At 40.1% G+C, this 144,179-nt stretch overlaps 5 protein-coding genes across 15 annotated transcripts; 1 reads left to right on the top strand and 4 right to left on the bottom strand.

Annotated features, from left to right (window-relative positions):
- Nucleotides 1-40,713: 40,713 nt before the first annotated feature.
- On the bottom strand, nucleotides 40,714-45,644 carry MOGAT3 (monoacylglycerol O-acyltransferase 3). Of its 3 annotated transcripts, none has more exons than XM_007483271.3 (8): nucleotides 45,258-45,644; nucleotides 45,066-45,162; nucleotides 44,796-44,903; nucleotides 44,626-44,696; nucleotides 43,944-44,148; nucleotides 43,396-43,570; nucleotides 41,148-41,344; nucleotides 40,714-41,052 (listed from the first exon to the last, which is right to left on the bottom strand). In XM_007483271.3, exons 2-8 carry the CDS (start codon nucleotides 45,136-45,138, stop codon nucleotides 40,898-40,900), a joined length of 984 nt encoding a protein of 327 aa, XP_007483333.1. In that variant the 5' UTR covers nucleotides 45,139-45,162; nucleotides 45,258-45,644; the 3' UTR covers nucleotides 40,714-40,897. The 3 variants fall into 3 exon arrangements, with proteins under 3 accessions (XP_007483333.1, XP_007483334.1, XP_007483332.1); XM_007483272.3 differs by having other exon boundaries at nucleotides 44,677-44,696; nucleotides 45,347-45,643; XM_007483270.3 differs by having other exon boundaries at nucleotides 45,347-45,642.
- Nucleotides 45,645-79,255: 33,611 nt separating this feature from the next.
- PLOD3 (procollagen-lysine,2-oxoglutarate 5-dioxygenase 3) lies at nucleotides 79,256-100,475 on the bottom strand. 4 transcript variants are annotated; one of them, XM_056817724.1, is made up of 19 exons: nucleotides 100,457-100,475; nucleotides 89,424-89,515; nucleotides 89,126-89,262; nucleotides 87,855-88,018; nucleotides 87,485-87,597; nucleotides 87,194-87,257; nucleotides 86,856-86,953; nucleotides 86,247-86,348; nucleotides 85,523-85,648; nucleotides 84,866-84,987; nucleotides 84,331-84,435; nucleotides 84,041-84,166; nucleotides 83,233-83,374; nucleotides 82,844-82,957; nucleotides 82,547-82,615; nucleotides 82,101-82,205; nucleotides 81,632-81,778; nucleotides 80,962-81,087; nucleotides 79,256-79,708 (listed from the first exon to the last, which is right to left on the bottom strand). In XM_056817724.1, exons 3-19 carry the CDS (start codon nucleotides 89,173-89,175, stop codon nucleotides 79,553-79,555), a joined length of 1,929 nt encoding a protein of 642 aa, XP_056673702.1. In that variant the 5' UTR covers nucleotides 89,176-89,262; nucleotides 89,424-89,515; nucleotides 100,457-100,475; the 3' UTR covers nucleotides 79,256-79,552. The 4 variants fall into 4 exon arrangements, with proteins under 4 accessions (XP_056673702.1, XP_007483330.1, XP_056673700.1 ...); XM_007483268.3 differs by lacking the exon at nucleotides 100,457-100,475 and adding an exon at nucleotides 90,185-90,836; XM_056817722.1 differs by lacking the exon at nucleotides 100,457-100,475 and adding an exon at nucleotides 89,957-90,104.
- On the top strand, nucleotides 92,622-105,837 carry ZNHIT1 (zinc finger HIT-type containing 1). 4 transcript variants are annotated; one of them, XM_007483266.2, is made up of 5 exons: nucleotides 92,622-92,748; nucleotides 92,863-93,033; nucleotides 94,792-94,871; nucleotides 95,039-95,171; nucleotides 100,767-105,837. In XM_007483266.2, exons 1-5 carry the CDS (start codon nucleotides 92,727-92,729, stop codon nucleotides 100,799-100,801), a joined length of 441 nt encoding a protein of 146 aa, XP_007483328.1. In that variant the 5' UTR covers nucleotides 92,622-92,726; the 3' UTR covers nucleotides 100,802-105,837. The 4 variants fall into 4 exon arrangements, with proteins under 4 accessions (XP_007483328.1, XP_007483327.1, XP_007483329.1 ...); XM_007483265.2 differs by having other exon boundaries at nucleotides 95,002-95,171; XM_007483267.3 differs by lacking the exon at nucleotides 100,767-105,837 and adding an exon at nucleotides 95,420-95,720.
- A 9,739-nt stretch (nucleotides 105,838-115,576) lies between these two features.
- On the bottom strand, nucleotides 115,577-134,291 carry CLDN15 (claudin 15). Its single transcript, XM_001366389.4, has 5 exons — nucleotides 134,075-134,291; nucleotides 130,807-130,971; nucleotides 116,601-116,682; nucleotides 116,125-116,238; nucleotides 115,577-116,030 (listed from the first exon to the last, which is right to left on the bottom strand). The coding sequence occupies exons 1-5, from the start codon at nucleotides 134,289-134,291 to the stop codon at nucleotides 115,928-115,930; spliced, it is 681 nt and encodes a 226-aa protein (XP_001366426.1). The 3' UTR covers nucleotides 115,577-115,927.
- A 189-nt stretch (nucleotides 134,292-134,480) lies between these two features.
- FIS1 (fission, mitochondrial 1) lies at nucleotides 134,481-140,228 on the bottom strand. Of its 3 annotated transcripts, none has more exons than XM_056817725.1 (5): nucleotides 140,014-140,173; nucleotides 138,935-139,067; nucleotides 137,789-137,865; nucleotides 137,279-137,384; nucleotides 134,481-134,615 (listed from the first exon to the last, which is right to left on the bottom strand). In XM_056817725.1, the coding sequence occupies exons 1-5, from the start codon at nucleotides 140,056-140,058 to the stop codon at nucleotides 134,581-134,583; spliced, it is 396 nt and encodes a 131-aa protein (XP_056673703.1). In that variant the 5' UTR covers nucleotides 140,059-140,173; the 3' UTR covers nucleotides 134,481-134,580. The 3 variants fall into 3 exon arrangements, with proteins under 3 accessions (XP_056673703.1, XP_001366370.1, XP_007483326.1); XM_001366333.5 differs by lacking the exon at nucleotides 134,481-134,615 and adding an exon at nucleotides 136,578-136,952 and having other exon boundaries at nucleotides 140,014-140,228; XM_007483264.3 differs by lacking the exons at nucleotides 134,481-134,615; nucleotides 140,014-140,173 and adding exons at nucleotides 136,578-136,952; nucleotides 139,648-139,873.
- Between the last annotated feature and the right edge of the window lie 3,951 nt (nucleotides 140,229-144,179).

Raw genomic sequence — 144,179 nt, 5'->3', positions numbered from 1 at the left:
GGTGTAGAAGGAAATTTTTAAAGAAGAAAAGGCAGGACCAGGAGTAGAAATCAAAATGCTGGAAAATACACAACTAGTAATCAACTCTGAATGTGAATGGAATGAACTCACCCATAAAACTCAAGCGAATAGCAGAGTGGATTAGAATCCAAAACCCTACCATATACTGTTTACAAGAAGAATGAGGATGGTAGATACACATAGGGTGAAAGTAAGAGGATGGAGCCAAATCTATTGGGCATCAACTGATAAAAAAGAAGGCAGGAGTCACAATCATGATATCTGACAAAGCCAAAGTAAAAATAAATCAAGTTAAAAGAGATAGGGAAGGTAATTACATCTTGTTAAAAGTCAGTATAGACAACAAGGAATAATCCGTACTCAACATGTATGCACCAAATGTGTAGCATACCAAGCATGTTGGCATCTGGAAAATATGGTTGATGTATTGATATTGTAAGTTACAGCCCAAAGGGCAACAGAATTCCTAAGCCACCACAAAGGCTTAGCCCTTACTTTGTCAAACTACATTCCTTTGAAAAGCACATGTCAGGTGAATCCCCACTTCCTCTGATCTTGTCATTGTTTATTCAACCAATGTTAAGACGTATTCATTGAACACCTCCCAATCAACACCTCAATAAATGCAGAAGAGATGGTGCTCTTCGTCCTCTTGATTCCTGCAACCTTGGAGTTCTTCCTTCTATCTCTCTTTATCTTTCCTAGTGCCACTCTTGCCCACGTGTTTTCTATCTTGGAATTCTTACTTCCACGTGTTCTCTTATTTCTCATATTTTCCTTTAATTAATTTTCAAAGGAAAATATTATAAGGAGCTAGCGCCACTCCCCATATCAATTAATTTGTCTTTGAGTCTTCATTTATCATCCATTTTTCTCAGGCTCCCTTCTCCTTCTCAAGTTATAACCCACAAAGAAAAATTATATAACAACTGCTGGCTGGATTGTTATAAAATGGCATAGCATCCAAATTTCTAAAGGAGAAACTAGTGGAGCTCAAGGATGAAATAGATAGAAAAACTATACTAGTGGGAGACCTGGACCTTCCTCTATCCAAACTAGATAAATCAAACCAAAAAATAAATAAGAAAGAAGTAAGACAAATGAATGGAATCTTAGAAAAATTAGAGTTAGTAGACATGTGGAGAAAAATAAATAGGGACAAAAAGGAATATGCCTTCTTCTCAGCAGCACATGGTATATTCAAAAAAAATTGACCATGTATTAGAGCATAAAAACATTGCAAGCAAGTGCAAAAGAGCAGAAATAAATGCAACCTTCTCAGATCACAATGCAAAGAAAATAATAATTAGTAAGGGTACATGGAGAGATAAATCAAAAATTAATTGGAAATTAAACAATACGATTCTCCAAAACTGGTTAGTTAAAGAACAAATCGTAGAAACAATTAATAACTTCATTGAAGAAAATGACAATGATGAGACATCCTTTCAAAACCTATGGGATGAAGCCAAAGCAGTACTACGGGGAAAATTTATATCCTTGAGTTCATATATTAACAAATTAAGAAGGGCAGAGGTCAATGAATTGGGCATGGAAATTAAAAAACTAGAAAGTGAACAAATTAAAAATCCTCAGATGAAGACTAAATTAGAGATCCAAAAAAATCAAAGGAGAAATTAATAAAATTGAAAGTCAAAGAAATATTGATTTAATAAGTAAGACTAGAAGCTGGTACTTTGAAAAAACAAATAAAATAGACAAAGTATGAGTCAGTCTAATTTAAAAAATGAAAGAAAAAAAAACCAAATTGACAGTATCCAAGATGAGAAGGGAGACCTCACCTCAAATGAAGAGGAAATTAAGGCAATCATTAAAAACTACTATGCCCAATTATATGGCAACAAATATGGCAATCTAGGTGATATGGATAAATACTTACAAAAATATAAATTGCCTAGACTAACAGAGGAAGAAATAAATTACCTAAACAACCCCATATCAGAAAAAGAAATTGAACAAGCCATCAAAGAACTCCCTAAGAAAAAATCCCCAGGTCCAGATGGATTCACAAATGAATTCTATCAAACATTCAAAGAACAACTAATCCCAATATTATACAAACTATTTGACAGAATAAGCAAAGAAGGAGTTCTACCAAATTCATTTTACTACACAAACAAGGTATTGATCCTAAAGCCAGGCAGGTCAAAAACAGAGAAAGAAAACTATAGACCAATCTCCTTAATGAATATAGATGCAAAAATCTTAAATAGGATACTAGCAAAAAGACTCCAGCAAGTGATCATGAGAGTTATTCACTATGACCAGGTAGGATTCATACCAGGAATGCAAGGATGGGTAAATATTAAGAAAACCATCCACATAATTGACCATATTAACAAGAAAACTGACAAAAATCACATGATTATCTCAATAGATGCAGAAAAAGCCTTTGATAAAATACATCAGCCATTCCTATTGAAAACACTAGAAAGTATAGGAATAGAATGGCCTTTCCTAAAAATAATAAACAGTATATATCTAAAACCATCAGCAAACATCATCTGCAACGGGGATAAACTAGAAGCTTTCCCAATAAGACCAGGAGTGAAACAAGGATGAGAAGAAAAAGAAACTGAAGGTATTAAAATTGGCAATGAGGAGACCAAGCTATTGCTCTTTACGGATGACATGATGGTTTACTTAAAGAATCCTAGAGAATCAGCCAAAAAGCTAGTCGAAACAATCAACAATTTTAGCAAAGTTGCAGGATACAAAATAAACCCGCATAATTCATCAACATTTCTATATATCTCCAACCCATTTCAGCAGCAAGAGAAATTCCATTTAAAATCACCCTAGACAAAATAAAATACTTAGGAATCTATCTGCCAAGACAAACACAGGAACTATACCAACACAACTACAAAACACTCTTCACACTATTAAAGCTAGATCTAAACAATTGGAAAAACATTGATTGCTCATGGGTGAGATGAGCTAACATAATAAAAATGACAATCCTACCAAATTAATTTACTTATTTAGTGCCATACCCATTGAACTACCAAAAAAACACTTTTTTTTACTGAATTAGGAAAAAAACATAACAAAGTTCATTTGGAAGAACAAAAGATCAAGGATATCCAGGGAAATCATGAAAAAAAAATGCAAAGGAAGGAGGACTTGCAGTCCCACATCTCAAACTATACTATAAAGCAGTGTTTATCAAAACAATTTGGTACTGGCTAAGGGACAGAAAAGAGGATCAGTGGAATAGACTTGGGGTAAATGACCTCAGCAAGACAGTCTATGATAAACCCAAAGATCCCAGTTTTGGGGACCAAAACCCACTTTTTGATAAAAACTGCTGGGAAAATTGAAAGACAGTATAGGAAAGATTAGGTTTGGATCAACACCTCACACCCTACACCAAGATAAACTCAGAATGGGTGAATGATCTGAATATAAAGAAGGAAACTATAAGCAAATTAGGAGAACACAGAATAGTATACTTGTTAGATCCTTGGAAAGGAAAGACTTTAAAACCAAGCAAGAGCTAGAAAAAATCACAAAATATAAATCAATAATTTTGATTACATCAAATTTAAAAGTTTTTGTACAAACAAAACTAATGCATCCAAAATTAGAAGGGAAGGAACAAATTGGGAAACAATCTTCATTACAAAAACCTCTGACAAAGGTCTAATTACTCAAATTTATAAAGAGCTAAACCAGTTATACAAAAAAATCAAGCCATTCTCCAATTGAAAAATGGGCACGGGACATGAATAGGCAATTTTCAGTTAAAGAAATCAAAACTATTAATAAGCACATGAATAAATGTTCTACATCTTTTATAATCAGAGAAATGCAAATCAAAATAACTCTGAGATATCACCTCACACCTAGCAGATCGGCTAACATGACAGCAATGGAAAGTAACGAGTGCTGGAGGGGATGTGGCAAAGTTAGGACATTAATTCATTGCTGGTAGAGTTGTGAATTGGTCCAACCATTCTGGAGGGCAATTTGGAACTATGCCCAAAGGGCGATAAAAGACTGTCTGCCCTTTGATCCAGCCATAGCACTGCTGGGTTTGTACCCCAAAGAGATAATAAAGAAAAAGACATGTACAAAAATATTCATAGCTGCGCTCTTTGTGGTAGCAAAAAATTGGAAAATGAGGGGATGCTCTTCAATTGGGGAATGGCTGAACAAATTGTGGCATATGTTGATGATAGAATACTACTGTGCTCAAAGGAATAATAAAGTGGAGGAATTCCATGGGGACTGGAACAACCTCCAGGAATTGATGCAGAGTGAGAGGAGCAGAACCAGGAAAACATTGTACACAGAGACTGATACACTGTGGTACAATCAAACATAATGGACTTCTCCATTAGTGGCAATGCAATGACCCTGAACAACTTGGAGGAATCTACAAGAAAAACCACTATCCGCATCCAGAGGAAACATTGTGGGAGTAAAAACACTGAAGAAAAACAACTGCTTGAATACATAGGTCGAAGGGATATGGTTGGGGATGTAGACTCTGAATGAACATCCTAGTGTAAACAACAATATGGAAATAGGTTCTGATCAAGGACACAAGTAATACCCAAAGAAATTGCGTGTTGACTGAGAGAAGAGTGGGTGGAGAGGAGGGAGGGAAATAATGTGATTATTGTAACCAAGGAATAATGTTCTAAATTGACTAAATAAACTTATTCAAATGGGAAAAAAAGTATTCTAAAAAAAAAAACAAAAAACAATGCCATTTAATTTCTGAATTCTCCTCTTGATCTGCATTGTCCTCTTCTATCCAAATGTCCTCTTCCACTGGAATGATGCTCTCCTTTCTGATCTTTCTGACTGCAGACTCAATTTGACTGATGATTCTCACTTTCTACAATCTCTCGTTCATATTCTTCCTCAATAATTTGTATATTTTCATTATTAATACCATGTGTTAGTTTTATATGTGAACAATGATACTATGAATCTCTTAACTAAAACTTTTACTGAAGATGGAGAAACTAACACAATTGTATACGGTCCTACCCAACTCTCTTGTGTTGCTGATGTTTTAGCAAAATTTATGACATATATACCATGTCATCTGGTTTGAAATTATGGAGAGAATAATCCAATGGACCAGATTGGATCAATACTCCCATATCATGCAGTTCTTTAAGATGGAGTTGTAAAGCACTTAAGTATGAAGCAAGTTGACAATCTGCTCTTAAGAGAGATGATGTATAGACTGTCTTATAAGTCTTTGCCTGTAGTGGAGCATGTCTGAAGAGCATTAAATAGCATGATATATGTAAATCTGCTCTTGGTCTTGTACGTAAGTAAAACAAAGCTCTGGGAAGAATATCTGGCCATTTGCGGTGAGTTTCAGCACAGATTTTCCCCACCATAGTCTTGAGTTCCCTATTTACATACTCCACTTGACCTAAACTTTGTGGGAGATAAGGAACATTTAGATGTTATTTCTAGATTCTCATAGACTCTTTTCAGGATATCTTGGGTGAAATGAGATCCTTTGTCAGAGTCTATGGCAAGTGGTACTCAAAATCTAGGAATAATTTCTTTAATCAACATTTTTACCACAAAGCTAACTGTATTTGCATTTGATGGAAATGTTTCAGGCCATTTAATTAATCTGTTAACTATTACCAGCTTTTGGCATGCTGATATAATCAATTTGCAAACTCTCAAATGCACAATATGTTAAAGGTCTACCACCTAAACCTTTCTGTCTGAAAGCCCCTTGATTGAATTTTTAGCAAACAGAACAACTTATAGAGATCTTATTTGCTAAAGTACTTATTTCCAGTGCTACCCATTGCCTTTTTAGAGAGTCTACTACAGCTTGAGTACCAAAATGACCCTTTGTGTGGATGGCTTGACACAAATAGGTATACAAATCTTTTGGTAACAGCAATTTTCTAGTGCCTGCAACCCATATTCCATGTTCTTTTCTTGCTCCAAATTTCTTTCCACTTTTCAATTTCGGAGTCTATATAAGCTCTTTCTAAATCATCAGACTCAATAGTTGACAAATTCATTACATATACTGGAGCATTCCTGGCTGTTCCAAGAAACCAATTGTTCCAAGAACAGCTCTGAGTTGCTTTTTGGTCTTAGGACCACTCAGTTTCTGGATATCAGCTATTCTTTTCTATAAGATACTTCTGGAACCCTCTGATAACACAAACTAAGATATTGCATTCAAGGCAAAACCCACTGTAATTTTGCCTTAAGAGGTTTTATGTCCACACTTATATAATTCTATCAAAAGAATCTTGCTATCTCTGAGACACACTTTAGCATTTGGGGATGCAAGGAGAATATCATCCACAAAATGCATTAATTTACTTTCTCTGAAGGGTATAGTTTTTAGATCTCTATTTAAAATTTGTGAGAATTGGCTCAGTGAGTTCATGAAACCTTGTGTAAGATGAGTCTATGTCTATGGATTTTTTCCCAGGTAAAAGCAAAGATCTTTTGAAAATCCTCATGGATTGGATTTGAGAAAACCACTGGGCATAAATCAACCATGGTGAAATATCTTGATTGACTTGGGATGGAAGAAATTATAGCAGCTGGACTTGGTACAACAGGATGAGTTTAAATTCCATAATCATTGACTGCTCTTAAATCCTATATGAATCTATATACCACTTTGCCATTTTGATCTTTCTTTGGCTTTTTGATTGGAAGAATAGGTGTATTATATTCTGAGAAGCAAGGTATTATGATCCCTTGTTGGATTAGGAATTCAGTGATTGCTCTGATGCTCTCTGTTGCTTCTTTAATTAAGGGATACTGAGGTACACAAGGAACTGGTCCTTCCTTAGTCCTAACCCTGACTGGAGTTGCTGATTTCAATAGACCTACATCTGTGGAAGACTTTGACCATAAACCTTTAGGGATATCCTCAGGTATAGGATAAATTGAATCCAAGTCATCCTCTTGTAATTAAAGGGATTGTAGGATTGAAGAGGTCCAGAGGAAAAGGAAGATTTTGTAACAGGGAATGGAGGGGTTGAAGGGAGAGAGGGAATATGGCTGCTGGTGAGGTAAAAGGAGATATACCCCTGCTGAGAAGCTAACTTTGAAAATGGGTTTCTCAAGAAATGGGCCACCTATAATAGCCTGAGGGGCCATCTTCTCTATTGATTGATATTGAAGATACCCCAGGGCAGGTAAGCAGGGACCACCCGGAGGGACGAGCCTCCCCCTGGACCAAGGTCACCCAGTAGGGATCTGATAAGGACCGTCTGGTTGAAATAGCTGTCCTTGGGTTCTATTCCCTCTATGTCCCCCTGAAATAATAGTCCTCTTATCTGACTGTGGTTTATTTAAATAAAAATGAATTTTAATAACAAGTTTGAATTGGGAAATATCAGGGTAGAGAGAATAAGGATTTCCCTATACTTTTCCCAGATGGGGTTTGAGTCTCTCTCAGCTTTTGAGCTGAGGCCAGGGCTCGCAGGCTGGTGGAGGGTTTGTTTTTTTTATTCCTGTCTATGCTAATCTGTGCTAGTTTTCTTAAATTCAAAGTCTGTAGCAATAGACAGCAAGAGGAAGAAAAGGTTCTGAACTTCAGAGCTGGTTGGGCCTGTCTCTTCAGGCTGATGCCCCTAAAAACCAGCCTTACAGTTCAAGCCACTCCCCTTAAGTCCTTTTGTTTGATAACACGATCACAGGTATCCAGGAGAGTACACAGTTGGGAAAGATCCAGGAATAGAGGTAGTTCTATCCTGAGGCAAGGAGAGAACACTCCTTCCAGTCCGAGCATCAGGAAAGAGAGAACCATGGGACCAACTGTCCCTCTCCAAGTTCCTCTTCCCCCATGTGACAAGGAAATCACTTTAAAAGACTGATATATATCAATTTAAGGTCGCCAAGGAATTCAGCTATGTAATTCCTAAATGAAAACTCAAGTCAGCAGTCAACCTATTATGGAGTTTAATTTCAAACAGGAGGAAGAAAGGAATTAGAGATAGAGAGAGGGGGAGAGAGAAAGGGGAGAGAAGGAAATAGGGCTTAAATACCCCTTCTGTTTAGGCTGGGCCAAAAGGCCCAAGCCCTTAGATAGCTGGGGCAAAGAAAAGAGATCAGTCCCTATTACTCACGTGACCAAAATGGAGAAACAGTCTCAGAGGCCCCCACCTTCAGCTTCCTTCAGAGCAAGCTTCTCAGAGCACACTCCAACCACTCAGACAAACTCCTCAACCACCACACCTCAGTCTTCAGAGCCCTCTATCTTTAAGGAAACCATCCAAGTTCCCTCCCCTCAGTTCTCACATTTACCAATCACTGTCCATCAATTTCCCTGTGCCAATGGAGGCTCTAGCTTAACCCAGGACCGCCCAGAGGTCTCTGGCTTTGCACATGTCTGTTGAAGGTCATATTTTCAAATAATTAAATCTTTGATCCTTTGCTACAGCCCTTCCTAAATCCTGTTAACCTGAGTAGGGTAGAGATTGGAATAATTAAATTTTGATCTATGCTGCAGCCCTTCCTCAATCCTGTTAGGACTGAGTAGGGTGGAGATTGATTCCAAGTATCTCCATTGTATCAATTCTAAAATCAATCATGACTCAAAGAAATTCCTGTTCTATGCTTAAGCATAGGTCAAAGTCCTTTCCATTGTTCAGCAAAAGGTTTCTGTCCTAAAGTAATCTTAAGAAGGGAGGAGGAGGAACCTCCCATGCCAATGGGGTTCACATTCCAATAGACTATCAGTAAGAAATTTTCCAAGTATAAAATTTCCCAATGGTGAAATTTCCAACATTTATAAGTCTAAGCAATTTTAAGGTTTACACCCACCAACTGTCATTCTTGTCAATATCTTCTAACAGTCCAACTGCTGCTTGTTCCACCTGAGTGGCAGAAAGTCCAGAGCTTGATTCAATTTTCCTTTCCACAATTGTCCCCTTTTTTTGTTGCGACCTTCCTAAGGCCACTTATTTTTATTAAACTTACCAATCTACTAAATCTAACTACTAACTACCCCAAAAAAATAAATTTCCCTAAATTATCACTATTCTATGCTAACTTTATGTACTCTAACGAATTCTATGCAGGAAAGTTTTAGTAAGGGTAGTTTTAGGGTTTTACAATAAATTTAGCACAGTAAATGTTTGAACAAAACCATTACAAAGAAATTTAAATCTTAGTGCTAATACTACTCTTGCTAAGTTAAACTAATACAAACATTTTTTCCTATTTTATATGTCTATAATTATTTGCAAACTATTTTATCTATATGTATTTCCATTAAACACAATTTCAGCATCAACTTTACAGTAAACAATTAAGTTTACTATCTGAAAATGCAACAATTCTATTTCTAAGTATAATTAACTATCTAGTCTAGTCTAGTAGTAGTCTCTCAGTATCTGAGGATGACGATTGTCTTTGTGTGTTTTCATCTATGATAGATGAGTGTGCACAAAGACACTTGTGCATGAAGGAGATTTAAGTGGAAAAGTCGATGCACAGAGACAGTCCCACTCCCTCGGCGTTGGAAGCCTGGGTCCAGTAGCACGAAAAGTTGTTACACCTGGAGACTTCCTCAGCTGCATTGGATGGCCGTGTTGTCTTTTGTGCTCCAACACGCCTTGAGCACTCCACAGTGCTTTGCTGCGTCGCCATCTCAGCCGTTGAACCTTCTTATTGATTTCTTCCATCTGTTCAGTCGAAGCAGTCTTCAAATGCTGGGTGAGCAAAGCCCTATGCTATGCTTAACTTATGCTTAATTACTCCTAATGTATTCCCTACTCATTATAAGTATTCTCTAAATCCCTAGTCTAATCTATAACCTAATTTTATGTACAACATATATACATACTATGCTAAATATTTACAGACTCTATCACTGTTACTAACCTAATTATAGTATATACATTATTTATAGAGCTCATTTACATATAATACAATAATATACATAGTTCCCTAATCATGATATCAAATAGAAATATATATTGATCCTTCTATTTGCCTAGGAACTTATGGAACTAACTATATACATATTTACATTTTTCATAAATACAATTTCAGACACTTGTTTATTTAAACAAGGTCTCCCAATATATGTCAGTTTGTGATTTTGTGTTTTGTGTCTAATAGTGTTGTGTTGAATGAACACTTATTAAGTATCTTCAGATTTCCACTTCTCATGTTGACTAATGGATCTCTTCTTTCTTCCAAGTTATGTAGTATTGCATGTTATTCCCCTAATACGTGAAATTAATTTTGTTTTATAATTTCACCACACTCAGTCTTACATATAAGTCCTGTTTTCCATTTGTCTCTCTTCTTATATATTTTTTTACAAAGTTCAAAGCCTTAGCTGTCAATTTCAGCTTTATCTCTTTGTTTCTTCTCTCTAGCAGCTTTTCTTGATGCTTTTCCTCTGGGCTGGAAAGTTGATTTCTTCTTGCTGTAGTATGCTTGACTGCTGGGATTGCATTGTCTTGAACATCATGTGTCACTATAGTTTCTTCATGGTGTATTTTTTTATGTTAATCAGTTTTTGTTTTCATTTCTCAGCACTATCTTTGGTGTAACTTCTTCTATGTCAGTTACAGTGATGTTGGGTTTTTCTGGTTTTATGTGAGAACAGTGGAACCATGAGTCTTTCCCTGCAATTTTTATAGCTCTTGGGATAGTAAACAATACTTCCTGTGGTCCACTCCATTTTATGTCCATAGTCAATTTTCTATTGAAAATTTTTTTAAGTATACTTTGCCTCCTGGTTTGATGTTGTGCAAATTGTAATCCAGGGGTACTCTTTGTTTTATCAAGCCCATTTCATTCAACTCTGCTATTATTTGTAAAGCTTGTATATACTTTGTTAATTGACAATTTCCACCTATCATTGCAATGTAAGCTGGTTTACAAGTCCTTCCTTGCCAAATTGCATGTCCATATAGCATCTCAAATGTAGAGATGAGCAGATCTCTACTGGGTCTTGTTCTAAGATGGAACAGAACTAACGGTAGAATGTCTGTCCATTTTTGGTGTGTTTCTGCACACACACCAAAAATGGATAGACATTCTATCAATGTTTTGATGTCTTTATTTAATCTCTCCACTTGCCCTGAACTTTAGATATGATATGATTGATGTGTGGTATGTTGCTTGTATTCCTAGATTTTTATAAATTTCATTTAATATTGTGTAAAGTGACTCCCACAGTCTGAGTCCAATTTTGTGGGAATTCCAAATCTAAGTATGATTTAATAGGATTTTGACCACAAACACTGCGTTGTTCTTTTTGGCAGGAAAAACTTCTGTTCACCTAGTCAGTCTAGTCTATGATGACAAGGCAATACTTAAACCCTTTGTCTTTCTGCATAGTGACAAAATCTGTCTGTATGTATATGCTAAGGGACAACCTCCTAACCCTTTGGTCTTATAAACTCCCTGATTGAACTGCATACAAATTTTACAGTTTTGATAGACTCTTATGGCATGTGAGGATATTCCTGGTGCAGTCCAAAATCGTCTCACTGAATCGGTCACAGCTTGGGTTCCATAGTGTCCTTGTGCATGTATTGCATTGCACACATGATAGAATAACATTCTAGGCAGGATGGGCTTGCCTAGTTGTGAAAACTATATTCCCCTTATTTATTTTGCCCCTAAGTTCTGTATTGATGTTTGAATTTCCTGTTCGGTGTAGGTGTTAGATTGTCCTGTTCAACTATTGAAAAATTCAATACATGTAGAGGGACCTTTCTAGCACCAAATTTTGCTATGTCAGCTAATGGTTTCCAAAGGACACATGATCTTTAGTGTGTGATCTACAGTGGATTATTGCCACTTCCTTGGGCAGTTGTAAGGCCTCAAGAAATTGCATTATGACTTTGGCATATGCGATCTCTTTGCCTGCACTTGTCAAAAATTCTCTGTTTCCAAATTTCTGCTATGGCATGAATTACTGAGAATGCATACTGGGAATCTGTATAAATATTGACCCGTTTTTCTTTCCCAATTTGCAAAGCTTTTAATAAAGCAACTAGCTCTTCCCTTTGAGTGCTCATGTGCTTTGGTAAGGATGCATACCATAATGTCTCTGTTTGTGTTACTACTGCCACTCCAGTGTACCTTTCCCCCTTAACTATTATGCTCAAACGATCTGTATACATTTTGATATCGGGTTGTTCCAGGGGAGTGTCTTTTAAATCATTTCTTGTTTTTTCTACTAATGCTATTGTTTCCTGGCAATTATGGGTTCCCCTTCAAATGGCAAATCTGGAATCAAGGTTGCCGGATACAATGGTTGGCAACATTTTAAAATGATGTTTTTGTTGCTTAGTAACACAATTTCATATTGAGAAAGTCTTTGCTCTGTGCAAGCTTGTTAATGACATTTCTTCAATATGAACTCTAGTTGATGTGAAGAATAGACATTAAGTTTTGATCCTAATACCAAATCAGATGACTTCTGAATCATTGTTGCTATGGCTGCAATTGCTCTCAAACAGGGAATCATTCCTTTCTCAATTATATACAGTTGTGTACTATATATAATATGCCACTGGCCTAAAATTGGGTCCTAAAGTTTGGACTAACACTCCAGAAGCTATGCCCCTTGCTTCATGTCCAAAAAGATGGAATTCTTTGTTACACTCTGGAATACCTAAGGCTGAAACCGTTATGATTGCTTTTTTTGAGCTGTGCCAAGGCTTGGAGATGCTCTGATCTAATTCTTCTGACAGGATCATTTGTTCTTGATTTGTTAATGTAATCATCTGTCTCTCACTCTTGTAAAGCATTGGGATCTTGATTGTAAAGTTTGAAATATTCATAAGATTCTTGGTCTTCCTCTCTTCCTGAGTCAAATATCATTGTATATAGTGGTTCTGTGTGATTCATGTCTTGCTCTGACTCTTGCTCAGTGATTTCTATATTCCCCAAGTCTTTTGCTAGCTCTTGCCCAGTAGTATGCTGTAACTCTGCTATGTGTTGATAAATTTGGTTGTTTTTGGTTTTGCTATTTGTTTTATACTTTCTGTTTCTAAAGTAAATTCTTTCCTTTCTGCTATCTTGTGCTGAGATATGTTGCAATTCATTGTGTTCTTTGCTTTTAAAGTTATAATTTCATAATAAGTTTAAGGTTTGTGTATTACAAACTGTTGCCAGATCTGTTCCTTCCTCTTCTTTGTATCTTGTTCCACTGTTCCAAAAATTTTCTCTCTAATCTGTTCCATCATTATCTAATTGGGTTTCTTCTTCTATCTGCTCTTTAGTTTTATTTTGTGCTTTTGAACCCCCAAATTCTATTTGCATGCAGTCTCCTTCCTTTTCATTTTCCCCATTTCCTTTCCCATTTTTTCCTTTATGGTTTTATCCCATGCACCTGCCTTTATAACTGACATTGTTTAGCAGCACCTGAGACTACTTGCAAATAATGTGGTTTCTCCCCTTGTTGGATGGTTTCTAAATTTGGTGCTTGCAATGAATTCTTGCAATTACAATTTCAACATTTTGTATCTGTGTATTGCTGCTGCTTTACTTCATATTGCTCTTCCAGGATCTCTTTTTATTGTTAACTTGGACTAATTGTACCTTTAAATAACAGTCATGAACCATGTGTCCCAATTTCCCACATAGGAAACATTTGGGTACATTTCTCATTTGATTGTTTTGTAATTTCTTGTGGGTTTGTATGACTGCAGAGTGGCTAGATTTTTTATTTCTTCAATTTCTTTATGTTTATTTGTGCTATTTGCCTCCTTGAGCTTGGTTTTAAGCTCTTTTATTATTTAATCCTTTTCCTCTAGGATTTCTTTATGACCTGTGTAAAAATGGAGATTTGAACCCCAGACTTCAATCCCCAGAAGTCCTTGGCAGTTCCCAGAATTCCCTAAAATATCACTGGAGATACCCACCTGGGCCGAGAACAAAATGGGTATTTAAACTGACTCTACCGCCTACTTGCTCTCTCGGCTTCCGCTTCTAAGGACACATAGGCAAGATGTGAGTGGCTGTGAATGGGCTATGTGCCCTAGACATGTGCTTTCTTATTTTTTATTTTCTTTATCCTTGATTTCTAATCATCTTTAATAAACCTCTAAATATAATACTTTTAGTAGAGAAACTAGTTTCCTTATGTATTGGAGATTTTGTTCATTAAAATTTTCAAAACCAAATACATCCTTCTGCTACTTCTATCACTCTATTGAAGAACTTTGATGGTTGTTCCCCACTCTCCTGTCTCAATTTCTCAAATTGTCCAAGTATCTGGTCTTTTTGAAAAACTTTTCATTGCCTCTAATAGATCTTCTCTGGTCTTTTTTAGATAATGCAGATTTGCATTATTAAATAACTCTTAAGTGTGTTCCTTCCTCTGGCCATGATGTTAAATTTGTATTATTTCTAGTTTTATTAATAAATTGTTGCTTTTCCCTTTTTGAAAATAATTCTGAGAATTTCAGAATCCTGGAAATTTGGATCATAAAGCCTAATTTCTCTTTTAAATTCTTTCAAACACTGCATAGGTTCTGAGAACCAAGAAGGCATCCGTTTTTTCAGACTTTCAAGGTCTGCTGCTGTAAACAGCTCATGTGTTTTAACATGAATTATGCCACTGTCTGGTTGTAGGCTTGTTTGATCCCTTAGTAGCAATAATGGTATTCCCCCTTCAGCCCCACCTGTCTTTTCTTGCTTAGTTACATTGTTATTTTTAGTTATGTCTTGTGCAATTGCTATTGGTTGGAATTCTTTGACATAAGGATTTAAGGTTGACTTTTCTATTATGTCAATGGTATGTTCTTTCATCATCCCTGCTTTCAGTGTCATTGTTTCCAGGAGGTCTGCTACTTTAAATGTTCTCTGTTATTGAATTTTCCTCTGTACTGACTGAATCTAAGAACAGCAATAGAAAAGCTTTCAGAGATCCTTCTGGAAGATGTAACGACATATCAGTACATTAAGATGTAACACCAGTATCAGTACATTAGATTGTTGCCCATACTTTACATAATAAATCCCTACCTAAAAGATTCATTGGACAGTCTGGAATACAAAGAAATGCATGCTCCACAGATAAAGAACCCAAAGTAATCATTTTTGGTTGTAATTTTGATACTCTCTGCGGTTTACCAGTAGCTCCTATAACTTCAATTGTACCAACCGCTCTACAATTCTTAGGAAGACTTTGCAAAACTGATTTACTGGCTCCAAGTTCAACAAAAAGATCATATATCTGGACTCTTATAGTAACAGACACATATGGTTCTGTACTGTTTGGAGGTTGAAAGTTTCCAATACTGATACTAACACAGTAACATTAGTACAAAGCACAGTCATTTCCTGTTCATCCAAGTTAACATCTGCTTGAACTGCATATTATTCCCAGGAGTTTACATCCTTAATACCATCATTAGCTTTATCACTACTCTCTTTGGACCTTATACACTCTACCTTGGTAGCATTGTTCTCATTTACAATCACATTATCATTATCCTGTGTACATTCTTCACTATTTTCCATTACTTTACAATCATTAGAATTTTCTACTAATTTTACATTACAATTTTCTTTTTCCTTACAATTATATTATCCTTTGATTCAACACATCATTTATATCTTCATTAACCTTATTACCATGACACTTTCATTTAACCTCAATTCACTTTCCCTTGATTCCAATACAGAAGAAGAACATTGGGTAAACCTTCATAAGGAACAAGCAAGCTCCTTTGCTCTGATCAGCTTTAACAACCTGACTATATTTAGGCCTTGCTCCAGATTTAACCCAGGCCTGCATGGTGTTTAGATCTGGTGCTTGAGGTCCCTAACAAAAGGCATTCTGACATGTATTTCCATTATTCCTTCTTCAGTAGTTAATCCAGCTATTATTGTTATTATTATTTACAAGTTATGGTGTCCTTAGATGATCCAGGCAAGGTAGAGATTCTTTTCCCTAGTCATTCTGTCCACCAAGATGACTAGAGATTTCCTCTCCACCTCTTCTAGTTAATTCTTACAGGCTGCTTGATAGATGTTTTTTTCCAAGGTAGTCTCAGATCCACAGCTTTAGTCTTCACTTCCAACTCCAAACTGACAGTTGGAAACCTCCTCCTTCAACACCTTAGAACTTTTATCTAGCTAGCTCTTGGAAAATTCTAGGCTGTTGTAGCATCCCAAGCATATTCACATCTATGAAATATAGATGACTGTATTACTACTGTGTCTCCAAGCATGAGGCTTTACCGATAAGCTTTGTGAAGGTAACCTTGACCTGATCACGAGACCTATTGCCCAACACAAGTCCATTAACATGTTCGGAGACTTGCCCGGGAAAGTGCGGTTGCGTCCTACACGCCCAAAAGGTGTTCCCTCTACCTTGCCACCCAATCTTAATTGTCTATACTTTGTGATGTGGTTACTACGTCCTTGGGAGTACCGCCCAAGCAGGACATGAATAAATTCAGAGGCAATCCCATGAACTTCCTCTTGGCCTTTCTCCCTTCCATGGAGCTCCACTGGGCTCCTCAATGACTATGTCTCTCTCTTCTTGACCTTCTCCTTCCCCGAGGCTGGAACCATCTCGGCCTGCATTCTCTATCTTAATCTCCTCAACCACCTTGTATTCCATTATCCTCATTTTCCGCCTTAAGGAAAATCATAGGGGTTGCCTGCCCTATCCAATCACTGATTTGTCCGTGTCTTTCATTTCCACCCTGGTTCTCGGTTCCTACCTCTCCTCGGGTCCCATCACAAAGGTGAGCCCCTTCCCTTGTGGGACCCTGCTGGTCAGGGAAGTCCATTAAGGAAAACCCCACAGCTGTCACTCAAACTCTTCCTACTTCACCTTTGTATATAAGTTTTGGTAACTCCTCCCTCTCTCTTCTCTCATGACTGAGGCTGAGTTTACTCAAGCTTTTAAATTTTAGTTATTTTTAATAAACCTTATAAAATATATTTGGATATTAATTTTAAAATCTATAATCATCATGTTGATCAGAGTTCTAAGTCTTTCAAAATTATTTTTTCTACAATGTTTTTCCTATATAAATTGTTCTCCCAGTGATGCTCACTTTGTTTTGGATCAGGACTTCCCAGTTTCCTCTGAAATTGTTTATTTCACACTGCACAACATTTTACCACATCCTAAGGTCACTGTGAGAATCAAACAAGAGAATATGAATAAAAAGTTTCATAAATCTTAATGTATTATATAAATAAATGCCAGCTATTACCCTGAAACAAAACCCCTTGACCCTAATTAGGCCATGGGGAATGGCACATCTTTTGGATTATGGCCAATGGAACAAAATAGGGAAGGTCTTTTCCCACTTCACTGAGCCTCTCTGGGTGTCCTCTCTATTTGAGGCTGGTCTCACTCTGTGAAAATAACTTCTACCAGGATAGATGGAGAGTACATGTTTGAAGTTTTGTGTATGAGAGAAACAAGTGGCAAAATATTGGACAGAACCAGAGAGATTGTCTAATCTTGTCTCTGTATTTTATATGAGAAATTGTAACAAAAAGCAGTAGCAAAACCCAACTAGAACTCTGGGATCAAATATTTGTTGAATGATTTCTGAAGATATGGCTTAAGCATCTTTCCCCTCTAAGACATTATACTGCCCTTTCAACCACCCTTCTCAGCCTTTTTTTCTTCTCTTTTTATTTAATAAAAGTTAAGACCAGTGTATAAACATAAATATAGCATACTTACTTCAGATTATTCTTCATATTTGTGTTCATACAGACTGATGAACTTAATGTCAGCAATGAAGCACATACAACCTTTCCTCCTATCACTCAAAAATATGTTTTTTAAACCCTTACCTTCCATCTTAGAATCAATACTGTGTATTGGTTCTAAGGCAGAAGAGCAAGGGCTAGGCAATGGGGGTTAAGTGGCTTGCCCAGGGTCACACAGTTAGGAAGTATCTGAGGCCAGATTTGAACTCAGGATCTCCTGTCTCTAGATTTGGTTCTCAATTCACTGAGCCACCGAGCTGCCCCCCAAAAAGAATCTAAAAATCGCACAGGTCATTGAGAAGATATAGTTCTAATTTGCATCATTTCTCTTTTTAAGTAATGTTTTTTAATATTCTAGTTGTTTTTCAAGCCTCTTTTTTCATCTCTAACATTCTAAAGAGTGCTTTCACAAAGCCCTACCCTACCTAAAACAGCTTCTAAAATTGGGATGACTGAGATTGAGATTGTGAGCCCCCTCTTATCTAGTAAAGAGAAACTAGTTTCAGCCAAACCTGTCTGGGGATGAGGCAGAGCAACATTCCTGGAAACAAATTGTACAGTATCACTCTTAACCAGGCTTATTAACCAGATTTCTCCATCTAAATATTGGAATTATGTGGTTGGGCATGTGGTTTTCCCATCACCATGAAGGAATCAAGGAAGGACTGGAAAATACTAAGCCTACCTTCTCATTAGGTATCTATCAAACTGTTGTGGACTGTCTGGGAAGGACCAAATAATGGGCTTCCACAATTATATTAAATGACTCAAAACCCTGACTAAAGGGTCTTTCATCACTTTTAGAGATCATTGACCAATAATTTATTGGTTATTACTAGCTTGGTCAATGAGCTTGTCCCCTTACCCATAACCCAGTCTCTCAGGACTTTTAAACATCATATCATCCAGTTCTTGGCCAGTCTCTATGCTATCTCCCCCAAAACAAGTTTCAAGCAAAGAGCCACGATCAATGGAGCTGGCTTTCACCAGTCATCTCCTCAGAGGTCTGTAACTGGGGCCCTGAAATTCCTAGACCCTTTCTTTTAAAGGAGTATCTTAGCCAGATGAAAGCCTCTATCATTAGTTCATGGATTTAAAACTTGTAAGGCATGGAATTTGGGGTCAGAAAATATGCTGTTGGGGACCAGAGCACTTTACCAGAAATGGGAAGTGTAAAAGAGAGAATATACATGCATGCAAAGGACATCATCTGTCAATCAAAATGAAGATTCCATTGGAATATTACTGGGAAAAACAGTTGGAGCCAACCGAGGCTGAACTTATTCTGAACTGGGCTAAAAGACTGTGTGGACTAAGCTTTGGCTTTTGGTGTGGCTGATGGTGGTGACTGAGCCTGAAGAAGCTAATTTGTATCTCTGATATTTACCTAGCTGATTGACAGAAGAAAGAAGACAGACAGTTGTCTTCCTATCTCTCTGACTATCCCTGCTAGTGACTGATTGCCATTTCTCAAGTATCCATCTATTACCGATTGGCACTCCTAAAATAGACTGAACCCCACAATCCTTAGAAGCAACAAAAGGAAAGATGTTTAAGCAGGTTACCTATGGAGCTGTGGTTATGGCAGCTATTACTGGATTCTGGGTCTACAACATACTTTATAGTAAAATGACCCACATGATTTTTGATTCACTGGATTACATTGGTAACCCAACAATGTTTATTCTGCAGTTACCTTTTCAAACTGAATCAATACTCTGGCAAATTCTGGCTCAAGTTTATGTTATCCTTATGGCATTTTTACAAACTCTAACTTATTTTTTTTTAATATATTTTATTTGATCATTTCCAAGCATTATTCGTTAAAGACATAGATCATTTTCTTTTCCTCCCCCCCACCCCCCATAGCCGACGCGTAAATCCACTGGGCATTACATGTTTTCTTGATTTGAACCCATTGCTTTGTTGATAATATTTGCATTAGAGTGTTCATTTAGAGTCTCTCCTCTGTCATGTCCCCTCAACCGCTGTATTCAGGCAGTTGCTTTTCCTCGGTGTTTCCACTCCCATAGTTTATCCTTTGCTTATGAATAGTGTTTTTTTCTCCTGGATCCCTGCAAATTGTTCAGGGACATTACACCGCCATTAATGGAGACGTCCATTACGTTCGATTATACCACAGTGTATTAGTCTCTGTGTACAATGTTCTCCTGGTTCTGCTCCTCTCGCTCCGCATCACTTCCTGGAGGTTGTTCCAGTCTCCATGGAACTCCTCCACTTTATTATTCCTTTTAGCACAATAGTATTCCATCACCAACATATACCACAATTTGCTCAGCCATTCCCCAATTGATGGGCATCCCCTCGTTTTCCAGTTTTTGGCCACCACAAAGAGCGCAGCTATGAATATTTTTGTACAAGTCTTTTTGTCCATTATCTCTTTGGGGTACAGACCCAGCAGTGCTATGGCTGGATCAAAGGAAACTCTAACTTATTTAAAGAAGATATATAGATTTGTGATTCCCCTAAAGGTAGAAAAGATACTGGTTATTGATAACAACCTGGAAAACATCATTAAGAACTTATTTGAGGAATTGATCAAGGAAAAAGGCGACCAGGCAGATAGTGCAACCAAAGACAAAGAGGGTAAAGCAAAGAAATCAAAGGTCAATGAAAAGGGAAATGAAGGTGACAGGGACACTAAGTCTGACAGTGAACCAGAAAAGATTTATCCACTAAAGGAGGTCACCAAGCTATCCAGTTCAACTGGTGTACTACAATCTAAGGTTCACAGGCAATTTACATCACAGGAACTTGAATCTCTAAAAAGACATTTCCCAAATTTCATAGAACAACCTTTCAAAACACAAAAGGAACTGAAATGTACTTTTAGGATCTTTGATCCTGACTTTGAAGATGTAAAGTTTCTCCTCTCTAAACTGTTTAGCCTCCATGAGCAAAGGCAATTCCTTGAAAAAAACAGGAATGTTAACAACCTAACTAGTTGGCCCACTGAGGAGCAAAGGGAAGATCTAGACTTTGCTAAACCCACTAACATGTCCTACTTAAGGAAATGCGGGGAAAACTTGTTCCAAGCAATAAAGCAGTGTTGCTCAAAGCTGAATGCATGGGCTACATTTGATAAGCTCATAAAAAACAAAGGGAAACATCCAGCCACATACATTGATCCTCTATCAGAAATGGCAGAATCAATATTGGGTCTAGAGGCTAATAGTAAAGAGTCATCTAGTCACGTTCGTAGATAGTTTTTGAGGGACTGAACACCTCATTTAAAGAACTTCTTTAAGCACTATTTTTCTAAATATGACACGGTCAGTCTCATAGAATTAAGTGAAACAGCAAGTTACCTCCATGATAATCACACAGAACAGCACAAACAAATGCAAAACTTGAAAGATAAACTAGAAGTAACAGAAAAATCTGAGAGAAAAGGAGATAGAGAAAATCAAGAAACAACACGGTTAGGACTTTCACAAAATCTAGTTACACAAAACCAGTGCAGAGAGAAACTAGAAAGACTAGGCAATACTTCTTTTGCCACAAGAGAGGACACTTGATAAAAAATTGTTTTTTGAAGAAGAAATATGAAGTCAATGACAACAAGACCACACAAAATACACAAAAAAGCAAAATTCCACTTGCTGTTCCCAATGTAAGCTAAAATCCAAAAAGCAAGCATATGATTTAGAAGCAATGCAAAAAGCCACTAACTCTGGAGCCAAACCTAAGTATTCAGACATGGTTAGGAAAGAATTATGAAGCTAGGCCTATAATGTATATAGTTTGAAACATGGAGATAGAAGAAATAGTGAAAATAGTAGAAAAAAGAAGAGAACCAGTGAAAATTCAGTGCAAGAAAGTGAATCTGTGAGTGATTGTACATTTAATAAATCCAGAGAAAGGCAGAGACAAATGAAAGAGATAGATGGAGAAATAAAGGAAATCATCACTCAAATAGTAAATGAGATAAGATACTTTGAGAAAAGCTGTATAGTAACCACACAAGAAAAAAGTGCAAAGGAAATCAAAGCTTTATTAGAGAACTTTTTTCAGTGTAGAGTGGGCAATGGGATTGAATTATGTGAAAGTAAAAGAAAGACAAAGTCACAAGTACTCAAGCAAGAGTTAGTGAGAGATAAGGAGAAACAAAATTTCGATACCCTACAAGTTACTGTTACTAAAGATGAAAATGCTTTGAAACCATTCACAGATTTGCATGACATCCCACCAAACTCAGTTAATTCTTCCAATAGTTTTATGGCAAAGGTGCCCTTAGAAAAACATCTAATTTGAATCCAGAGGCAGAAATTTTCCATCCGTCAATGATTGAGTTAGATAAGACAAAATTCACTGAAACTGAAGCTGAAATTACATTTGAAAACTATAATCCTATTCAAAGTAATGGAGGTGACATGACAGTTGAATTTGAAAAGAGGGATGGAATAGAAGTAACTGAAAGAACAGCCAAGGAATCAAATGGCAGACTTGAAGCCAACATTCTAAGTGGCAGAGGGGAATCTGGTCAAATAAACTCATGTGAGATAAGCAACAGCTATGATTTAAATTCATGTTCCAATGTAGTTGAGGATATAGTACATACAACCTCAAATGTAGACTTCATAGGAAATGAATCAAATCAAAAATCTACATGTACACTGGCAGAGAGTAGAAAAGAAATGAACAATGACTCGGTGGCAATAAACACCTTAGCTACAAATCCAGAAACATGTGTATGTACTACTGTGGGAAAGAATGAAGGCACACATCCTACTGATGATGCAGGGGAAAATGCAGATGTACTAAACTTATTTCCAGAAGAAAATAATAACAGAGGGAAAGATTTCTATCTCTACACAGTCAAAAGAGGGGAAAATGAACATAAACCTCAGACTGGTGATAGAGTAGTACCTATGAATATTAATAACAACATAGAATATCTGCAAGAAGCTAACCCCATACCATTAAGTTAACCAACTCAAAATGAAAGTCTAAAGTTTAGTAGTGAGAAACAACCAGAAACTGCTTTGGGAAACACAAAAACTGGTGATATAGGATTAGATCAACACACTAAGCCAGAGTTAGCAACCTCTGACAAAAGTTTACATAGCATTGAACAAAATCCAATGAATAACATAGTTATTGGATTCAGTGATTCTGATTCAGATACAGAATCAAAAGGAATACCAGAGGGTGCAATAATAATGGATCAAGACGATTTAGAACAAATGCCTTATCAATTTTATAAGCTTTATGAAGAGGTAGACAAAGAAGGGGATGTGAGGGACAAAGTGAGAAAACTAAATACTTGCAACCAGTACAATCAAAATCTCACCAAGATTATGTTGATGAGATATTCTTTGGGCACAGAACAAGTTGCATACCATTAGAAGAACTTCATGCAAGATTAGGGGTTGATAATGAAGATGACTTTATAGAGATATTGAATTACATGGCTTGTACAGATACGGATTTTAAATGGGAAGGTGGATATCAAGGAACATATTGAGAACTAGAGGAGGAGAGATAGATACACAACTTCATTTCTATTCTCTAACTTCAAAAACATTATAAATACCATTCACGCTGTAACAGTGAAACCAAGATTAGTTGAAGTTCCATAGGGTAACATACAACACAATACCTTATGAGAATGAAGACTAGTCTTAGGTAGAAAAGAATATATTCTAGCACAAAAGAACAAGTAATTCAACAACAACAAGTACACTCCTAAACTTGTAGCATAAAACTCCAACTTCATAACTAGGAAAGACACAAACACCTAGAATGCTATAGAAGCACAGATTCACATTAGATGAATTTGTTATCAAAGACTTTAACATCAAGTTATAGATGAGAAATAAAACAGGTTATCCATATCCTCTCAATCTTTACCCTTAAACAATCTCTACCAGGGGAAGGGAGAGAAGGAGGATATACCTCAGTTTCAGATACCTCACAAGAAACAACAATGTGATCATGTCATACATACAAATGACATCTGGAAAAAAAAAAGAAGCCCTAGTCATGAGCAGCAACACAAATAGCCCAAGAAGAAATCAATAACAGTCCTTGTGAATGAAAGCCTATGAAAAACAAAGGAATGCACTGCAAAAGCCAATAAAACTGAGAAAAGAAATATGCATTTAAAAGATTAGCAACCATTGAATAATCTCTATATTTTACACAAAGTCTCTGCCAAATATTAGTAACAGAAAAGAAAGAAACAATGTTATCTCAAATGTACACGTAACTCCATGATCTAACAAAATACATTACATTCAAATTCTATCTCCAAGACAGAAGACATAAGAAAACATACAATAAACCTCCTTGTGGAAATAAGTCACACATCAAAAAGATTAGAAAAAAACTTCGAATCATATACTTGATGAAATTCTTAGAACTTATGCACAATGCTATACTGCTTACACCCACCCATGAAGATGTACACATGCGAAGCTTACTTACATGAATGAAGAGGAACACAAGTAAAGCTTACTTCCACTCATGAAGATGAACACATGTATGCTTACTTCCATGCATGAAGATAAACACATGTAATGCTTACTTCCACACATGAAGAATTACTGATAAATTCTGACAAGTACTCATAAAGAACTCAGCTTACTTCCATGCACCATGAAAATTTCAATCTTACATACATGCACATGTAAAAACTTTACATGCATTCATGTTCTGAATTGTTCTTGAGTTTGTTCCTGAATTGAAGAACACAGGTCTTCAATCAAGAGTGAAAGAAGATGACTGGTATGCTGACCAGATGACAAGAGTTGAAGGACCAGAGATGAAGACAGAGTTTATACAAGCAACATAAAAAGACATGGAAGGACTGTGAAATTTTGGACTTTTGATCATGAGGATATGTAAGAATGGGTCATACATGTTAACATCACATATATGCATGCACATCCAGATAGAAAGAGGATATCTCATGGAATGGGTAAGTATATAATGTACAACATAGTGGCAAAACACAAAGTCACACTGATAATATTTCTGTGGAAAATTCAAACAGATAAAGATATTTCTTATCTGCATGAGTTTGCACAGAAATCAAGAAAAATGAGTATGGATGTACATATGTAAATTTGTAATAAGTACAACTTATTTACACATGTAGACACTAATGTACTAATTAACTATATTAGAATAGTTATTAATATTCTAATGACTAACAATAGTGACAGCTTAGTAAATTTGTTCAAAGTCTTAGGGAAGTAGAGACAGACATAGAACTAAAGTATAGAAGTTAGATTGCATCATGATTTTGGTTAGCAATTGTTAGTGATAGAAAATTTTACTTAGTTACATTTATAGGCATTAGGAGATAAGACAGTTGCATATTCAAAATGTTATGGAAATTGTTGGAATGGTTTGAAAATTATTACATGATTTGTTATGATGTTCAAAAAACTATGTTCATGACTTCCGGTCAAGATGGCGGCTTAGAGGAAGCTAAAGTTCAGATCTCAGGAAAACCCTTCCCGACCGATCTCAAACTATAAGCTCCTAAGGCACCGAAATTCAAAACGATCAACAGCATAGACCCTGGGAATCCTCCTCCTGGACCTGGACCTGGATCAAAAGGTACGGCCCCCCTCAAAAGCCAGAACCCGAGATCACTCGGACCTAACGGGTAGGAGTGCAGAGTCCAAGGCTCCGGGAAGCCGCGGCCCCTCTCCGCTCAGAGAGCAGGGTAGTCTGAAACAACAGCAACCCTCAGGGCAGGCAAGACAGCCTCACCAGCTGGATCCCACTATCCAAGTCTCAGTGAAAGTCACTACCCTCTGAGCTCCGGGAAGCCGTGACTCCTTTCCCTGCAGAGAGCAGGGTCGTCTGAAACAACAGCAACCCTCAGGGCCGACAAAACAGCCTCACGGCCAGCTATTCTGAAGGCAACTTCCGGAAAGCAACCCAACCCAGTCCAGTCGAGCGGGCACCTTAGCAGCAGGGAAGCAGAGAGAGGGGGAGAGTGTGGCCCCCTGGTCCGACCCTTCCATTCCAGTTCCAGTGAAAGTCATTGCCGGAAGGCATACTCAATTTAACCCAGGGAAAGCTCATAGAACTGACAATCTGCCCAGGACTAAAACCTCTGAACACCAGACAGAGATAAGAAAAGCTAATCCTCCCCATTCAGAGATGGCAAACTCCACAGAAGCACAGAAGCCCCAAAATCCCAAGAAAAATAAGAAGAAAGGGGTGACTTTGGACTCATTCTATGGAACCAAAATACAAAATACAGAGGAGATAGAAGACGATGCACAAGAAAATGCTCCGAAACCTTCCAAAGGAAATGGAAACTCTCCACAAACACATGAAGAATTTGAATCAGAAATGACCAAAAAGATGGAAGCCTTCCGAGAGGAAAAGTGGGAAATAATGCAAAAGAAATTCACGCACCTACAAAACCAGTTTGACCAAAGTGAAAAGGAAAACCAGGCTTTAAAGGCCAGAATCAGGCAGCTGGAAGACAACGATCGTGTAAAAGAGCAAGAATTAATAAAGCAAAGCCAAAATACCAAGAAATTAGAAGAGAACATAAAATATCTCACCAACAAGGTGACAGATCTGGAAAATAGAGGGAGAAGAGATAATTTAAGAATAATTGGACTTCCAGAAAAGCCAGAAATAAACACCAAACTCGATATCGTGATACAAGATATAATCAAAGAAAATTGCCCAGAGATTCTAGAACAAGGGGGCAATACAGCCACTGACAGAGCTCACAGAACACCTTCTACACTAAACCCCCAAAAGACAACTCCCAGGAATGTAATTGCCAAATTCCAAAGCTCTCAAACAAAAGAAAAAATCCTACAGGAAGCCAGAAAAAGACAATTTAGATATAAAAGAATCCCAATCAGGGTCACACAAGACCTTGCAAGTTCTGCTCTGAATGATCGTAAGGCATGGAACATGATCTTCAGAAAGACAAGAGAGCTGGGTCTTCAACCAAGAATCAGCTACCCAGCAAAACTGACTATATACTTCCAAGGGAAAGTATGGGCATTCAACAAAATAGAAGACTTCCAACTTTTTGCAAAGAAAAGACCAGAGCTCAGTGGAAAGTTTGATACCGAAAAACAAAGAGCAAGGAATACCTGAAAAGGTAAATATTAAGGAAAGGGGGAAAATGTTATCTTCTTCTTTTACTCAAACTCTCTTCTATAAGGACTACATCTCTGTCAATCTATGTATACTAACATGTGGGGAAAATGTAATGTATAAATAGAGGGTAAAGAAAGACCAAATAGAATAATCTTTCTCACACAAAGATTCACATGGGAAGGGGAGGGGAAGAAAACTCCTATAAAAAGGAGAGGAAGAGAGGGTTTTTTACTTAAACCTCAATCTCAGGGAAATCAACTCTGAGAGGGAAAAACATCCAGATCCATTGGGATCTTGAATTCTATCTTACCCAACAAGGGTAAGGAGAAGGGAAAACCAAGGGGGGGAGGGGGAGAGGGAGAACAAAAAGGGAGGGAAAGAGAGGGGGAGGGGGAGGGAACAAAAAGGGAGGGACTAAAAAGGGAGACATCAAGGGAGGGGACAAGGGGGACTGATTCAAAGTAAATCACTGGACTAAAAGGTAGAACCGAAGAAGAAAAGGTTAGAATTACGGAAGGCTATCAAAATGCCAGGGAGTCCACAAATGACAATCATAACTTTGAACGTGAATGGGATGAACTCACCCATAAAACATAGATGAATAGCAGAATGGATTAGAATCCAAAACCCTACCATATGTTGTCTTCAAGAAACACACATGAGGCGGGTTGACACCCACAAGGTCAGAATTAAAGGATGGAGTAAGACCTTCTGGGCCTCAACTGACAGAAATAAGGCAGGAGTGGTAATCATGATATCTCATAAAGCCAAAGCAAAAATAGACCTGATCAAAAGGGATAGGGAAGGTAATTATATTTTGTTAAAAGGGACTTTAGACAATGAGGAAATATCATTAATCAACATGTATGCACCAAATAATATAGCACCCAAATTTCTAATGGAGAAACTAGGAGAATTGAAGGAAGAAATAGACAGTAAAACCATATTAGTGGGAGACTTAAACCAACCATTATCAAATTTAGATAAATCAAATCAAAAAATAAATAAGAAAGAGGTAAAAGAAGTGAATAAAATCTTAGAAAAATTAGAATTAATAGACATATGGAGAAAAATAAATAGGGATAAAAAGGAATATACCTTCTTCTCAGCACCACATGGCACATTCACAAAAATTGACCATACATTAGGTCACAGAAACATAGCACACAAATGCAGAAAAGCAGAAATAATGAATGCAGCCTTCTCAGATCACAAGGCAATAAAAATAATGATTAGTAATGGTACATGGAAAACCAAATCTAAAACCAATTGGAAATTAAACAATATGATACTCCAAAACCATTTAGTTAAAGAAGAAATCATAGAAACAATTAATAATTTCATCGAGGAAAATGACAATGACGAGACATCCTTTCAAACCTTTTGGGATGCAGCCAAAGCGGTAATCAGAGGTAAATTCATATCCCTGAATGCTTATATTAACAAACGAGGGAGAGCAGAGATCAATCAATTGGAAATGCAAATGAAAAAACTCAAAAGCGATCAAATTAAAACCCCCCAGCAGAAAACCAAACTAGAAATCCTAAAAATTAAGGGAGAAATTAATAAAATCAAAAGTGATAGAACTATTGATTTAATAAATAAGACAAAAAGCTGGTACTTTGAAAAAACAAACAAAATAGACAAAGTACTGGTCAATCTAATTAAAAAAAGGAAGGAAGAAAAGCAAATTAACAGCATTAAAGATGAAAAGGGGGACAGCCCCTCCAATGAAGAGGAAATTAAGGCAATCATTAGAAATAATTTTGCCCAATTATATGGCAATAAATACACCAATTTAGGAGAAATGGATGAATATATACAAAAATACAAACTGCCTAGACTAACAGAAGAGGAAATAGAATTCTTAAATAATCCCATATCAGAAATTGAAATCCAACAAGCCATCAAAGAACTTCCTAAGAAAAAATCCCCAGGGCCTGATGGATTCACCAGTGAATTCTATCAAACATTCAGAGAATAGTTAATCCCAATACTATGCAAACTATTTGACATAATAAGCAAAGAGGGAGTTCTACCAAACTCCTTTTACGACACAAACATGGTACTGATTCCAAAACCAGGCAGGTCAAAAACAGAGAAAGAAAACTATAGACCAATCTCCCTAATGAATATAGATGCAAAAATCTTAAATAGGATACTAGCAAAAAGACTCCAGCAAGTGATCAGAAGGATCCTTCACCATGATCAAGTAGGATTTATACCAGGGATGCAGGGCTGGTTCAACATTAGGAAAACCATCCACATAATTGACCACATCAACAAGCAAACCAGCAAGAACCACATGAGTATCTCAATAGACGCAGAAAAAGCATTTGATAAAATACAACACCCATTCCTATTAAAGACACTAGAAAGCATAGGAATAGAAGGGTCATTCCTAAAAATAATAAACAGTATATATCTAAAACCATCAGCTAATATCATCTGCAATGGGGATAAACTAGATGCATTCCCAATAAGATCAGGAGTGAAACAAGGATGCCCATTATCACCTCTACTATTTGACATTGTACTAGAAACACTAGCAGTAGCAATTAGAGAAGAAAAAGAAATTGAAGGCATCAAAATAGGCAAGGAGGAGACCAAGTTATCACTCTTTGCAGATGACATGATAGTCTACTTAAAGAATCCTAGAGATTCAACCAAAAAGCTAATTGAAATAATCAACAACTTTAGCAAAGTTGCAGGATACAAAATAAACCCACATAAATCATCAGCTTTTCTATATATCTCCAACACAGCTCAGCAGCAAAAACTAGAAAGAGAAATCCCATTCAAAATCACCTTAGACAAAATAAAATACCTAGGAATCTACCTCCCGAGACAAACACAGGAACTATATGAACACAACTACAAAACACTCTCCACACAACTAAAACTAGACTTGAGCAATTGGAAAAACATTAACTGCTCATGGATAGGATGAGCCAATATAATAAAAATGACCATCCTACCCATACTTATTTATCTATTTAGTGCCATACCCATTGAACTACCAAAATACTTCTTCATTGATTTAGAAAAAACCATAACAAAGTTCATTTGGAAGAACAAAAGATCAAGGATATCCAGGGAAATAATGAAAAAAACCACATATGATGGGGGCCTTGCAGTCCCTGACCTTAAACTATATTACAAAGCAGCAGTCATCAAAACAATTTGGTACTGGCTAAGAAACAGAAAGGAAGATCAGTGGAATAGACTGGGGGAAAGCGACCTCAGCAAGACAGTATACGATAAACCCAAAGATCCCAGCTTTTGGGACAAAAATCCACTATTCAATAAAAACTGCTGGGAAAATTGGAAGACAGTGTGGGAGAAACTAGGAATAGATCAACACCTCACACCCTACACCAAGATAAATTCAAAATGGTGAGTGACTTAAACATAAAGAAGGAAACCATAAGTAAATTGGGTAAACACAGAATAGTATACATGTCAGACCTTTGGGAGGGGAAAGGCTTTAAAACCAAGCAAGACGTAGAAAGAATCACAAAATGTAAAATAAATAATTTTGACTACATCAAACTAAAAAGCTTTTGTACAAACAAAACCAATGTAACTAAAATCAGAAGGGAAACAACAAATTGGGAAAAAATCTTCATAGAAACCTCTGACAAAGGTTTAATTACTCATATTTATAAAGAGCTAAATCAATTGTACAAAAAATCAAGCCATTCTCCAATTGATAAATGGGCAAGGGACATGGATAGGCAGTTCTCAGACAAAGAAATCAAAACTATTAATAAGCACATGAAGAAGTGTTCTAAATCTCTTATAATCAGAGAGATGCAAATAAAAACAACTCTGAGGTATCACCTCACACCTAGCAGATTGGCTAACATAACAGCAAAGGAAAATAGTGAATGCTGGAGGGGATGTGGCAAAGTAGGGACATTAATTCATTGCTGGTGGAGTTGTGAACTGATCCAACCATTCTGGAGGGCAATTTGGAACTATGCCCAAAGGGCGACAAAAGAATATATACCCTTTGATCCAGCCATAGCACTGCTGGGTCTGTACCCCAAAGAGATAATGGACAAAAAGACTTGTACAAAAATATTCATAGCTGTGCTCTCTGTGGTTGCCAAAAATTGGAAAACGAGGGGATGCCCATCAATTGGGGAATGGCTGAGCAAATTGTGGTATATGTTGGTGATGGAATACTATTGTGCTAAAAGGAATAATAAAGTGGAGGAGTTCCATGGAGACTGGAACAACCTCCAGGAAGTGATGCGGAGCGAGAGGAGCAGAACCAGGAGAACATTGTACACAGAGACTAATACACTGTGGTATAATCGAACGTAATGGACTTCTCCATTAGTGGCGGTGTAATGTCCCTGAACAATCTGCAGGGATCTAGGAGAAAAAAACACTATTCATAAGCAAAGGATAAACTATGGGAGTGGAAACACCGAGGAAAAGCAACTGCCTGAATACAGCGGTTGAGGGGACATGACAGAGGAGAGACTCTAAATGAACACTCTAATGCAAATATTATCAACATAGCAATGGATTCAAATCAAGAAAACATGTAATGCCCAGTGGATTTACACGTCAGCTATGGGGGGTGGGGGGGAGGAAAAGAAAATGATCTATGTCTTTAATGAATAATGCTTGGAAATGATCAAATAAAATATAATTAAAAAAAAAATACTATGTTCATGTAAAATCCCTATTACCTAAACCATTTTCCTATACCCAATCTTAGCATAGAACTAGGTAGACAAGAATAGCTAAGATAAGTTAGGATTTTTTATTTGGGGAGGTAAAGGAATGTTTAAGATAGTACAGGGTAAGAATAGATAATTAGAAATATAAGAAAGGTAAGTATTATTAAAATTTTGCTGGTTGCAAAATTGAAGACAAAAAAGGTAGGGATGTAAAAGAGAGAATATACATGCATGCAAAGTACATCAGCTGTCAATCAAAAAGGAACATTCCATTTGGAATGTTACAGGAAAAAACGGAGCTAAGCCAACGGTGAATTGGGATTCTGACTTTTGGTTTCTGACAGAGTGGGGGAGAAGAAGCTGAGGCTTTGGCTGGTGGCTGATGGTGGAGAAGAACCTATTTGTATCTCTGATACTTATCTGGCTGATTGACAAAGAAGAAAGATGAAAGACAGTTTTCCTCCTATCTCTCTGACTGTCCCTGCTAGTGACTGATTGCCATTTCCCCAATATCCTCCTAACTCTCATTTTAGAGAATAAGGAGACCTATCCCTCTTACCTTATCCTCCATCCTTGTCCTGTCTTCCCCAAATAAACCCTTACTTGAGTTAAAGAGAAAAGAGTATTTTCTCTAAAGCATCATAGTTCACCCTGAGTGACTTAGAAAGAAGGTTGAAGGGAAAGGGGGAGGGGAAGCTGAAGGCTTCTGAAGTGGGAGGAAAAGGGAGGAGGGTAAGCTAAACTTGATCCATTAGTCATCTAGAGAATCAATCAATAGACACCTTCAGAATTACTATCTATTACAGAAGGTTTATACTAATTCTTACAATTCCCACATACCCACCAACCCTATTGGGTACTGAAATGCTATTGAGCAGACTATGATCTGCATCTGATTTTGAGTATATTTTGCTCCAGGGTGGACTGATTTGGGGCCAGCTGTGGGCTGTTTGAAGTGGAATAAAAATAATTTAAGGACAACTTTGGAGAAATGGTCCTGAGAATTCCTTGATGATTGATTTTAATTTCTTGCAGGTGTTTTTTATCTGTTGCTATTTTCCTCATATTGCTTTTTACCATTTTATTGACTGTGTTTTCCCTGGGGTTTGGCAGCTATTTTTTAAAATTATCTGAACCCTCAGGTTCTGAATGACCTATCTCAGATATCAGGTATGGAAACATAACTAGGAACCCTGAATTCAAATCCCAGCTCTTCTACTTCATAAGATGTGATCTAAAACCAGAATGGACCTTAGAGAGAAAGTTCTAATTTTCCAAAGGAGGAGAATTAAGTTCAGAAAGTTTGAGATATGAACTTGAACTCCAGAACTCCAAATGAGTGCTCTTTTCACTGAACCATACTGACTCTATTTACTGTGGGATTCCAGACAAGTTATTTCTCTCTGTACCTTCAGTTATTTCACCTGGAAAATGAAATGTAAAATTATTTAATCTAACATACTCATTTTATAGATGAAAGAACTATTACTTGTTACTTCTCCTTGCCACTCCACCCAAAAAAAATTTCTAATGGTACCCATGGTGTCTCTATGTTAGCCAGATGGTGAAGTCAATAGAACATTGGACCCGGAGAACTAAAGAAAATCTAAATTCAAACCTGGTTTCAGATACTTACTAGCTGAGTGACCTTGGTCAAGTCACTTAACTTACCATCTGCTTTAGTTCCCTCATCTATAAAATGGAGATAAATAGTAGTAGCACCTACCTCCTAGGATTGTTATGAGATCAAATTAGATATCTGTTAAGCACTAGCCACAGTGCCTGGCATTTAGTAGGAGTTTAATAAATGTTTATTCCTTTCCCTTTCCCTAATATACTTTCACATATGCCCTTTGAGATCAGTACTAGGGATAGCCCTCTTAGCATGTCCACCCAAAAGTACGCTGGAGCCTCTGGAGGACTGATTATTAAATTCTCAGTGTAAGTACTTACACTTCAGAAATTAGCAAGTGGCACAAATCAGAGCTTAAGTAATTATTTTTATTAATTGCCTAGACTTAGAGAGTGATGGATAAAATCTTAATGAAAATTAAACTTTAAAAATATGTCCTACACATTTTTTCCCAACATTGTTAAGCATTTACTATTTACTAGCTACCTCCACACCTAGATATTGAAATTTTCAGATCGGATAGAGGAGAGGTAACCTAATGGCATGTCTAAATAGCTAATTTGCTACTCCTAGAACTATTCCTGTATTATTAGTCTAACGTCCTCCCTTTCTCCCTCCAGACGTAAAGAGAACAATGGACCACCTATTCTCAGAGTCTTGCAAGCTAAGTCTCTTGTTCCTTTTCTCTCACCTTCCTTCATCTAGTAACAATATTTCTGTCTATGGTACAACCACAGAAAACTGAAAAGAGAAAGAACTTGGTCTCTACTAGGGAGATTGATTATTGCTGCCATCACTAATGACCCCAACTATCTCTCATAGTGCTTAGTCCTAGACCCAGCAGTCTATGCTGGGAGAATCATGGAAGTAGTGGGTGGTGTTCAAGCACAAAATGAGAAGCAGAGGCATTTGCCTCACTTGGTGCTGAAGAATCAGCAAAAGGCTTTTCACAAACATTTCTCTTCCCTCTCCACCATCATCTTGGGAAAAAGCCCCACCCTAATTATCATTCTGGGTAACACCATTCTGAGACACTTAGAATCAAAACCTTGGATCTGTCTTATCTCCCACAATCAGTCATAAGTCTTGTCAAACCTTCCTCCAAACCTTGAGAATTTAACCATTCCTTTCCAGTCTTATTAAGGCCCTTGTCATCTGAACAATAGCTTAATTGGTCTTCCTTCCTCTCCAATCCAGTCTGTCAAAGAAATTATGCCTAACCACCATTTTTATCCTATCATGATCCTATTCCAAAATCTGTTGCTCCTTATTGCCTGCAGGATAAAAATAAAAAACTAGACCTACCAACAATCTGGTCCCAACATATCCTGCTCATCAGCCTTTCTCTCTTACCACTCCCTTACATGAATGCTCCACTCTTCCCATTCCCTTCACTGTCCTCCAAATATGCCCTACTTAGTGTCAAGTCAAATATTTTTTCACATCTGGAGTATCCTTGCCCTTTCCCCTTCCCTTCTGTCTATCTAAGGCTATCTATCCAGCTTTCAAGGACCAACTCCAGTTGCACCCCATCCATGAATGCTTCCCCTACTTATCTAGATCCCACCCATCAGATTCCTTCTGAACCTCTAGTTGATTAGTCTATATCGTTCATTCTCATACTTACTCAGGTCTTAGACTGTTACTTCCAAGTTCTCCCTCACTAGAATACAATTCTATTTAGCAAATATTTATTGAATGCCTACCATTATGTAGGTAGTTTCTGCCTTCAAGGAACTTACAGTATGGTAAGAGGCAGAATGTGAATTTCAGAGAATCATTTTATATTTGGGGAACCTGAGGGCCAGAGAAGTTAAATTGCTTGCCAAGAAAGAACATATAACAATCAATGGCGAAGCTGAGATGAAAACATACTTCAATAAAATCACTTTTTGAAAAGCAGAGATCGTCCTTCTGGTGGCTAATCTAGCCTCTTTTCTTTTAACTGTTGTACAATGATTTCCTATTGTAAGTACCTAGGCAACAACTGTGCTTAATACTAAATTTTTTTAAGCCCATACCTTCTGTCCTAGTAATTCTTAAGACTGAAAGGCAAGGGCTAAACTAAGCAAATGGGGTTTAGTAAATTACTTGAGGCCAGCTTTGAACCCAGGTCTTCTGGACTCCAGGCCTGGCTCTCTATCTATGTATACTGTGCTAACTAGCTACCCTCTAATATTTCTTCTTTCCTCAACCTAGCTAACACGGCGGATATCATAGTTGCTCAATGAAAGCTTCAGTAAACACCTGCTGTAAGCATAAGACTATGCCAGGCTTTGGAAGACTTGGAGAAAAAAGACATTTTTTTTAAACACCTCAAAACTACCAATGCCAAAAGAAAAATACAAAGTGCTTTGAAAAGATACTTGTTTGGGTGGGTCAGACAAAGTTTCATAGCAGAGGAAGTATTTGAATTAAATCCTGAAAGGTAGATATAATGTCAGCAGGTTTTTGATGGAGCAAGAGGAAATGGGAATAAGGGAGAAAAGGTAGCAATAATGATGCCAAAAATAGTAATGCCAGTGCTTAGCAGAGTGCCTGGCAGTCATTTGATCAATAAGCATTATCAAGCTAAGCTCTAGAGATACAAAAGAAAACAAAAGAAGGTTCCCTCCAGATTAGAGAAATCATAGTCTAAATGGGGAAGCCAACATGAGCACAGCTATATGTAAAAATGAGCTATATACAGAATAAATGGGAAAGAATCAATGGAAAGAAGGTAGTAGAATTAAGAGGGGGAAATGCTTCCTGTAGAAAACAGGATATTAGCTGGGACTTGAAGTAAAAATGGGGAAGTCAGGAAGTGGAGATGAGAAGGGAACATACCCCAGGCATGGAAGATAGTCAGCAAAAATGCCTGAAATGGGTAATAGGCATCTCATTTGTGACATAGCAAAGATTGGTGTCACTGGATCAGAAAACATGTGGAAGTGGAAGTTGTAGAAGACTGGAAACTATGCTATCCACAGCCAAAGGAGGAACTGTTAAAATTTGTTTGTAGATCAGAGCACACTATTATCCACTTTACTTCCTTCCTGAGGTTTTTGGTTTTTGTTTTTTTTTTAATTGCATGTGTACTATGTGTCTTCTGTACCAGCACAGGGAATATGGAAATATTGATTGCATAAAGTACTGCTATAACCTGTATCAGACTGTTTATTGCCTAATGGAAGGTGGAAGAGAATCTGAATCACATGTCAGAAAACAATCTTCAAAAATTGTTTCTATGTATAATTGAAATAAATAAGGAAGTCTGCAAATGGGTTAGGGGCATAGTGATGAGAGCTAGATTATAAAGTACTTTGAATGACAGAGTTCTTTATATTTGAACCTGAAAGTAACAGGGAGTCACTGGGATTTATTGAGTATGGGGGCAACACAGTCAGATCTGTTTTAGGAACATTTTGATGTCTGAGAATATGGACTATAGTAGGGAGACTTGGGGCAAGCAGCAACTAGAAACTATTTTAATAGGGTATGAAGTGTATAAGGTCTTGCACCAAGGTACTGGTAGTATCAGAGAAAGGGGTTTTTTTGTTTGTTTTCAGAAATGCTGCAAAGGTGAAATCAATAGGCTTTGGTGATCGATTGGATACCAAGCAGAGGTGGGGTGAGAGAGAGGAGTTGAAGGTGATACCTAGGTTGTGAAACTTCAGGACTGAGAAGATTGGGGAACTCTTGAAAGTAATGGAGAAGTTAAGAAGGAAGGAGTGTTGAAAGGAAAGATGATTTTAGTTTTGAACATGTTGAATTTAAGATGTCTACAGAACATCCAATTTGAGGGTTCTAAGGCAGTTGAAAGTGTGAGACTGGAAGTCAGCAGAAAGTTTTAAGTTTAAGATGACTAGGGGGAAGCTGGGTATCTCAGTGGATTGAAGGGAGGTCCTAGGTTCAAATCTGACCTCAGATACTTCCCAGCTGTGTGACCCTGGGCAAGTCACTTAACCCCCATTGCCCAGCCCTTACCACTCTTCTGTCTTGGAGCAGTATTGATTCCAAGACAGAAGGTAACGGTTTAAAAAAAAAAAAAGATAACTAGGTTGTTCTGAGAATCATCAGCATAAAGATGATATCCGAGGGAGCTACTGAGATCACCAAGTGAAATAATAGATAAGAAAAAAAGAAGAGAGCCCTGTGAGACACTGGTGTCCCTTTGAGACACTAACAAGTATGATAAAGTAAAGGAAACTGGGAAGGAGTGGTCAAATATGAGGGGAACCAAGAGTAGTGTCCCGAAAACTTTGAGAGACAAGAGTATTAAGGAGGAGGAGGCCAGCACTATCAAAGATTGCAGAGAGGCTAAGGAGAATGGGGATTAAGAAGATGCCATTGGATTTAGCAATGAAGAGATCCATGGTAACTTTCGAGAATGATGGTGGTCAGAAGCCAGAATATAGTTAAGAAAATAGGAGAGATGGAGGTATGTGTGCTAGGCTGCCTACACAAGAAGTTTAACCACAAAAGGCAGGAGAAATATGGAATCTGATGGAGACACAGGCATATTTATAGACAGTAGGGAAGCAGTGAATAGACAGGGAGAGACCAAAGATAAGTGAGTGAGGATATCAGAGAGGACAATATGCTAGAAGAAATGAGATAAAATAGGATCTCTTCCTGCATATAGAGGGTGCCTTGACAAAGTACATGGAGGTGATTAATCATTATCTGACTTGATTAAAGAAAAAAAAAAGGAAGCCATAAAAGCATTTCTTTAATGCACAGAAGAAAACAAAAGAAGGTATTTATAAGGAAGCACAGCCAAGCAGGAAGTTTTAAAGCAATATAAACATTTATTACTTAGGCTTTCTTAAGCAAGCAGTATGAAGTATAAGTTCATTATTGTATCCTCTTCTTGTGTCCTGATAAGTGTATGGAAATTTCCTTTTTGTGTGTTTAAATTCATAATCATTTAAAGAAGGTTCTTAGAAGGCAGCTAGGGATGAAGAGAAGAGGGAATTTAAGGAGAGGGGAAATAATATAAGCATAGGCAGAGAGGTAGGAAAACATATCAAGGTGTATGTGTGGAACCATGTTGAGTTCCAGGAAGGCCAGAACGTTTTACCTAAACTTCATATAGATGAAAAAATACAAACACATATCTATGTTTGCATGTATGTGTTATATATGTATATGTATGTTGCATGTATACATGTGTATAAAAACCCTTACTTTCTGATTCCAAATTTATACCAAGAATCAGTTCCAAGGGAGGAGAGAGGTAAGGGGCAGGCAATTGGGATTATGTGGCTTGTTCAGGGTCTCATAGCTAGGAAATGACTGAGGACAGATTTGAACCCTAAACCTCCCATCTCTAGGCCTGGCTTTCTATCCACTGAGCCACCTATAGCTGCCCCAACTTCAATTATTTTCACACAAATCCCCAGTAATTTAACCTGGTGTTATAGGTAGTAAGGTGGCTCAGAAGGGAAAACAGTGAGGGCTGGAGCAGTGAGTCAAGCAATGGTGGAAGAAGTATAGTAGACCCTGAAGGATTATATGGGATACAGATGCTTGAAGAACATCATAGGTGTTTTGTTGGAAGAAAAATAGTCTCATAGGCACAGAATCAGAATGGTAGGGACCTCAATAAAAAACCAGAGTAGGCATGCAGAAATTCAACTAACAAACAAACATGTAATTGAATTTGCAATTTCGTTTGGCTGAAATGTATAATTCTGTGTAGGGGAAAGGAGATAAAACTGAAAAGGTAGATTGATGTCAGGCAGTCTAGCCTTGAATGCCAAGCTAAATGAAGTATCCATCTGTAAAATGCCTGGATTTTGCCACACTTTGTAGTGGCAAAAAAAAACAAACTGGAAAATGAGGGGGTGCCCTTCAATTGGGGAATGACTGAACAAATTGTGGTATCTGTTGGTGATGGAATACTATTGGGCTCAAAGGAATAATGAACTGAAGGAATTCCATGTAAACTGGAATGACCTCCAGGAATTGATGCAGAGTGGAAGGAGCAGAACTTGGAGAATGTTGTACACAGAGACTGAAACATTATGGCACAATCGAATGTAACTGACTTCTCTACTAGCAGCAATGCAATGATCCAGGACAATTCTGAGGGACTTATGAGAAAAAACACTATCCCTATCCAGAGAAAGAACTGTGGGAGCAGAAATGCAAAAGAAAATCATGATTGATCACATGGTTTGTTGGGGATATGATTGGGAATATTGACTCTGAATGATCACTCTACTGCAAATAATAATATGGAAATAGGTTTTGAACAATGATACATGTAAAACCCAGTGGAATTGTTAGTGCACTCCAAGAGTGGGGAAGGAAAAAACATGAATCATGTAACCATGGAAAAATTCTAAATCAATAAAAAATTTTAAAAATAAAAAAAAATGCCTAGATTTTCCCTAAGATCCTTTCTAATTTTATCATCTGAAATTCTATAAAGAAATAAATCCCTGTTCCAGGTGCCTTTCCAAGAAATTTCTAATAACTCATTCAAGGGTAGAGTCGAATTTAGCATACCCAGTCCCCTTAACCCTCTGGCCTGGTGTCCAAAAAAGTTATTTGGCCTCAACCTACAAAACCAACTTTTTATTTTTAAACCTTTCCTTTGTCACTCTGCCCACAGAACTAACATAGTTTACTTCTGCCAGCAGAGATTCATATTCTTCCCTCCTTCTGTGAATGTGAAATCCCCTTTTATGATTAATAGTATCAGCTTTTATGATTAAAACACAAATAATTTGCTTCATATGAATTATAAACACTAACTAAGAAATAGTTTAAAGGAAGCATCAAATCTTGCTGACAGCATTTTGACCTTAAGTCTGAAACCCAAAAAGTTCCAACCAAGCCCACCACACCCTGTTGCAAAATCATAAGACAGGCGGTAAAGGGCTGTTCTTGGGTTCTGAATGTATCTCAGGGTGCAAATGTCAGTTATAAATGTCATCCATCTAACTGCTGACTCCTAGTTGTCAGCAGAAAAACAAAAAAATACTGAAAAGGTCAATAATAACAATAGACATAAAGTTTCTACCATAGTGATTTTTTTCTATATACTTTCTGACTTATTCAGCACTTGCACTATTTGTCCATGTGAAAAATTTTTTATTCAGTCTGTCTTTTATGACAGGATGTCATCAGATTCCTATTAAAAAAGCTATCTCCTAAGGCTTGGGGTTTCTGGTCTTGATCTTGACCAGGGTCTGGCTTTATTGGGAGACTGGCCTCCTCTGAATAAACCTATTATTTAGCTTGGAGTTTTGTACTGGTGTGATAAGATTTTTCACCACAGCCCTTCTCTTCCAGCTCCACTTAAATCCTGGAAGATCTCAGAGTAAGTAGATCCTACCTATCTATCTCCTTCAAGGTCCAGCTCAGGCTCCACATTTACAAGAAAAATTTCCTAACTGTTCTAACCTTTACTAATCTCTCAAAATATAGCATTTTATTTCACACCACCTTATTTAGGACTCTCTAATTGCCTCCTCACTCCTTGGAAAATGGTACTCCTGTGATCCGGTTAGGCTAAGCTCAGCTATAAGTAATATAGTACACGCTCATTCCATATTTGACTTATTCCCCCATGTGACCACAATGAGGGAAGAGTGTTTATTAGCGGGAAAAGGAATGTTTTCAAAGTGAGGGCAGGACCCAATCCACTTCTGAGGGTCATACTTGCAAAGGGCTAGGGCTAAGATAGGGAAATGCATAGAGTGGGGGTAGTGGGTGGTGGTGACACAGGGGCAGAGCCCTAGATAAACCTGAGATGGGTGGAAGGAGAGACCCCACAGCTTTCTTTGTGCTCCTCAAACATCTGTTCTAAGGCCTCCATGTAGATTTTGTGGTACCAGTCAACCTCCTCTTGACTGGGATTCGGACGATAGGGTACCGGAATGGGGCAGCCCACTGAAAGGGAAAAAGGGTTCATACGTTAAAAGGCAACCCAGAAGAGGTGACCATCATACTCAGAGCAAATCAACTTCAGAGAAAAAGGAACTCACCAACAGTTGTAATGGGCACAGGGAAAGGTAGCAGCCCCCAGCGGAAGAGGAGACCCCGGCCCCAAAATATGCAAGGAGCAAAGCCAGTGAATTTTTTGAAGGCTGCCTGCAAAGTCCTTTGCCAGGATCCTATCCCAAATGATGCTTGTGTAAAGATCTCATTCTCTCCAAAGGAATACACAGGAACCAGGGAGGCCCTGTCAGAGAGAGATTTGCTGTTATTCAGTTGTTTACCATGTTTTCAACTCTTCATTAGCCCATTTGGAGTTTTCTTGGCAAAGATACTGGAGTAGGGAGGGAGCTAGGTGGCTCAGTGGATTGAGAGCCAGACCCAGAGACCTAGGTCCTGGGTTCAAATTTGGCCTCAGATATTTCCTAGGTGTGTGACCCTGGGCAAGTCACTTAACCCCCATTGCCTAGCCCTTACTGCTCTTCTGCCTTAAAAACCAATACACAGTACTGATTCTAAGATGGAAGATAAGGACTTAAAAAAAAAGATACTGGAGTGGTTTGCCATTTCCTTCTCCGGTTCATTTTACATATGAGGAATCTGAGGCAAATAGGAGTTAAGTAACTTGCCCAGGGTCACACAGCTAGGAAATATCTGAGGCCAAATTTGAACTCAGGTCTTTCTGACTCCAGGCCCAGGGGTATATCCACTTTGACACCTAGCTGCAACCAAGGGTACATTAGATGAAGTTAAAGGAAATAGAGAGAGAACAGGAGGAGACAGGCCAAGTCAGGCACAGAGGTGCCCTAACTCCCCACTTCACCCCAACCCCCTTTCACCATGCAGACAATGCACAGAAAACTAGAAAGAAGAGAAAGACCAAAACAGATGCAAAGTGATAGTGAGAATGAGAGAAACACAGGGATCCTGTTAGTGGCTACACAGCCAGCTCAGTATTCTACTTTCAGCTATACCACACTCCCACTCCAGCTTATGGCTGCTACAAAGATAAGGATCTCAGAAGTCAATAATGATGGGACTTGAATTTGGACTCTTCCACTGCAACCTGGGATCTGCCAACATACACTCCTAGGACAGTTATCTGAGGCTCACAAGAATTAAGTCAGTGTGGTATAGCAGGTATTCAAATTCCATCTCCAACAATTACTAGCTATGTGACCCTGGGTAACTAATTGAACCTCTCTGGGCCGTAGTACCCCTTCTATACAGTGAGGGGGATTGGATTTATTGACTTTTAAGGTCCCTTCCAGCCTCTATCTTGCCCCAACACCATGCACCTACAAAAGTATCATCGGAATAGAGATTTGAGCCCATCTGAACCCAGCTGGTAGTATAATGGCCAGGGCACTGGGCCTGGATGTTGGATAGACCTGAGATCAAATAAGGCTTCAGATACTTGCCAACTGAATAATCCTGGGCAAGTCACTTAACTTTTGTGTGCCTCAGTTTCCTCAACTGCAAAAAGGGGATAATAACACCTACCTTCCAACTCTGTTGGGAGGATCAATGGGGTCTGATGCTTAATAAGTACTTGTTTCTCTCTAACTTGTTCCTCCATCTTCCTCACTCCTCCTCTAAGATTCTATCATATTGTCTCTTAAGTAAAATAACACCAGACTTTTAGATTGGTGCCCAGCACCACATACCTTTCCAGTTTTTCATCATATTACTCTCCTCTTATACCCTAGTCAAACTGAACTCTATCCTCTCCAATCATTGACTGCTTAGATTTTCTCCTTGATTCCAGAGATGATGTCCCTTTTATCCGTTATTGAATTTCTTCCTATCCTTTAAAGATCAACACAAATGCCAAACCAGGGCTTCCCTGATTCCCCTATGGGGTCTTCATGGTGGGAGATGGTGAAAGCAAAGCACTGTTTGGTAATTTAAATGCACTATATAATATATAATATGCATTATAGTTATAACTTTTTAGTTATTTCCCAAAATTTCAAAAAGATCATGGATCTTATAACTTTTTATCTCCAACAGCTTTTTTTTCCTTTTTAACCAAGTCTCACCTTCTGTCTCAGAATCAATACTGTGTTTTGGTTCCAAGGCAAAAGAACAGCAAGGGCTAGGCAATGGCCCAAGGTCACAGATAATGTGAGGCCACATTGGAACCCAGGGCCTCTTAAGGCTCCTGGCTCTCAATTCATTGATCCACCTAGCTCTCCCCTAATACCTTTGCTTTTAAACTCTGGGTCACCCTCCAACCTCGTAGTTTCAACACTGCCTCCAGGGTAATTTTTTTTGCCTCGATGCGAATAAACTCACCCATGCCTCAGGGCCAGGCGCACGAAACCCTGGCGCTTAAGAAGTGTGAGGCAATGTTCTCCTGGGACCCCGTGCAATGACTCATTAGCGCCCCCGACCAAGATGACCACAGCCTGACCACGCTGGGGCCCCGACAGCACGAAATCCAGGCTCTGACGGCTCACGGGGCATAGTCCTGCGGAGAGACTTGGGCTCCAGGACCCGAGGGCTCAGCTTAGGGTCCCAGTCTTCCCCAACTGTACACCTGGCCCATGGCGGTTTGGTGAGGTGTTTTACTTTCCCTCCTCACCCCCTCTCCCATCATAGATCATAGAAATTAAAACACTTCTGGAAGTTAGGGCCTTCCTTCCATTTTAGAGATTCGAAAACTGAGACCCAGAAAGGAAGTGATTTGGCCGATAGGGTTACACAACAGCGAGGCAGCACTTGAATACAAGTCTGACTCCAAATATAGGTCTCTTTTTTCTTATATATACAGGGGACCGCATCCTCCCCACAATCACAAACACAAGGGCGCTCGAACCCACAGGTAATGCATACACACTCACCACAGCTCATGAGGTAGTCCCGGTACACCGGTATTCGAAAGAGGCCAGCCAGCCCTGCCAAGAATGGCCGAATGCCCGGGAATTGACGGGAAAAGCCATTGCTCTCGGTGGCAAAATTACAAAAAGATCCAGCGCACATGATCCCATGAGGGTGTGAGCCCAGCACATAGTTTTTGTCTGGGGACAGTTCTGCTGTCTTCACCAGCTTTGCGGAGAAGGGGTGTGTGTGGGGATTGGGAGCGGAGAAACACCGGCTGAAACACCAACACCGACCCCCGCCCCAAACCTCTCCGGTTAAAAGCCTTCTTCCGGAGATTAGAGAGACCTTCCCTCCCCAAGTAACCCCTCCCTTACCGCCCCCGCCCCCGACCTTTTAGAACAAAGCATCAGGATTTACGAATTTTATCTCTACTGGAAGTCAGAGAGCAAAAGAGCAACCCCAACTGGAATGGGAAAACCTCCTCCACCATTCCAACCTTTACATTTGAATGGGAGAAATTAAAGGCGGCGTAAACAGAGATTATACACATGCCACCCACCACCCCATCAACCCCTCATTTGTCTTATTCTTCCCTCGGACACAAGGGGAGAAGAAACGAATGATCACGAGAATAAGATGCTTAAGTAGAGAGGGGAAGTATTAGGAAATAGTGGGCAGGCACTCCCAATATCCCTCTCTCACCTTAATGGGATAGTAATCTCTAAAATGTTCCCAAACTTTCCAGTTCCTCACCCATTCAAAGCGCCGACCGCCTGCAAGCGGGAGAAGGGAAGTTGGAGAGTGAAAGTCTGAGAGGTGCCCTTCCTCCCATCCATCACTTCCTCCCTTTAAGTAATTTTCTTCCTGCTCACCTCTATCTGGAGTGTCCCAGTCTAGAAAAAGCCACACCAGGTAGAGAACGGAGAGGAACCAGAACGACGTGAAGAAGAGGAAGAAGAAGAGAAGAGAGAAGAAGAGGCCTGTAAAGAGAAAAGGTGTGAAGTTGGGAGAGAAAAAATAGAATTCTAGGACCTAAATGTCCGGGAACCCACCACACTCCCAACTCAAGAATAGCCCCCGCAAGCCCTCCGCATCCCAAATCCCCTATCTCTTTAATGACCCAGGAGCAGGACCAGCCTCACCCATGAAGAGAAAGGTAAGTACAAATTGATAAACGCTGACAATTTCTATTCTCTGCTTCTTTGGGGTCTTCATGGTGGAAGGCGGTGAAAATCAAACCTGCCAAAGGGAGAGAAAATGACCACAGGGAGGCTGAGGAATGGCATCTTAAGGAACAGTGAAAGGAGGGGGCGGGGACAGTGAGCACTTCTCACCCGAGGAAGGGTCCCAAAAGTCCTGAGGCTCTGTAATTGTTCCCAAGCTTTCTCTGCTTACACCTCACTCTAAACTTTGACCGACTTACCTTCTTGGTTAGTCACGGGGCGGAACAGAGTGCAGTCAGTCGTGTAAGGTAGGGCCTTGGGGGCTCGAGGTCCAGGATCCTGAAGGGAGGTGTTTAGACTAGCTAGTGTCTGGACTCCTCCGTCCTATCTTCCAGCCAGCTCCTTTTCTTTCGACCCCTGCGAGCCTCTTCCTAAGTGCCCGTCTTAGGGGGGTGGGTCAAGACGACCAAACTGGGTCGCCTACCCACCCCCCCTGCTCTCATCAGGGGCTTTTTGAGCACCCCAGCTTTTCCTAGTCTCCACTTCTCCACACATGCATACGGAAGACAAATACTTTTTGTTTCCTCACCTCCCCCCTCCTTTTTTTTCGGTCATAGAGGCGCTGTGGGTTGGAAGATACCATCTTCCTGAAGGGTAGGGCAAAGGTGGAGGGCAGGAGTGAACCCTAAGCTAAGCGGCTCCCAGGACAGTTCAGAGAAATTCCTTGCGTTCTTTGAAAAATAGAATGAGTCCTTCTACATGGTCTTTTTTTCTTAATTAACAGATCATTAAAAAGATAATCATGATAGAGACCCTTAGCTCTTTCTTCTAATAGGCCTGTTGATCTGATCTTGCGGGCAGAAGAGCAGTAAGTGACTTGCCCACGGTAACACAGCTAGGAAGTACCTGAGGTCATATTTGAACCAAGGACCTTTTGTCTCTAGGCCTGACTTCTCTATCCACTGAACCACCTAGTTGACCCCAAAGTGTAGTCTTTTTCTTCATTTTACCCTGAGAAGATAATTTGAAGGACCACAGGAAGTTGTTGGCAGCTTTGAACTACTTGCCAACAAAGTAGATTTCATGATTCAAGTCCTCCATGCATATAATTACATATTAACAAGAGATTTTGCAATAAGGGCATTAAATCTTTAGATGAGTTCTCTACTTCTTAATCTTATTATCATAACCACAATTGTAAATCAAGTCATTCACAGACTTCATTTAACCCCTTGCACAATGAATAAAGGGTTGACCTGAGTTCAAATATGGCTTCAGACCCTTACCACCTGTGTGACCCTGGGCAAATCACTTAGCTCTATTTGTCTCATTTTTCTCATCTGTTAAAGGAGATGAGGGAAAAACCACTCCAGTATCTTTGCCATGAAAACCCAAAGAGTCACAAGAGTCAGACCACAACTGAAAATGACTGAAGAGCAACAACTCCATGCACGCAGTGTAGGGTTCAACAATCCTCAGCATGTTCATTGAAGTCTTAGTAGTAGTAGTAGTCTCTCGGTAAGGGAGGATGATTTTTGTCTTTATGCGCTTTCATCTGTGATGTAGATGAGTGTGCACAAAGACACTTGTGCATGAAGGAGATTTAAGTGGAAAAGTGGATGCACAGAGACAGTCCCATTCTCTTGGCGTTGGAAGCCTGGGTCCAGTGGCAGGAAAAGTCGTTACACCTGGAGACTTCCTCAGCTGCATTGGATGGCCATGTTGTCCTTTGTGCTCCATCACGCCCTAAGCACTCCACAGCGCTTTGCTGCGTTGCCCTCTCAGCCATTGAACCTTCTTATTGGTTTCTTCCTTTCGGCCAAAGCAATCTTCACATGCTGAGTGAGCAAAGCCTTAGTTCACCAGGGATCTACAACCTGATGGCTACCCCCACAAGGTTTAGCCAGCTTGTCGAAGCTGTTGCCCAGGGTGTGGCTGATGCCCCATGCTAGCAGCTACTAGGAGCCACAAGTGAGAGGTGGGTGTCAGGTGAAGGTCAGAGGTTGTAGAGCTGCCCTAGGAGGGCACGACAAGCCCTCCATACCAGAGATACTCCTCCTCCCTGACCACCCCTTATACCCCAACTGACAGGGAGGGGCTCTCTAAAAGACCAAAATAAATAGATTAGTGGATATATGCAGGTAGGTGTCACAGGCAGCTAAGTAGCACAGGTAGCAACACTAAGCTTGGAATCAGGAAGACTCATCTTCATGATTTCAGATCCAGTCTCAAACATTTACTAGATTTATTACTCTGGGCAAGTCACTTTACCCTGTTTGCCTTGGTTTAAGCTTAACAAAATTACCATTGAAGATTTGGTAAAGAGGAAGAAGCTTTAATACTTTGCAGATCTTTGGACTACTGATACTTCTGATGCTGATCACAAACACTAACTTGGTTTCAGCAGATTCATGATAGTTGCCAGGATAGTTGCCAGGTTTGTGTGATACCAGCTGACTGGATTTTGCTTCTGTACATCCATCTGTACTCCTTAAGATATGTTGTTTTTTTTAATTTTATAAAACCCTTACCTTCCATCTTGGAATCAATATTGTGTATTGGTTCCAAAGCAGAAGAGTGGTAAGGGCTAGGCAATGGGGGTCAAGTGACTTGCCCAGGGTCACACAGCTGGGAAGTGTCTATGGTCATATTTGAACCCAGGACCTCCTATCTCTGGGCCTGGCTTTCAATCCACCGAGCTACCCAGCTGCCCCCCTTAAGATATGTTTTAGCTTTTTCATAGATAGGCTTTCCCGTCTCTGATGTAGCTTTTTAAATAGCCATCTTCTTCAGTGTTTAGCATTTTCAGAAAAATTTCTGGAATGATTAATAACGTCTTTTCTTCTATAACTGCTATGATTCCAACCAGAAAAAGAGAGTTCAACACAGAGCTTTTGCAAGCTCTCCCACCTAGGCTCTGCTCAGATACTGTTTCCACTTATCCAAGATTGGAGTCCCCACTTTGAGTCAAGTGAATGTCACACACTGACCTTCCATGACACATAAACACCCTTAATGTAGGGCTTTATACAGAGCAGCCCACACACACACACACACACACACATCTCTCAAATGACACATAGGCTTCCAGCTCCTCAAAGGATCCCTGTAATAAACAATTCAAGGTCTGGGAAAGAAGGGGAGAAGAACCTAACCTCCTTTTTTATGTCTGCATAGTGAGTTATGGGGTTGGAACCTCTGCCAAAGTTCCAGCATGGGGAAGGCAAGAGAAACGGAGACCCAAAGTGACAGAGGGGACGAACAAATTTCAGGAAGAGGGTCATACAGGGTGGAGATCATAGTGAACCTAGAGTTTCCTAGGACATCAACCCCTCAAGCTGGGGGATCAGAGTTGGAAGTTGGATCTCGTAAAAGTGGGAGATCATATATAGGCATCTGGACTTGGAACTGGAAAATATTGAGTTAGAAGGGAGTTACAAAGCTGAGGAAGCAGAGATTCACCAACCAGTGAAAGGGGTGCCTTGTAATGCAGGAAGCCAAGACAGCTCAAGCAAAAGGTCAGACCTTCCAATACCACTTCTTACCATGAGAATACTGAAGATCCATTCAGGAATGCAGTCCAGTTGCACTTGAAGGCCTTTTGTGTCTGCTGGCAATTTCTCTCTCTTTCCTCATTCCCAAAACCAAGCCTCTAAAAGCTGGGAGTCCAGCTCCTTCTCTGACCCTTCTCTTCCCTCACTAGTGCCCCAATATTAACTGAATAAATTCTCTGACTACACCTGAAGAGTCAGGGCTCTGGGTTTTGTCTCCAGTGCTTCTGTGGAACTGCCCACTGTGAAGATAGCCACATGGCCACCCCCTACTCAGGACAGACAGCTTATAGGCAGCACTAGCCTTAATAGCAGAGACCAGACCTAGAAGGGAGAGAAAGGTGAAGGAAAAGAGTGAGGCAAGAAGCTGGAAGCTTTTATTGGCTGGGATCTTGCATGAATAGGTGTAGCTGCAAGACTGGAAAGCAATGGGAGAAAATTATGTATTTAGTGAGAAGTTGCTAAAGGATCCAGCAACCAGAACTCCAGACCAGAAGAGCCCCATGAAAATTGGAAACCCAACAGGTAGATAATTACAGGAATGATCCAAATCCACTGTCTTCATCAACTAAGGGAGAGAGAAAGGGAGATTGGAGTGGAAAGGAGCAGGTATATAGTTGGGTTAAATAGGGTGTGTCAATATGGAATCTAGGAATCCCAAACTTGTGACCTAGTAAGATCTGATGAACCCAAATTTCAGGACTACCTTATAGGTTGGAGACCCCAAAGCTTGTCCTTGTTCCCTTTTCCCTTGGGAATCTACCCTGAAGGGAATCCCAGGCTAGCAGTTTCAGACTGAGTGGGAGACCCTCAGGAAAATGACAATCTTAGTTGGGTGAGACTAAGCATATGCTAAGGACCCTCTTTGTTTTAGATAGTCTCCCCTATTTTATCAGATCCTTTCCCAAGAAGATCCACACCTGGGCAGGAACCATCCTTTAGTGCATTGTAAGTAGCCCCTTCTCTTACACCCTAGCCTCTAGCTAAGATTCCTTTCCCAAGCTTGATTGTATCCTGTCTGTGTAGCTTGAACACTCCCATTTCTTTGTAGCTATAGTGATGTCAATCATCTTTCCTTGTCCCTGGATCCCCCAAATGGTATATAGATTCCCCAAATTCTTTTCTTTGGAGTCATCATCTAGTGTTGTGGCACTCCCTAGGGATAACATCACCAGAGGCCAGGGTTTGCACCCTGAAAAAGTTGTGGCGCCGACTCTGAGTAAAGGGCCAAATTGGACTTATCCCTATCCTGATTAAAGACTTGGGTTTTCTGACTATTTAATAGTTCTGTGTTATTTCCAAGTTCAGATTCTGGAGGGTATAAGGGAGCTGCTTACAGTTTGCCTGAGTTTTGGGGGGTAAAATGCCCATGCCTCCCTTGCTTCAGATGTCCAGTGAGTAGGAAAAGTTTCTAGTCAAGATTATTTTTGTTGACTGTCTGATTCCCACAATGGGCTAGCTCGGTTCTCATGGTAGAAGTGATATATACATTGCTTCTGGCTCTGCCAGAGAGGAGGCCAGAAGGAGAAGCCTGATGGAGGAGAAACATGATGGAATAAACCAAGACTGTTAAAAGCTTCCTGGCATAAATGCCTCTTTTAACCCTTCGCTATATTTTCCACCACCATTCCTAAGTGGAACCCCTCTTGTGAAACTCCTGACCCATTATAGTATAAAACACTAGAAAGCACAGCAATAAATGGGCCATTCCTTAATATCTTTAATATCTATCTAAAATTACTATCTCTGAGGGGGGAGGGAAGGGAATCAATTTGGATCTTATAATTTCAGAAAACATGTGAAATTGTTGCATGTATTTTGGAAAATAAAATATTTTTGAATTTTAAAAAAGCTGAGGAGGCAGGAAATCAAAGATTGAGTTCAGGATGGAGGGCTAACAGAGTTTGTGAAGCAGAGTAGTTTAAAGAGAGGAAGGTTGGAACAAAGTTGTGAAATACTGAGGCTCAGTAGTCAAGGAGGAGACTTGAGTAGAGCTAAGATTAGAACACCATCCTATAAATATGACTTTGACAGGATTGTGAAAGATGGAATAGAGTGGAGGTGAGGAAACCATTTATTTACAAGGCAATAATTATTACAATAACTATAATCCCATCAGATGATATCACTTTTCTGTACTAGTGTGATGAGAATGGAAATCTGTACAAAATAGAAGCATTGCCAAGGCCAACAAGACTTCTTAAAACAAACTGATGTGAGTAAAGAACCAAGAGGAGTGAAAGATGACTCCAAATTTTGTGATTTCTTGAAGAGTTGGTGGTACTGCTGAAAGCATTAGGGAAGTCAGGGGAGATTTTAAGATCATGTGAACAGTAAAATGCAGGACTAGATTTTTTGTTTTTGATTTGGGTACAACCTTTCAAAGGTCCAAAATATACATAGTGAAAGATAAAGCAACTTCAGTTGTCTCTATGGCTTAGGACACCCAAAGTCCAAAAGAAGGACTTTGGGTTTGTTTGGGCAAACAAAAACTAAACCTAAACTGATGCTCACTGACCCTGAACTTATTCAGCACCCCTCTCTAAGATCTCATTCAAATGTCAATGAGGATGTAGACCCAAGGATTTACACATCAAAACTTTCCTCTGTGCCACAAGGGGAAAATTCCCTTCCTCCATATCTTTCCCAAGGTTGCTTCTTTCTCAAGGCTGTGTTCTTTTTCTGGCATTTCTCAAGAATGGGGGGGGGGGGGGGAGAGACATTTGGGGAGGATTTAATCCTTTGGCTCCCCACATTATACCTTTTTTTTAAAAAAATCCTTATCCCTTGTTGGAGGGGATGTGGCAAAATTGGGACATTAATACATTTGTGGTGGAGTTGTGAATTGATCCAACCATTCTGGAGGGCAATTTGGAACTATGCCCAAAAGGTGCTAAAAGACTTTGATCCAGCCATACCACTGCTGGGTTTGTGCCCCAAAGAGATAATAGGGCAAAAGAATTATAGTCACACTTTTTGTGGTGGCAAAAAAAAATGGAAAAAGGGGTGTCAATGTGGAATCTAGAAGTCCTACTTCTCTGCCTCTCAGACTAAGAATAGACTCACTAGCAGAAGGTCCAGAGTTCAATCCTCTCAGAAGAAGGGTGTGATATACTGGGAGAGGCTTCTGGAAACTAAGGGAGTCATTTGACATCTTAAAGTCTATTGTTAGTCTGAGAGGCAGTGAAGTAGGACTTTCCATGGGGAGGAACTCTCATGTGACAAGATCAATCCAGGACTCTTCACCCTTAAAGTAAACTGGAGCTCATTTAATCTTTCTAGGCTACAAGTTTGGGGACTTCTAGATTCCACTGACAGAGGGAATGCCCTTCAATTGGGCAATGGCTGAGCAATTGTGATGGAATTCTGTTGTGCTGAAAGGAATAATGAACTGGAGGAATTCCATGTGAACTGGAAGGACCTCCAGGAATTGATGCAGAGTGAGAGGAGCAGAACCAGGAGAACATTGTACACATACACTGTGGTACAACCGAATGTAATGAACTTCTCCATTTGTTGTGGGGTGCAGATGTGTATCCCCGAGGTTCGGGAAGGATACCTTTTGCAAGAATGCATGACTCCAAAATTAACTTAAAAGTAAAGAGAGATTTATTAGTAATGTTGCATTTTTGGCAAGCAAGACAGCATGAGTGGAGCAAGAGGTTGCTCCCAGAATGCCTCAGTTCTGAGGTTTTTATATTCTTTTACAACAATGAGGACTTGACTCTGGGGCAAGGGGTTGGGGAGGAGGTTTCCCTGAAGGTATGGGGGTGGTTCTCATGTGTCCACTAGAAAAAAACGCAGAACTATTAAATAGTCAAAAATCACTCTTTAATCAAGGGAAAAGGGGTTAGCGCTACTAATACGACAACAGGGCTGCTTTCCAAGACTGCACAGAGTCAAGACGCCCTGGTCATCAGAGTGCTACCAACTCAGGATGGACTCCAAGGAACAAAAGAACTTGGGGAACCTATATACCACTCTAGGTGGCCTGGGGGGGGGGGGGTAGGATTAGAGGGATAGTTGATTGACTTTACAATGGTAAGAAAGGAAAATGAAGAGTTCCAGACAGGAATAATAGTGAGGGGCTGGGGCCCTACAATGGACACAAAAGGGAAAGACTCAGCCTAGGGCTGGGTCACCTTGGTCATGGACCTTAGCATAGGGGGAGAAACCATTGGGACAAAAGGGATGTTTAATATTGGATGGGATTAGCTGTTCCCACCCAAACTACCAGGAAGTTCACTGTCTGGTGAAGAGGGACCTTCCCTCAGGGGGAAACCTCTCCTGTGACAAAAGGTCAAAACCTGGGGTTTCTACACTCAAACTAAATAAACTGGGGATCTCTATATTTCCATGTTGACAATCTCTATATTTCCATGTTGACACATGATTTGGATCAATGGAACAATCAAAAGAGGATAATCCTCTCAGGGTCAGATGTTTTGGGTTGGGAGTTGGAGGGTGTAAGGGAGCAAAGGAATTTCCCTGATAATAGTTTATCTTGAGTTTCTGGGGGTACAATGCCCATGACACATTAGTGGCAATGCAGTGATCCTGAACAACTTGGAGATATTTACCAGAAAGAACACTATCCACATTCAGAGGAAAAACTGTGGGAGCAGAAACACACGGAAGAAAAACAGCTGCTTGATCACATGAGTTGATGGGAATATGTAGTCTCTAAATGATCATCCTAGTGCAATTATCATTAATATGGAAATAGGTTTTGATCAATGACACAAGTAAAACCCAGTGGAATTGTGCGACGGCTGGGGGATTGGGGGGGAGAGAAAGAATATGAATTACGTAACCGTGGAAAAATATTCTAAGTTAATTCATTAAATAAAATGTTTCAATTTAAAAAATCCTTATCCTTCTTGGAATCAATACTAAGTATTGACTTGAACCCAGGTCCTTTTGACTACAAGCCTGGCTCTCTATCCACTGAGCCACCTAGCTGCTCCCTGCCTCTTTACCTTTCTAAAATATACAAAAATGTACACATAGAGTTGTCTGTGTCAAGAGTTCCCTTCTGAGGTTCCCTTACTACCCATCCTATCTTTTAAAATCCTTCCAATTAAACCATCAAGACTCAGCTCAAGTCCTATCTCAGATCCAATTAGATGAATATTTAGAAGCAAATTATTTGATCTGTCAAAGCCTTTTTTTCCTCAGTTATAAAATGGGGGTCATAGATGGTAGAGCTGGAAGGCACATCAAAGAACATTTAGTCTGACTCTAATTTTACAGCAAAGGAAACTGAAACTAAGGGAAGTTGAGTAGCTTGTCCAAAGTCACATAGATTATAGGGTTGTGTGGAACAGGGAAATATGAGTTATATTCTTGTCTCGGAAATTTATTAACTGGGTAATATTAAAGCAAGTTATCTCTATTTGTCTCAGTTTCCTGATATATAAAGAAGAAAATAATGATAGTGAGGATCAAATGAAGTAATACTAATTGTAAAATGCTTAACTCAGTGACAGGCATATGGTAAGCACTATATAAATATTGACTATTGTTATTATAATTTCTTTAATTGGATCCCCAAATTTAATAACTATTAGATTTTAGATGTGATGTTGTATGTTATTATTGAATTTCTAAATTTTCTTATATTGTGAAATTTGAGAAACCATTGTATTAGAAATGCTACTAAAAAGATAATATTTTAATCTGCATACTGTAGGATTTTGAACTGAGCTGTTAAAAAGAATGTGATAAAAAATAGATATTAGAAAACTATTGACTATTTAATAAGGTATATTATGAATTTAAAATATGATACAAAATTTATTAAATCAGAAGGCATCATTTCTGATGCTGAATGCATTTCCAAATTGTCCTATATAGAAATAATTAATCTTATTATTTTTTGCATTTTATACTAATCACATCTAAAAACAAGGGGTTTCTGATACAAGCTGTTGCCTGTTCATACCTTGTTTGCTTGTTTTAAAATCTTCACATAAACAATAGGGCTTTGATTGGTATGATCTCCTTTCTTTTCTATCCCTTTCAATCAATAGGCACTAAGAAGCCTCTAGAGGAAAACGGGGTTGGAGAAAGGCAGAGACAAAATGTCAGAGTGGTAGTAAACAGGGCAGCTGAGCTCCCTTCCAGAAATCTCCAAATAAATCTAGCAAATACACCAGACTGAATTCTTATGGGGCAATCCAGAAAGAAAAAAATCACAAGGAGTCATTTGTCTAACCCAGCTCAGCATAGAGAGTTAGACAGTTCTGCATACTCTGGAGATGAGATGTATCCAGGAGCAGCCAACCAAAAACCTAAAGCAAAAGAGGGTACCAGAGCCATATGGATCACCACCAAACACACACCAGGGATACTCAGTGGGGACCAGTGTAAACTGGAGGTTTGGATATCTATTACTTGTTTGGGGTCAGAACTGAGAATGTAAAGGTATGAAAAAGGGTGGACATCCTGGGTAGTGTGAAGATTTGGATTTGGCTATCTCCTGATTATAATAATGAAGGTACTTAGCATTTCCTTTATTGGGAAGATTAAATTGTAATCCCCTTTATATTTTTAGATTTTAATCCCCAAAGTGTAAACCCAGTATTTAAAGTAGATCTACCCATTTTAACCACAAAAAGGTGTGAACACCCATTTCATACAATGAGTGGGAGGTCTGTGACCCACATGTGAAAGAATGGGTAGACCTGGAGAGGAGTGTCTGCTGTGATCAATAAACATAAAACTTAGGGGTGGTGACATAAGAGAAAAAGATCTTTAAACAGAGGACACAGAGACACACTGGATGGATATAGATCAAGAATGAAGAAGAGTCACTCAGGGAGAGACTGGAAGACAGACATTCAGACTTGGAGAGAAGACACTTGGCTGTGGAACTGGACCCCTTGAGGAGCTAGTGCAGGAGACCTCAGACTGCTTTCCTTTTAGATGGTCACCTTGGTGAGTGTAAAGGCTGTCTTAGTTTCCTTGCCTTTCTGGAAGTGTGAACTTCTGAGAAAGGCCCATAGTCTTGAGACTCCTTTTCCCTGATTAGGGCCTTAGAATTTCTACCTGGCTCTGAGGAAGCCGGAGTTCCTTTTCTCTCTCTCTCTCTCTCTCTCTCTCTCTCTCTCTCTCTCTCTCTCTCTCTCTCTCTCTCTCTCTCTCTCTCTCTCTCTCTCTCTCTCTCTCTCTCTCTCTTCCTTAAATCTTCCTCTATTGTAAAATAAACTACCATAAATTCCATTCTACTTTAGTAATTCATTTGGGATTTAGAAATTAAATCCCTGACAACCACTTGTTAAATATTAAAGTACAACCAGATAAATAACAGCAGAGCAGCCCTGTATGGTGTCATGAGAAAGAGGAAGCCCAATGCAGTAATATGCTCAGACCTCTGGAGTACATCAGAGTTTCAACATCTAGCCCAGCCTATAGGGTAATAACCAGGGCTGAAATCCCAGACAAAGAGATAATCTTCACACTGAACCAATGAGATTTTCAGTTGGCTAAGAGAGGCTAAATCTAGCAGCAGTCTACTCTTAATCAGACTCAAACTCAGGTTAGTAACTTATTGTGAGATTTAAAATAGTTGTCTGCCATGAACTGTGGCAATTAAAAGAGTTAATGCCATAAACTGTAAGAGTTAAAATGGTTGAGGTATAAATTGTGATAGATATAAGAGTGGGTGAGTAAATGTGTGACTGCAGAAAATATGTTTTCACTACAGTGTCTTGTTTTAAATCAAATATAAGGTGGTCACCAGGGAAATATTCCCAATTATGAATATACCCAAGTCAGCTGGGTTTTATAGAGAATTTAATTAATAATACAATGAGGAATTAAAGAAAAGAGAGAAAAAGGAAATAAGTATGAAGGACCTTAAGCCAACATGGCCTAGACCTGAGTCTTAAGAGAGAGAGATCAGTCAGTCAGTCTTTTATCACTCACCACAAGGTCTGTCTAAGCAAGGATTCTAGTGACAGAGTCTCCTCAGAGGAGCTCCAGGGAGACCTCCTTAGAGATTGTCCTCCAAGAGCTTCCCTTCTTCAGAGCCTCTCCCAAGAGCTTTTCTCCAAAAGGATCCTCCTCAAGCGATCTCCCAAATGATCTCCTCTTCAAAAGCCTCCAAAAGCATCTCCAAAAGTATCTCCAAAAGCCTCTCCTTCTTCAAAAGTCCATCCTTCCAGCAGGCTGTCTTTTTCTTATATAGGGGTTTTTCTCTTATGTCACATCCCTTAAGTCCTTCCATCTACCAATCACCGTAGACATTTTCTAAAGCACAGCCTATTCTGAATTCCCAGCTAAATTGACTAATCCCCTCAGTATGTCTGAACCAGAGAAAACACAGCTGGGTAAACTAATCTCCTCAAGAGAAAACCTCTGAGTAAGTTTTCACCTCTTTGTTCCTGGCAAGTTTACAAGTTGCCTGACCTTTATAGGTACCTAGCACCCCATTGTATCAATTCTAAAAACAGGCATGGCTCAAAGAACTCCCTGCCTCATCATAAGCATGGGTCCAAGTACTTTCATTGTTTAGCAAGGAGTTTTCTCCCCTAAAGCAGTCTTAAGTACGGGTGGAGTAGAGGTCCTCCCATTTCTGATCCTGGCGAGTTCTCACATCAAAATGGGGAATGTTCCCAGTAGGGAATTGTTCCAATTGAGAATTCCCCAATGTGGAAATTTTTAACATTCATAAGTCTGAGAAATTTCAAGATTTACATTATAGAGTTGAGACCAGAAGAGCAACAATCAGATTTTGCCCTGGATCAGGTCACTTTGGGAACACAAAAGTTTTCCAGTCCCAGCTTGTCCCTGAGGTCCTGGAATAACACAACACTCAAAATGGGCAAAAATTTGACTAGACTTCTGGAAGAAGTGAAGTAAGAGGTGGTGTTTTCTTTTTTAAGAGTTAAAAAAAAATTTTTTTGAATCAATGAAATGAAAGTGCTTAAAGAAATAAAGAGTTATGGAAGAAAAAAAATGGAAAGAGATGAATAGTTTGGCACAGCTTCTAAAAGCCAAGATAGCAGAGTAGGAAGGAGCACTGCGAGTTTGACCAAACTCACCTCCAAACAATTACCAGAAATACTTCAATGAATTCTGGAACAGAAGAATCAATAAAAGATGAGGTGAAACAGTTTTCGAGCCTGAGACAATGTAAAGGTTTGGCAGTGAAAATCTGTCTCACAAGGGAACGTACAAGGGGAATGTGGTCCAGCTGGGGAGGTGTCCATGTGAGTATGGGCATACTGGCAGACCAGTATGGGGTGGAGAGGCATAAAGCAAAATTCAGCTCAATCCAGAGCAGGTGGTAGTCAGGCAAAACAGCAACAGACCTCCCGACACTGGATTGTCAAGACCACCACATGTTGTAGTCACAAACAAAAGAAGTTTGGTACAACAACCTTTCTACCCCAAGAACAGAACTTAACTTTTAACATAAAGGCAAATATCACAAAATAATCTGGAAAAATAAGTAAAAGCAAAAAAAAAACAACAACAACAACCCATCCCCCCAAAAACTAACAACCCTGACATAAGAAAGCCATTTTAGTGACAGGGAAAATCAGAACACAAAATCAGAATTGAGCAATAATGCCAAATCATGTGAAACCTCAAAGGAAAAGTGTGAAAGAACTTCTGAAAGATCTGAAAAAGGAGTTCAAAATGTTAAAATGACAGAGGTAGAAGAAAAACAGGGAAAAGAAATGAAAGAGTCAACAACTTAGTAAAAGATATTCAAAAATTTAGTGAAGAAGGAAACAACTCTCTAAAAACTACAATCAATGGTAAAGGAGATACAAGATTCAATGAAGAAATTAACTCTCTAAAAATTAAAATTGGGCAAATGGAAGCTGTAACTGTCAGCAGCCACAAATTAATATATTTGTGGTTGAACACTCAGAAGGGAGGTTGAAGACTGTGATGATTAAAATAGTGGGAGTCATAAAGAGTGGTTGGCTTAAATTGTGACCGCAGAAAATATGGTTTCAACACAGTGTCTTGTTTTAAATCAAATATAAGTTGGTCACTAGGGGAAAATTCCCAAATATTAAATATACCCAAGTCAGCTGGGTTTATAGAGATTTTAATTAATACAAATGAGGAATTAATGAGAGAGAGAGAGAGAGAGAGAGAGAGAGAGAGAGAGAGAGAGAGAGAGAGAGAGAGAGAGAGAGAGAGAGAGAGAGAGAAAGAAAGAAAGGAAATAATGAGAAAAAGGGCTAGACCAGCCTAGGCCAGCATGAGCCAGCCTAGGCTGAAAACCCTAAGAGAGAGATCAGTCAATCTTTTATCCACTCAACACAAGATTTGTCCAAGCAAGATTCTAGTGTTCAGAGAGACACCAGCTGCCTCCTCCAATTCAGCTTTTCCCAGCTGAATCTCCCGAGACCTCCTTTTTGACCTCCTTTTAAAGGGAATTTTCTCCTATGTCACCTCCCCTAAGTTCTCACATCTACCAATCACAGTAGATGTTTTTCCAAAGGACAGATCCTTCTTAATTCACACCTGAGTAGACTTAAACTTTTGATTAAGTTCACACCTGAAAAAACCTCTGAGTAAGTTCTCACTTCTTTGCTCCTTGTAAATTCACAAGTTGCCTGACCTTTATAGGTACTTAGCACCTTTTTGTATTAGATCTAAAAAATAGGCACAGCTTAAGAACTTTTGCCTTACTATAAGTATGGGTTTAAATATTTTTCATTGTTCAGCAAGGAGTTTCTTTCCCTAAAGCAGACTTAAGTAGGGGTGGAGTAGAGGTCTCACATTCCTGATCTAAGTTCCTTTATTATTTAAAATGGGGAATGGTCTTAACCAAATCTTATGAAGTAGGGTCTGAGAATTTTTAAGATTCACAAGACTGAGGGAGAATGGGTGATGAGGGAAAAGGACAGGGGAAACAAAAGAAAAAAGACTCAGAGCTTAAGGATTCAACAACCTGGACTTCTGCATGAGAGTTCCTCTGATGGTGATAAGATAGAGGAACACAATAAAGAAAGACTCATAGACAAGAGAATTGAAGCAAAAGAGTAGTCCTTACACTTTTGTAGACTTGGGGTGGAATTGAGCTCTGATGATGAAGAGCTTCAGTAGTCAAGAGCTTAGTGGAGAAGAGCTTTGTTAAAGAGCCTCCTCATGTTTGGACATACTCATTTTAATTGGGATTACAAAAAGGAAGAGGAGGAAGGGACAAAAGTGGTCTGATAAATTAAGTAATCATCACAAGATGCAAACTGCCAGATCCTACAACAATAAATGTAGCTAATGCCCAAATCAGGAGTTCATATCTGAGTGTAGACAAGTTTAAGTACTGAACCAAGAGTATAGAATTTAGCTTGGTAAAAATGATCACATAGCTCATAAGTGTGTGAGTACCCCTAAAATATAACCAAGGTTTATACATGCCTGGACTGATACAGAAGCTCCATAAGACATCAAAAAACAATAAAATAAAATCTAAAGAAGAAGAAAATCTGAAATACCTCAATAGAAAAACAACTGACTATTCTTACAATGATCAATATGGAAGTATGTTTTGCATGATAATATGGGTATAACCCAGATCAAATTGCTTATCATCTCTAGGAGTGGGGAGGGAAATGAGAGTGGGAGACAATTTAAGTCTTTATAATTTCAGAAAATATATGTTGAAAATTGTAATTACATGTAATTGGGAAAATATTTTTTTAATGGAAAAACAAATGACCTTAAAAATAAATACAGGAGAGATCATCTAAGGATTAATGGACTTTTACCACTCTTCTGCCGTGGAACCAATACACAGTATTGATTCTAAGGAAGAAGGTAAAGGTTAAAAAAAAAAAGAATCAATGGACTACCTGAAAGTCATAATTAATTAAAAAGAACCTTCATGCCATATTACCAGAAATTATCAGGGAATAATGCACTATTGTCTTCAAAAAAAGAAGAGAAAATAGAAATGGAAAGAACCCACTAATCATCTCCTGAAAGAAATCCCCAAATTAAAACCTCCAGGACTATTACAGCCAAATTCCAGATCTCTCAGGCTAAGGAGAAAATACTGCAATGTGCTTTTAAATTTGAAATATATAGTCATTGATCATATAGTATACTTTATACAAATAAGTTATTTTAAAATACCATGTCTTCTAAAGACTGATTTCTAATAAATTTCTAATTTTTTATTATTCTAATTCTAAAATTCTAATATAAAAAAAAATTTCTAGATAATAGTCACAATGATGCAGGACTTAGCAGCATTAAAGGACTGGAAGGTTTTGAATATGATATTCCAGAAGGCTGTCAACATGGAATCTAGAGGTCCCCAGACTTGTAGCTTACAGGGATTTGGTGATCCTCACTTTATTTAGTTTGGAGGTAGAAACCCCAGTTTTGAACTTGTCACAAGAGAATTCCTCCCTGAGGAAAAGTCCTACTTCAGTGGTGTCAGGTTAACAATAGATCTTGAGATAGTTCTGAGTGAGGATCCCATCACTCTTTTTGCCTTAGAAACTTCTCCCATTGTATCACATCCTCCTTTCGAAGATCGAACTTAGGACCTTTGGCTTAAGAGACAGACACACTACCTAATGCACTACAACTCAAGGTTGATAAGGCAAAGGATCTAGAATTGCAACTGAGAAATACCTACCTAATGAACTTGAGCATAATCCTTCAAGAGGAAAAATAGTTATTTAATGAAATAGAGGACTTTCAAGTATTCCTGATAGAAAGACTAGAGCTGAAAAGAAAAGTCAATAATCAAATGAAATTCTCAAAAGAAACATAAAAAGATAAACAGAAAAGAGAAAACTCAGGGATTCAATAAAGTCAAACTGTTTATATTTCTACATGCAAAGGAGATAATTAAAATACTTATGATGCTTAAAATATTTTATATACTTAAGAACTTTATTACTATTAGGACTGAAGTGGGGCACTTCATAAAGCAAGTCTGGACACCCAAAAAATTCAATTTTTGGAACCATTATTTATTGATTAATAAAGAATCTACCAGCTGGGAGACTTCCCTAGTGGAAGCTGCATCAGACTGACATTACAGGATAGCTTATATAGGTTGCAAGATACAAAGTTATTTCCTTTCACATACAGGTTCTTATTGGACAATCAAACAAACCTTATCACAAACCCAGGTATGTGTGGTCAGTGATGAGTGGACAATCCTCAGGTTATTCAGTGGTTGCTTACTTTCACATGTACTTAATCATTTATCCCTAGCTTGTTACCTTGTTAACCTTGCATTCCATTCTGACCTCTTTGATGTTCCTGAAGTTCCTTTGTTTCCTGACCTTCCTAATTCTCATCCTTAGGCTAATTAGAGTCTAGTCTGCTGCCTTCATAAGCTGCTTGACCTCCTGAGGGGGCTGGGTCTGTTTCCTAAAAAATGCAGAGAGGGATTGATCTGCTTTATCTACTTCAATTTTATTATCTTCCCTAATTGGGACTACTTCCGGATAGTAAGATTAGGAATAGGTAGAGGGCAGGAAATAAATTGAATATGATAGGATGATATAAAAAAATTAAGAGTTGAGAAAGAGGTACATACTAGGAGAAAAGAAAAAAAAAGAGATAGGGAAGGATAATTTATCTTACATGATACTGATACATAAACCAGGATGAACAAAGAAAACTAGACCAATCTCCCAAGTAAATATTGAATCAAAAAAATTGAAATAAGATACCACTAGCAAGGAGATTACAGCAATATATCACAGAATCATATACTATGACCAGATGGGTTTTATGCCAGGAATGCTAGAATGCTTCAGTAGTAGGGAAACTATATCAATAAAATCAAGTACCATATCAATAATAAAATCAACAGAAAACATATCATTATCTCAATAGATGGAGGAAAAGAATTTGTCAAAATACAACATCCATTACTATTACTGACACTAGAGAGCATTGGAATAAATGAACCTTTCCTTAAAATGATAAAGAGTACCTATTTAAAACCATCAGCAAAAATTAGAATGAGGACAAACTAAAGGACTTACAATAAGATCAGAGATGAAGCAAGGATGCCCATTATCACCACTACTATTCAATATTGTACTAGAAATGCTAGTTATAGAAGAAAAAGAAATTGAAGAAATTAGAATAAGCCATGAAGAAACAAAGCTATCACTCTTTCCAAATGATATGATGGTATACTTAGAAAAAACAATCAACTTTATAAGTTGTATGATATAAAATATCCACACCAATCTTTAGTTATACTACCAACAAAGTCCAACAGTAAGACATAGAAAGAGAAACCCCATTTAAAATAACTGTAGACAGTGAAGAGCCAGCTCTCAAACCCCTTCTTTCCCCTCCCTAGTCCCCTAACTCCAGGAGTCCCTGTCACTCCCCCTCTTGACATATGCCAGGAGCCATAATGACCCTAACCCCAGGAGTTTCTGTGCACTCCCTCTACCACAAAAGTGTATGAAAAGCCTGCAAGCTCCAGACTTAGGGTGCCAGCCATTTTTAGAGTACTGAGCCCAAACTTCAGTTTGTTTAATAAACTCCCTCCTGTGTTACATTGTTGGTCATGTTTCATCCTTGGGATCAATTAACCGGGCACTTCATATAGGGGCTCCTCCAGGATCCCATGAAGGAAACAGAGTCTGATCAACAGACCCCTGTCACTGGGGCAACACGAGTCAATGGGATCCAGAACACATCTCGGTGGAGGATGGTAGGGTCTGGTGAGTAGCCTCTGGAGGTGTCGAATGAATGTGTGGAGAATGTTGTGTGAGAGTGAGGGGGTAAGGTCTCCTGAGTCATAGACATATGGCTAAGTTGCTGACCACTGGTCACCAGCCCGGGAGTTGTTCAGGATGGCCTATTGTCTACCCAGACTCATTCAGGAGAACTGCCCACCTATTTCTGAGTGTAGACCAGGAAAGTACACAGTTCCCATTTCCCTAGAGGGGATAGGTCAGAAATCCTGGGAAGCATGTAGACAAAGACTGTGACACCCCTCTTGGCTACCTTCACTTAAGGATCCCTGACTCCCTCTCCCTTGGATGAGCCATGGGAAGGATCCTTCGGACTTGACTCTCTTAAACAAGGGATTCTGACCAGTTGATTTTGGTCAACTTTATTTGTGGGGTTTGAGTCCCCACTTCAGGGGTTAAAGGCCCTTGCCCAGGGTTCAAGTCCCCAGTTCAAGGTAGTTAGAGGCTCCCCAGTTGGGGTTAGAGGCCCCTGTTGGAATTTGGGGTAGTTAGAGGCCCCCCAGTTGGAATTTAAAAACCCAGTGGATGCACTGGAGGAAGGGGTGTGGCCCCGGGGGAAACCCAGCCACATCACTTGGTTTTGGGGATCACTCACCACTAGCCCCTTGGGGTGAGTAAAGGAGCACATACAATCCAACATTCATATTTATTGTGTCTGTCTTGGCTGTCCAGTCCATCATGTATTGCCCTGTCTGATTTCGTGCTCACCGCCTTTGTGTATAGCCTACTAACTCCTTTCATCCTACAGGATATTATGGGACAGGGAGAGTCCACTCCAGAAGTCCACTCTGCTCTCCCTCATGACTACCCATTTCTCTGTCTTCAAGGGGAGGGCCCACAATCTCATTGACCATTTTCTTCTAGTGACCTTTATAATTGGGAAAAACTGGCTCTAAATAGCTTGAAAAAAACCCAAGTTCTTTTTAATGTTGAATGACCATGTTACACCTTCGATAAGCAAGAGGCATGGCTTATCCATGGCACCCTAAAATTGTAATACCATCATCTACTTGGGTAGTGGCTGTGCTGGACTTTTCCCTTTTCAATCTGGGAAGCCTCGGCTGTGGAGTGGCTACCGAGCCAGATAGGGACTAGCCAACCCGCTTAAGACAAAGGGAAAAGCATCCTCGAAGGCCCCTCCTATTGGGAAGAGATCAAATCTAAGCAGCCTGAGTGAAAATTCAGTTGGGTGTTTTTGTTTGTTTGTTTTCTCTCATGTTTCATAGCTGAGCAACATTAAGGAAAAAATGAGGAAATTGGCTTTTTGATACCCTAAATTCTACCACCAGGTGGCAATTGGACATATTTTGCAGGAAAGAGGGCACAATATGGACAGAAGCTCCTTACCTTTTAGTTTTATCCCACCCACTAGGCTCCTAGTTCTCCAAACTCTATTCTTTGCTTGGATTCTAAGGCAGGGCCTGATGAGAAATCCAGGCAGAGATGACTAAAAAACCAAGAAACCAGGAAGCTATAAGTTCATTGATCAGATCTGTCTTCCTCCTCTGCTGCAGGGAGGAAGAGGGTTGATTCTGAACAGAAAGACAACTGGTGAGACACCCCTACTTTGGGGATTTTTAATGTCAAACTTTTAAAACTAAGGTGGTTTTTTTTCAACTTGTAGAACATCCTATTAATTATCTTCTGTTTCGAGGTAAACAGGGAGAGATAAGAAGTCCTGATAAATCTCCTTTCCCTGTCTGTTAGCCAGAAGGAAGTAATGCTTAAATCTCTTTATTAGAGTTATTTATTGGTATCATATTTCAAAATTGTGATCATGTGTATATGTGGGTTTAGAAAATAACATCCTAATTTTAATTTTGTTGGACAGTAAAATTTCAGACTGTATAGAAAAGCCACAGATCAATTTTGTAAAACAAGTTTTTTAGCAGTGTAGCCTCAAGAAGACTGCTTTATATCCTTATCTATCTTTCCATCAGAAGCAGTTTAAGGGGGAAAATGGGTTTAAGAGTTTAAACTTACCAAAAATGGGTTTTTGTTTAAAATTATCAAATGGTTTTCATCTCAATGGTTTTCATCCAGTGTATTAAAGTTGGACTAAATTTATTATTACATTTAACTTCTTGGACTTGAAAATAGATAATCAGTCTGCTTGTCAAAAGTCTTGTGTTAAGGTTTACGGTCTTAAAAGACTTCAAATCTCCAAATTTAAAATAGATCCTGTAATACTAAATGCTTTATGAAATTGAAATATGTTATGTAAGTTGCGCTAAAACATGTGTTTTAAGTATTTTTTGGATATAAACAAAAGCTCATTGTAAATCTGACTGTACTGTAGATTTTGTTCAATACTCAGTGGTTACCTCAGTTTACCAATTTTTATTATGAACTGAAATTTATAACTGATGAGTACTATGCTAAAGATGCAGTGTTTCAATGATGTAATCCTTTAAATTAGAATTCTTTTGGGTTACTGATTAGCAATTGAAGTAATACCAACAGAATGTTTGTTTGACTTAAAAGCAACTCAGAGAAGGTGGGAAGGTATCTTGGATTTGAATTCAGAAGAAAGGGACTTTGATCTAAAGTCCATAAACCTTGATTATGCAGATTTGTGAAAGAAGAATAGAAGTCTTGCTCTGCTTTTTAAGCAGAGGGTTTTGAAGGAAAGGAGACAGACAGACAGACAGACAGACAGACAGACAGAGACAGAGACAGAGAGAGAGAGACAGAGAGAGAGAGAGACAGAGAGAGAGACAGAGAGAGAGAGAGAGAGAGAGAGAGAGAGAGAGAGAGAGAGAGAGAGAGAGAGAGAGAGAGAGAGAGAGAGAAAGGTAGAGACAGAGAGACAGAGAGACAGAGAGAGAAAGGTAGAGACAGAGACAGAGAGAGAGAGGGAGAAGGAGACACATAGGGAGGTGAAAGAGAACAGATAGATGTACTACTCTTTTATAATTGGATCCTTGACCTCAGGATAATTTCTAAAGTTAATGTATGTGGTTTTGGAAAATCACAAATAATTCTGGAATTTTTCTGAAATTCTTAGAGAGATTCCTGACTGATCTTGTCTTAGTTCCTTCAGATGGCTTAAGGCCAGGATTTAATCTAGCCCTGATTTGTATTTACTGTAGAGCTAATTAATTCAACATTCCTGTTCAGGTTTTGTGACTAAATTGTGATAAATTAGTTGTTGCCAAAATATGAAAGAATAACTGCTATAATGTAGACTCATAGGCTTTAAGGAATCCTTAGAGAGGGTAAATGATGTGAATCTTAAAACTGCTCAAACTCTACCTTAAAACATTTGGTTAAAGCTATTCCCCATTTTAAACAATGAAGGTACTTGGTACTTTACATTACTCCACCCATACTTAGGCATTCTTTAGGGGAAGATAATGTTGTAAAACTCCTTAGAGAACAATGAAGGTACTTAACTCATACTTATAGTGAGGCCAAAAGCCCTTTAGCTAGGTCTATTTTTAGATCTAATACAAAAGGGTGCTAAGTATCTATGAAGGTCAAATTAATCACTAAAAGGTTAGGCAACTTGCAAGGGATACTCAGAAGTTTTAGTCTACCCAGAGAAGGTGATAACAAGATGTGAATTAAGAATGGTCAGTCCTTTGGAAAACATCTACTGTGATTGGTAGATGTGAAAATTTAGGGGAAGTGACTTAGGAGAAAAATTCTCTTTAAAAGGAGGCCAGAGGCCTCTGGACTGAGTTCAGCTTAGGAAGCTGAATTGGAGGGCTCTTGGTGACTGAACTTAGTTGAGCTCAGGAGCTGAACTGGAGGGTCTCTCTGAACACTAGAGTTTTGCTTGGAAAGATCTTGTGGTGAGTGATTTAAGACTGACTTAGTTTCTCTCTTAAAGAGAAAGGCAGGCCCTAGCCTTTTCCTATTGTTTCCACTTACTCTGTCTCTCTCCCTTTCCTTAATTCTTTCATTTATATTCATTAAAATCTCCATAAAACCCAGCTGACTTGGGTATTTCATATTTAGGAATTTTTCCCATGGTGACCACTTATTTTTAATTTAAAATCAAGACGCTAAAAATTATCTTTACAGTTTTGGCAATTCACAGTCTTGAAACCCATATTTTCAAGGCCACAGTTTATGGCAACCACTCTTTTGTCTGTAACAGTGATCAGAAAAGCTTGTTTGAGGCATATAGAAATTCTTATTTGCTGATAAGCAGAACTTTCAGCTGAAATGGGTGTGATTTGTCTTTTAAGGAAAAAGAAGGCTTCTGGGATCTAATGGTAACAAAGTATACAAAGGTCAGAGAATGTCCTGGGATGGTTAAAGAGGCATATTCTGAGCTTACCTGGGAATGGACCTTTTCTGACCATCTAGGCTGTTAATCCTTGAGTGATACAATGATGGCATGAGCCAGTGATAGCTTTGGCTTATAAGTGAAGCCCTCACTATGTGTCCCTTGGGACATGAGGAAATATTTTTCCTGTTGACCTTTTCTTTTGTGACAAATTCCCATAATCAGCACATAATTCAAATTGTAAAATTAAAGTTTCAATTTCCCCAAACAACCTATTAAGTTAATAATTGAAAATTCTTAAATTGTTAGGGAACATACTTTGAGAAGTAGTTTATTAATTTATGGCTTGTATTTGTTTTGTTGTATTAATTGTATTGTATTAATTTGTATTAATGTACTGTATTAATTTACCACAGTTGAAGTTTGGATCTTGAGCTTGGAAATATAAAAGCTTTCTTGAATTTCCCCCAAAATCTGGGGTAAAGAAATTCATCTGTAAAATATTGTTACTCAAGTGTTTATAGATGTTTATAGTTAATGTGTACTTTGCAAAAGAATATTCTTTAACAGAAACATCACATACCAACTCTGCAAACAACTCAGGAATCTAATTTTCTAAAGGAATCTATTCCAGTCAGAAGATGATTTCTGAAGCTGAAGTCTGTTGGCTAAGATATCCAAATGCAAATGTGTACTATCAATTCCTATTGTAATAATTTTCTCTGTTCCTATCTGGTGTTCTGGTTTTTGCCCCTGTCCTGGTTTCTACATTTCTATCTTAGGGGCTGACTCTCCCCCTTGTGACCTGACTGCCAATCAGGGGAAGCAGTCACTGGACATCCTTCAGATCTCCAAGCAGGTCCCCACCTACCTAGGACCCAGGCATTCACTGAGGACATGCCCCTAAAGACACTGTACCTACAGCCTTTCCCTCCCTGTTCAAGTTTTGGCTACTCCCCTGTGGTATATGTGGACATTGCATTTGTAACCTTGTCACTTCTCTAGTTGCTTCTAGGGTAAAAGCACTTCTGGGAGTCACCCAGATGCCACTGCAACCTCGGCAACCATTCCAGCCTGAAGCCCTGGACATTGCCTACAGCCAATACCTATCTCTCCTGACAATAGGCAGGGATAGCTCTACAACCATTCTCAGCTCTGAAGAAGCTACAGAATATTGAGACCATCACCCCTTTTCCCTTAGATATTTGGAGAGGGGGGAGATGACATTGGCATTGTACCCCCAGAAACTCGGGCAAACTATTATCAGGGAAATTCCTTTACTCTCTTACATCCTCGTGACTCTTAGCCTAAAACATCTAATGACCCCTATAGGACCCTGAGATGATTATGCTCCTTTGATCCTCCTTTAGATTTAAGATGGACAAGAGAGATGCATCTCCAGGTTACACCTCGATTCCATAGGGCTGTATCTCACACATCTGTCTATTCCCTAAAACCAAAGAATCTTTTATGAGGGTCATACTGTTGTGGTGAAAATTTCACCTTTTAAGATTGTTATAATATTGAACAATGGCCGCCAAGAATTTACTTATGAAATTCCTAAAATGAAACACTCAAGTCAGAATGGAGTTTATGGAGGTTTAATCACAATAGGAGTAGGGAAAAGGAGAGGGAGAGAAGGAGAGGAGGAAAGGGAAAGGGGTTACTCAACCTCTGACCAAGGCAGAGGGAGTTTAGGCCCAAATGGCCAAGATAGAAGGAATCAGTCCTTGACTCACATGACCGATCTAAAGGGAAGCTGTCTGCGGGCCTCCTCACTCTTCAAGCTTCTAACACGAACTGCTGTCTAGCTCTCTCCACAGGAAGTGCGCGAATTCCAGAGGCTGTTCCCTACCTCACTTCCTGTGCCTCACAAGTGCCAATGGTGGCTCTAGCTTGGCTTAGGACAGCCCAGGTGGGCAATTAGTTATTTCTGATTTGTCATTGACTATCACATGCCCGTGTAGTGTGGGTGTGCACAATTTTTGGGTGCTAGACCAAGATGGAGACTTTTAAAATTCACAATTCCCTAAGTCTCCAGGCAGACCCCAGTCAGATGACCAAACCCCTGACCAAATGCTTGCGGGTTTACTACTCTAGGTATAGGAAGGGGAACCTCCAGCCTTGCTAAAAAGGACCCTATGTTGTTCTTTGCTTTTATGTTGATCATATAGGACTAGTTCCATGCATTCTTAATTGCCTAATAACCTTTTTCAAGGATTGCATTAATACTATCCAGCTATGGTCCTTCACCAGCAATATCAAACCCTGACTCCTACTGAATCCCTTTATGGTGATATGGTCACATGAGGAAGATTCCTCATGTACAGCAGAAGAAGTGGGGAATGAAGAGCCAGCTCCCAAACCCCTTCTTTCCCCTCCCTGGCCCCCTAACTCCAGGAATTCCTGTCACTCCCCCTCTTGACATATGCCAGGAGCCATAATGACCCTAGCCCTAGGAGTTCACTCCCCCCACCCCAGGAATTCCTATGCATTCCCCCTACCACAAAAGTGTATGAAAATCCTGTGAGCCCCAGACTCAGGGCAACAGCCATTTTTAGAGTGCTGAGCCCAAACTTCAGTTTGCTTAATAAATTCCCTCCTGTGTTACATTGTTGGTCATGTTTCATCCTTGGGATCAATTAACCGGGCACTTCAACAGTATAAAAATATATGGAAATACACCTGCTAAAAACAAACCTAGGAACTATTTGAACACAATTACAAAACACTTTTTGCACACATAAAATCAGATTTAAACAATTAGAAAAACATTAATTGCTTATGGGTAGTCCTAATATACTAAAAATTACAATTCTACTTAAATAAATTTACCTATTCATGGGGCAGCTAGGTGAGTTAGAGTGTTGAGACGAGCCAGGCTTTGAAACAAGAAGTTCTGGGTTGAAACTGTCCTCAGACACTTTTCAGTTGTGTGATCCTGGGCAAGTCACTTAACCCCCATTGCCTAGCCCTTACTTTTCTTTAACCTTATAACCAATACACAGTATTGCTTCTAAGATGGAAGATAAGGAATTCTTTTAAATTACCTATTCAGTCCCATACCAATCAAACTACAAAAAAAAAATTTAATAAAACTAGAAAAAATCATAACAAAATTCATCTGGAAGAACAAAAAGTCTAGAATATCAAAGGAATTGGTGGGGGAAAAGTGAAGGAAGGTAATTTAGTTGTAATAGACCTTAAACTGTATCATAAAGCAATAATCATTAAAAACAATCTGGTGCTGGTCATAAGAAATAGAGTAATAGGGGGCAGCTGGGTAGCTAAGTGGATTGAGAGTCAGGCGTAGAGACGGGAGGTCCTAGGTTCAAATCTGGCCTCAGACACTTCCCAGCTGTGTGACCCTGGGCAAGTCACTTGACCCCCATTGCCTAGCCCTTACCACTCTTCTGCCTTGGAGTCAATACACAGTATTGACTCCAAGATGGAAGGTAAGGGTTTAAAAAAAAAAAAAACAAGAAATAGAGTAATAGATCAGTGGAATAGAAATGACCACCATTACCTAACATTGGATAAACCCAAAGGTGCAAGCTTTTAAGGGGAAGAACTCATTATTTGACAAAAACTAGGCATATACCAGCATCTCACACCATATAGAAAGATAAAATCAAAATGGAAAAAAATAACTTAGAAATAAAGGGTGATACCATAAGCAAATTAAGGAAGCATGAAATAGCTTACCTGTCATATCTATGGATAAAGGAAGGATTTATGACCAAACTAGACATAGAGAACATTACAAGATGTAAAATGGGGGACATCTTGGATTGAGAGCCAGGCCTAGAGATGAGAGGTCCTAGGTTGACAACTGACCTCAGATACATCCTAGCTATGTGATCCTGGGCAAGTCACTTAGCCCCCATTGCCTAGGGAAAAAAAAGAAACAAGAAGTAAAATGGATAATTTTTATTACATTAAATTTTAAAAGGTTTTGCACAAACAAAATCAAAGCAACCAAGATTAGAAAGGAAGCAGAAAACTGGAGTGAAAGTGTATAGCTATTGTCTCTGACATTTTCTCAACATATAATAATAATTTATCAAAAATAAAATAATTTCTCATATAAAGAATTGAATCAAACTTATAAAAATACAAATCATTCTGCAATTGATAAATAGTTAAAGGATAGGAATAGGCAGTTCTCAGATGAAGAAATTAAAGTTATTATAGTCATATTTTAAAATTCCCTAACACACTGTTGATTAGAAAAATCCATGTTAAAACAACTCTGAAATACCACCTAACACTGATCAGATTAGCTAATGTGACAGAAAAGTAAAATGATAAATGTTAGAAGGGATGTGGAAAAATTGAGACACTAATTCACTGTTTGTGGAGTTATGAACTGATATTCTGGGGAGCAATTTGGAACCATACCCCAAGTACTATAAATCTCTGCATATTCTTTGAACCAGCAATATCACTACTAGGTCTATATCACAAAGATCAAAGAAAGGGGAAATAAAACTATTTGTACAAAAAATATTTATGGCAGTTCTTTTTGTGGTGGCAAAGAATTGGAAACTGAGGAGATGTCCATTAATTGGGAAATGACTGAACAAGTTGTGCATATTATTGTAATGGAATACAATGACAGACAGGACAATTTCAGAAACACGTAGAAAGACAACATGAACTGATGCAAAGTGAAGTGAGCAAAATCAGAACATTGTATATAGCGACAAGGATATTATACAATGATTAAGTGTGAATGACTTAATCAGCAATACAATTTGAAGACAACTTCAAAGAACTCATGACAGAATTTTGATTCATACTATTAAAAAAATAGAGGAGAAACCTATACCTCTCATTGCTATGAGTAGGAGCTGTATTCTTAACCAAACGAGAGGCCATTTTAAATGATAAAATAGATAACTTTGATTATTCAAAACTGAAAAGCTTCCACACAGACAACATTAATGCATCTACAATAAGAAGGGGAGAGGTCAAAAAGGAAAAAAAAAATCTTTGTATTAAATTTCTCTGATAAGGGTTTGGTATCCAAGATATATAAACAGTAAATATGTATAAAATTACTAGCTATTCCCCAATAGATAAATGATTAAAGGATGTGAACAAACAGTTCTCAAAAAAAACTGCAAACTATTCATGACCACATGAAAAAAATCACTAATAATAAGAGAAATACTAATCAAAACAACTTTGAAGTGGGCAAAATTTCCAAAAATGGCAATAAATCTTGCCAGATGTGTTTCCACAAACAGAAGTTGTAGAAAGTTGTGGCAATCTAATACATTGCTGGTGAAGCTGTGAAATGGTACAATCATTTTAGAAAACATTTTGGAATTATGCAAATAAAGTGATCTTTGAATCCAAGACACCAACACTGAATTTATATCTCACAGAAGCCATTGGTAAGAAAAAAAATGCTTTTCTACTCCAAAATATTTATAGCAGCACTTTTTGTGATAGCTAATGATTGTAAACAAAGTAGATGTCTATCAATTTTAAAGAATGGTTAAACAAATTGTGGTATACGAATGTAATAGAATATTACTGTGCTGTAAGAAATAATGTGTTTGATGAACACAGAGAAGCATCAAATTTTCTATATAAACTGATGAAAGTTAGCAGAGCCAAGAAAATGATACATATGGTATATATATTTATATGTAATACATAATTTATATTAACATTTATCTATAATATATAGCATATATAAGTTCACAAGAAAATGGAAAGAATAACAGCCCTCAAAATTTTAAAAATGAAACAAAATTAAGAAGATTAAGCAGGACCTGAATGAAGAGATATGAGAAGACATTTCCAACCCAACCCTTCATGAAGATGTTATACATTGCACCTGCTTTCATATTTTTTTCAACATATTAATCAGTTGTATTCCCCCCTCCCTCCAAAAAATACTATTTGTTTTATAGGATGGCTGTCTGGGTGGGAGAGGGGAAGAAATGCATGAGATACTATAATTACATTTAAAAATACAGAAAATATCAATAGAAAACTTATTTTTAAAATTATTTAAGAAATTATGAGACAAACTAGACTGAAGAATAACAAAGTGAATGAGAAAAAAGGAAATAGAAGTACCTATTATAGATGACCTTTTCATAGAATTTAGGCACAAAGGGATGAGGAAATATAGACAGCATCTAATGGAGATGGATGTTCTTTTTTTTAATTCAAAGATAATTTATTTTCCCAATTACATGTAATAATAATTTTCAACACATATTTTCAGAATTATAAGATTCAGATTGTCTCCCTACCCCCTCCCAAAAATGGTAAGCAATTTGATCTGGATTATATATATAATCATGCAAAACATATTTCCATATTGTTCATTTTTGTAAGAGAATATTCATATAAAACCAAAACCCCAAATAAAAATCCAAGTAAACTAAAATGAAAAATGGTCTACTTTGCTCTGCATTGGGACTCCAACAGTTCTTTCTCTGGAGGTGGATAGCTTCTTTGTCATAAGTCTTTCAAAATTGCCCCAGATCATTGTACTGATGAGAGTAGCTAAGTCTTTCATAGTTTATTATCATACAACATTGCTGTTACTGTGTTTTCCCATCTCTGCCTATTTTGCTCTGCATCAGTTCATGGTGGGGACTGCTACAGAGTCACAAGAATGAAAGACTGGAATATTATCAAAGCAGAAATAATGAACACACAAGATTTAAAGCTCTTCTTGAGAGAAACAATCTATCCTCCCCAATCCCCCCCAGAATGTGAAGAGGGGAGTTAACCCATTCTCAGGATTTCTTGGAACTGTTTATGCAGCCTTGAACTGAGATTTCTATGTTTTGGAGTACTCTGCAGGAATAGTATGTCACAATCACCTGGGAAGAGGAACTCTATTCCCATGAGGTCATGGAAGGATTACTGCAACTCCCCCTTTTTGTTTATGCCATCCATTTCCCTTTGGTACAGGATCCCATTAATAGTTTTTTGCAAAACAGCAAAACTAGTCATTAAAGCTTTTAGTAAACAAGGCAATCATAAGCAGATAAACAAAATCACAAGTGTACCAACTACAAGAAGAGTAATATCATGAAATAAGGAGGAAAACAATCCTTTTCCAGTTACAATCCAATTATACAAAGAATCTGCAATATGCTGTGGTTCAAGGTCCTCCTGTAAGGATGAATCAATATTCTGAATTAATATACCCAAATTTAAATACTAGAATAAGTTCTTATCAACAACATAACAACTTTTCTGGATGACTTTTACATCTATAAAGTAGCCAGGACATTTTCTGTCCTTATAGAATAAAACATTCCCTTTCTGTGTCCGGCTGGTTATCAATCACATTTAGACAATTCTCAAATTCACTGAAACCATTATGCATTGAAAGATCTAACAAAACAAACTTCTAGCCATGAGTTTTGTTGTGCTCAATAAAATCTGGTTAACATTTCACATTTAACTGACACAATACATGAAATTACATTTGTACCATATCAAAATCATTAGCAATCCTCCCAAATTGCATACATCAGAACATTAATCTTAAGTGAAAAGTAGCCTCTAATTATGGAGTAAAAACCTCCCTTTTTCTGCTCCGAATTTTTCTCTTTTTCGCTCTTTTGGGGGCCCATCCAAAGGAAGAAAAAGGAAAAAATCATTGAACAGGTATTTGCTTTTGTCTTCTGAGGATTTTTGACAGTGGGACGTTCAATCTTGCAACTATCCCATTTTTTTCTTTCTTTATGTGAGTATCCAATTTAAGAATACATAGAGACGAGACTGTGACAAAGACAACAATAAACAGAAACATACAACATTGTGACAAGCATGCTTTGAAAAAAAAAAGAAAAAAATCAGTGTTTTAGGATCCATTCTTAAGAAGAAATATTTGCAGGGAGAAAATTCATTAAAACAGTTTCAATGTACTGCTTCTTTAACTGAGGAAGCTGTGCTGAACTAAGCTACTGAGATTAGCCATCTGCTTGGCTGAGCTGACTTTCTGGTTCCCTAAGTTTCCCTGAACTCTACATGCTGATCTATCTAAACTTTCTCTCTTTTGACTGATTTCTAACAAAATGCTCTTCTAGTATGTGGACAAAACTACTATCTGCTTTTAAACTTTTAAATCCCCTCCTACTCAACAGAATTTTCTTTTCTGCCTCTTTATCCTCCAAACATAACTTAACAACGTTGTAAATTAATGCAAATTCAGGCTGTGGTTCTTCATTGCCATTAAATTTGGATCCAATCCATTCCCAATTTTCTGGAGTCACTCTATTTTGATCCAGAAACCACGGGGCTAATCTCTACACATACCAGACAAAATCTTTTAACTGCCTCCTTTTTACTTTAACTCCATGTAACCCCTAGGACTGTTCTGAGTAGTGTTCTTACAATGTGATCATCATCTGCGATGAATACCAGGATATTACCCATCTTATTTATACCAAACAAATGCAATTGTCAGGGGGGAAATAGTAACGACAACAACAAAAAAATAATACTAGCAAAAGACCAATACCTACTGCAATTATAATACAAATTGAAAGAACTGATATTCCCTCTCACCCTTCCAGTATCTCACATACTCACCACCGAGGGGATCTCTGTAGCGTCGGAACTCTACATGACAAGCACACAGTGTCAGGGGTTCATGGAAGAACCAGAGAAGTAGGGGGTTCTCCAAAAAGAACCGAGGGGGGTTCATGGAAGAACTGGGGGGTTCCAATAAAAGAATCGGAGGGTGTCGTCCCTGTTCCGGCGCCACTTGCTGAGGACTGCTATGGAGTGGCAAGAATGAAAGACTGGAACATTATCAAAGCAGGGATAATGAACATTTATTGTATGCAGCACACAAGATTTAAAGCTCTTCTTGAGAGAAACAATCTATCCTCCCCAACCCCCCCCTCCCCCCCAGAATGTGAACAGGGGAGTTAACCCGTTCTCAGGATTTCTTGGAACTGTTTATGCAGCCTTGAACTGAGATTTCTATGTTTTGGGGTACTCAGCAAGAATAGTATGTCACAATCACCTGGGAAGAGGAACTCTATTCCCATGAGGTCATGGAAGTTTCACTGCAAGTTCATGTAGATATTCCCAGCTTTTTCTGAAATCATCCTGTTCATCATTTCTTAGAGCATAATAGTATTCTGTCACCATCGTAGACTGCAATTTGTTCAACTATTTGCCAACTTGATGAACAGCTCTTCAGTTTCCAATTCTTTGCCACCACAAAAAGAACTGCTATAAATATTTTTGTACAAAGCACTTACTATGTCCCATTGGACATACAAAGACCAAAAAAAAAAATTAAGCAGTCTTTCAAGAAGCTTACTTTTTACTAGGGCAATAAATCATGTACACATAAAAGGCAATCTGAGGACAGAAGAGTCATTATCCACTGGTCAGATTAAAGGAAGTTTCACTGAGAGGGTGCCCCTGAGAGTAGAAACACAGAAGAAAAACATTTGCTTGATCACATGGCTTGATGGGGATATGATTGGGGATGTAGACTCTAAGTAATAACCCTAATACAAATGCTAATAATATGGTAAAAAACAAGCAATATACAGTTTGGCATGAACTTAGAATGCATTCTGGATAGTAATGAGAACTAGAACTACATAGAAGTATGCACCCTCAAGAAGTTTACAGTCCAATTTGGGAGATAATATATGTCCCTAGGCTAAACCATCACCACCAGGCAATTATTTGGGTGGGGGAGGAATGACTTCCAACCATTGAGGAATCATAGAAGAGGTGATCATCTGAATGGTGGTAGGAATTTTACCAGGTGGAGAGGAAGCAAAGGCATTGATATTGGGAAAACATGTGGCCTGTTAAAGAGACAGTAGATAGACTGATTTGACTGGAGGATTGGAGGGGCAGGGGAGGAAGGGAAGTAGTGAGATATGGTTGGATAGGTAAATTGGGGGCCAGATGATGGTGGGCTCTGATTGCCAGACCAAGGAATAATATAAACTTTAATCAGTAAACAATGGGTAGACAGTCAAGGTTCTTGAACAGAGGAATGACATGAAAAAAGCCTTGTTTTAAGCAGATTGATTTAGTTGTGTTTCCACCTGAATCCTAATGGAGTTTTTTTGTTTGTTTGTTTTTTAACAGCATAGAGGTAATCATCATGAGTTCTTAAACAGAATGCCAATAGAACACAAAGTCTCTGGAAGGGGCATCGAGCTGGCTGAATGGAAGGAGATCCAGGCCTGGAGTTAGAAGATGGGCTCTAATCTGGCCTCAAACACTTTCTAGCTGTGTGACCCTGGGCAAGTCACTTAACCCTCCTTGCCTAGCCCTTATTGCTCTTCTGCCTTGGAACTGATACAAAATATGGATTCTGAGAAAGAAGGTAAAAGGTTTTTGTTTTGTTTTTTTTCTAATCTCTCCAATCCTGCCAAGCTGAAAAGGTTCCAAATGTGAGCCTGATGACAGACTACCTAAATTAGGAAAAAAGAATGAGGCCTGGAATTAGAGCTCTAAGATATAGGTTTGAATCTCAGTCCTACCTCTTTTATATTGTATGACCTTAGACAAATCACTTTTCCTCATTGACCTTTAGCTTTCAAATGGGTTAATGATTCTTACATTTCTTCTCTCTATTATAGGCATCAATCAAAGCAATGCATGTAAAAGGTTTGGTAGATATTAACTATATTTATTACCCACACTAGTGAAATCACAAATCCTTGAAATACTAAAGCATAATCAAACTGTGGTTTGCAGAATAGATTGGAGAAGATTCTAGAACCATTATAGTCTCCTTCCCTCTTTTCCCTTTTTTGGACTGGTAGGTGGCACAGAGAATAGAGCACCAAGCCTAGTTTCAGAAAGACCCAAGTTCAGGTGGGAGTAGAAATGCAGAAGAAAAACATATGATTGATCACATGGATGGATGAGGATATGATTAGGGATGTTGACTCTAAATGATCACCCTAATGAAAATACTAACAATATGGAAATAGGTCTTGATAAATGAATGATATATGTAAAACCCAGTAGAATTGCTTATTGGCTCCAGGAGTGGGGAGGGAAGAGGGGAGAGTAAGAACATGAATCATGGAACCATGGAAAAAATTCTAAATCAATTTAATTAATTATTTTTTAAAAAGACCTAAGTTCAGATTTGACCTCGGACACTAGCTGTGTAACCCTGGGCAAGTCACTTAACTCTGCCATGGTTCCTTCTTTGTAAAATGAGCTGGAGAAGGAAATGGCAAACCACTCTAGCATCTTTGCCACGAAAACCCCTAAAAGGGTCACAATGAGTCAGACATGACTGAAAATGGTTGAATAACAACCCCTACCTTCTTTTCCAAAGCTGCCTCTTTCTCTCTCTTCTGACTACTTCCCTTCAGTGAATATCAAGCCTTTCCCCATATCCAGTGATGTGTGGGGAGGGTAGAAAGTCAGTAAGGGATAAAACAAAAACCTCAGGGAATTTAGAGCTAGAAGGGACTTTAGAAGGCAACTAAATCTGAAGCTCAGAGAATTTAAATGATATGCCCAGGGTTGCACAGTTAAGTAACAGAGGTAGAATTTGAATATAAACCCTTATACTCCAATTCAATGCTCTTTCCACTACCACAAATAAGGATGGAGGTAAAGAATGGGATTTTCTTCCCAGCATGGGCCCACGGTTGAAACACATACATATGAACACAAGAGTTAAAAATCCTTATTTATTCAATAACTTATAACACAAGAAACCTCCTGATTCTCTACCACTCTACCATTTGTGGCTGAGGGGAAAGAAGACAAGTGTTCCAAGGGCTACCTGAGAAGGCCGTGTCAAGGCAAGGTAGACAGACACACAATGGACTGACAGGTACACAATAAACACACATCATGGAACAGAACCCAGGGAAGTTCTCTGGTCCCCTCCTCCTACCAATGAGGAAGGGGACTGGGCCCAAGGCCCAAGAAGGCACAGTGGTGATAAGAGAAAAGAAAAGTAGCTGACTGTCAGGGATCCACAAAAGACACCATGATGTATCGGGTGCCCTTTGTAGTGGGCAGCCCTTCGTGGTAGTGAGTGAGGCGCCCCGGGTGCAAAAGTCCCCAGCCTTTCCTTGGGGATGAGACAATACAGTCATATCGCAGGAATCGGCAGCCTCCTCCCTAAATAAAGAGAAAACCCAGGAAGACAAGATGTCATGGCAACTAAAGTCAGATCCCCCCTAGGGATAAAGCTGGGATAGGGGTGGACTTAAACTAATAAGAGATTGAAGTGAGAAGAAGAAGATGAAGAAATTATAATAAAGAGACATCTAAAACGGAAAATAAGGGAGTGTGCATGTATGCCAAAGAAAGGAAATGGGAGACAAAAGGAAAGGGAGAAGTGAAAGATGAGAAAGAGAAGTTCTGGGGGCAGGTAAGTGGTTCAGTGCATTGAGAGCCATGCCTAGGAGGTCCTAGGTTCAGATCTGGCCTCAGATAATTCCTAGCTGTGTGACCCTGGGAAAGTTACTTAACCCCCATTTTCTAGCCCTTACTACTCTTTTGCCTTGGAACCAATACACTGTATTGATTCTAAGATGGAAGGTAAGGGTTTTTAAGAAAGAAAGGAAAAAAGAGAGAAAGGAAGGAATGAAGGAAGGAAGGAAAGAGGGGAGAAGAAAGAGAAAGAAAGAAAAAAGAAAGAAAGGATAGAAAAAAGAAAGAAAGGATAGAACAAAGAAAGAAAGAAAGAAAGAAAGAAAGAAAGAAAGAAAGAAAGAAAGAAAGAAAGAAAGGATGGAACAAAGAAAGAAAGAAAGAAAGAAAGGATGGAACAAAGAAAGAAAGAAAGAAAGGATGGAACAAAGAAAGAAAGAAAGAAAGAAAGGATGGAACAAAGAAAGAAAGAAAGGATGGAACAAAGAAAGGAAGAAAGAATGAAAGGAAGGAAGGAAGGAAGGAAGGAAGGAAGGAAGGAAGGAAGGAAGGAAGAAAGAAAGGATGGAACAAAGAAAGAAAGGATGGAACAAAGAAAGGAAGAAAGAATGGAAGGAAGGAAGGAAGGAAGGAAGGAAGGAAGGAAGGAAGGAAGGAAGGAAGGAAGGAAGGAAGGATGGAACAAAGAAAGAAAGGATGGAAGGAAGGAAGGAAGGAAGGAAGGAAGGAAGGAAGGAAGGAAGGAAGGAAGGAAGGAAAGAAGGAAGGAAGGAAGGATGGAACAAAGAAAGAAAGGATGGAAGGAAGGAAGAGAAAGGTGTAAAAAATGCTCTGAGGATTTTTTTTGGGGGGGGGGCATCTTATGTTTTTCAGTCTTGGGACTAGGGAATTGCAATGATCTTATGGGTATATTAGAGGATAATAAGCAGAGGTTTATTTTATTCAGTTCCCAGAAGGAGGAAGAGAAATCACATGAGGAGAAGGGTACCCCTGCTCACCTCGTAGTCAAGACCCTTGCTATTTAGTGCAATATTGAGGGTGAAAGTAGAAGAATCATGATGTGGTCGCAGGGATGGCTGCTCATCTGGCCGGTACCGGACCACAAAGTTCATCACCGCTCGGGTCTGGGGAAAGATAGAAGAGGATAATTCCCTCTCTCAAATCCATCCCTTAGGTTGAATGAAGCATTATTTAGCTCCAGTTCTTCCCCTTCTTGGAACTGTCAATGTACAGTGTAGCTAGACTTCATCTGTACCCACAAATTGGTTATGGATCTGATGGGACAGGTACACAGTATGGCACAATGGGCAAAGTCCTGGATTTAGTCTCAGAAGAAGTGTCGAGTCCTGGCTCTACAACTTACTAGCTATGTGTTCCTGAACAAGTCACCTCTCTAAACCTCAGGGCTATTGTGGACACTAAATGGATGTATACATTCTCTGTAATTCCGGAGTATCATATAAATGTGAGCAATTATTTGTTTTCTTAATAACTACCACCCCCATCCCTGAAGGAGGACCTGAAATCATAAATTACAATCCCTTAGTGAAAGATATTGGAAGCTCACAGGGATCATACAGGGAAAGGGAGAGTTGATATTGAAATCTGATGGGGAGAATTAGATAGAAAGATGGAGAAGTATTTTCATGCCCTCTTGCATCATCCAACCTTTGTATGATACCCTGGAAACAGGTTTTCTGTCATGGGTCCCACATAGGTTCTCAGGAATTGTAGCCATTCATCTTCATAACCCAGCTGCTTCATATGAATATCCACAGTAGGCACATTCTCATATCCCCCTGCCAGCCTAGAGTCCTAAAAAGGAGAATTTGGGCACAAAGAACTTGAATTACCTATACTTTCTCCCGGGAATTCTTTAAGCCTTTCTTACCACTATAAAATGGCCACAGATCCCTTGGCCCCTGTCTAGAATCCTGTGTCTCCTTTCATCTCCTAGGTTTATGTATCTTTTATCTTCTCCCCCTACCCTCTAATTCATTCCCAAATCATCCCTAGATCCTACCTTCCCCTATCTTCTCCCTAGAATTCCTTCATCCTTTCCCCCTCTTCCATCCTCCACCTCACAGAATATTCAGTGTCACTTCTGACTCTCCCTCTCCAAGTTACCCCATCCCACCTCATGCTTGCCACCAGACCACTGGCCAAAGTTCTCCATCTCTTCTACTAGTTCATCACACATCTGCTCCGACAACAGTGGAAACCAGTACACATCTGGGCATGGCTAAAGAAGCAGGGTTGGGGGGAGGGGGAGGAAAGAAACACGAAGCTCTGGAATCCTGATGATTGGACAGGGAGAAGGATATGGGTGGAAGGAGTCATTTTTGATCTGGTAGAATTGGTGGAGAAACAAATAAAGGGATAAGGACCAGCACTAGGGGGATACAAGATAGAAGGGAAAAAGACTAGGAAAATAAAGTGACAAGGATCAGGGTGGGAACAAAGGCAAAATGACTGTGTATTGAGCTCAGAGGTAGTAGTTGGGATACTTCCTAGGGTACTGTGTTTTAGGGAAGAAGTCTGTATGTTTGGGTGATTGGGGAGTATTCCCTTAAATGGGCTTACCTGTTCCACCATGCCTTCTCCATCAAGGGCCCAAGTGTAGTTCTCATGGATATATTGCTCTTGCCAATCCTACAGGCAGATCATAGAGGAGACATCACCGATTACCTCTCCACTCTCCAATCTTAATAGGCTATCACTCTAATATCAGACACCTCAAAGATTGTTCCATTCCCTCACTTTCCTCTGGGCCAAGGCAGAGGGTTATTCCCCTGAAAGATGGGACTTAGGAAAAGACCCTGAAAGACAACCACTTGGACATCAAGAAGCTGGGAGTAAAGGACTGGGTCCCTCCCTCACCAGAGGGTTGTCGAAGATTTGCCAAAGGTCGGGATACAGGTGGTCTGTTTTGTACCGGGCTGTGGACAAAAGTCGCCCAAATTCCTCCTGGTTACTGAGATGGAGGAAGATACCCTAGGGAAGAAAAAAGAAGAGATTAAAAGAATTGGGAGTAGGAGCATAGCTAGGTAGTACAGTGAATAGAGCACCAGGTCCAGAACTGGGAGGATCTGTGTTCAATCTGCCTTCAGCCACTTACTAGCTATGTGACTCTGGGAAAGTAGCTTAATCCTGATTGCCTAGGCTTTAATGCTGGAATTGATACTAAAACAGAGGGTAAGGGTTAAAAAAAAAAGAATTGTGGAATGAGCCTCCCATTCTCCACTGACCCCAGAGATAAAATTTCCTACCTTATCACGAATGGTCTTGCAGAAAGCCATGTCAGGATCACTCTCGCTACGGGAGAACACTTCTCTTTGGGGCAATTCCTTCCGAAGTGTCTCCCCTTTAATCAAATAGGCCTGGGATATATATGGTACATTCCACACACCCCTGTGTATGTGTTGAAGAGGGCAAGATTAGAATAATAATAAAGCTTATATAATGTTTCTTGGTTCCAAAGCATTTTGCATATATTATTTTATTTGATAATTCATTTCCAAATCACTTCGGAGATGTACTTTGCTCACAGTACTATAAGGTAGGTAACACAAATATCTCCACTTTAGAGAAGAAGAAACAGGTCAAACAGGCTAACCAATTTCCCTCAAGGTCATACATAAGGGAAAGAATTAGAATGAAACCCAGTTGTCCTGATACCCCATGAGTTACATAGTACACCCTATCCAGATCAATAGTCCTCCACTCCTCTAGATACACCTTCTTTGGTCATCCCAGATCCATATCTGTACACTATGCATTCCTCACCAGGATTTGCCTTTGCCTGCTTCCTGTTTCCCCAAACCTTGCTCCTCTGAGCTATAAATGACAGGGGATGGAGTGTCAAGGGGAAGATGTCTGGGAGACTGGTCAGGAGGGAATTTCAATAGTCCAGATGAGGATCAGTCAATAAATATTTATTAGGTAGCTTCTATGCCCTTACTGGTGATAACTCAGTGGTGAACTAGAGTAGTGGTAATGTAAGTGCTGAGAATGAGAAAGGTGCAAGAGATATAGTAGAAGATAAGACAGGGATTCCTGCCAAGGAAAAAGACTCACACTCGTTTCCTCTGCACCAGTTCTACATAATCCTCCGATCGAGCATAATACTCCTCAGGGCTCAGCGCCCCCCAGAAATTGGACCAGAGTTTCCCATGTCGGGATAACATGGGAGCTATCACCTTCCTGGAGGGAAATGGAACAGGGAGACTGAGGTGAGCACTGGACTGAAGAAATATGAGGGTAACCTGGGGTAACACCTAGGAGTGGACATAAGGGGGTCTTCTTAAGAGGAGGAAAAGAATTTGAGAATCCCTTCAGAGACTAGGGGAGTGACTCAGCTAGGTGACCTGTTTTCTTCAATGAGGTTGCGTAGGGTCTGAGAGTTTGTGATGATGGCATCTGCATCCAGGCTAAAATAGAATTCACACTCAGAATCCTGCCGACAGCTGTCCCTGCAGAACAACAAATGGACTGGTCAGTCCTCTGATACAAATCTCTCCTCCTACCTTCTTCCCTTCCTGACTCCCAGTTGCTAGAAAAGTGCAGGAAATAAATGGACACAAGTTACTATAAGATGAATCAAAGACAGAACTCTGGAAAGAATGCTTACTAATGGGGAATTGGTAACATAAGGAAAAATCAGTGTATCATTTTCCCTAGACATCTCTGGCCATGACTCCAACTAGGCATAATTGGATTGGCTCCATTATAGAAAGCAGGATGGCACAGAGCAGAGGCATGCCTGTGTTAGACAGTATGGAGGCAGGAGGATGGCTGGGTTAATCTGTAATTACAGATATGGCCAGGATATATAACAGGGGGACAATTAGGGAGGTAGCAATATGGCTGAACTATCTTCTTCTCTACTCCAGATTTGCTCACATGGCCATATCCCGGGCCTGGGCTGGTGTTAAAGCCTCCTCTGGTCCAACAAGCTTCACAGCAAAGAAATGGTCCTGGAGCTGAGGCCAAGCAGCTGCAATGTGGGGCTCGTGGTGGACTTCCTAGGATTGAGAGAAAGAAAGAAAAGATAGCAAAGATTGATATCCAAGGAGCAAGAAAGATAAAGAAGATGGGAGGAAATTAAAGACTGGGTGACTGTAAGGAAAGGATAAGGAAAGAAATTAGGAGAGAATGTCTGACAAGGGCTTAATGTAGGCCTTTAGGGGGCACCTAGGGACTCAGTAATTGAGAGGCAGGCCTAGAGATGGGAGGTCTTAGGTTCAAATATGACCTCAGACACTTCCCAGCTGTGTGACCCTGGGCAAGTCACTTGACCCCCATTGCCTAGCCCTTACCACTCTTCTGCCTTAGATTGACTCCAAGACAGAAGGTAAGGGTTTAAAAACAAAAAACAAAAAACAAAAAAAAATTGGGTCTTGATTTGAAACTGACAAACACAGCTAGAGTTTGGGGGTACAAATATAAAAGGGAAACGGCCAGTCCTCAAGGAGCTTATATTCTACTAGGGTTAAGTGTCATATCTCAGGAGGTGATAAGTAGGAGGCAGTATGGAAATGTAGGATGGGGTTATCTCACATTATTATGTAGGAAGAGTGAGATTTGTTCTGGTGGATAGTCAATGAGTAGCAGCCTCTGTAGAAATCGTGGCAGAAACGGAGTTGGCTGTTCCACAAACACAGACAGAAGCACCCGGGGGAAAGGCTGGTGTGGATGAAACACATGAGGAAGGTTGTCACTGGGAAGCCTGGCTTATCAGTCTCCCCCCTCTCTTACCCCGCCCCCCCCACAAGATTTCCTTAAGCACACACCCATACATATTTACAAACCTGAAGTCCCAGGGCAAGGGGGAAGTTACCTAAGGGAGAAGAGACCAAAACCCCATACTATCTAGCAATAACCCCCTAACACAACCAGCAGAAATGGGCTGGGGAAAACCCAGACATTCTGCTCTCCACCCTATCCTGACCAAGAGCTCACTCTGACCCCACTAGCATCTAGAACAATGCTTTGAATACTATAGGCAATTAATGTCTTGTTACATTAAATTGAATCTTGGTGGGCAGCTGGGTAGCTAAATGGATTGAGAGCCAGGCCTACAAGATCCTGGATTCAAATTCAATTTCAGATGCTTCCTAGCTGTGAGACCCTGGGAAAGTCTTGACCCCTACTGCCTAGGCCTTACTGCTCTTCTGCCTTGGATTGGTTCCAATACATAAAAAATTAAAAATGTCAATCCTACCTAACTCCTCCATACCATTTCACTTTCCCCTTCCCTTTCTCATGCTCACATCTTCCTCACCTGCCCCTCTTGGAGGTCTATCCGATCACGGTCACAGAACCCACAGCCCCCCTCTGGGGTCCAGCCATTAGGGATGTAGTTTCCCAAGTAATTCAGCTGGAGCTATTAGAAGAGAAGAGAAAGCGAAAGTCTAAGTCCAGGAAGCTAAGGGGGTCAGGAATTTCACAGAAGTGGGCACAAAGAGATATCAGCAAGGGGAATTAGAGGGACACTGCGGTCTCCTCAACTGTACCATCTTTTTTACTGAAGCTAGGCAACACAATGGGTAGAGCACTGGACATGGAAAGTTGAGTTTGAATCCTACCTTACACAAATTCTAACTATGTTTTTCTGGGCAATTCACAATTTCTGAAGCCTCAGTTTCTTGATTTATTAAGTGAGGATAATAATACCAGCAATCTCACAGGGTTATTGTGAGGATCAAATGAGATACTATAGCTAAAGAATTTTGCAAACCTTAAAGCATTGTAATGTTAGCTATTTTTAAAATTATTATTATTATGAGAAGGATCACTATGCAAGTATCCAGAATACAGGGGTACTGCAACTCGTGGGATAGGGGGGTTCCTTAGGGATGTTAATAGTCCCATGGGATAGGAGAAAAGGTACCTTGGTGGGTCCATTGCCATGGATCACAACAGGGAGTGTATCATAGGCCACATTCCGGATACGAACCTGATTCCGATCAAACTTTAATACCACCTCATCTAGGGGAAAGGAGGAAGCCAAGTTTCATACTTACTAATCTCAGGACTCATAATGATACAGACATGAATAAATTCCAAAAGACAACATTTTTTAGGGGAGGGACCTCAATGACAACACAGCTAGTTACATGAAGGATCACTCTTAATTCTGGGATTTTGCCAAAAACAGGCAACCCAAATGCCCAATAAAGCCTCCCAATCACTTATTAATCCTGGTTGCTCCCCCTTCATCTTTCTGACCTAAGGCTCCATTGAGATTTTGAAAGACTCGAGATTTGTGATCCAAAGCCAAGCCAAGTTTTTCCTGGAGGGGTCAGAATAGGAAATGTTAGTTCAAGGAATTTCCTCCCACCCCAACTTCTTTCTTCCCATATTTCTTTCAACACTTCTTCATGTTTTTCCAACCTCCCAGATTTGTCTCCAGCTACATTTCCCTCCCACTCCACCAGAAAGCTCAAACCACCCCCACCAGGAGATAAGGTATCTCCTTTTCAAGGTATTTCAGACTTCTTCCCAATCCCCTCTCCTCACTCTGAGTTTGGAGTCCAGGTAGAGCCGAGTGTAGAACAACTGGTCATCATCATCATCCTTGTATTTCCACTGACGAACAATATGATGGATAGTGGGGGCAAAGCCAATGAACCCTGTCCAGGTGGGGCAAACTTTGGAACCCTGGTGTCCAGCTTTACTCCCCTGAGAGACCTGGCTTTCTGGGCCAAGTCTTATTTCCAGGATTCCTAGGGGCCCAGGAACCTGTCTTCCCCATCCCTCAAGTTCCTATCCATCCAACCCATTCCACTCCAACCCCGTCCGATGTGTTTGTACTTCATTCTAACCCTGAGATTGACCTAGTCTCAGTCACCAAAATGGTCCAGCTGCCTAAATCCTTCTGGACACTTACCTCCAGAATTGAGGAAACGTTTTCCATTCCCCACAGAGGGGTATCTTTCTGCTAGCCCCCACTCTGGCCAGCAGAAACTCTCAGCAGAAAAGAGCAAGCGGCTACCACTCTGAAGGAATTTCCACAGCAACTCTTTGGGGCTCCCAGCTAAAAGTACATCATAGCTGGGTGGAAGAAGAGATCATCTTATTAGACAACCTAGTTGTCACTCCCTAGTTGTCACCTTTGCCCACACATTTGGACTGATGGATCTAAAGTCACGAGAATCATCCCTGTATCTTTCTTGCTCTGAAACATCCTTCTGTTCCTTATTTGAAGAAGTACCTTGTGAATCTTCTTACCCTGGAACATTCCTCTGCCTCTGTGGCCTCTTTCTCCTATCAGTGAGTTCTTCTCACATCTCCATTTTAAGAAAGGGCTCAAACCAGTCTTATTTAATTCTTCTCCTGACTTTCTAGACTTTGAAACCATACTTTTCTCCCTCAGCTCTCTTTTATATGTAGTTGTTTAATCATTTTTAGTAACACCCAACTCTTCACTGGACAACCTTTTGGATTTTCTTGGCAGATATTAGAGTGGTTTGCCATTTCCTCCTCCAGCTCATTTTACAGATGAGGAAACTAAGGCAAATAGGAGTTATGTGATTTGCCTAGGGCCATACAGTTAGTAAGTGTCTGAGGCCAGATTTTAAACTCAGGTTTTCTTAACTCAAAGCCAGTGTTCTATCCACTATGCCACCTCACTGCACCTTTTTATTACCTTCCCTACTTTAGAGTATAAGGTAAGCTCTTTTGAGAGTAAGGATTATCTTTCTTTTTGCTTATATTTGTATACTGAGTACTTAGCACAGTGGTATACCCTAAGTGCTTAATAAATGTTTGTTGACTTGTTGTTCAGTTGTTTCAATCTTGACTGACTCTTCATCACCTCATGTGGGGTTTCCTTAGCAAAGATACTGGAGTGGTTCTCTATTTCCTTCCCTAGCTCATTTTACAGGGAGGAATTAAAACAAACTGGGTTAAGTGACTTGCCCAATGCTATGACACTTGGTAAAAGTAAATAGTACTTGTTGCATTTATTATGCTTCACTTCTTTGAGTCTCACTTTCCACATGTGAAAAAATGAGAGGGTTGAATAACTTTTAATATCCACTTTCCAGCTCTAAATCTAAAATCTCACTATCTTGATTCTTTGCTCATTAAAGGGCCTCTTCCAATGATCTTTCCCCTTCCTCACCCCCAACTCTATCAATCATTTCCAGGTCTCTCTACCTGTCTACAAACATGATGACCATATCGTTTCTTTCAGCATATTTCTCCATCTCCTTCTTCAGCCATCGAACCTTCTGACCCCCTCCAACTGTTCGAGCCACATCACCTCCCCTCCATTCTTCTCCTAGGCCCAGTGTCTGTTGGAGAGAGAGAGAATGCCAGGAGGAAGAGGATCCTAGTTTTAGCCGGACAAACCCTGCTCCCCTCCAGGACCCAGACATGTTGTACACAGCTCTTCCAGCTTCCCTTCCTCAGCACAGCCTCCCAACTTCCCCAAGACGACCTGAGGGTTTCTCACCTGAACAGTGTAATTGAAAAACTTTGCAGTCTGTAGGAACCTCAGATATCCTTCTGTCTCCTCTGTTGCAGCGGTGATCACAAGTAGTTTATCTGAAAGTTTAAGCAGTGAATAAAGGATCCTCCCTGCTAAAGAATACTCCAAGCCTTCCACCCCTAACCCAATAAGATTCCAAGACACAAGGTCATCAACCTAGCGCTGGAAGAGACCTCAGAAATCATCCAAAGCCTTCATTTTTAAGTTGAGAAAACTGAGACTCGGCAAGTTTAAAGCCCCCAATCCCCAAACCTCAACTCACAGATTAGTATGTATCCCAAAATCCATTCCAGCCCTCCCATTTTCTTCTCAAACTCATTTCCTTTGGCCTTTAAACCCTTCTGGTGTCTGAAACTTTTATTAAAACATTCCATCTCAGCTTCTGCTTCTGCCCTTTACCCTGCCTCCTATTTCACACACAAGTAAAAATGTGGGGTGGGGAACCGAGAAAGGCGAGATGTAACCAGAGCAAAAAAGGGAGGCGATGTATTTGTTACCTCCTTTCTAGATGAAAATAGAAGCCAGAGAAAACTGAGTCGAGAGGTCTTGCTTCTCAAACTTCGCACTCCTTTTCACCAGTCGCAGCAGAGATTTGGGCCCCACCCTGGGGGCTCCAGACGGAAGGGCGGCCATGGCCCGATCTCCCCCTCCCAAACCGTCCCCAACCCTGCCCGCTGCCTCCAGCTCCCCCAACTATGGCCCCTTCCGCACTTCTCGTCACTAACCAGGATTGACGCGCTCGCCAGGGCTGAAGCCAGCGGCACCATCCGCTACCGAAGCCGACGCTGAGGCCAAGATGCCGGGAGGTCCCAGCAGCTGCAGCGGTAGCAGCAGCAGCAGCAGAGGTGACAGTCCCAGCTGGAGCAGGAGCCTGAACCTAAGCCAAAGGCAAGGCGAGCCGGGGGCGCTCATGGCCGGGAGCAGATAGTGACTCTGAAGAGGACCGACACCGGCAGGCGCACGCCGGCCCGGGGCTACGAGGGGACGTGGCTCTAGAGATCCCGTCTCCAGAAAGAGAGCATCGGGAAAGAGAAGGGAAGGGATATGGAGGTAGCTTCGGGGAGGGAGGGAGCAGGGGGTTCGAGAAGACCTGGAAAAAAAGACGTAACCCGAGGCGACGGAAACCGAAATTCAACTCTCAGACAAGGCGGGGATTGTGCTGGGGCTTGCAGGCGCTTTACTGGGGGCACGTTCTAGGGAAGTGGGCTGGGAAATTTAGGGAGGGTAGGGCGGAGAAGGGAGTAGAGGGAGGATTTGGGAATAGGGGATGGGAAGGGAGAATTGGGAAGAAAGGAAAAGCATTAAAGAAAGTGAAACTAGACTATTTAGGGAAGCTGAGGAGGAAAGAGGTACGAGGGAGTTAAGAGGGGACTGTAGAGGATTGGAGGACAGAAATGAGAGTCTGGAAGACCTGGTCTCCGCCTCAGATGTGACCTTGGAAAAGTTCCCTCCCCATCTCTGTTTCTCAGTTTTTTCAACTTTTAAAGGACTAAAGGCCCTGACTCTGAAATCCTCTCCAGCTTTAATATACTAGGGGGCCTTTGGAGAGAGGAAGGTATAGCCTGAGAAATAGAAAGGGAAAGGTAACCTTGGAGTATGAAGAGATGAGATGAGAACTCTTGGATCTGAGAGAAAGTGAGGCGAGGTGGGATGGGAAGAGGAAGAATACCACTTGAGAAAGCTAGGAGGCTGGATGGTATGGTGAAGAAATGGAGCATGGAAGTCTTGGATACAAAGCTGGAAGAGACTTTAGCGATTATTTAGACCAATTAATTCACTTTATCAATAAGAAAATAGGTACAAAGGGGAAGATAGATAGTACAGTGGATAGAACTTCGAGCCAGGAGCCAGGAGTACCTGGATTCAAATTTGACCTCAGATACTTCCCAATTGTCACTTAACCCCAGTTGCCTTTTTACCAATAAGATTCCAAGACAGAAGGTAAGGGTTATTTTTTAAAAAAGAAAACAGGTACAAAAAGGTTAGCACTAAAAAAAGTCAGAATTAGAATTCAGTCCCTGGTCTAGTTCTACTACCCTTGGCTGCCCTCAGAGATGAAATCTCCTCTACTTTCTCAGGGGCAAATTATACTATCATCACAATCTGACTTCAGTCTGTCTTGGACAAATTTCTCATCACGCACAAACAACCTACCCAACACTCTTGTTGTTCCCCATAAATTATATTCTATTTTTCATTTCTCTGTTTGCAAAAGTGATTTCCCCATACCTAGGATACTCTCCAACTCCTCTCTTCACTTCTTGGAGGGGAGTTTTCTTTCCCTTCTTGTTTCCTTTAAGGTTCAATTTAAGGGTCACCTTCTTTAAGAGGTCTTTCCCAATACTCCCATGTTAATGCCCCCTCCTCAAATCACTATTTTATGGATCTATTTTGTTTTTATTTACTTTCTAATTTTTTACTTTACTTTTCCTTATTTTTTACTTCTTTTTTAAAATTCTATAGGAGTTCTCTTGTAACAAATAAAACTAACTATACTGACCTTATCTGAAAATACATGCAACATTCCACAAATGAAGCACATTTCCTTCTCTATTTTTAATAGTAATAGAAATATAGTTTTTCTACCTCCAACACTCCACCCTATCAGGAGAAAAAAAAAAGAAAAACCAATTCTTTGTAACAAATATGCATTGCAAGCAGAACAGATTCTCTGAATGACTATATACAAACATATATACACATATATACATATATGTATATGAAGATATAGAAATATATAAATATCGCATTCTGCACCCTAAATTTATCACCTCTGTCATGGATAGGGTTTCATTATTGGTCCTCTGGAATTATGAATGTTCATTGTACAAATGCTCATAATTCTTACAGCTATCAGAGTTGTTTGTTTTTATAAGGTGGATATGGCATAAATTGCTCTCTCAATTCTGTTCACTTCATTTTTCATCAGTTAATGTCTTCAGAATTTCCAAATCCTAGAAGCTATAGGATCATATTTCTAAATCTGGGAGGGACCTCAGAAGCCATCCAAAAACTTTCATTTTACAAATGAGGAAACTGAGGTCTCGGTAGAAGGCGCAAAGCTTCCTCGTCTCCTAGGCAACATGATGGTTATAGTTGGGGCCCGCGCTCAATTAGCCAGTGCCCTTAAGAAAAATGGTGGCCTCGGCAAGCTGGCCCTTCCTCTGACGTACATAAAGAGCTTCCGCCGGAAGTAGTTACGTTTTTAGCAAAGCAGAGTTTCCGGTCGGGTTTCGGCGCCGGTGTTTGTCGGCTGGACTAACCAGAATGGTGGAGAAGAAACCTTCGGGTGAGTCTGAGCCTCCCCGGATGGGTCCACTGTACCCTGCCGCCACTCACCCCTCCTCTGGCAGCCTCTCCCTGGACGGTCCCGTCTGACCCCGCTCTCCTCTCTCCTTCCCAGTGCGGTCCCAAGACCCCGGGCAGCGGCGTGTGCTGGACCGGGCAGCCCGGCAGCGCCGAATCAACAGGCAGCTGGAGGCCCTGGAGAACGACAACTTCCAGGACGACCCCCATGCTGGCCTTCCTCAGTTAGGCAAGAGGCTGCCACAGTTCGACGATGACGCCGACACTGGTGAGCCTTGATGAGGGAAGGTAGAAGGACTACGACCCTGGGAGGTAGGGATTTAGAGCTCTCCTGGACCAGGGGTTTGTAACCCTTTTGGTGCCTGGACCCTTCCCTTTGGCAGTAAATTAAAGCCTTCAAACCTTTTGCTAAATATTTTTAAATGTATAAAACACATGGAATTACCAAGGAAATCAACTGTACTGAAATCTAGTTATCAATATGTATTATGGATGTTAGATTTAGAGCTGGAAGGTCTTAAGAACTTTGTACCAGGGGCTTCTAACTTTTTTGAGTCATGGTCCTCCCACTTTAGCAGTGAGTTGAAGCCTTCAAACCCTTTGCAGAGTAGTTTTAAATGTATAAAATACATAGAATTACAAAAGAAACCAATTCTATTGAAATACAGTTATCAGTATATTATACGAGTGAATAGCCTCAGGTTAAGAACTGAGGTTCTTAACCCATCCTTCTACAGAGAAGGAAATAAAGACCCAGGGAGAGAGAAGGATTTGTTGAAGAATAGATGAGGATTAAGTGTAAGAGCTGGAATTCAAATTCAGGTCCTCTTACTCCAAATATGGGCTTCTTAATTCAGTTCAGGTTTTGGTGTGGGTTTTTTTTTTTTTTAAGCCTATAAGAGCCCATACTATGTGCCCAAGGCACTTTGTTGGATATTGGTGTTAGAAAGTCAAAAGGACATGGCCCCTGTCCTTAAGGAACTCACTGTCTCTTGGGAAGAAAAAAAACACCAAAATATAGACATAGATACAAAATATACACATATACACAAAGTATATAGTTTTCTTAGTAGATGGTACAAACTTAGGTTCCAGAGGATACAATACAAGGGAAAGGAAAAGTGGAAAAGAGATACTCGACAGCTGGTACTGATATGTGCTTTAGGGAACTGGGACTGATGGTCAGAGAGCCTAGACAGCCTTCTGTAACCACATATTCTAAATGGAGCCTTAGAGCACTAGATTGACATTTCTTTTCCAGTAGAGGAGGCAATATTGACTTCATTATTAATCACTGAAAAAGAGTGGCAGTTGGGAGAAAGGTGGTAACTGTGAGAGCAAGGCAGATGTCCAGTCCTGGGACCAGACTGATTGTAGAGGGATGAGGCCTGTTTGAGGTATTGTATTCTTCCCCAGCCAGGTCAGCTCTACAGAAGATTTATTACAGTGAAAGGGGCCAAGGGAAAAGAGAGAAACTAGACAGGATAGTAGAAGTGAGCTTTTAAGGGAAAAAGAAACATCCTTATATCAGGGGGAAAGATTATTGTCATAGTTGTCAAAGGTACTTTCTTTTTCATCCCAGTATTGTCATTCATTCTCTTTGGGCTGTGGGGCAAGTCACTTTCTCTGACTAAGCCTATTAGGTTAGCAAATTCCTTAAGATTGACAATCCTTTCACATAGTTAGAACTCACCCTCACACTTACATTCATAGTCTAGCTCTTTGTATCTTAGGCAGCATATTTATAAAGAAAGAGCTAGATCTCTCTAAACTTGTTTCCTTTAAGGCCCCTTTTAACTTTTAGTCCATGTCCTATTACCTCTGTTTTTGATAAAATAGGTGAATAGAGTAGAAAGATAAAAGGGAAGCTTAACTGGGAGGGAGGGAAAAAAAAATCTGTGATTCTCTGCTGTGGAACAGTGGAAGTATGATGGATTTCGGGGATATTGGCCTAAAGATGAGGAAAAGTATGGAAAGAAAGGAGCCTGAAAAAGTTAATGGAATAACTTCTCCCATTCCTTTTTAGGAAAGAAGAAGAAGAAAACTAGAGGTGATCATTTTAAACTTCGTTTTCGTAAGAACTTCCAAGCCCTTTTGGAAGAGCAGGTGAGAAGAGTTAGGAAGAACTTAGGGGGTAAGGAGTTGGGAAAATAGAAATATCAGAGAAGGGGCAAACTTGGATTGGGCAATATGAAGGTAACTGAAATCCATGTCCTTACCCCTTTCATTTGTCCAGAATTTAAGTGTGACTGAGGGCCCTAACTATCTCACAGCCTGTGCAGGCCCCCCAAACCGACCCCAGCGCCCCTTCTGTGCAGTGTGTGGCTTCCCCTCTCCTTATACTTGTGTCAGCTGCGGAGCTAGATACTGTACTGTTCGATGCCTTGGCACACACCAAGAGACACGGTAAGACTGTATTCCATTCTTCCCTTCTTTCCCTCCCATAATTCCCTAACCCCTCATCAGGCCAATCTAGTTCTACCTCTTCTAATGTATTTTCTGCTGGGGAAACCTGGAGATGTTCCCTTCCCCTTCCCCACATATAAACTGTTGTCCATTCATAATTGCTTGCCCTAATTTTCATCTCTGTATCTTTCCCTCCCCACCTTCCTCACCCTTTATACATATAACTGATGCCTCAACTCTGTCCCCAGGTGTTTGAAATGGACAGTATAAGGCTGGGACCTTCCTCAAGGAAAGAAAACTCTGTCTTGCCCTCTCTCAGAGAGAAAAGATGAAACTGTTAGAACCTAACAGCTTCCTAGAGAGGACTATTTTTCAGTCTTTTTCTTTTCTCTTTAAACATTTTTTTCATTTTTTCATTCTGTATTCTACAAATATCATAAAACTAGCATTTCCTAATTCACAGATAACAAAATATGATTATACATAAAACACTTAAATCCGTTTTGCATTCTTTAAAGGATTTAATAAATGCAACATGTTCACTTCAAAGCTGTCCTGCTTGTCTCTCTTTCGAAAGCTTTTTCTGTTCTCTTCTGTACATTTAAAAAATGCTATAGTGACTTTCTTTGATTTTTGGCATATCTATTGCTAGTTCTTTTCCTTTTAAATCCCTACTATAAAAAAGCATAAATCCTTACTTTGGACGTGTCTGAAAAGGTGTATATCTCTTAATCCTGTTTATTTTCCAATAAAGAAGATAAATACTGAGTAAATGAGAACCCTTTCTTCAAGTCTTGCCCCCAGCACTTCAATTTGGATGGAGAAGATGCATAAAACAGTCCAATTTGTGTGTCTCTAATAAAGCCATAAAGAGAAGCCTAGCCCTATCAAGTTGACATTGTATTTGTTGGGGCTGGATATATTGAAGTCCTTCTTTTCCTCCTCATAACTCTATCCTCCTTTCTGTATCTGTTTGGTCCCCACTGTCTCTACTTTTAACCATTTCCTTGTCCTTGTGTCTCTTGGTTTCTTCTTTAATGTCTGTGTTCTTTCTTTTTAGTTAATTTCCAAACAGCCTATATTTGCAGATGACAGAGGTAGGAAGAATTTAATAGAGAGAACAGTGCAGAAGAAATTAGAGAGCTGGTTAAAACTGTCTGTGACTTTAGGGTTTTCCAATCTTAATAGTCAGGAAAAGAAGACTTAGCCCTTGTAACTAATTTTCAAGCCAGTTGAGTCCTATTACTAGAAATAATGGTGTTTTAAATATCTGGAAAGGGGGAAGAGTGTGCACAGTTTTTAGAACATCTTTGAACTTTAATTATTGCTATTCTAAATGTGGGATTCTCTATATTGCTGGAAGAAATGAATTCTATCAACCTTGACATTGTTCTTATATACCAAACCAGAAGAAAGGAAGAATTTTAAGCTAAAGGGAAGAATTCCTAGCAGGCTTTCCTTAAAAAGAAAATGAAAGAAGTTAGCAAGGTGACAAAAAGCAATTTTTTGAGATATTTGACCATTATGTATTGTAGAGCTAATGATAAATATTTGTCAAAAGAGAACAATGAAGGGGGCAGCTGGGTGGCTCAGTGGATTGAGAGTCAGGCCTAGAGACTGGAGGTCCTAGGTTCAAATCTGGTCTCAGACATTTTCCAGCTTTGTGACCGTGGGCAAGTCACTTAACCCCCATTGTGTAGCCCTTAACCACTCTTCTGCCTTGGAGCCAATACATAGTATTGACTCCAAGACAGAAGGTAAGGGTTTTTTTAAAAAAGAGAGAGAGAGAGAACAATGAAATTGACCCCTTTTGTACCACCATTGGTTGTTGATAATGAAGAAACAAGATGTGAATTTGATATTTTTAAAAAACCTTCCAGATTAAATCTTCATATGCTCAGATACTTGTTGACTTAATGGAAAGATGGGGATGGGAGAATAAACAAATAAATATAAAAGCATGGCTCTGGCAGAAAGAATGACAGAATCCACCAGAAGTCTCACACTTTTAAATCATAAACACTTTTAAGAAAAGAATTGGTAGGTACAGGTCAAGACAAATGCCAGGAACCCCCCCCCAAAAATGAAATAGACTATATTTTGACAGAACTGATACAGGAATTATCTCTGAATCAGCTATTTGTAGTAACCATCAACTCATTAGATCTAAGATTAAAATTAGCTTTAAAAAAGAAAGGAAGAAAGATGAGGCATACAGTCAAAACTTTACCTCAAACTATTTAAATAAATAATTGACAATCAAAACTTGGGGAATAGATAATAAAAATGGCATTAAGTGTTGTAGTTGTAAAAACGGGGTTGTCATTATAGGCCATTCTTTATTAGTTTAGCCAGAACCATAGCTTGCAGGGATGGTGGCAGCATCAGGGAAAAGTTGTTTGTTTTTTTTCCCAATTGCATGTAAAAACAATTTTTAGCATTCATTTTTAAAAATCTTAACTTCTAAATTCTCTACTTCCTTCCTCTTCTTAAGAGGGTAAACAATTTTATACAGGTCATACATGTACAGTCATATAAAACATCCATATGAGTCATGTTGTGAAAGAAAACAAAGAGAAAAATAGTATGCTTTGATCTGTATTCAAATTTCATCAGTTCTATCTCTGAAAATGGATAATATTTTTCATCCTGAGTCCTTTGGAATTGTCTTAGATCATTGTATTGCTGAGAATAGCAAGTCATTCACAGTTGATCACTGGAGAATATTGTTCTTACTGTGTACAATATTCTCCTGGTTTTGCTCACTTTACTTTGCATCAGTTCATGTAAGTCTTCTCAGGTTTTTCTGAAAGCATCCTGCTTGGCATTTCTTATAGCACAATAACATTCCATTAGAATCATGTACCGTAGGGGACAGCTGGATGGCTCAGTGGATTGAGAGCCAGGCCTAGAGACGGGAAGTACTAGTTTAAGATCTGACCTCAAATACTTTCTAACTGTGTGACCCTGGGCAAGTCACTTAACCCCCATTGCCTAGCACAGGGGTCCCCAAACAACGGCGCATGGGCCACATGGGGCCCCCTGAGGCCATTTATTCTGCCCCCACCGCACTTCCGGAAGGGGCACCTCTTTCATTGATGGTCAGTGAGGAGCACTGTATGTGGCGCAAAGCTCAGCTCACATATAGTACTACTCACGGTGACATAATCCTTTGCATGGCACCTTGTTCTGAGAGTAACTGAACGAGAACAAGGCGCCAGGCAAAGGATTATGTGGCTGCACAATGGAAGACATCAGCACGGTGAGCAGTGATCTGGGGGAGGGGATTCTGCACTGTGTATACTGCTGCCAGTGATGGGCCTGTGCAAGGTGTGACAGGCCCATCACAGCCAGTGCTGCAGCCTCCGCTATCCCATACAGCAGTATACAGTATCACAGGCCCAGCACCACCTCCAGTACTGTATACAGTCATCGGATAGCAGTGATCTGACCTGTGATATCAGCGGTGGGCCTCTACTGTGAGAAGCCCACCACTGCCACTGAGTGTTTTATAAGACACCCCCGGGTTTTTTTTTGGATCAAATTAATATAAGACAGTGTCGTATTTTCAGGGAAACATGGTAGTACAATGGCCCTCATACTCCCCTAGATGCACAACATAATGGCCCCTATTAGGGGGCATAGTGCATAGTTGTTTTTTTTTTATAGTCTCGCCCTCCAACAGTCTGAGGGGCAGTGAACTGGCCCCCTGTGTAAAAAGTTTAGGGACCCCTGATACCACTCTTCTGCCTTAAAACCAATACATAGTATTGATTCTAAGGTAGAAGATAAGGATTTTTTTAAAAAGAATCATATATCACAACTTGTTCAGCCATTCCCCAGTTGATAGACATCCCCTGAAATTTCTAATTCTTTGCCATAACAAAAAGAGCTGCTATAAGTATTTTTGTACAAATATACATTCCCCTTTTGAGGGGATCTCTTTGGTGGAAGTGACACTGGGAACAGATTAAATGAGGGAAGGGAAAAATAGTCTGATCAGACACCTCAATTTTCTTTTCTTTTTTTTTTTTAAACCCTTACCTTCCGTCTTGGAGTCAATACTTCGTATTGGCTCCAAGGCAGAAGAGTGGTAAGGGCTAGGCAATGGGGGTCAAGTGACTTGTCCAGGGTCACACAGCTAAGAAGTGGCTGAGGTCAGATTTGAACCTAGGATCTAGGTTCTCTAAACCTGGCTCTCAATCCACTGAGCTACCCAGCTGCCCCCTAGACACCTCAATTTTCAACTGAGGTGAAAGGAAGGGTGAAGGTATCCTGAACAGTAATAAGAAAGCCAGAAAGAAAGTTTGGAGGAGACAACACATATGGAAGGTTTCAGTTGTGAGATGGAAAAATTTCATGTTTTTTGGGTGCAGGGATAAAGTAGATGTTAATGCCTCTTCTCTAATGTCATTTCCACTGATAAAATCATATCTGTTTCTGATGACAGTGCCAAGGGTTTGGATGGCAAAAACTTTTTTTAATGGGTCCTTAGTAGCTATGGCTGAAGCACCTAGATGAGCATTTATAAGACTTCATCTTCACAGGGGTGCTGAGGGCACTGGGTTGGAAATATTGCTAATCCCAAGGCTCTTGAGTTCAGGGTTCTGAACTATCTCCATCAATATCAGAAGGGAGATGGTCATCAAGGTAGTGATGATGATAGTTTGATTTGCTTGACAACTGCTACCTCCTGTTTCTCAGAATGCCTCGATGCATCGGCTTGGCTGGCTTACTTGCCCTGTGTGTGGCAGTTGATTGGCAAGTGGTAGGAATGTCTGTCCCTATCTCCAAAGGAGTTGTTTTCCGGGATGATGGCTGTGAGGGCTAGGTGGAAAACAAGACTCGATGTTTCGTAGGTGCTACCACTCCCAGGGCTCCTGTGCTCATCTTTTGATGGCAATTGGTCAACAGTTATTGCTGGTCATGATGAGGCAGGTGGACCTCCCCCCCCTCCACAAATATGTCTCCCCTCAACAATAATAGCTTGAAGCAGGTCTGGTGGTTTGTGGGGCACCGCTATTCTCAAGGATCTTGTGCTCTGAGTTCTGGGATGTCTCAGAGGGCCTAGGGGGTGGGGGTGGGGGGAAATGGTAGTCATGTTAGTAGTAGTAGAAGGAAGAAAGGCAGGAGATAAATATATACTAAGCACCTCCTATGTGCCAGGCACTGTCCTAAGCATTTTACAAATATTATCTCATTTGATCCTTACCACAACTCTAGGGAGATAGCTATTATTAATATCCTCTTAGTAAACTAAGGTCAGTAAAGGTAAAGTGACTTACCCAGGGTTCAACATCTAGTAAGTTTTCTGAGGGTAGTCTTTCTCTTATATCTTCCTGAGGGTACCTTGTTGCTTCTGCTTAGCTGGTTTGCCTGCCCTGTGAGTGGTAGTTGGTGGGGATGACTGGCCCCTTCTTTAGATAGTTGCTTTAAGAGCTGGGCTAGAAGCAAGACCTCAAGGTCTGAGAAATACTGTCACTTCCAGGACTCCTCTGTCTCCATTGGGAGATTGGGAGATAGACCAGGATGTAGTGGAAAAAGCACTGGGTTTAAGTTAGAAGACTTACTTAAAAGTCCATCTCTTCCACTTAGGTAAGTACAACCTTGGGGAAGTCAGTCCTCTCTAGGCTTCAGTTTCCTCATCTGGAAAAAAAAGGAGTCAGATCAGATGATCTCTCAAATTCTCCTGTGATCCCTGAAGAACCTGGAAATTGTTTGGAACATTTGTACATAAAATTTTTGATTGGAACAGAAATGGTGACTGCCTATTATTTGCTGACCAAGAATTTCCAAAATTCACACAGGTAAGGGAACAGGATGTTGGTAGCATTGGGTGTGGAAATTAGATTAGGCGTAAAATAGATTCCAATTTACTGATAAGGACCCCTGATCAAGGACTACCTCAGTGAAAAAAACCAGTAATAATCTCAAATTCAACAAACATTATGAGGGGAAGGTATAAGAGAGGAATCAAATCCAATTTGTGCAAGGCAGAAATCGGATGCAGAGAGACAGCGGGGGAGGTGCAAGAAGAAAAAACTCAAGATTCCAGGCAGAGAATCTGAAGCTTGGGAACTCCAACTGATTTCCTAACATCTCCCAGCTAGGAGCCAGGGAAGAAGCAGCTCTCTCTGGCTAGGAAGGAGCTTGGGTCTCTCTGGAGATCGTTGTTTCCCCGTGAACCCCTGAATATCTCTCAATCAGCTCTCAACAACAGCTCAGTCATCAATGAATATTTTGCACCCCCCCCCCTTGGAAAGGACCCCTTTTTCAAGGATCTCTATTTTTCATCTCTCTCACTAACTTGTTCCTAAACTCCAGTATTCAAACTAGTTAGCTCAGGAGTAGGGACCAAATCAGGAGCTGGCTGGAAGAGGGGTCCAGGCTGAGAGCCTGAACCCTGAGATCTTGGGAGGGGCTCAGTCTGCCAGAGGGGGCAAGTCCATAGGGCTTCCTGCTCACCCACTTCCCTTACCTGACCCCATACCTCTCCTTTCCTTGTAAGAACCCAAATAAAGTGTCTATTACTTAGAATTAGCTCTGGCAAGTTTCTGATATTGGGAAAGGGGCTGAAGATTTGGGGAGAACCATACCTCTCCCCAGAGAGGAGGGTTAGCTCAGGATTCCAAGGATCCAAACAACTAGATCCAAGGAGCAGTCCTCTCTCCTGGGCTGAGGAGTAAGGTGTGGGGGGGTGGCAGTTGATATATTGTGAACTTCAGATTACCCTACTTAATCTGACAAAAACAAGAGTGTCTACACCCATACTTAAGGATTAAGTATTTAGGAGGATGGCCTATGTGCTAGCAAATGACAAATCAGAAACAACTGACAGACCCCTGGGCTGCCCTAAGTCAAGCTTAAGCTGCCATTGGTACATGTAAGACGCAGGAAAATGATGTAAAAACCGTCTATATGTTTTGCATCACTTCCTTTCTCTGGTCTCTGGCGGCAGAGAGGTGACTGGAGGAGTGTGCCAAGCGTTTCGGCATCTTGGGTGGTGGCTGCTATTGTCTGGGTTTAGCAGTGAGTTTTCCTTGATACCATACTGGAGGAAGCTGAGTAGCCTAGTTCAGTGAGGCATCTTTACTGAGCCCTCTTGGAGTTTAGGCTGATTCTTTCTCCTTTACCTTCCAAACACTCTCCTCCTAGAAAGCCACTAATCTTCAGAGGCATTGTGGCAGAGAACTTTGAACTACCCCTGGCACAGGCCAGGCGGGAGAAATCCTACACCTTTTCACTCTCCCTTCTCCTTAATTCCTTCCCTCTATATTAATTAAACCACCATAAATTTGCAAACTGACTTGGGTATTTTCTTTGGGATATTCCCTGGTGACCAAAATTAATTTAGATTAGGTCATAACCCTAAAATTATCCTTACAATACCTGAGGGACCTAGAGGCAGAAGAGTCCATCCTAACTCTCAATAGTCACTGAGACCCAAAAGGGAGGCAGTGTGTTATTTTACCAAAGCTCTTCCTTTAGTTCTTAACCTCCACCTCCCAGAAGCATTCTCTGAGGAGACATACTCTTTCCCTCAGGAAGACAAAACTGGGTTACCTTCCTTCAAAGGGGAGAGAGAGGAAGGTCAATCTTCTCCCTCCATTCTTTCAACTCTGGTCTCTCCCTCCATTTCCTCTGTGTGTATGTTCCCTTTCTGGCCATATATTACAAAGGGAATGCTTGGAGAATCCTAGATCTCCTGAAAATATCCCAGAACGACTTAAAAATTCATTCTAAAAAAGAAATAACCATCTACAGACTACTTTGGTTAGTCCAGGAAATCATAGAGAGACCCCCAGAGTCCAAAGATCCCAAGATAGTCAAGCTGAGGTAGGCAACCAGGGGAGCAGCTAAGTGGTTTTGCTGAGTTCTAGCAGCCTGAAGCATCTTGAAACTGGCTCAGCAGTAATGGCCTGAATCTAACCACAGGAGAAATGCTCTCCATAAAATCCATCTTTAATAGTCTCAGAAGCCTGTAGTGGGTGAAGCGAGAGGGACCTAATGGAGGAAAAGCCTTATGACAAAGGAAGAGCTCCCAGGCAGAGCCCAGCACCAGAGCAACTCCATTGATCCTTGAAGAAAGGGCCCAGTATGGCCTCCTATAGCAAGTTCAGAAGACCCTGCCCATGCCAATCATTTGTAGAGACTGACCCAAGTATAGCTCTGAAATCTAGTTATTGACATGGATGAGATAAGCAAACTAAGAAAAACTCCAAATATCATGAGGAAATACTTCAGTTTAAGAGACACCCAGGGGAATCAACTAAGGAAGATAGTGAGATCACAATTCCAAGTAAAAAATGTGTCCTGGACATAGAAACTGTAGAAATACCTGGAAAAAACGAAACAGGCCACAGATTATTCAGTGGAAAACTTCACCTAAGATCAAAATGCCTTAAAAATTAGAATAGGTCAAACATAAAACGATGACTTAGTAAGACAAGATATATTAAAACAAGACCAAAAAATTCAGGGGAAAACAAATATAAGAAATACATCAAAAACAACTGACCTGGAAGATAGTTAAGGGAGGGATAACCCAAGAATTATTAGGCTATCTGGAAATGATTATTTTTCTTACATCTGATTTTCTTATTTCAAGAAATTCTAAAACTGCACAAATCTCTTTTGAAGCAAAATAAAGTAGTCTCTTATTGAAAGAGAATGAATGAAAAGAAAATGGAAAAACCTCAGGAATCATTGCCTAAATCCAGAACATCCAGGTCAAAGAAGAAATACTGCAAGAAGCCAAAAAAGAAATCAAGTGCCAAGGGGCCACAATCAGGATCACAAGAAACTTAAGTCAGCCCTCATGTAGGAGAGGAGAGGTTGGAATGTAATACTGTTAAAATCAAGAAATAAAGACTTACAATCAGGGATCACTTAAATAGAAAACATAAATATAGCAGTGCATATAATGAGACAGGATTTTCAAGCATTTCTGAAGAAAAGGCCAGGACTGAGTAAACATTTGGAAATGGAAACACAGGAACCAAGAGAACTGTAGAAAGGTTTACATATTTAATTGAAAGGAGATGAATTGTTTACATGTTAAGGATTAAAAAAATGTCTCCTCAAAACGCTAATGTCCATATAGGATCATAAAGATAAAAGGGGAGAGTTTGTGTTTTGTCTTAGGAGAGGACAAAAGTGTGAGGGGCAGATAATTGTACTGGGAAAGAGGAGAAAGGAGGAAAATCACACGATTGGTGCATAAGATATGGTTATGGGGGGAAACAGGCATCCCAAGAACCTAAATTTCTTCTGTACCAGATAAAGGAAGATTGAACACCCCTCCCCAACCCCCACCTCATAAACACACCTACACACAGATTTTGATATAAGAATACATCAAATGTAACAGGAAAATGAGGAGGCAGGGACAAGGGAGAGGTAGAAAGGAATCTAATAGGGAAGGCAGGATGGGCATATTGGGAAGAATGAAGTAAGGATTAAAAGGAAAAGTGAAAAACCTGGAATATGGCCAGGGTAGAGTAAAGAGACAAGAAATGCACCTGAGAGAAAATAGACTGTTTCACTTAGATACTTTACAAGTATCAGTCAAACTTCCTCTTTACTATCACTTTTGTGAAAAAGGATGGGAACAATGAATAAAGCAAGAACACAGATAGGATGGAAGGAAATAATTGAAACTGTGAATGTGAATGAGTTCACCCATAAAACATGATAGAAAAATGGATTGGAAAACAGTTTAACAATGTTGAAGCACAAAGATTCATAGAGTTAAAAAAAGATTTGGAAATTTTCAGCTGAATTAAAAAAGTAATGATGATTTCAGATAATGCTACAATATACATAAAGGGTTTCTTTCTGGTGGAGAATGTCCAAACAAAATGCTTTTGAATATAATAAAATATTAGGTTGCCAAAAGAAATGACAAAGTAGTTTCAAAGGAAACAGACGATATCTGTGAACTAATGCAGAAGCAAAGAGTACAGAACCAGAATAGTTTAAATAACTGACTGATTTAGGGGGCAGCTGGGTAGCTCAGTGGATTGAGAGCCAGGCTTAGAGAACCTAAATCCTAGGTTTAAATCTGACCTCAGCCACTTCCCAGCTGTGTGACCCTGGGCAAGTCACTTAACCCCCATTGCCTAGCCCTTACCACTCTTCTGCCTTGGAACCAATACACAGTATTCACTCCAAGACAGACGGTAAGGGTTTAAAAAAAACAATTGACTAATTTATAAAGACAACACTGAAAGAATTTAGAACTTGGATCAGTAGAATGGCAAGCAGCTATTCTAGAGAATTATAGGAGAACCAAACATACAAAATTTACAACATTAAACAAAATTTAAGTCAAGATAATTGACTTAAAATTAAGAATAAGATATATATTTTTGGGCTTGGCCAATGTGGGAATTCATTTTATTTGAGAATGCATATCAGTTAAGGTAGCACAGTGGCTAGTGTTGGGCCAAAGGTTCATCTTCCCGGAGTTCAAATCTGAGGCACTTCCTAGCTGTGTGACCTTGGGCCAGTCATTTAGCCCTGTTTGCCTTTCCTTATCTGTAAAATAACATGGAGAAGGAAATGGCACACCACTGTACTACTATCTTTGCCAAGAAAACTCCAAATGGGGTCATGAAGAGTCTGATATGACTGAAAACAACTGGATAACAAAAAAATTATAAAAGTTTTATTTTTTCTTCTAGAAAATTTATTGGAGGGCAGGAAGTTGGAAGGAGAAAAAGAAATGCTTATAAAAATTATATTGAAAAATAAATTCACCATAGTTATACAGAAACAATTTGACCTTCTTTCCGTTAGGAGGCAAGGCATTATCCCTTGGTCTCCCAAGCCCTTTCTACCAATGAGTTGTCTGAGGAAAATATTTGCCATTTCCCCCAGAACATACAGATTCCCTGAAAGGGCAGGGGATCTTGGGGATGGTGATAGAGTAAGGAAAGGCCTATGAGAGTAAACCAGTTTGTCACTATTAAGCCTTCCTACAGACAGGAATTGAGAAGCTTCTGGACTAGAGAACCCTTTCTCTCTGGGTGGTATAGATTTATTGAGGACTCCTCTTCTGGTAGGTGAATAGCCATTTGTAGGTAGTGGCTACTAAACATGAAAGTAAAACTAGAAGTGAGGGGCAACCTTGAACCATACTTCCACTAAGGCCCCCAAGGGCTTAAAGGAACCAGTGATTCCACCCTTCCTGAACCACCTCCTTGTGGGGGAATAAAAGAATACTCAGTGAGGGGATGCCCAGGGCTCAGACCTTAACTATATATACCTCAAGCCATTGAGCCTATGATGATCCAGAACTTTCTGCCCTGAGGTCCAGGCCATAGGAACAACTCCAAGAATGGCTTCCCAACTAAATGGGACCCAAGGAGGGACCAATAATCAACATCTATTTAAGAGCATCTACTGACCTAAGAAGGGTCCCCCATCTCAAGGAGGTAGGCCCTTGGGGGCAGGTGGATGGCTCTGGATTGAGAGCCAAGCCTAGAGATGGGAGATCCTAGATTTAAATCAGTGTAGACACTTCCCAGCTGTGTGACCCTGGGCAAATCACTTAATCCTCATTGCCTAGTTCTTACTACTCTTCTGCCTTGGAACCAATACATAGTATTGATTCTAAAACAGAAGCTAAGGGTTAAAAAAAAAAAGGTAGGAGGACACAAATCCAGCCACTCTTTCTGCCATCATTTCACAAAGGGCCAATGCCAGAATGAATATCTTCAAGCAGGAGTGAATGGACCTTGTTGTGTCTTCTGCTCCCTGGCTTCAGTGGTTCTGCCCAACATCTGTGGCCAAGGAAAGAGTCATCCTAACTCCAGCTCCCCACTTGTGGTGTAGGCAAGTTAAAAAAATGTTTTGTTGTTACTTCTGAGTTTTTATGCTATTTCTCAGGAGGAGCTCCCATTCCCAGAGCTCTCCTTTGTAAGAAAGAAAATCATAAGCAAAGCAAACCATCAAAATGGCCACACCTCACTGTGTAGCCCTTATTCCTCCCCATAGTGGTCTGTTTTCCAACCATTAATGTTCAGTATATGCCTTTTTATTCTGGTTTTATGGAAAGAAAGCTTTTGTGTACTTTCAAAACCATAAACCTTTACTTTGGAGAAGGAAATGGCAAACCACTCTTAATATCTTTGCCAAGAAAGCCATATGATACAGTTGGCCCACTGGGTCATGAAAAGTCAACACAATTGAACAACAAATAATCCCTTTATTCCTGCCAATAAATGACTTATTATATAAATCTAATTGGTGCTATTTATCATAATATACCCTCTTCTAGTATTTGTTCTTGGCTCTTGAGTCCTGGAATAGTTTTCGAAGACATCCCCTACCTATCCACTCTATTAATCCATTTTGAGTACTAATGGGAACTTATATATCACATCATATCATTGGGTTGGAGGTAGAGAATCTAGAATTAACACTGAGTCCCCTCAGAACATAAACTGAAAGATCAATGTTCCTTTACTCCAAGCTGTGATTTAAACTCCAAATTCTTGAGCAGCATAAGATTGTAGCGCTATATATATATATATATATAGAATTATTTTTATTAATATGTATATATTAATTATAACAATAATTAATATGTAATATATTAATGCCTTCTGTGTTATTCCTGGTGCCCTCCAGCCTTTCTTTTCAGCTGTGGCCGAGAAACACCCTTTGACAAGATTATCTCATGGGTTCATTCAATTTCTCCCACCACCCTCTCAGTCATTCTGAACATGATATAGATAGTCCCATTTTACTTAGTGGGACACTGTCCTTTTTATCATACTCCTACCCCATTCCCTTCTATTCTGCTTTCCCTATAACAAATCATTTTTATTATATGAATCTCCACTTAGTGCAGGATCTCTTATTAGGCATCTTCAGCTATGAAATGTACTATCTCACATTAGAGTGAGATGTAGCTCATGTCATAATTGTAGTTAAGGAAAAGTGATGCAAATGCAAAGGACATTCTAATCAGATGAAGCAGTGTATCACCATGGTAGCAAAAGACCTGGCGGCATATGGAGTCTTCTCAGTGGAACCAGAGAGAAGATCTCCATTGAGTCAAAGTGATTGGATACAGCTAACAAGGAAGTGAAAGAAAGCACTAGATCCATCATAAAAAAGTGAAAGTAATTCAGAAACTAAAGTCAGCTTTCAATTTTTTAAAGACTGTGCGGAGAAAGCTGAAGGCAGCTAGCTGATGGCACAAGTGAAAGAAAGAGCAATGAATAGACCTTTGATAGAAAGTACAATCTCTGGCCCAGAGTATTCTTTGAAAAATGTGCAACATTCCACTGAGATCAGTTACAAGACACAAAATTGAAAACCAGTGGATTAAGATTTGGGAGCCAGTGGTAAGAAAATAATTGGCGTAGTCCGTCATTACCCCCTCCCACCCTCAACCCCCACAAAGGGTGATTTCCTGCACAGAGGGAGCAGAAAGTGCTCCCATCCCCAAGGAACTGGGGAGATTAAAAGAAGTTTAACTAGCAACCTGATGAACTACAATGAAAAACAACTGAGGATATGGTCCCATGGATCTAAATCCTTCCTACAGCAGAGTTTCCATCAATTTAGAAAGCTTTCGGGAAGACTCTGTCCCTTTTTAGATGACTAAGAAGAAGAGCTCTGCAAACTTGGTCCCATAATGATTAATTCCCATTTCATCTGTAAGGATAAAAAGTGACAATCCTAAAAAGATGAATTTGGTAGATTATTGGATCTCTGCATTTCCCTACTCCCTGCCCACCCCCACCCCTCCATCACCACCACTACCATCATGTTCTACTTTAGAAGGCAATTTGATATGACCTGGGTGGAGTCCCACCAAATGGCATTAGACCTCAGCTATAGGTCTCCCCGCCACACAATCATAGATAAATTAGTGAAATTTGATTGGGAGAATGGGATATCAGTAGCTATCTAGGCAAATATAGCACATTGAACCAATGAGGAAAGAGCATTACTCCTCCACTGGTTCTGACCATGAAGAACACAAGCTTTTATTCTCTAGACCCATTCACTCCTGGCTCACAGGTCCATGGCCACTATGCAAAAGTCAATGTAAATGAAGACCAAAGTTCTCCTGCATATCAGCCATGGGACTCATAACAGCCTATCAGGAGAACTTGTCAGGACCTCAATACTACAAGATATTACCCGATGAATTGCTGCTGAGGTCTAGTTGCCCACAACTATTAGTATATAGAAACATCAATAACCAGAGAAAAATGGTATTATTCAAGATCCAAATCCTGATTGTTGTGGGCTCATTGGGCTATCAGAAGAGGCAGAGCCTCAGAGATTAGTCTGAAAGCCTCAGACTGTTGGAGTCATAACCTATTTGTGTGAGGCACTGACATCCCTAGGGACCCAAGCAAGCAAAGATTTTGAATGTTCTGTTCCCTTTTAACACTGGAGTTCTGTATCATACCCCTCTTGCTAGAAGTACTATTTTGCATCACCCAACTCATAATGGACAGATTTGGGCAAAGGTATGACATCTCCTCATCTGTTCAGTAGGAACTAATGTCTAATAGCAAGTGAATATTATTCTAACGTGCTATAGTGAACGGCTGCTTCGGTGTGTTTGCAGCTCTGGAAGACTAATAGTGATTCATTCTGGCCACCCCTTGGTGCCTGCCAAAGGTTCCACTCAGCCTGGTTTTTATGGACAAAGACTTCTAAAAACATGGGCCCCACAGAATCATAAATCCCAAGAGAGAGAGAGCCTACTGGATGGTATGCTTTAGGTCTCACAGGGCTTTAGTGTATTCTGGGCCTTATTCAAAAGAGGTGACCTTGTGGGTGCCTGGGTAAATGGAGGTCATCACAATATTCAGATTAGGAATGTGAGCTCTCAAAACCCCAAATATCCCCCCAAACCTCTGAACTTACCTTATAAATTGAGGGAATATCCATTGCTTATTTTGGACTTTGCCCAGGATTATCCAATAGTCTTCCCTAGGAACTGACCAACAAACTAGGCCCTGGGTTTTTATAGGATTGATACCTAACTCTTGTCCCTCATATGGACCACAATTCAATCCAAGGCCTCAGCCAGTGTTCAATACTATGCCCTCAAAGCCCTTAGGAAAAGAAGTCACAACTGACCAGAAGGTGGCAGTATTAGAGACTTCAGGGAGCCCTGGAGAAGGATGGCTGATCTCAAACCCCTTCCCCCCCACACACACACAGGTTGATAAACCCATAGGTACAGTCATCTGAAACTCAACATGTCTAAACAGAATTCATTATCTTTCATTATCTTTTCCCAAAACTCCTATTCTGAACTTGCCTTACTATAAATGCACAAGCATCCTCTGAGTCAGCCAGGCTCATAACCTCAGTGTTATTTCTAACTTCATTTATATATATATGAGTGAAGTTAGGTGTATATATATGTGTGTGTGTGTGTGTGTGTGTGTGTGTGTGTGTGTGTGTGTATAAAATATATATATAAATATCCTCTTCACACAGCTATCACTCTAATGTAGGCCCTCCTCATTTCAGTTCTAGGTTGTTTCAATAGCTTTCTTATTGGTCTTGGCTAGAAGTCTTTCCCCAGTACAATTCAGTGGAGGAGTCAGGCCATTCCTCCAAAAATGAATAAAGGAAAAGAGAGGCAGTTGGGCTGACGCAGCTCTTTAAAACAAAAACAACAAAACCTCCTTTTCTTCCAGCTTCCTGTCAAGCACACGTGATTACCTTACCAGAATGAGTTACAGAATGCACAAGAATGTCCCAAAGTATCTTTAAGGCATCCCCCTTAAATGACACTCTGATTCTCCTAGAAGTCATTTCCCCAGTGTTTTTCACATGAAGAAATGCCATTTAAGTAAGTGGGTTGGATCTGTACTCCCATTATGTTTTTAATTCCCCTTTTAGGGTCAGTAAGTTTATTTTGTTTGTGACTCTTTCCCCCAAAGTACTATCCTCTCTCAACATGTTCTCCCTCTTTCTCTACTTGTTTCCTTCCCACATATAACAGAGCTTGTGTAAAAGAGACCCCTAAAATGTGTGTTTGAAGAATACCTACCTAAATCTGCCTCTTCTCACTATCTAAGATATCACATATCTAAAGATTCTCCCTAAACATTTGTACCTATGTAGAGTATTCTCCAGCCTTACTGTCCCAGAGCTAGGCTGACTACATCTACCCTTCAAGGTTTTAAGTGGTGCCCCTAGAGGTGGGATATCAGCTCTTCTCTACAAACACTAACTCAAGTCCCTATTCTGGATATATCCCCACCACAGTTAACCATTAGTATTTAGCAATGGGCCACCTAGCTGCCTCCCACACTATCTTTAACCTGCTTCCCAAAGACAGCACCATGATCAGCCACTGCCTTCTCCCTTCAACTCTGTGAGAATAGGCCAAGGTAAAAAATAGATTAAGGGATATCTAGATGACTTAGTGGATAGAGAACCAGGCCTGAAGACAGGAAGTTGTAGATTCAAATCTGAACTCAGATACTTCCTAGCTGTGTGACCCTGGGCAAGTCACTTAGCAGCCATACCCCTCTTCTTCCTTGGAACTAATACTTATGATTTTTAAAATAATTCTTAAGTAGATTAGGACAGATAAATGGCACTGGAGCTGTCTCTCAGAAAGCACCAGAGAAAATATCTAATGACTATCTATTGAGATAGGCACCAAACATCCTCAAGTTTACCTTCACAGTAGTAGTTTCTCTGTAATTTCACTGCCTCTTTGGCTAGATAGGGTGCCTAAGTTGAGCAAATGGGAAGCGGTATCTCTTGGTGGGAATCAAACCCCTAAAGTTTGCAGAATCCTACATCTTACTTTTCTTACAATGGCAATCTGCCCTCTCTTCCTGCTTCTTGCTCCCACAAGTCCCTTCAGCCTTAAAGGTAGCATAAAACTAGGGGAAGGGAAAGTCAAGGAAAAAGATGCTGGGAAATTTCTGCTTGAACCAGTAATCATCCTAGTCTCCTTGGAGATGACAGCAGTTTCAGCTTGGCCAAATAGGATGTCCCTTGCATTAGTTTTGCTTATATTACTTTAATGCTAGGCTGTTTTCATGGGCTCTCTTCCCTCCCCAACCCCCTTTCCATTTACCGAAGTTGCTTGAATTTATTTATATAATAGGGTATGCACAAAGCTGCCCTGACTGCTTCAGCAGACCACATGTGTTAGCTCAGTGCGTGGGTGTTTTGGAGATGATGAAACTCTTTGATGCATCCAGCTGGCCATGGGTGACTCAGCCCTGAAAGACTCAGGCACTTTAGGGATGACAAAGCAATCCCCATATTGACTGCTAATTCAGGAAGAGCCTCAGCAGAGGCTTTAAATAAGAAACAATAATCTACCCCTCTCTCTCTTTATCCTTTGACTCTTAGTGTAGGAAGAAGTGATTCTATGAGGGATAGAAGGGTCTACCTACCCACCCACCTTCCATTGCATGGCAACTACTCTCACATGGCAACTAGAACAGGTGCTTGACTAGGTGGAGTTAAGCCTAAATCTTGAGACTCTTGGATGACTTTTTGCTTTATATTCGCTGAGTACAGGTAGCCAAACATTAACTCTAATTTGGATATGTTTTCTCTTGTAAGCAATCTTGCGAGTTCAAGAGGTTTTGGAGATCCTAGATCCTTAGTTAGAATTAGCTGGTGGCAGGAAGATTGTAATAGCTTCACAGCATTTATATACTGCTTCAGAATTTGCAAAGCACTTTACAAATATTATCTCATTGGATCATCCTAGCAATCCAGGGAGGTAGGTGCTATTTTACATTTATTTTTTACATTTACTTATTTTATTATTTATCATGTATAATATAAATATTATAATATTTATTAAGGTTTCCATTTTACAGGTGAGGAAACTGAAGCTGGCAGAGGCTAAGTGACTTAACCCAACATCACATAGCTAGTTAAGCGTCAGACTTTAAATTTGAACTTGCCTTCCTGATTTCAGAGGACCAACACTATATTCACTGCACCATCTAGCTGCTTCAGGGTTTTCTATGCCTAATAGCATACCAGTAATAGAAGGATCTCAAACCCTAGCCTGACTTGCCAAATAACCTGGATCTAGAAGGAGTTGTTTGGACAGTGCAGGGCCAAAGTGAAATACAACAATACTATTCAGTCCTATGAATTGCTCATGTTGCAATCGTTGTTGCCTATTATTTAAGTTTCTGTCATTGATTTTTGTGTTTAACATTTCTCTTGGGTGGAGGAAATGAGTACCTGTCTAAATCTGTCCCATAATGTAGATTGAATATATTTCTGTACCTCAATTTGGGGATACTCTAGACATGATCCAAACCTAACTTTTCAATAGTTTTCCCTGTGGATATAATAAAACAAAGAGTATGAGAAAAGGAAAATAAACATTTATTTTGGCTGAGATGGAACCACATGTATGGGTCCAAAATAGATGAACTTTTTAGTTGAAAGAGGACACAAGTCCAGCTCCTTGAAACTAGTAATGATTCTAATAATATAAATTGCTAATTTCTCTTTATGTAGGTAGGTTGGAATATATAGAAAGTAGACATGCAAGGGTGCTACTCCATTGAGTTTACTATGAGGTTCTCTGGCTGCTTCCAGCTAATCATGGGCATGACAGCACCAACCGACTTGGGTACTTTGGGATGATGAAACAATTCTCTCCTAGATCCCTAAGTCCTGTGAGGGCAACAAGGTGGTGTTTGCATCAGGAAGATTGGCTACTAATCCATGAAGAATTGCCTATTCAGTTTTTACTTTTTGAAGGACATCTCCTCTACTTCTTCTCTTTCCCCTCCTCTTCCTCTCCTTGGAGAGGCAACATGTAACCAAATAGCTCTTTCTGGATGTCCCAAGAGAAGCCAAGGAGTGGGTTCCTTTTCCCCCACTTATAATATTTCTGGAGCATGATAGTCAGTATATATGCTAATTTAGATGAACTTAAGACTATCACAAAACTCCAGCTTCCTTTTTTGCTTTCTGTTTCTTTCCTGAGCATAGATAACTGACCAGCAATGTGAGATGCACATTTCCAGGCATGAAAGCACTTTTGTAAGTTTGAGAATGCTCTCATGCTGGTATTGGCTGCATACAAATAAGTCATAGAACTTAGAGTTAAGTTTAGTATCCAATACTCCAATGCAGCATGTACTCAGGGATGAAGTGAAGCTCTCAAGTCATTACCTGCTCATTGGGGATGATGCTTGACTTTAGGTTGCCTTGTCCAGTTTGCCTCATCAATAAAAGAGGTTTGGGAGTCTGCTGAGCCAATAGCATTCTTAGTCTTGATAACTACCTCTACTTGAGACCGCTGAGTTTTCAGTATCAGTATTATCAAGAATTTCTGCTACTGTCATTTATACTTTTTATTTTATTTCTACAAAATACACATACTCAGCAGTGCCTCCTCCATCTCACAGGTTCTCTCAGAGTCTGACTAAGGAAAGAGGCAATGGGGAGAAAGCTGTCCAATGGTTCAGGGCCAGAGAGGAGGGGGTGGGACATTTAGATACTGCTTTAAAGTTGGTAAAGTCCATCATCTTGCCTGTTATCTCATTTTAAAAAATATTCTTTTGTCTTAGTAACAACTCTAAGACAGAAGGGCAAGAGCTAGGCAAAGTGGGTTAAGTGACTTGCCCAAGGTCACACAGCTTGAAAGTCTGAGGTCTTTTATTTATTTGAACCCAAGTCCTCCCTTCTCTAGGCCTGGCACTCTATCCACCAAGCCACCTAGTTGCCCCCTTTATCTCTCTTGAGGTGTGTGTTATTACAGTTATTATCCTCAGTTTTATAGATGAAGAAACTGAAGTTTCCAAGAGGTTCAGACTTGCCCACTTGTCACATGGCAATTTAAGTGTCAGAGGTAGAATCTGAACCCAGGTATTGCTGACTCGAAAACCAGCACTCCATCTATTATAGACTAATAACAATCTGGTAAATCCCCAAAGAGAGGAGGCATTTCAAAACTGAATAAGTGATCCCCCTACCCCTCTAAACAACAACAACAACAATACATCCTCTAATTTCCTAAATCAATTATTTGACTTCAGTCTGATCACCAATAACACCTGACATTATTATTTAGCACTGTACAGTTGTCAGAAGTTTTTATGTGCCTGTTTCACTTGATCCTCACAAGGTGAAGTAGGTAGTTCAAGTGTATCTTCATTTCATAGATGAAGAAACTGAGTTTCACAGAAAGTTGTTACTTTCTATAGTTAGAATATAAACTCTTCTGATTATTGACCCATTGTGAATGTGTGTCACACACACACACACACACACACATACACACACACCCAGCCTTGTGCTCCCACAATTTCCCATTTGCCTCCCTCAGGCTCTCTCCACTGTTCTCAGTGTGCTGCCCCCCCCTACTCCTACCCTACCCTCACCTCCTCCCATGAATCCCTTAGTTTCACTATGGTTGCAATATAAACTTTTATTTATACAAAATACACATACTCAGTGGTCCCTGCCCCACCCCCATCCCATAGGGTCTCCCAGAGTCTGACCAAGGTAAAAGGCAGTGGGGAGAAAGCTGCCCAGTGATTCAAGGCCAGAGAGGAGGGTGTGGGACATGAAATTCAGGGGGAAGCCTGGTGGCAGAGCTAGAGTAAGAGTAGGGGTTTGGAGTGCTTGGACCTTGCTCAGAACTGAGGCAGCGTCAAAGTGCTAGGAGTGGGTCTGATTTTAGGTAGCCCATGCCCTCTCCTCCTGTTTCCTCCAAACTGGTGCAATAGAAGAGAGCAGAAGCTACCACCTAAGTCTCTCTATACATAGGCATTTTTCCCATATTTGCCAAAGCTGACTTCACTATCCTCCGAAGTCCTTGGGGGCAGGACAGCCAAGGGAGCCTTGTAGGGTAGCGGAGCACTGCAAAAAAGATGGGGACAAGTGTTATGCAATGGGGTCCCTTCAGCTTCCCTATCTGTGCCCCCTCCCTCTCATGCCCCTTCCTGAGGCTTACCTGTTCAAGGGACTCTCTGGTGGGCAGCAGCAGTGGTTACAGAGGCAGATACCCCCAAGGATGCAGATCAGGGAGGCACTCCAGCCTAGGTACAGGGCAGGGCCTAGCTCATACCTGGTGCAGCACAGGGATGGAATATCTGTGTTTACAAACCTATGGCACATGTGTCAGAGGGGGATGCTTCCCTCCCCCTCTTCATATCTGCCTGAGAACATTCCTCACATCAACCACCCCTCTTCCAAGTAGCCCAATGTGAGCTTTTCCTCCCTCCCCTGTTTGCCATCACTGGAATAGGTGAGTGTATGGAGCTTTGAGGCCAATGCTAAAGAGGGGAACTGAAAGGGATATGTGGGATGGGATCAGACCAAGGAGGGCAGGGTAGGACCTGAGAGTTGGAGAATGGAACAGGACAGTGAAACTTTGTTGCTGGGGATGGAACATGGCAAATAGAATCATAGAAGAGTTCCCATACTTACTTGGTCCCAGGATACATGGGGTCAAAGAATTGACGAGTGATATTAGAGGCATACCAGGAGATAGTCACCATCCCACAAATACCTGAAGGGAAAGATTGAGGGAGAAAGAATTATACTGAACCTCCTCAAAACTCTCTCCTTCATTGAACAGCCCTAGCCTCTCACACTCCCTTTTGGGAGAAAAGACAATGAAGAAAAGGAACCAAGTCATGAGAGAGAAATAGAAAATGAGAGAAGGTCTAAGAAGAACATATGCTCTGAGGTAGGAAAGAAAATGAAACAGAGATGGATGGTTTAGCAAAAAATGGAGGCCTGGGAACTAAAACACTTTCATCTGCCAGAATCCTATATGAAAAGTGTCAAAGACTACTCTCTTACTCACAATGAAAGCAAAGTTCTTCAGCTAGGCCCTCCACAATCTAACTTCCACCTATCAGCCTTATTTCTTCATCATGACTCTAGGTCAAACTCAAATTTTCCCTGACTATGCCTTGTATATTTCCATCTGTGTACCTCTGATCACAGTTTCTGTAGCTGCCTGCAGCCACAAATTAATATCTTCGTGGGCATATACCTGAGAGGGAAAGTTAGAAACCAAGGGGAAATGGGTGAAGGGGATAAAGAGAGAGAGGGAACACAACAAAGGAAGAAAGATTCAGAGACAGAGTTCAACAACATGGGCTCCTCTGATAGTGGAAAAGAGAGAGAGCTACACATGCCCAATCTTTTATTGGAGAATCAAGGAATGGGGAATGGGAGGTAGTTAATGAACATGTGACATGGCTTAGGATTTTACATTGGCTCAATTGACAATCACAAGATCAAAGAGGAGGAGGTTAATCAAACATGTGACTTGGTAAGGAATCTGGTCTGTCAAGGTAGAAGCTAGGACCCTGTGGCAGCTAACGTCCTACCCAGGAATTCTCCTGACCTTTGGACTGTAGGTTTGGAGAGTGGTCAGAATGAATAAAGTACCAATTAAATATAATGATCAAGAAATAACATGAGTCTGGTACATGAGCACACAGGTTACAATATTAATATATCAATAATACTGTCAGGATTAGAATATACCTGGGATGCCACAGTTTCTTTTCCCCTGGTTCATATTTTCCCCATCTTTCTAGCTCAAGGTATACCTCCTACATGAAACTTTCCTAGAATATTCTACCTCACCATGTTTTCTCCATCCTTTAAGCTACTAAAACACATTCTGCCTTGTCCTGTTAAATATCTTTTCTTTTTTCTAATCTACATAAACAAGCCCACTGTCATACAGTGATAGGCTTGTGTGCCAGACTTGTGTACTGGGGACACAAATACAAAAGTGACGAAGCCCTTTCTTCAAAGAGCTTATAGTCTTTTTTTAAATATGTTTTTATTCTGAAATTAATCACCAAAAATTAAAATAGGCATTTCCAAATGTAAAGTATCGTAAAAGGAGGGAGGATTATACATGAACCTGTATAATCTAGGGTTAGCTAGCTTTTCACACATGCTGAATAGAGCTGAGGAAGTCACACAGTCCTGCTAACTGGGTACACTATAAATTTGTTACTTCAGTTGGGGCTATCAATGCAGCAAGGCAATCTTTTTATTCATACCTGATTCCCACAGTAGATGGAAACCCTGCCTGACTCCATTCCTGCAAGTAACAACAATAATAAACATTTAATAAGCACCTACTCTGTGTCAGGTATACAGCTGGGTGGCACAGTAGATAAAGTACTACCCCTGAAGTGGTAGTTGGAAATGAGTGAACCACAACTCCATCTTCTAATTCAATTCTGGAACTAGCTCATTTCCCTTTCTATTCAATTATGGATCTAGTCCAATTTCTGTTTTGTGAGAAAACTTTATTCAATTATGGGAATTATGAGAAAACTTTATTGCATTGTTCAAATCTCACCCTACATAGCTGGAAAGCTAGACCACCATTACTAGAGACCCTTAACCAAAGACCTAGGTTATGTTGATAAAATATCAATCAGATGAGAAGGCTGATGCAAGGAGTTTTCTCACATTTATACATCTCAAGTCACCTATATGCCTTATTTGAAAACTAGCTCCATATCCGTCAATTTAGTTAATGTTTCTTTGTTCCTTTGACTGATTATAGACACTTGGGGGGACATGGGATACCTCTTTTGATTTCAGGGAACTGCACCTATACATTCTCCCCCTCCCTACTTAGAAAGCCACATATCTTTCTTCCATAGAGAAATCAGATTACCTAATTGTTTAAATTAGTTTATATCCTGTTAATTGTTTTCTTTTAATACATAAAAATCTGTTTCTCTCTGTATTTGGGTTTCAGTGCCAAGCTGAAGAGGCTTGATCTCAATTTATTATGCAATTGGCATGAACTGCTTAACAAATCAACATGCATAGAAACTCATACCTTTGTTTCCTCTGTTATTTAATATTCTACCTGTCAAGAATCTCCATCCCTGATTCCCTATTTCATTCCACACATTAAATACTATGAATTCCCTCTTCTCCACTTTAATCTTACAAACTCACTCGATTAGTATCCCTCTCTCCTCTTTTCTCCCAGTGTCTGATAAGACAGCCTTTCTCCTTTCCAAAGCCAAATTCTCTAATGTCTGTCAGGCAAGTAGCTCTTATTAAGTAACAGGCACTGTGCTAAGCTCTGGGTATACAAAGAAAAGCAGAAAAAGCCAGCTCCTCCTCTCATAGAACTCTAATGAGTGAGTCAACATACAAACATCTCTGTACAAAGTACATACAGGTCAAGTGATGGGAAGCCCAAGAGGGGAAGATTAAGGAAGCCTGGGAAACCTTTTTGCAGAAGATGAGGCTTTAGCTGGGCCTTGAAGGAAGCCAGGCAGGAGATGGCAGTGTAATGCTCAAAGAATGGCAAGGAAGCCAGTGAGTTACTGGATCACAGAGTACACAGAGGGGAGTAAGATGTAAGAAGACTGGAAATGTAGGAAAAGACTTTAAAAGTCAAACAAGATTTTGTATTTGATACTGAAGGTAATAGGAAACCACTGGAATTTATGGAATAGGGAGGTCACATGGTCAGATCTGAATGTGAGGAATATCAAACTGATAGCTGAGTGGAAAATGGATTAGAATAGGGAGATCTGAGGCAAAGAGGCTAATCATAAAGCTATTAGAAAGACAGCTAAGTAGCTCAGGGGATAAAGAGCCAGATGTAGAAATGGGAGGTCTTAGGTTCAAATGTGACCTCAGATACTTCCTAGCGGTGTGACTCTGGGCAAATCACTTAATACCCATTGCCTAGCCCTTACCACTCTTCTGCCTTGGAACCAATACTTTAGTATTGATTCTAAGACAGGAGGTAAGGGTTTAAAAAAAATAATAAAGCAAATAGTAGTCTAGGCATAAGGCTATAAGGACCTTCATTAGGGTTGCTGGATTGTCAAAGGTGAGAAGGGACATATATGACAGTAACAAAGGTAAAAACGACAGGACTTGACAACTGGTTGAATATGGTGTCAGATATGATCTCATCCCCTTCCATACTTTCTAACATTTTACTCCTTCAAATATCCCTTCCTCTATAATCAAACATCTCTCCCTATCAAACATTTGGTAAGCACCTACTATGTGCCAGGAATTGCAATAAGTATTGGGGCCAAAAAAAAAGACACAAAAGACAGTTCTCTCTCTATATATATAACAAACTATATACAGGATAAATAGGAAATAATTGAGAGGAAAGGCACCGGAATTAAAAGTTTGGGCAAACCCTTCTTGTAGAAGATGGGATTTTAGATGGGGCTTAAAGAAATCCAGGGAAGTTAGTGGGCAGAAAAGGAGAGGGAGAGCATTCCATGCATGGAGATTATCGTAGTTAGTCATTTTTCAGTCATGTCTGATTCTTCATGACCCCATGTGGGGTTTTCTTAGCAAAGATACTGGGTTTGCCATTTCCTTCTCCAACTCATTTTACAGATGAGGAAACTGAGGCAAATGGGATTAAGGGACTTGCCCAGGGTCACACACCTAGTAAGTGTCTGAGGCCAGATTTGAACTTAGAAAGATGAGTCTTCCTGACTCCAGGTCTGGCATTCTATCCACTGTGATACCTGGCTGCCCCTAGGTATAGACAGACAGAGAAATGCCCAGAGAGATAGAGTATCTTGTTCTTGGAAGAACCAGGAGGCCAATGCCATTGAATCAAGGAGTGTGGGGCAGGTATAAAAACACTGGAAATGGAGGTAGGGGCCAGGATATGAAGAGATTTTCTGGATTTTGTTTTTAATACTGTTTTTTTATTTCATTTAAAATTTATTTTTTATTATTTATTTATTTTTAAGCCCTTACCTTCCATCTTGGAATCAATACTGGGTATTTTTTTCCAAGGCAAAAGAGTGGTAAGGACTAAGCAATGGGGGTTAAGTGACTTGCCCAGGTTCACACAGCTAGGGAGTGTCTGAGGTCAAATTTGAACCCAGGACCTCCCATCTCTGGGCCTGGCTCTCAATCTACTGAGCCACCCAGCTACCCCCTATTTTGTTTTTAATACTGGTTCCTTTCCTACTGCCTTCAAATATGCCCATCTACTCCATCCTTAAAAAAAATGTTAGACAATATTATCTCCTCATTCTATATCTCTCCTCTCTTTTTCCACTAAAAGCTTGAAATTATTTGTCTATACTCATTGCCTCCATTTCCTTTTCTCTCACTCATTCAACCCTTTTACCATCATTCAATTGAAACTGCTCTTTCTTAATTTATCAGTATTCTCTCAATGACCTATAGGTTTTTCTCAGTTCTCATCCTTCTTGACCTTTCTACTGCATTGACAAGCTTCACTTTCTGTGTATCCTTGATTCTAGGTTTTTGTCAGATTTCTCTTTAGTTCACTTTATACCTGTATGACTGACCCTTCAACAGAAGGGTTCTTTGTTGGTTATCATTCATCTGATAACTCTGGGTATTTTGCAAGGCCCTGTCCTGGCCCCTCTTCTCTTTCAACACTCTCTCTCAGTGATTTTCATCAGCTCCCATGGGTTTAATTATCATCTGTATGCATATGACTCAGAGAGCTATATATCTAGCCTGTTTCTCCCCTGAGCTTACATCCCACATCATCAACTATTAGACATTTCAAGCTGGATGTCATAGCCATCTCAAAGTCAACATGTACAAAATAGAACTCATAATCTTTTCCCTCAAGCCCACTCCTTTTCTGAACTCCCTTATTTCTGGAAAAGATACCACCAGCCTTCCAGTACTTTATCTCTTTGCTCTCCCTCATTCACATATCCAGTCAGTTGCCAAAATCTTGCCATTTCTATCTCTATGATATCCCTACAATCCAGTCCTTTCTATATACTTACATAGTCACCTCAGTTCATGCTCTTATCATTTCTCCCCAATGGCCTCCTACTTAATCTCAATAATTCAAGTCCCTTCCCACTGTAGTTCACTCTCCATGCAGCTTCCAAATTAATTTTTCTTAAGTGCAGATTTGATTATATCAATAAACTCAATGCTTTCCTATTGCCTATAGGAGAAAATAAAAAATATTTCTAGTTCACTTTTATAACCCTTAAACAATCTGGCTCCAACCTATCTTTCCAGCCTCACTGTATATTATTCCCCTTTCCCTAAGCCTCCTCTGGATATTTGTCATATTCCTTTTTCCTGGTTCTCCTTACTTAACTACTCTTTTGTTAACTCCCCTTTGTTGACTCATCATCCATATTACATCAACAGAAACCAGAATCTTCTTAAACTGACATCTCCCTTTATGCCTAACAACCCGAGGTGCTAGAGACCTGCCCCCTAAAAGACTACTATAGAGGGGCAGCCTAGCTGTGTGACTCTGGCAAGCCACTTAACCCTAATTGCCTAGTCTTTACCACTCTTCTGCCTTAAAACCAATATTTTCTTTTCTTTTTTAAACCCTTACCTTCTCTCTTGGAGCCAATACGCAGTATTGGCTCCAAGGCAAAAGAGTGGTAAGGGTTAGGCAATGGGGGGGTCAAGTGACTTGCCCAGGGTCACATAGCTGGGAAGCGTCTGAGGCCATATTTAAACCCAGGACCTCCCATCTCTGTGCCATCTAGAAATCCTCCTGGGCCTCATCATTCAATTACTGCTACACTTTTACCACAGCTGAACTAGTCTATATTTGCAGCCTCTTCCACCTGAGAGGTGGGTCCTTTGAAAGCAAGGATCTTTTCATTTTTCTGTTGACGTTCTTAGCACTTTGTAGTATTTGGCACGTAGCACACACTAATAAATGTTTTTCCATTGCATTTCCATTGGCCAGCTCCCAATTCTGGAATCCCTCCTTACTGCTACCCACAAAATCCCTCTCATCAAGTACCACTATCTGCATAAAGCCTTTCTTAATCCTCTAGCTGTCAGTGTCTGCCTTCCCTAACTATCCTTTACTACTAAATATTTCTTTATATTTGTTCTTTTTACATTTATTCTACATATATATGTTCTTCTTGCTTCTCCCACTAAAATATAAGTTTCTTGAGAGAAGAAACTATTCTATATGACTTTTGATCCAGAAATACCACTATTAGGTTTGTACCCCAAAGAGATAATAAAAAAAGGGTTATACAAAAATATTCATAGCTACACTCTTTGTGGTGGAAAAAAATTGGAAAATGAGGGGGTGTCCCTTGACTGGAGAATGGCTGAACAAACTTTTGTATATGATGGTGACGGAATACTACTGCGCTATAAGGTATGATGAATTAGAGGGTTTCTATAAGAACTGGAAGAACCTCCACGAACTGATACAGAGTGAAATGAGCAGAACCAAGGGAACATTATACACAGAAAGTGAAACATTCTAGAACAATTGAATGTAATGGACTTTGCTACTGGAAGCAATGCAATGATCCAGGACAATCCTGAGGGACTTATGTAAAAATGGAGACTTGAATCCAGGACTTCAATCCCCAGAAGTCCTTGCTCCACTTCCCCAGAATGCTTTGTAATCTCACTGAATTCTCACCTGGGCCGAGAGCAAATTATGATATAAAGGGTCTCCACCGTAGGCGGGGGCTCTTCTCTTCCTGTCTCCACTGTCAAGCAGACGTCTCTCATGATGTGAGTGAAATTGAATTGGGCCTTTCGGCCCACCTAGCACATGCCTTTCTTACTTGTATTTTCTTTAAATTCTCAACCTTAAATAAACCTCTAAAAATATAATACTCCTTGCAGAGAGAAACTAATTTCTACCTCTATCAGTTTCCCCCCTAAATTTTAATCTTCACACTTATGAGAAAGAATGCTATCCACATCAAAAGAACTGTGGGAATAGAAATGCAGAAGAAAAACACATGACATCACTTGTTTACATGGGTACATGATTTGGGGTTTTGGTTTCAAAAAACTGCTCTATTGCAAAAATGAATAATATGGAAATATGTATCAAGTGATAAACATCTGTATAACCCAGTGGAATTGCTTTTTGGCTCTGGGAGTGGGGGGAAGAGGTTAGGGAAAGAAAATACATCATGTAAACATGGAAAAATATTTTTTAAAATAAAATAAAAAGAGAAGAGCCTATTCTATTCTTTTTTTAAAAACCTTTATCTTCTGTCTTAGAAGCAATACCAAATACTAAATAAATAAATAAACAATTCTGTTACAGAAAAGTGGTACGGTCTAGTCAATTAGAGTTAAGTGACTTGCCCAGGTCACATAGTTGGAAATGTCTGAGGCCAGATTTGAACCCAAGCCACCCTACCCCAGGCCTAGCTCTCAATCCACTGAGCCACATAGCTGTTCTAGATTTCCATTCTTGATATTACTATCTCTAAGGCATAGTACCTGAAATATAGTAAGTACTTAATAAATGCTTGCCTATTGATATGCACTTTATAATAAAAAATACATATCAACTATTATCATTTATGTCTTATCTTTCCACCTAGATTATATTCCACAAAGTGGCAGGGACCATGACTTACTAAAATTTATGTACTCCAATGCATCTCAGAGTGTCTCTAGTAGATACTTCACAAAAATGTGCTTTGGATGGCATCCATCCTCATACTTCACTTATTACTTCAATGAAGGCAGATCCCAAACTTCTCTCATGAGACCTGCATCTCCAGGTGCCCACTGGACATCTCTGCCTGGTTATTTTAATGTTACCTTGCTTCCAAATCTATAAAGCTGAACTTACTACTATAAGATACTACCTCTTTCAAAAGTTAACAACATAGTTGCTAAAAGGAGGCAGAAAAAAAGGACTATATAAAGGGAAAGGATGATATCAACTTAGAAAGAACCACAGTCCTCAGATAAAATATGGAGGGGCACAGACTTAGGAAGACTGGTCTGTCAGCTTATTTGTGTATGACTGTTCTTAAGAGTTTTAAAGGTTTTAACTGGGAAAATTGTTAATCTAATACCTGTTTGGAGATCATAGGAAGATTGAATAAGAACTGTTGGTTTCATTACTGACAGAAAAGTCAATTTCTTGAGATTTATTTCATAAGATAAAGTTAAGTTACTGACAACTAGAAATCTCTTATTTGAAACACTGAAAGACTGAAAAAGGTAGCTGTAAAGAAGTCAACAGGAAAGTAAACTGACAGGAAGGCTGCTGAGCTGAGAGTGTGCTGAAGAGAGGAACTGCTTTGCTAATTGGCTGAAGAACTCATTGGAAGGGAACTGAATTTGGCTATTTGAACTTACTGCTCTCATTGGCCATCCATGGTTTAACACAAGGGAAACCACTCAAAGGTGCCTGTTCTCTACTGCCCTCTTTGGTTTGAAAGGGAAAAAGACAGAGTAAAAGGTTCCAAGGACATCAAGATCTGCAATCCACATTCCTTCCAAAGAATTCTATAATGCACACACTGGATGGACACTGCGTGCTTGGATAACCATGTGCATTGGTAAGAGGGTGTAGTCCAGGTTTATGGGTAGATTGTAATGTATTGATTTTTTCAGAATTTGCCTTATATTGAATAACTGTAATGTTAATGATTATTCTTACATTTTGCCTTATCATTAAGTAAATATTTAAGTATCAATGGTGTTGGCGTGATCCATTTCATATAAATAGAAAGAACACTGCATGGTTTAGGAGCTATTAAGTATTAAGCAATAAAAATGTATCCCTCCAGTAACAGGATTATTCCTGAGACCCTGAGAATTTTTCACAGCCACATGATGGTGGTTTCTCTCTGATAACCCCAGATCTGCTGGTATGAGAGCAGATTAGTGTGAGTGAGCCAGCCCACAAGTGAAAGTGACAGACCATGCCAGACCCAAGTATTATGCTTCCTTTACCCTCCAAACCTGGACTTCCCCCAAACTTCTCACTATATGTTAATGGCACTAGAGTCCAGTTGTCTAGTTCAAAAGTTCAGTCATCTTCAACTATCAACTTCTCACTTTGTTGTTCAAAGTCCTTCACAATCTGGTTTCAATTTATCTTTCTAGGCCTATCTCACATCCCCCCTTCATTCACTTTGCCTTCTAGCCAAAAAGGCCTACTTGCTGTTACTTGGACTTGTTAAACTGTTTCCCATCTCCAAACTTTTGCAAAGGCTGTCCATGATGTCAAAAAACACCACATCTTTCTCACTTCTCCCAGAATCCTTTAAGACCCAGCTCATAGGACCCCTCTCTTGGAAGCCCCTTCCTGAGCCTCCTAGTTGCTACTATTCTGTCTTTCCTTAAACAACAACAATAATAATATACCCCAAAGAATGTAACTCCTTTAAAGTAGTGCCATTCTTTTTTTCTCTTCTATAATCCTCCTGACTACTACAAATCTAATCAGCCTCCAAGTTGCTGTTTCTATCTATGAGATCCAATTCCTTTTTTTTTCTCCATTTCTACTGCTACCAGGTTCTCTTGTCATTCAATTCAACAAACAAACATCTGTTCTGTATAAGTCACTATGAAAGTATAAGGCACTAGAAAAAACAGACAAAACAAAAACAGTTTCTGTCCTTAAGGAGCCTAAATTCTCCAGATGTGATATGAAGAAAAATGCAAAGCAATTTAAGGGAGGAAAGTGCTAGTAATTAAGGATGTAGGTGGGATCAATAAAAGCCTTTTGTGAGAGGTAGCAGTTGAGCTGTACTCATATAGCTGTGGTAGACTGTCTCTTTAAGGCCCTTTTCAAGAGTTCTTACTGATAAAAAAAAAGAAAGAAAAAGTATTCTTGTATAAAGGAAGAGATTTATATCATTTATCCAATGACTTGAAATATTGACTCTGTATGGATGAACTAAATTTTATGCCTGAGTAGAAAAACCTTTGTTTTAATATAAACTGATTTAAAAAAAAAAGATGTATGAAGAAACATAGCTTTCAGATGGGATCTGGACAGCTGGGAGAGAAAATGTGATGTTATAGATATTAAGACTCAGATCATTTTGTTAATAATGTGGAGTAAGGTTTTGTTTGTGTGGGGACAGTTTAATGTTAAAGAGGCAGATCTTTTATTTATTAAAAAATAGAGAAATATGAATGTGAAGATTGTACAATATATAGAGTACCAGGCTTAGAATCAGAAGACATGAGTTCAATTCTGGCATTTACTAGCTATATGACCCTGGGCAAGTCACTTAACCCTGTCTGCCTCAGTTTCCTCATCTATAAAATGAACTATAGAAAGAAATAGCAAACCACTCCGGTATCCTTGCAAAGAAAACCCCAAATGTGGTCATGAAGAACTGGACATAACTGAAACAACTCAACAAGTATGAAGAAATGGTTTCAAGGGCACCAAAGAGACAGACTGCCCTGTTGGAAACTTTAGAGCTGAGAAAAGATGGGTACCTTACATATGTTATGTTTTATGTCTAAAGAAAATAAAATATCCTTTAAACTAAGAAAATGAGAAATCACTTAAACATTTGGAGGCCAAGTTATGATTTTTCAAAAAAGACTCAACAGGGAAAATTGAGGGAGTTAGCGTTTTTTAAGCAAAAAAGTAAGCCCCTGAGAATCAGAGGGTTCTCATTTAAACCATTCAAAACAGCAGCCAGAGAAGAGGGCAAGAGCAGCGGTAGCAGCAGGGGAGCACAGGAGGGCTAAAATGCTGCTTGGCTGGAGCTGTGGCAGAAGCAATCAGCTGAGAGGTTTCAGCTGAGTGACTCCTGCCTGGCCAGAGAGAAATGATGTTTTTAGCCAGGAGCCCTTCCAGCCACCTGAGAGCTGGAGAAAGGTGGAGCTTATCATAAGGGCTCTACTGCCACCTATGGCCTACTGAGGAAAGGCAGAGGGGGCTTGGAAAGGCTAAAAAATTCTGTTGGGCAGGATTAAAAGAAAGAATCTGAATTGTGTGGCTGTGAGCTCCTTTCTGATTGGACAGTGCAGCATCTAGGTGGGTAGATAGCTGACAGAGCCAGCCCTAAGAAGCCAATCTGGTAAAACTGGCAGGCTTTGAGAGAGAACTGCATTTACATTAAGAGTTAACACTTTCTTAACTCCCTTTTTAAAGGTGATGGTTAACTATAAAAGCTTATAAAATCTATGTTCAGGTAGAGAGGAGAATTTTATTACTTATGTATTTGCCTTAATAGATGAGTATGTATAGTGAATGGCTGGTTGAGAAGATAAACACAGATTAAGTTAGAGAGGTAAGTATGGGAAATATATTTCTCCTCCACAGGAGGGAGGGTTTGCTGTAACCAGGTAGAGGCCTATCTCTGGGAACTGAGACCTGTTAGTGAGGGAGCAGATTCAAGAAAAGAGCCAAGCCCAGAAAGTGGCATATTTCACACATAGATGAGAGGAGTAAATCCCAAGTGTGACATAGTAGGAGGGTTTATATTCCACAGACCCCAATGCAGCACATTATCTCACTACATTGGGAAGGGCACTAGAATGGACTACCCATGCATTACAGTTGGTACATGGAGAGAGGAGATAAAATTCAGGTCTGAGGAACAACTAGCAGGACAGTCTGAATAGGGCAGAGAGTAGGAAAGATAGGTTGAAGCCAGACTATGGAAGGCTTTAAATGCCAGGCTAAGGAATAGGTAGTTTATCTTAGGGGAAATAAGAAGCCACTAAAGATTTTTGCAATTTTTGACAATTGTATTTCACATCCTGAAATACAAGATCTGTATTTTGGGAATATTGATTTGGCAGGCATGTGGAAAATGGACAGGACCTGGAAACAACAGTCCAGATGAGAAGTGATAAGGGCCTTATGTTATGTGAGTGGAGAGAATTGAGCAATGTGAGAGCTGTTGTGGAATTAGGATTGACAAACTTTGACAGCTGGATATGGGGGCTAAAGAAGAGGTTAAGGACAACTCTAAAGTTGTGAACTGGGTGTCTATAAAAATGGTGGTGGCCTCAACAGAAACAGGGTGTTTGAAAGAGGGATGGTTTTAGGGAAAAGATAATGAGTTCTGTTTTTGGATATATTATGTTTGAGATGTCTATGGATCATCCAACTGGAAATATCCAAAAGAAAGTTGGTTATTTGGGACTGGATGGAGTTTAGGAGAGATATTAGGGCTGGATATATAGACAGATCTGGGAATTGTCTATATAGACGTGATAACTGACCACATTGGAACTGATGAAATCAACAAGGGGGAAAAAGAAGGGCCAGGGTGGAGCTTAGGGAGATATCCACACTTGGTGGGCAGGCGGAAGAAGATGAACCACCTAAAGAGACTGAGAAGCAATCAGAGAAGGGGAGACTCTTCAGTGAACAGTATCATAGAAGAAGCTATTAGAAGGGCCCAGATTTGATCTATGTACTAGCCTCCCAACTGATCTTTCTGCCTCTAGACTATAGGCTCTTAACTTGGGATCCATGAACTTTTAAAAAAATGTGGATAAGTATTTCAATGTAATTGGTTTTCTTTGTAATCCTGTGTATTTTATTTTATGCATTCAAAAACATTATTCTGAGAAGAGGTCTGTAGGTTTCACTAGATATCAGAGGGATCCAAAACAACAGCTGACTGAATCTTCCTAATGCCTTGGTCATGTCACCCTTAATCTAACATTAGAGATCCACAAAACAGTCTTTTTTTCCCACCTGACTTCGTCCTTTTTCTCCTACGCTTATATACCCTGGGCTCCAGTTGAACTGAATGGCTTGCTGTTTCCTGACCTCATCTGCCATTTCTTGTCTTTGTGACTTTGCTTCGTCATCCCCTCACATCTCATTCAACCATCTTTGCTGGCCCCAACTTTACTGAGTCTTTGCATCTACTCCAAGCTACAGCTTTTGCTCCCAAAGAACCATCTAACCTCTAGAGGCTAAGCCCTGAGGGAATTATTCTACTCAAAGTGAACTGTCTAAATTGATGACCCAGAGAAAATTCACACAGCCCAAGCCATGTTGTCTACCCCAGCCTCCTTCTAGCTATCCACTCAGTACAGCACATATGCTACCCTGCCCTCCCCCACCACCACAGTAATCAAATCAATACAGCCATTGTTTCTATGTGTCAGTTGACTGCTCTGTCCTAAAACTCCACTCTCAATCCTTGTGACTTCCCAGAGCAAAACACCCTTTCCTGACCATTATTCCCCTATCTGTGTTATCTCCATTAGAATGGAAGTTTCTCTAGAACAGGGGCTGCTTCATTTTTATAATTCTATCCTTAGCACTTAGCATCTGGCACTCAGTAAGCATTTAATTGCATTTAATTCATCACATATACCTAAAATTCACCCTGCTTTTCTTCATTTTGAAATCTTTCCCACATTTTATGACTCAGTTTAAATAATACTTCCTCCAAGAAATCTTCCATTATCCCTTCACTCAAAAGTGTTCTCTTTCACCTAAACTCCAATAACACTTTTTCTTGTATTTTCTTATGTATTTCAAATGTTATCTCCCTCCTCAAACTTTCCTGGAGTACTTTGTCTGGATCTTTCATTTACTCTGTAATTGCTCTCCCTTGTATTATACCCATCTATGTGCATGTTTTATCTCTCTACATCAGGCTAGATTAGTCTTGTTTTCTCTATGCCTTGCACAAAATAGGCACTTAATAAATTGAATATTTTTTATTATAGTTTATATATTCTATCTTCTATACTAGATTCTAAGTTCCTTTGAAAGCACAGGTACTATGTCATATTAGTATTTCATATCTCTTCTCAGTACCTAGAATAAGACAATAGAGGTGAGGGATGAAAGTGATAGCTGTAATACTGCTTGGCAAAGCTATAAGATAAAGAGGATGAGCTCAGTCAGGTCACTCCAGAATGTCCAACTGTTCCCCCATTCTCTTACCAGATAGTATGTCCAGGGCCCCTGCAGTAGCAGCTATCTTGGCTTTGCTCTCAGCTGTCATAGTCCCAACTTGTGTACATCGAAGGCCAATAATGCCTAGAAAGAGGCCCAGGAAGCCAAAAAGGATAGCTGTGATCATGAGTGCCCGACAAGCCTGGATGGTTCCTAGGGGAAGAAGGGTAAAAGAAAGGTCATAATGGTTAGCCCCATACCATTCTCATCCTCTCAAAGAAGCTCCTTCCTGACTTCCTTCACAGACCCTGTTGCAATATCAGTCCTTACAGGGCCTATAGAGCCAAAGAAATATAGCCAGTTCTCCTCTAGGCCCAGCCTTTCAGCTGAGCCCCTGCTTTTCCTTTTGTACATTGGTTAATTCAATCAGTTCTGACACCAGAATTCACGGAACCCCCATCTGGCTTTTAAGTATGAGGCTGAGGTAATAGGATGAGATATTATCCCTTTCCTCATCTAAAGCATCACATTTTCAGGAACTGACCATAAACACCACCTATCTCCTCACACTCTCCTTTCTCTCCACAGTTGCCAGATACTCCTAAGGACCTTGCCCTTCTCTACTGGGGTGGGGCAGAGCTACTGAAGGGAGGCAAAAGACTGGCTTATATCCAGGAAAGAGTCTACAGAAGTGGGAGAGGGGGCAGGGAAAGGTGGAAGGAGGGACAAAGTACTCTGGGAGCACCCACTCCTATTCCAAGGTCTTTACTTCCCTCCTAGTTTTCAGTTTTGACTGCTCTCTATTCCTTTCTCCACCTTCTTATGATTCTAGAGAACTTCTCTGCCCTCAACTCCGGACACTCACAAAGCTTTGGCTCTGAGAGGGAAGAAAATAATCTCAGAGCCATAACTGTCAGGCCTAGAAGATACTTTAAGAGCATCTTTCATCCAACTCCCTCATTTTTACAGACGTGGTTGTGGTCCAGAGAGGGGAAGGGACTTGTCCCAGATTTTGCAGTACTTTAGATCAGTCTTCATCAGAGTTGTAGAATGAGGAGGAGGCGACAACCAGGAGGGGATCCCCACCTCAGAGAGTAGTGTCAAGAGATGAACAGCTACTTTCTCCCTCATTATTCCTAGGCAGTAGGAGATAAAGTGTGGTCAAACCCCTACCTGAAACCCTAATCCCTTGAAGACCCACAGAGATAAGTCTTGGGGACTAAGATAAAACTAGCATCCTTCCTAAAGAAGATAAAATGATAAAGTATACTTGGTCTGTGGATTGGGGAAATTGAGTTTTAGGCCCTGCTCAAGGTTTATCATTTGGGCTTTGCTTTTCTTAAACTGTAGTGAATCCCTTCCAGCTCTGATGTTCTATGGTTCTAAAGTCCCAGAGAGTTAAGAGACTGTTTCCAAAAGGGACTCTAGTTACAGCCAAATGGTGCTTCTACCATTCTATTTCTATAACCTGAAGAACAAACTCCCAAGAGAAGAGTGACCTCTCACTGGGCCACTGGAGAAAGTAGTTGGGTGAGAGAACAGTTAGGGTGATGCTCCGAAGCTGCTTAGAATCTACAATAAAGCTGTTCCTAGGAGTTTGCAAAATACATCAAGATTCTCCCTTCCCTCAAATCCCTCACAGCTGCATTGCCTCTCTGGTAGGTACTAAAAGAATGGAGAGAGCACTGGATTGGAGTCAAGAGGACCAAAGTTCAAATATGGTCTCTGCTGCTTATTATTTGTGTGACCCTTGGGTGCCTTCTTAAGCCTATTTTCTCTTCTGTAAAATAAGAGGTTTGGAGTAAATATCTCTAAGGTTCCTTCCAACTTTAAAACCAATACTTCTGTTGTCCAACAATACCACCATCTTCCCCTCTCCATCTTAAGCAACAGCAGATGTGTCCAAAACACAGTCCCATGTAGCTGGCTACACTCTTAAGTATGGCCAGAACCAGATTAAAAGGTACTTAAGAAATAATTCTTTTAACAGAATAAATAAAAACATGATAAATACTGAAAATGTTAATATTTGGCCTACAGAGATCCTTATGCACAGTTCAGTGGCCCACATTTCTATTTGAGCTCAACACCACTGATCTATGAGGCTCAAAGGGGAAGGCCCCAGGATAGCAGAAGAGGAAGAGTGATGCCAGAAAGGGTAGACTTTCACCCAAAAGAAGATGCAGGGCTTGGAAGCTAAAGTGAAGCTTAAGGAAGAGAAAGGCAGGACTTGAGACTGGAGTACTGTAGTGACATTGTTATATGTGACAAGCTAAAGCCTACAAGGCATCAATTTAACTGGGGGAGGGGGGGGCGGGGGAGGGAGGCTAAGAGCTCAGAGGCAGGGACAGATTTTAAAGGCACTGCATTCTCCCTCTTCTACCACCGAAGGAGAACTGTTTTGGGAACCATAAGGAAAAGCTCTCACATTGTGAGCACAGCAGCTTATGGTAAGTCTAGAAAACTTGCCACCAAATCTTGTGAGACCCTTCTGATTGTCTATGAGCATATAGTGAGAACCATTCCCAGACTACTGAGGACAGTAAAAGCTGAGAGTGATTCCCTCTGATTATGGTAGGAAGTTTAAAAGAGAATATCAGAATTGGAAGGTATCTATGAAGGCATCTTTTCCATTTCCTTTGAGTCACTATTATGAGCCTCCAAGGTTGCAGTGTGACAGAGGCCATTGACAATAACCCTATTATCCCCCATCCCAAGTGTAAGGAGAGTCATGTTAAGCTATGTAACATGCCTCTCAGATACAGGACTTCTCACCAGTAATTTCTGGCTATTCCCCACCTCCCCAACCCCTCACAAGGCATAATGCAGGGCTGTCTCAGCTAGGGTTTGTGTGATGCAAGTGCTGCCCTTCTCCACTCCCAACCATAAAACATAGAGGGTCAAAACTGGAAGAAACTTTAAAATACACAACAAAGTGTCAGAACTCTTAAGAGATCTAATTACTCTAGTTTTACAAAAAAAGGAAACTAAAGCCCAAAGAAGTTGTATAGAAAAAAGTTGAGCCAGGTATCCAGAATCATTCAATGTCCTGCCCATTACACCAACTGCCTTTCAGACACAATGCTTTCCCATTTTTCTAGGAACATAGACTTCAAGCTGAATAGGACATTAGAAATCATCTGATGCTAAATCTTTTTATAGACAAGGAAACTAAGGTTCAGAGATTAAGTGACTTTCCCAAGGTCACCTAGGTAGTAATAGAAATGGAATCCAAACCTGTCCTTCCCACTTCTGGGGCTCTCCTTTTCCAGTGAAGTGTACCTTCCCCCCTTTTCCCCAACACCCAAAATTGTACCAGACAGGGCAAGCATGGAAGGAAACTCCCAGCAGTTGTAGACACCAGTGGAGTCTGTGGCGCAGCTGTACCAGAGGTTCTCAAAGATGGTCGATGTGGTAATGACATTGCCATGGACAGAAGACACACGCCAATAGCTGTTGGGAAGTGTCACTCCAAGCATTAGTAGCCCCAGCGCACTCAAGAAGAATCCAAATGTCTCTACAGCAACTGACATGATGGGAAGACAGAAAGTCTAGAGGGACCTGGGAGCAGAGAGACTAGAAACTGAGCCTCTGCATGCCCCAAAGGGTGGAATCCCAAGAGAGCAAATAGAAACAGCAAGCCAGGAAACTGGGTAGGGGGGTACAAAAATTGGGAAGGAAACACTCCCTCTTAGTCTCTGACGGGGGTTCTTTCTCTTCAGGGGGATTTTTCAATGTCTCCTCCTCTGTCCTCTTTTGGGGGCTCTTCTCTTTGCCAAGTTTCTGTCTCTTTGGTTCTGTCTCTGACTCTTTGCTCTCCGGTTAGCCCCAGAACTGAGCAGAGGGAGCTGTAGCTGCTGACAACAGAGATGAGATGGAATGAACGGGCCAAAAGTCCACCCTCTCCTCTCCTCCCCCACCCACTCCACCCCAGGTCCGCCTAGGGCTCCCCACCCCCCCCCCACCCCAGGAGAAGGAATTGACTGGAGTTAACGGAAATACCCAGGAAGATACCCCATGGGAGGAGAGGGGAGGGGCTAGTGTGAGAGAGAGGCAGAGGGAGGTGTGGATCTGTATAGGCTCAACTTTCATGTTGGGAGGAGGGGGAAATAGGGAGATGTAGGGAAAGGGGAACCAGAAACAGATTTAAAACTGTAACCCTTTCTAACTTTCTCTTCTCCTATCTAATCCTGTCCCCCTAATCCCTACCTTCCTAAGACTTAATTTTAAAGCCAAGATGCTGGGAAGAACAGGAAAGTACCCAAAGAAGGTACAGAGGTCTGACCTGGAATGACCAGAATGAAGGGTTTTAAGACTACCTTGCTGGTAGTCCCTGGGTAATAGGAAGCATAATCCCAGCCACTCCAGGCCCTAGAAGGCAGGTCCTTTGGGTCCCCACTGAAGGGACTGTATTAGAAACTGGCAATATGTTGCCAGTGGATTTGAGGCCCAAGCTCCATCTACCTCCTCTTTCCTGCTTTCCTTCCAGAAAGCTCGACTTTTTTTGGAATGCTAGTTGACCTTTGACTATTGATAAAATTTGATCCTGAAACAAGGGCACCGGAGGAGAGAAGGGGGTAGGTCACAGGCCCAGGCTCCTTTAATGAGCCCAGAGTTCTTAGGATTTGCCATAAGCTGTAGTAATGATGACGGATTGGAAACTAAACACTACTGTACTGTGTCCTGCCCCTTTTGAAAATCTACCAGGGTTCCTGCTTCTCAGTACCTATGCCTTGGGCTCCTCAAGGTCTAAGGATCCAGATTTTTGGGGACAAGGACCAGTTTCCAGGCATCTAGAGGCAGCCCCAAACAGGGAGAGCTGATAGGATATCAGATTTACTCTCTACAGTCAGTTAAGGAAAGCAGGTAATGTTCTGGAAGTTAAGGCTGTTGAGTTTCTAAGAACAGAGTCCATAATGTTTGGTGAGATGTTCCTCCATAGCTACTTTGGGCCCCAAAAGATCCCCTGATGAAATACTATCAGACAGCAGGAATTGGTTAAAACTTGGGAAGGGAAGGATCTGCTCCACCCCATCTTTTACCTCCCACTCATAACCAGGTATCTGCTCCACTCCCTTCTCTCCCTGTGCCTTCCCTTTTAGACCCTGCACTGGGCTGTGGAACGAGAAGTATGTGATGAAGCAAACAACCTCATGTTGGGCCTGGCACCAGGAACGTAAAAGAGTGAAGAGCAGGGCAAGAACTGGGCTGGAATGGGAGAAAACTGGAATCTTAACTCTTCCAACCCCGAACCTGATCATCAGGGATCTGAGATCCCAAGTCTTTTCTGAACATCTGTTCTCATGCCCTGGATACCTCAGTTTCCCACTCCTTCTCAAGAGGAGGGCCTTGATGGAGGAAGTGGAGAGACAAAAGGAGGGGAAGGGTGGGGGCTATTAAGGAAGTTAAGGGGAGGAAACCCATAGCAACAAGTCCCCACTCACTGCCACACCCCTCTACCAAGTTGGTATGGAAAACTACATATCCTACAAGCTGCAGCAGGGTGGGTCAAAGGGCAGCAGGATACTGAAGAGTTAGCCCTACTTACCTCAGTTCTTCCCCACTGTACCCCCTAGTTTTTGCCCTTCCTCATGCTCAGAGATCTATGCCACCACTTCTAGGGGCCACCACTGTTCAACCTCATGGGGGAGTGGAACTTAGAGACAGGCCTCTAAATCCATTAGTAGTTTCTGGGCAAAAGGGGACATAAGACATAAAAAGCACAAAACAGGGAAATGCCAGATAGGAATGACATCCCTGTTCTACTATTCCATTCCCTCCTCCCCTCCACAAGCCCCACCTTAATGCAGACACAGAAGTCTCAATCCAGAACCCTCAGTTTTATTTACATTCTACCAAAACACAAAATCCTGGGGGAGGGCAGGTATTAGGAAAGAAATTGAAGGGCATACAGTAATCAGGGAGAAAACTGGAAAGGGGATGAAGATGGGGGTAATAGGAATAAAGGTACAAAAGTGGCAGGCCCCTTCCCCCTCACATCCTCAATATCAGCATCTCCACGGCCCCATTGGCAGCTTCATCTCCGAGGGGGAGCAGGTCAGAGGTGTGATCCGAGGGTGTTGGTGGTAGAGCAATTCAAGACTTAGACTTGGCCACAGCAAGTCCAATCAGCCCGGCGAGCCCAGCCACGCCCAGGGCCATCCCCCCCACGATGGCCATGCCTACCAGCCCATCTGGGGAGAGGAAGACAGTATCAAGACTTGAATGAGAAACCCTATTCTCCAAATCCCCTTCCCCTGGTAAACTACTGATTGCCTCTCACAGCCTACTCAAATGTTTCCTCATGAAATAAGAGGGAGAAGGGAATAGGGCTGAAGGGCAGAGAGACTTCTGGGAAGGGTGAGGGGGTGGGGCTATAAGAGAACTGTTGAGCAAGGGAGGAATTTGGAAGATCTGATGATGGGGAGTTAGGATTGGGGAGGTGCCTAGGGAGGGATCAGGAGTTCAGAGGGAGCTGGAAGGTAAGGGGTCTATGAAGCAGAGAAGGAAGAAAACTCACCTTTCTTCATAGCCTTATCAATAAGGCATTCTAGTTCCCTGGCCTGGTTGTTCTGGGGCTCAGTCTGCAGCAACCCTCGCACATACTTTAGAGCCTTCTCATATTCCTGTGTGGAATGGGCAACTGTTTACAAAGAGGAACCCCATGATTCTTCCCTTCTCCCTCTCCTCCTGGAGCAGGGCCATACTCCCGCAAAGCTGTGTCCACCCCAGGTCCACCCAATGGGAGTATAGTTCATAAATAGCTGTGTGGGGGAGATAAGACAGGAGAGATAACAACCTGATACCTAAGGCTGCACCCAACCATGCTGACCTTACTTTCAGCACCTGTTCCTATCTTTCCCTTATCCTCCCCTCCAGCTTCCTGACTCACAACATTATCTCTACCCTGATACCAAGCCATTCCCTTCCACTCAGGTGGTACTATTTTGAATTAGGAATGCAATCATTCAGAACACAGCAAACTGAAGCCAGAAGAGAAAGTGAAAGAAATTGGGGAGGGGTCTCTCACCTTGAGTCGGTAGTTCCCCACAGCCAAGTAGAAAACATAATCTCGTTGCTCCTCTTTGCTTCCTTTAGATAGCAGTTCTAGGGAAGAGGTGGGAGGAAACCACATCCAGGCTGAAATGCCCTCTGTGACCCTGGGAAAGTCAGTGCCCTAATCTGAGCCCTTAATAACCCTACCTACCCCAAACCAACCCTCTTTGATTCCAAGGATAGCATTAACATGACATGCACAGCTTCAAAGTGTACTAGCAACCTATTCAGGTAGTATTAGTATCATATTCAACTCATTAATCAGTGTGAAGAAAAATTAAGGCCCAAATAATACTACAATATACCTAAAAATTGCTTCCAAGAAGACTTCCCTGATTGACCCTATCCAAATTTGATGCTTTTTTAATTCTATGACTTCTTAGTGACTTATAGACAACTGCAATATATGTATTAACACTTGTTGATGGGTACTTTTGCTCTGGAGCCTTTAAAATCCTTAATATTATCCTGTCACACAACTAAGTTGGCAATATCTAGAGTCATTCTATCAGTTTAAAAAAAATCTATAAACTTTTGAAACATAGTGTTTATTTGTAGCACTAAAAACATCTTATTTTTATGTGAACCTTACTACAAAATTCTTCTTACAGATCAATTTTCTTAGTATATTTAGTGCTTATGTCATTAATTATTCTACCAAAGTCTAGAAAAATTTAAAGGCAGTTTGAGTCAATAGAAGACTGATGAATAAAGGGTCTCTTCATTCACAAGAAACTAGGATTCTATGCGTAAATATGCCATTAAGCCATAATTTTTGAGAAATACATGTAAAGGTAATTCTGTTACCCTGCTCCTAACCACTAAGAAAAGCTCCAAAGAAAGTACTGAAATATGAATATCTGAGTATTTACCAACCGATGACAAAAGTGGTGGCAAGGAAAGTGTTGAAAGAAACTTCTCTGGGACTGACTTGGGAAAATCCATATAGGAGAAATGAGAGTTGATTGCATTATTAAATCTTGTGTTGAGAATGGAACCTCTAGAACAAGACTGAGTCAAAGGACTGAGACCAATGACAGAGGAGAGTGGATAGGAGGGTTATAGTTGTCCCTAAATTAAACTGGGAAGAAAAGAGGAACTGGGGAACTAGGCACCTCACCCTCCAGCAGCCCGATGCCCTTTCGGATGTCATCATTGTATCTGCTCCGGACCAAACACCAGGCATATTCAAACTGGGTACTGTGTGACACGGAGCCGCCTGCCTGCTCTGTCTGGAACTTCTTCTCGAATTTCTGCCACCAGAAAGAAAGATTCAGAACAAGCAGCAGGAAAACTACATTACCACCAGAGTATCCTTATTCCCCATTACTACTACCGCCTAATTTGGCCAGGCTCCCTCCCCTCTTCTCTTCCCTCCGAATATTATCCTGAGTCTACACGTCCCTCAACTGACACAGCTGTCGAATATCTCAGTCCCTGGCCAATTTCCAAAGCTGACTCCTACTCCCTAACATCATCATCCCTCTCAAGCACTTAAGAAAAGTATTGCCAGCCGTCTGCAGGCAAGAAATGGGGCAGACACTTGATGGTTACTGCATGCGCCCTCCCAAACTAACCCCACAAAACAAGGGCTGGATCCTAGGTGCAAAGCCCAAGTGCCTCTCTCATCCTCCACTCCTTTCTCTACCTAGGGGAGGACCCTAGGGCACGCATAGTAAACCCACACCCTCCCCAATACTCTCCAGCATGATGGAAATCATCTCTACGCCCCACTTCTCAGGGCCCGAGGGCTCCTGCTTCCCTTCCCCCTCGGGGCCTTAGTCACGACCATCTCCCCCTCCCATTCCCTTCGAGCACCCGGACGACCATTACCCCCTCCCCAATTGCTCTCAAGAGCCAGGTATCCATCTCCGCCCTAAATTCCTCTCAAGGACCTAGGTGTCCACCTCTGCCCCAATTGGTGTCCTTCAATTCAGGAGTCCATCTTCGCCCAGCCTCCCTCAAACCCTTTGACAAAAATTTCTAGGATACTGAGGAAGAAAAACTACACTCCCCACTAAACCCAGAGCAAAGACGCAGGCATCCAAAGGGGGTGAGGCTCCCAAGGGCTTCTGGGATTTGTAGTTCTATAGTGTCCCCACAAAAGAAGGCAGGGTAGATAGGCCGGATCCAGCCTTTCAGCCCATAAGGACACGCGCCTCCGAGTTTCTTCTGCCCTCTCCCGAAGCAAGGTCTCACCACTAAATCGTCAATGGCCACCAGCTCGCTCAGCACGGCCTCCATGGCCACCAAACACCCTGTGTGCTTCTCAAACCCAAGTCACCAGAACCTTCGCCATCCCTAAGGCCTCCCGAGAAGGACCGGAAGTCGTGTGAGGGGCCCTATTACAAATAACCAATCACGACTACACCCTAAAACTGACTTCCCGCCTCCTCGCCATCGAGAAACTTTACTAGTCAAACTTCACCTCACTCCTGAAACTGGGCGGGGATTGGGAGAAGCGTCACTAATGCGCAGTCTCTCGGCACCAAACTGGGCCGTCGCCTGAACCGAGACACAAAGGTACTGGGAATGCTGGGCCACACGACCCGGAACTATATACGCCCAGACGCTTTCCTAACTCCCGCCCCCACCCCGGCTACTCTAGGATGGCAGCGTCTTGTCTCGTTGGTATGTTTAGATGACTAGCATTTAAAGATTTATGGAGGAGGTTCTGTTTCAAAAATAAGACCGGAGCAGAATTTACCTGAAAGAATGCAAAAGTTATCTATTCCAATATCTTCATTCGAGAGATGGAGAGATCGAGGACCAAAGAAAATAGACTTTCCCAGGCATAGTGTGTTAGTAGCTGAACTTGGACTAGCTCTTGATCTCTCACCTGCCCTACCCAAATCCGGCGCTGTCGGCTTTCTGTTTGTCTTTCTCACACCTTGGGCATGCTAAGGCTCTGAATCATGACTTCCCTACAATATTGCTATACCAACAACACTTCTTACAAATCCATTCTTTAAAAATTTGTTATTCATGCTCCCCCCAACCCCTTTAATAAAGTTACAAGCAAAACAAAGAGTGCTCTGACTGCTCTGTAATCTGTACCATCTACTACCTTCTCTATCCTTAGTGCCCCACCTCTTCCCAGCAGAAGAAATTTAATCATTTGTCCACTGGTGTTAATATTGATCAGTTTTAATCCAATGTCTTATAGTATTGTTTCAGTTTATGTTGTTGAAATGTTAAAGAACACAACTAGCAACACACACACATTAAAAATCACAAAGTATTACAACCCAATGGAAAATGTGCAGTGTGTATAATAATATGACCACTTTAGAGAAATTCCTTATTCACATTAATCGGGACCAAGCTGTAGAGCATTTTACAAAAATCTCGTTTTAACCTCACAACAATCCAGAATTTCCCTATTTTCCCAGTCTTCTTACACCCTAACCTCTCCCTAACCCCTACTCATGAATCCTTGAAATAAATATGCAGTCAAACAAAACATTCTCATAGACTGTGAAAAATATGTAACTCCCTCTAAACACTTAATCTCTTGTCAGGAGTAGGTAGCCTGCTTTTTCATTCGTCCTCTGGGATCATAGTTGATGCCATGTACCTTTCTAAGCAGGAGAATGACAGAAACAGACCTGTGCTATCACATTTTGGCTAATGTGGGGAAAGTGAATTGGAGAAGATAAATATTTGAGGCAGGGGACAAATTAGGAGGCTATAGCCAAGCCCAGATGAGATGTAATAAGGAACTGAACCAGGGCCCTGGACATTATTTCTCTGCACCAAAAATTACTTCCATTTCTTGGTCTGGACATTGTCCTTCTTGTTGTTCCTGGAACAAAACACCCCCTACTTCAGGCATTTTCAGTGGTTGTCCCTCTAGCCTGAAATATTTTCTCTTCTTTATTTCCTAGCTTCCCTGAGTTCCTTTAAGTACATACTAGAAACCTTTTCCAATCCCCCTTAATACTAATGCCTTCCTGATATGATTATCTCCAGTTTGTGCTGTATGTATCTTATTTGTACATAAATGTGTAAATATTGTTTCTCCTATTATTCTGTGAGGTCCTTGAAAGCAGGGAGCTTTTTTTTTTCTGTCTTTCTTTGTATCCCCAGGGATTTAACACAGTGCTGGCACAAAGTTGGCACTTAACAAATGTTTGTTGATTTGACAAAAATTTCCTACTTTCCTATGCATTTTTTACATTAAAAAAAAAATAGAACAGAAAGTGAAGCTTGCAGATGAAAATGTGAATACAGATTACTGTTTCTTTTAAGGACATAATAAATCCAACATGTAAAATTCAAAGCTGTCTACCTTCCTATTTTTCTTTCTATCCTTTTAATTTTCTTCTATGCATTTCTTTTCTTGTTCATCTACCTCTCCCATGCCCTGGCACTGCTTTGACATACACTTTGAGCAAATATTTTTTAAAATATAGAAAAATAAAGGGGTGTGTGTGTTTAGTCTGACAACAAACATTCATGAAAAGATATTCTGTATTTTAAGGGCATAAGATGAGTGGCATGTTTAATCTTTTAGACTCAGGTTTGTTTATCATTGCACTGATTGAGTTCTAAAGTATTTCAATGTTGTTTTTATTTATATTATCTTTGAATAAAATGTTCTCCTCGGTCTGCTCATTTTGATTTGCATCATTGCATAGAGATATTCCCAGTTCCTCAGAAACTGTCCATTTCATAATTTCTTTACAGCACAGTAATCTATCGCAGTCCTTCTAAAAATGGTTCAAACTTTTTGTTATTCTTGAATGGCTATCCTTTGTCCCATGCAGCTAAACTCAGATTTACAGGATAAATCCAGGGCTACATCCTAAGCCTCTGTGCTCTTTGGAACATATCATTATTATTCCATTCCTTTCTTCCTTTTTTAGTGGGTTCAAAATAGTCTAATGTTATTTGAATGTCCTTTCCTCTACATTTGAAGGTCTTTCTCCTGAGGACTTCAGAATTTGTTTCTAAATGGAATTATTAAATTTAACCATGATATATCTTAGAACTGATAACCTTTGTTTTGTTTTCTGAAGTCATCCTATGATTTTTTTTTCCATTGGGATTTTACTTTCTATGCAGAAGTTTGGGGCAGTTTTATTATTTCCTCGATTATGATGTTGGTGTTTTCTATCCTGTTGTGTTGTTCTGGGAGATCTACAACCTTTAGGTACTCTCTATATAACCTATCTGAGATCCACATATTTCACTTACATGGTGAGCATATTTTCCCTTAATGTTTTTGTTTTTTGCTTCACTTCTTCTAATTTTTAAAAAACTTCTGTTGATTTGCATTCCCAATCTATTATTCTATACTTTATTTCTTCCCTGAAGTTTTCCATTGCATATTCCAGTTTTCTATTCTGCTTGTTATGTTTGCTGTGTAGAACATAAACGCTGCTCTCATAATTCTCATTTCTCTTTTGAACCACTCAGGAACAGTATGTTCTAGTTCTATGTTCTCAAATTCCACAGGATCCTCTGTCCCATAAATTTTTGGATCATTTTCCCTCATTTAATAGTATTTATTCTTAGATGCTTGAACTCATTTACAAAATCTGGAAGTCATATTTCCTTCTATTGTTACTGTTTTTCCTGTTAATTTATCTGTTTACGTTCAGGGTCTTTGAAATTTACAGTCTTTGGTACTTTCAGTCTTTTTTTTCCCCATTATTTTCCTTACCACTCACTTCCTGACTTTCTACTGGACCTCAAAGCTTCTCAGCCTCCTCCCACACTGGACAATTCATGTTTCACTAGGCCAGGACTCTGCCCCAGGAGACTCTGGTGGTCAGAACTGACCCCAGCTGAATGCTAACTATTCTCTTTTCCTCAGATTTGGTAGAGTACTGGACAGCTCAACTAACAAAGTGTCCTATCCCTGTAACATTTCCCACTCCCTCAATTCCTTAGTTCTCTGCCCAACACCAGCAGTTCAGAGCCTGCTTTTCCCAGTACTGGCAGTACAGAGCTTCATAGAATTATGAAAGAGCCAAAATCACAATCATATTTCTTTTAAAGTTGTACAGTATTTATATGGACAAGGTTTATTAGGATGTTGTAGCAAAAAACTGGGAACCAAATTAGTTTGGAAATGGCTGAGCAAATTATGGAATATGAATGTAATAAGATATTATTTCACCAAAGGAACCTGAAAATATTTGTATGGATTTAGGGCAGCTAGAAAGTTCAGTAGATAGAGAACCAGGTTTGGAGGACCTAGGTTCAAACATGGCCTCAAATACTTCTGACCTGTGTGACCCTGGACAAGTCACTCAACCCTAATTGCCTAGCCTTACCACTCTTCAGCCTTGAAATTGATCTTAGTATTGATTCTAAAACAGAAGGTGAGGGTTAAAAAAAAAGACAAAAAGACTGAT

This window comes from Monodelphis domestica, chromosome 2 (assembly GCF_027887165.1).
Source record: "Monodelphis domestica isolate mMonDom1 chromosome 2, mMonDom1.pri, whole genome shotgun sequence".
Lineage (NCBI taxonomy): Eukaryota > Metazoa > Chordata > Mammalia > Didelphimorphia > Didelphidae > Monodelphis > Monodelphis domestica.
Note: the sequence above shows the minus strand (reverse complement) of the source record. Positions and strands in the feature narration are given on the sequence as shown.

Coding starts and splice junctions, on each gene's coding strand:
- ZNHIT1 (XM_001366444.3), top strand. CDS start 92,727: ATGGTGGAGAAGAAACCTTCGG. Junction 92,749..92,862: donor GGTGGAGAAGAAACCTTCGG/GTGAGTCTGAGC, acceptor TCTCCTTCCCAG/TGCGGTCCCAAGACCCCGGG. Junction 93,034..94,791: donor CGACGATGACGCCGACACTG/GTGAGCCTTGAT, acceptor ATTCCTTTTTAG/GAAAGAAGAAGAAGAAAACT.
- MOGAT3 (XM_007483271.3), bottom strand. CDS start 45,138: ATGAAGACCCCAAAGAAGCAGAGAATAGAAATTGTCAGCGTTTATCAA. Junction 44,697..44,795: donor CTGGGACACTCCAGATAGAG/GTGAGCAGGAAG, acceptor TCCCGCTTGCAG/GCGGTCGGCGCTTTGAATGG. Junction 43,571..43,943: donor GGACTACCTCATGAGCTGTG/GTGAGTGTGTAT, acceptor GTCTCTCCGCAG/GACTATGCCCCGTGAGCCGT.
- FIS1 (XM_001366333.5), bottom strand. CDS start 140,058: ATGGAGGCCGTGCTGAGCGAGCTGGTGGCCATTGACGATTTAGTG. Junction 137,866..138,934: donor GGGCATCGGGCTGCTGGAGG/GTGAGGTGCCTA, acceptor CCTCTTCCCTAG/AACTGCTATCTAAAGGAAGC. Junction 137,385..137,788: donor TGGGGAACTACCGACTCAAG/GTGAGAGACCCC, acceptor CATTCCACACAG/GAATATGAGAAGGCTCTAAA.
- CLDN15 (XM_001366389.4), bottom strand. CDS start 134,291: ATGTCAGTTGCTGTAGAGACATTTGGATTCTTCTTGAGTGCGCTGGGG. Junction 116,239..116,600: donor CCCATGTATCCTGGGACCAA/GTAAGTATGGGA, acceptor GTGCTGCACCAG/GTATGAGCTAGGCCCTGCCC. Junction 116,031..116,124: donor CCAGAGAGTCCCTTGAACAG/GTAAGCCTCAGG, acceptor TCTTTTTTGCAG/TGCTCCGCTACCCTACAAGG.
- PLOD3 (XM_007483268.3), bottom strand. CDS start 90,371: ATGAGCGCCCCCGGCTCGCCTTGCCTTTGGCTTAGGTTCAGGCTCCTG. Junction 86,349..86,855: donor ATGGCAATGGACCCACCAAG/GTACCTTTTCTC, acceptor CTCTTCTAATAG/CTCCAGCTGAATTACTTGGG. Junction 84,436..84,865: donor CAGGCCCGGGATATGGCCAT/GTGAGCAAATCT, acceptor GTTGTTCTGCAG/GGACAGCTGTCGGCAGGATT.